This window comes from Myiozetetes cayanensis, unplaced genomic scaffold (genome assembly GCF_022539395.1).
Source record: "Myiozetetes cayanensis isolate MyiCay16 unplaced genomic scaffold, myiCay2020 scf5-8, whole genome shotgun sequence".
Taxonomy (NCBI): Eukaryota; Metazoa; Chordata; class Aves; order Passeriformes; family Tyrannidae; genus Myiozetetes; species Myiozetetes cayanensis.
The window spans coordinates 89,004,112-89,148,290 of NW_026087742.1; the positions used below are offsets into that span (position 1 = coordinate 89,004,112).

The following is a 144,179-nucleotide window of genomic DNA, read 5'->3' on the forward strand; positions in this document are numbered from 1 at the left end:
TCTGCCATCATCTCTTGCAAGCTGGAGATGAAACAGCACTTTCTCTTTTTATCTCATGGAAGCCAATACACAGATATGTGTGTGCCTGGATGGGTGTGGTTTTAAATATGTCTCCTGTTTGGTTGCTGTATACTCACCAGCTGAGTGAGAACACCAGCACTGCAGCTGCCCTCCCCTCGTTCCTCTAACTGGACTCCACCATTTTAGTGCTAAAATATCCTCCCAACAACAGACTGAAAGCAAGGGTGGGAGGATGCTTTCATGTTCAACCTGATATACTGAGTCTGGGCTATAAAAGCACCTGAATTACATACTGCAGTTGGGTTGTTACCTGCAGCGATTAGATGTGCGCTAGCATGTATAAGCAAGTGGATCTATCCAACTCTGGGAAAGATTTTAAATAGGCAGATAATGCAGTCCTCTCAGTTTCTCTCCACATGAGGATTTTCTGCTTTACTGGTTTATTTTTGGACATGCAGGCTGCAGATAAAGGAATTTTGTTAATAAAGGCATGCAGCTACTTTGTGAAAGTAGCTTTTCTTTTCAGAAGTACAGGAGAACGTTGTGCTGTTATACGCAAATCTGTACATGTTTTGCTGACTTAGAAGTTGGTACAGCATTTCAAAGACTAACTCACTAAGCCTGATTGCTGTCCTTTTTCTTTTGGTGTTTGAAAAGCTTTTCTTTCCAAAGTTTCCTTTTCTTTCAAGGCACTTCAGTGAAAAGTCTTCTCATGCCCACCTTCACATCCTTCAATTCTGCCTGATTTATCTTCTGCATTCTCTTGACTAGAGGCAAATCATAAATTTGCCCTAATTTATGATCTGGTGTTTTTATTTCCCTTTTATTTCAATTCTGCATTTTCTGACACATTTATTTCACCCTAATGAGAATAATATATCTACTGGGGTATGCTTGTCCCTCTGAAAGTAAATTATGGTGGCCTACCACTACAATAAGGACAATAAATGTATGAACTAGAAGCAGAATCAACTGATTCCTTGCTGCCATTTGTATCAAGCATCTGGGCCTTTTTTGTCCCTTGAACTACTAATACTTACATGTTCAAGTGAAAAAAACTGTGTTTAAAAATAAAACAAAGGGTCAAACTCTGACCTTGTCTTCTGTGGGAACTGCACTGATGTGGTTCTTAAGACCATGTTCTGGCCAGAATTCCACAGTAGAAAGAAGAGCCTTTTTTATTTCCTTTTGGCATTTTTTGGGGGCAACAATAGCTACAGGCTAAAAGACCCACTTATGTCTTGTTTGAAGGCTTCAAAACAAGCCACAGTCTTCAGTGACAGTTCTGGGACTGTATTTTTGTACTTCTAGCTTTTGTCACCAAAGGTTTTTGCAGGAAAAGAGGATTATTATTATTATTGTCATTAAAGAGGTCATCTGCTCCTGCTTCATCTCTCTCTCTCTCCTGGAATCATCATTTTCTGTTTGTTACAACACATTTGTTTCTGTGGAAGTGTTTATTATCTCAAAATAGAAGAACATGACACCATGCAGGAAAATAACAGCATAGCTGAGGAAATATTAAAGGTGTCCTCATTATTTTTTATTTTCTTAAACCTCGTTTGATCTGTTTACCTGTAAAAATAATTCTGCGGACAATACGGCATTCTACCTACCAGTCCCTTCCGAATATGTATGACTTCCCGGAGCTTTCATGTTTCAATATGAGATGATCAGCAGTGGCTCAATATTTAAACTTCCAGATCAGGGGTAATCACAAAAATGCAACTAGATCCTCAGCCACTAATGCCCTGGCAAAATGGTCCATTGATTGTGACTCCTGCCAAGCTGGGATAAAGATTAGTTAGTGCCATGCTCCTGATGGTCCTTTGCATAATGTTTAGTTTATCTATGGGGAATAGGGAAGGTTCGGACAAGATAAAATATCCTCCCAACCCTGCTCGGTGTTTCTCTTCCTTCCGGAGGTCAAAGTCTGGCTACAGTAGGAGGGGAGAAGGTGGTCAAGAGTCAAAGCTTCTCTGTGTAGCACTGAGCAACCTTGTGGGTGACAGGTCGTCTCTCTGGTTCTCAGACTCAGAACTGAGATGATTACCACCAGGTTGGAAACAAGAATCAAATTAAGATCCAAGGAGTTGCCTCCCAAGGTAATACAGGGTGCAATGCACCCTTGAAGGTCATCTGGGCTTTTTCTGCAGATGTGTGTTTTACTCTGGCATTGTCCTAGGACATTATGACCCTTATTGCTACCTTTCTATGGTCCTTTGATGTGGCTGTTGCATACTTTATTTCTGCACCAGAGATTTTAATTTCTCATGGATTAATGAAGTGTTTTGTGGCAAAGCAAAGAAGGGGTGTGGATCCTTCCATTATATGGTTGCAAATGACTGCCAAAGACTGGATTTAATGACTCAACAGGCTTCTTCCAGTTGCACTACTGATACCAGTAGTTCATGCTGAGCTTGTAGGAGAGTCTGGACTACAGCCCTGACCACGCTTTAATTGCATTCAGGTCTGGGTTTGGAGTAGGAGTATTGTAATGAGCTCTGAAAGTCACAAGTTATCAAGAGGAAGGAGCTGAGAGGAGCAGTCTACAGACTTCACTGATTTGAAGCCTTTTGATTTCATATCCCATACTCTTCTTCTGAATTTGCTTTATTAGAGAAAGGCTTTCTCATTCTCCATGAAGCAATGGAATCTCCTTGCATATCATAGTCTTAAACTTGCCTGAGGCCTCTCAATGCTTTAGTCATGAAACAGTAACTCAAGAACCAACAAGAAAGACTTTTGGCAGGCACCACAATCCTGCAAACATAGTCCCTTCCTTATTCTGTCCCTGACTCTGTGTATGATTTTGCTGCAGAGACTGGCTGAATTTGCTGTGGAACAATTCCTTCATGCCTATTTTTCTAGTGGAGTTTTGGAGACCTCTTCACAGTTCTTCTTATCTCCACCTCCATGCTCCTGCTCCTCTGTTTTGTCATGTCTATTTTATCATCCTTCATCAGGTGGGATCATGCAATCTCTCAGATAGTGGACACGTAGAGGCATCCTCACCCTACAGAACTTTAACAAATACAAATTACCTGCATTACTATTCTGGCCAGGAGGCATTATCCTGGCATGGGAGTTGGAGAACAAACAATCAGGGCACGCAAAGGGGCTGAGAGAGAGTTACCCAAGCTGTTCTTCAATGCTTCATCATGGATTCACATGGCCAAATGGCTCTGAAAGCAGCAACCAGGCTGGTGAAGAGACTTGAACACAAGTCCTATGAGGAGAGGCTGAGGGAGTGGGGGTTGTTTAGCCTGGAGAAGAGAAGGCTCAGAGGAGACCTCATCACTCTCTACAACTACCTGAGAGGAGGTTGTAGCCAGGTGGGGGTTGGTCTCTTCTCCCAGGCAATTATCAGTAAGACAAGAGGGCATGGTCTCAAGCGCTGACAGGGGAGGTTTATGTTAGATGTTAGGAAGAAATTCTTTACAGGGAGGGTAATCAGGCATTGGAATGGGCTGCCCAGGGAGGTGGTGGATTCTCTGCCCTTGGAGGTGTTTAAGAAGAGACTGGATGTGGCACTGAGTGCCATGGTCTAGTAATTGTGGTGGTAGTGGATCAAGGGTTGGACTTGATGATCTCAGAGGTCCTTTCCAACCCAGCTGATTCTATGATTCTATGATTCTATGATTTTGTGAACTATGACAGGCCAGATGTACCTCCTGCACTGCACCCTCAGTGCCTCTGAGCATCCCAGTGGCTTTTCTGAAAGGGAAAGCACAGGGGACCATGGTGCAGGCTTCTCAAGGTGGCCCCATGGAAAGTCTGGGGGAGATCGGAAGATCCATGCTGGTCCCACAGTAATGAGTCCTGCTTGGCTTCTGGTATGACTTATAAGCAAGGAAGCCACCCCTTTCTGCAAAACAAAAAATACAATAGAAAATACGAGGCAAAATGTTGCCACAGCAATTTTAGAGGCCTGCCTCAGAGATACCTTGCTAGAAAAAGCAGCAACTAAATGCACACAGTATAATGGAAAAGGGAAGACTTAGAAAACATCAGTTGTTCTGAGGAGATAAAGAGAAGCTGATGGATGTGTTTTAAGAACGGGAGCTTTATCCTCATCTTTTTTATTTAATAGGAAAGCTGATGGCATTCTCTTTCATATGAAAAATCATAAAATTCTTCATATTAAGAATCATAAAATGGTTTGAGGTGGAAGGGACTTTAAAAAGTCCAATTATTCTACCATGGGCAGGGACATCTTCCAATAGACCAGGTTTCTCAGAGCCCCATCCAACCTGGCCTTGAACACTACCAAGAATGGGGCATCCACAGTTTCTCCAGGCAATTTGTTCCTGTGTCTCACCACCCTCATAGCAAAGAGTTTCTTCCTAATATCTAATCTAAACCTGCCCTCTTTCAGTTTAAAACCATTATCCCTTTTCCAGTCAGTGGGAACTTCACCAGATTGCCATGACTTCTCAAATATGATGGATAGTGGCTTAGCTACTTCCCTGTCCAGTTGTCTCAGGAGCTGTGGATGTATCTTGTCAAGTCCAGTGACCTTATGCACCTTCAGGTTCCTCAGATGTTCTTGAACCTGGTCTTCTCCTACAATGAGCAGTTCTTCATTCTCCAAGTCTCTGTCTTTGCCAACTTGAGCAGTGTGGCTGGAACACTTGCCGGTGAAGACTGAGACAAAAAGGTCATGGAGTACCTCAGTCTTCTCTCCATGACCTAGATAACCAGGTCTCCCATGTCCTTCCTGAGAGGGCCCACATTTCCTCTAGTTTTCCTTTTTTCCCTGACTTGCCCACAGAAGCTTTTCTTGCTGCTCTTGATGTCCCTGACCACGTTTAATTCTATCCAGGCTCTGCCTTTCCTAAATTGATCCCTGTCTACTTGAACAATTTTTCTGTATTCCTCACAGAATTGCTTCCACTCACTGTAGGCTTCCTTTTTGTGTTTGAATTTGTCCAGGAGCTCCTTGTTCATCCACACAGGTCTCCTGTCATTTCTACCTGACTTCCTTTTTGTTGGGATGCAATCAATCCTGAGCTTGAAGGAGGTGATCCTTGAATATCAACCAGCCTTCTTGGGCTCCTCTTCCCTCCAATGCTTTATCCCATGGTACTTGATTAAGCAGATCCCTAAAGTACCAAGATCTTCAGTCCTGAAGCCCAGCATAGTGTCCCTCCTCACCTCCTTGAGGATCCTGAGCATTTCATGGTCACTGCAGCCCAGGCTGCCCATGGCCTTCACGTTTCCCACCAGTGCCTCACTGTTGGTGAGAGCAAGTTCCAGCATAACACCTCTCCTCACTGGCTCCTCTGTCATTTGGAGGAGGAAGTTATCATCAGTGCTTTCCAGGAACCTTCTGGATTGCTCACACCCTGCTGTGTTGTCCCTCCTACAGATGTCAGGGTGGTTTAGGTCCCCTACGAGGACCAGGGCTTGTGAATACGAGGCCATTCCTATCTGTCTATAGAGGGACTCATCCACTTAGTCTTCCAGGATGGGTAACCTGTAGCAGACCCCCACTATAACATTACCTGTCCCAGCCCTCCCTTTCATCCTGACCCATAAACTCTGGGTCGGCTCCTCATCCATCCTCAGGCAGAGCTCCATGCATTCCAACTGATCACTGACATAGAGGGCAACACCACCTCTTTGCCTACCCTGTCTGTCCTTCCAAAAGAGCCCATATGATTCCATTCCATACTCCAGTCACAGGAACCATCCCACCGTATCTCCGTGATGCCAGCAAGATCACAGCTCTGCAGGCAGGTGCCCGTCTCTTAACTCCTCTCATTTATTCCCCGTGTTGTGTGTTGGCACAGAGGCATTTAAGTTGGGCCCCCTGATGAAGCTGACCTAGTGCCTGTGGTGGCAGGAATATCTTTGTGCTGCCCTTCAGGTGCTCTCCTGATCCTTCTCTGAGCTTTGGTCATCTCTTGCTGGCACTGGCATCAAACTGGAAGGGATGCGTTGAGGTTTCCCTCCCCTAAAAACTTTAGTTTAGCAAGCTTTTAAAACTTTATTAAGCTTCAAGTTTAATGAACCCTTTATTTTAAATAAAACAAACAAGTGAAAAGGAGGCAGTTGTAAAGCTGCTTGTTTAAAAACAAGGGAGGTGAAAACAGTTATTCTGAAGGCATTTGCTTCATCCTGCTCACTAACTTGTAATTCCAGTGGAATAATTAATTAATCTGAGACATTCTGAAATGTGCAAGTGCATTTCCCTGCATCTCCTGTAATCAATCACTCTGCAGGGAGACAATTAATTTATCAAAATTAGAAATTCTTGACAGAGCTGTTTCACAGTTCCCCTACCTTTACAGAGGAAAACAAAAGAATGAATTAATTAAAAGGGAAAATTTCTCAAAGCAATGACCCCCCAGCCAAATAAAATTGAGCCTATTGTGATAATGAATTTACTTTGGGTTTGGTGAGGACGTTACTGAGCTCTGAAGGCAAGCAGCTTCCATAGACAGCAGTGCCCAGAAACTGTATGAGCTCTCAGTCTGCGCTATTGGCACCAGGTCTCAGCACTTTCTCCTAAGCCATTCAGCAACACTTCGAAACATCAACCTAATTTTAAACTCACTGGCTCACTGATTAACTGCTGAGGTGCTGTTTCATCAAACAGGTGGCCGCAGTACAGGACATATGGGCAGATGCTCCCTCTGCAGGCTGGTGTTGCCCTCAGGATGTGCTGGAAGTCATGGTCCCTGCAGCAGCCCTCGACTGAGACATGATTTTTCTCCATGGCCCTGGCAGAGGGGAAGCTACCAGGCCCAAGGCTACTGAGAATGGCTGGAGGGCTCTGCCATTTCACAAGCTTCAGCAGTTATTAGGTGCCCCTTCACTTACAAAATCTGATGTCCTCATGGATGCTTATCTGGAGCTCAGCACAATGGAACTCTAAGTTTGGGGCCTTTAAGTTGCTCCTACAATGCAAATATTAAATATTATTTTATAAAAGTAAGAATAGGAAAAGAAACTAAACAAAGCTTGGCTCAAATTCTGTTGAAATCAGTGAGGCCTTTCTTTTGAGCCCGTTAGGGTTTTGATTTGGCTTTCAAGAAAAATTATTTTTTTCATGAAAGAAACACTAGAAGTATGTTTGCTGTTCCTGCATTCAAGTATGGGATTCTTCCACTTTTTCTCTGCATGATGAAGAATTATCAGACTTAGTCCTAATCAGTTAGCAACAAGGAGTGAAGAACAGATCCTACACACTAGGTTTTATCAGAGAGATAATGAAACCCACATGACATTTCAGGAAGACCTTTGAAAGCCTTTTTCCTTAGATAAGTTATCATCTGCTCTGTAAGCAAAATTGTTATGACTATGGGGTTTTTCCCCTTTGATTTTCATTAGCATAACCATTTGCATAAAAAGCAAGATTTTTGTTTCTGAAAAGTCCATATTCTCCTGCTGCTTAGTCCCCTCCAACCCCCCAAAGTTTCCATTCTCTGTTGGCAACTTGATAAATCACTTCCACTAAACTCAATTATGGTATCACTAACATGGCTTTATCACTTCGTGTGATAAAGAATAAGCAGCAAGCACAGCCACAAAACTGCAGGAATACAGATTATGTTTCCATGTCATTTGCTCCATTAACAGCTTGTATGGAGTGTTTGGAAAAAAAACCCAAAAAACCAAAACACAAAAAGAAGACATGATAGAAAGAGATTATATTCTTTACATATCTCAGATGCTTACAGCTGAGGTAATACATAAATTATTAGCCCTAGCTACGGCCTTCTGAGACCAGTGGAAGGACTTTCATAAGCTTCAGTGAGTTTCAGATAGAACAATGCTTTTGGAGTGAAGCAGAGCACCCTTATGTAATGAACACTGACAAAAATTGGAAAGAGAAAAAAAAAAGCAAGTGAGAGGAGAAAAAAGGCTGCAGGCATTTTTGCTGACTTGGATATGAAGGTTCACAGCAGACTCCATTGAAGCTGAAACAGATCCATATCTAAATGGAAATAAGGAAACCACTACATCTGAATGAGATTTTGCTGATCCAGTCTAATTAACCTGGTAAATGTTCGGATACTTTAGTAATTAAACTTTAACTTTAGAAGTTAAATTGCTTCTAAATAAGCTCCTGGGACTTACTTTTGGCAGGGAGATCAACAGTATTCTTGTCTTCTACACTACAAGAGCCTGGAGCATCATTATGACAGCCAGCATTATAGTCCAAGCCACCACCAGAAACAGATTTTAAGAGTTAGAGACCCATATTTAACTGTAGTCAAGAAGACCTATGGAAAAAGAAAAACATTAAAGAATTTTCACCAGCAAAATTTCTTCTAATATTTAAATTGTTAAGTGCTACAATGAACTTGTGCTGTAAAATAAAATGAACTGTGGGAAAATTAGTGGATGAAACTACTTTGATAAGGACAGGTTACAGAGAAAATATGTCTGGTTAATAATCACCATCATAATAATCACATGTTTAAATATTTCTTAAATAGAGGCGCATTGCAGCTTGGAAAATAGAAGGAGTACCTGTAAGACAGGAGAATCTATCTCAGGAAGGCCATGAGAGTGGTTATGAATAACCTCCTCAACATGACTTCCCAGGGCAGTGCTGCACAAGAAGAGGAGCATCAAACAGAAGTTACACTGCCCTGTGTCAAGGCAGCACCCACAAGACCACTTCTGGAGTGAGATTCCCGGTTATGGGGTCGATGCTGCACGAAGAATGAAGAAATACTGCAGAGAGTCCACAGCAGAATGGTCAGGGTGACCCTCAGCCTGGAGACCAATCCTTCCCAGGTGTGACTTCAGGTCTGGCAGAGGCTGGCATTCTCACTGAGGAAGAATCTGAGCAATGACTTAGGTTCTTACACACAGAAAAATCTACCTGAAAAGCAAATGGTGGGGTTGCATAAAGTTGCAGACAAGGGGATAACAAGATCTGGTGTGTACAAATTTAAGTCAGATGAATTCAGCCTTGATGCAAGAAGTAATGTCCCTACTGCTGAAATTGATGGGATGTTGGAGTGCCTGAACAGGGGAGGTGGGCTCCGTTCACCATGCTAGGTGCCTCTGTCGCTTTGTGACAACACATGCCCTGTACAAAATGCTGTTCTCTTAAAGTCCACTGCATACAGAGTATCTTAAGATCAAAGTGCATACAGAGTCACAGAGGGGTGGGCAGGCAGGAGGAACCAAAGTGTGGGGGACCAGGTGCAGAGGGGAAACTGGGGCAGATGAGACCTGGCACAGACACATCCTAGTTATTTGCACTGCTGGGGATGGCTGTACACATGAAAATACAATGATTCCCCTCTTCGGTGCCTCCTTGCTCCATGGAGAGGCTGGGGAGTGCTGTGGGTCTGGGCAGTGCTAGCACGTGCTGGTAAGGCCATTAATGCAATGAACTTCCCTGCATCCAGGCTTCATGCACTTGCCCGAGGGGCGTTGAGGGGATATTTTTATCCTGCCAATGTATGACTATTAGATATGCATTTCAGAGAAAGGCTGAGAGAAGAAATTTAACTCCAACTGGGCACAGTAAATCCAAACAGAAAGGATCGTAGCACAGCAGGGCAATCATTTGGTGCTGGGAGATGATATAGAGATCCTTTATGCATTTTATTTAGACCATTAACAGATACAGAATTAGGCCAGAATAATCCTTTGGGTAACATCTGCTGGTGTCCACCACGCTGAGCACAGGCCACCATGGTGCCCACAGGCCCTGGGCTTGCTGACTCCTGCTGCCCACCCCTGCCTGCCACCACCACAGCCTCCTCAGCTGATGGGGTCCAGGCTTTGCTTCTGTCTCCAACCAAGAGAGGGCCAATGGGATGCAGTGCCATGGAGGGAGCCCCCGTGGGCTTCCTGGCCTTTGGCTACCTGACTGCTGAGCAGAAATGTTGTTCATTGAGAGCTGTATTCCTCCGGCTTCCTGTTGAGTGTGGCTGACACCCTTTAATTAGTGGGAACTATTCTGGGAGCTAATTACATTTGTTAGAGGAAGAGGCTGTCAAGTAGCATGGGAAAAATTATTTTTGATTCAGCAGAAAGCATTTTGACCTGAGGAGTTCTGTAGGCAGTAGGCACAGATAGGAAGCAGGCATTTCTGAGAGCAGGATACATTGTCTTTTCAGCAATATTCCCCCTTCACTGGGGATGTGTCCTATTTGGACAGTGTCTGAAAGATAGGAGATGAAAGGCTGCTGAGGCTGAGGTTTCATACCAGCCAGCACCACTCCACCTTCCTGCTGCATCAGTGACAGCATCCAGCAGGGTGGGATCTGCCAGGGCATGTTTAGGCTGGTGTTGGACCTGAAGAAGGTTTAGGATGTGCAAAACCTCTGGACTTATTTGCTTATCAAAGAATTTAGGCTGAACTTTCTAGAAGAACCTGGCACAGACTGAGCCCAGCTCAGCCCCACCGGCATCCAGGAGGAACTGGGCTCCTCAGTTCCTGGACCTCTTTGAAAATCTGAAGCTTCCTCTCCCCTCCTGCCCCTGGGGGATTGGGACCATCTCAGAGTGCTTACTTGTGACTTATTTCATAATGTAATAAAATAATCATGATATGGCAGATCTTAAACTCGCAGAACTCCAACAACTAGTGTAACATGGAGTTTGAAGGGCTGGCGATCGTAAATGGTTAAATAACAAGTGTTTACAGCGCCTCATGGTAGTTGCTGGCACTAAGACAAGGGCAGTAAAAAGTGGATTAGATGAAGATAAATGTGAGACACAGGCAGAAACAAGTACTCCAGCAGATGTGTGTGGAAATTAATGGGGTGGTGATAATAACAAATTCTGATTCGTCACACACTAAATGTGTCTCTTGATAATTGGTTTCCAGTAGGATATCAACCGGGCGTGCAGGAGACAGAAACTTAGATAGGGTGACATCTCCACATTGCCAATGCATTGGATAGACACAGAATAGCTCAAAAAAGATAGTTGTAAAAGTTGAGTTTCTTTTGTCCCCTGTGGTCTTCAAGATTTTATTTTCTGGATTGGTGACTCAGTCTCTTGATAAACAAATCCCCAGGGCCACCATGGAAAGAACTTGAGCTGAGATCTTGGTCACGTTCCAACTACTGCTGCAGATATCCTGTCTGATGTGGGGTGGGCAGTCACCACTGACCCCACATGTTTGCTCATCTACCAAACTGGGATATGAAAGCTCCCACACAGCACAATGCTTTGCCAGATGTGTTGTTGAACTTCATGTGTTTATGTTTGTGAAGAGAAAATAGGATGAAAGGCATTGCAGAAATGCAAGATATGATTTGTTATGATTTAAAAGCCATTCTGGTTTAGCAGTGCTACTTTCAGATATTTGCACCCTGAAGGCATTTCCAGATAAGGACTCAAGCCCAGCTTTTCTTTTTCGGTCCCATTTTTTAAAGAAGCAGAGTAGCTTCCAAACACTTTGGAAATGAGACTTTGAGCTCACCTGCTGCAGCCTGTGTGACTGCAGAGACCAGGCTGTGGCTCCACAGGCAGGGAGGCATGGAAAGTAGTCCCTGTGGTTGCCTCTCTTCCCCACATGAACAGATACAGTTCCTCCCCCAGCTTCATCCTGCACATCCATCCTTGCAGGCATGTGCAGTGAAGGTAGCACAGACCCATCCAGGGCTTCAACTGCATCCATTCCCTGTTGCCCAGGAGGAACCAGGACAGATGGAATGAGTGTCAGGGGAAATCAAGAGGAGGGAGTTGTTTTGTGGGTCCTGTGCATAGGCTATGTAGCTGGAGTGCAATGTGAGGGTGTAGGTCTACCATGCCAAATTTCTTGCCAAGGAAGTCACTCAGGAGAGGCCCACTTCACCATCCTTTGCATCACAGTTCGCTGCTGCCTGAACTACACAGTTGAAACTGGGCAGTAGCTCTGTCCACCAAGGCCTTGGGAAGCTCCAGCTTAATAGCAGATGGAGAGTTTTCTTTCTTTGCTTTGTTTTGAGGAAGCATTGTGGTTTTTTTGTTAGTTGGGGTCAGTTTGGTGAAGCTGTTCACAGATCTGTGCTGTAAACACATTTCCCAGCACAGTGGAGGTTGGGAAGATGAAATTCAGCTGGGGCTGCACCACTGTCAATTTTGCCAATTGCATGGAGCTCAGGCTGCAGCAGGGGAGGGAGGGGAAGAGGAGAGAAAACCTTAAGATTGGTGTCTCTGTATGTGTAACTGTAAAAAGGACCCACCTTATCACTGGTACTTGGTATTTCTTCCCAGTTGCCTGGAGTGAGGTTGGGTGAGTGTGGGATGTCTCTGAGCACCTACTAAAATCTAGTAATTTCTATAAGTGAGGGGTATTAAAGACAAAGAAAATAGAATTTATAGATTTCTGTCTTACATCCTAAAATAAATATGACATTTTCCATTGCTAGCAAAGACAGAAAGTACCTCCCTGCTTGAAGTCTCCCTGCTGAGATCGCTCTGGCTGCATGTGCTGGTGCTGCTCAGATACTCTGGCCCCTGGCCCCTTTCCTGACCTCCCCATGTTCAGCCACACCAGTCCTGGGCCACTTTGCCTCAGGCTCAGGTAGTGAGGGGTCAGCAGCAGAGTGCAATGCTCAAGAAGTTCCCAAAAGCAGTCCCTGAAATGTCCCTGAAAGCAGTGAGCTGGGGACCTGCTGGCTCCAGGCTACTGACGATGTACCCCAGTTGAATGCATCTAATTTCCCAGTCACTGCTTCTTACACACATGACCTGTTAAAAGGATTAAATTAAAAGAATTCCCAGAGCTAATCTAGTGATGATATGATGAGAGACAGGAGCTCAAGCATATCCCAGAGGTGACTGATTGGGTTTCCTAGGATGTATTATTTATAGGGCCATCTGCTTTAGACAAATATTGAAGTCCGAAGGGGAGGACGATTTTGATGGAATTCACTCATTTAACTGGGACACGGTGATGGTGGGTGAGATGCTGTGGTTTGCCCCCTCCACCCACCCCTCCACCAAAAAGAAAAAAAGAAATTATGTAGTAATTTATTGGATAAAGCTGGCAGCAGGGTACCTGTGTGTCAAGGACTTCAACAAAATGCTGCTCAGCTCTGAGAGCTCAGACGTGTCCTCACAGAAGGGGCCATTCATAGCATGGTCCATTAGCATAAGGGATAGAGGTACAAATACATTCCAGTCTGAGTTACTGGTGCTGTGAAATACAGGCATATAAACAGAGCCATGACTGGAATGTGAGGAGGCAGGGGGAGCAGCCAAAAGAGGCAGAGTCAGCAGGAGAATAGGAAGAATTTCCCCAAAATAGATGATTTAGTTACTATATAGCTCAGTAACTGCAGAATCTGCTTACAACTATTATAGACAACATGAAGCAAAATTGCAAATTTAAAAAAGGAAACTGTCTTTCTTTCTGATTTAGGCTGGCATGCTATTTAAATAATATAGGTCAAACAATCTGAAATAAAATATCTTCATGAACAGGATTCCCTTCTGTCCATCTCCCATGGTGCTGAAAGCAGCCCTCTTCTGCTGACATTTCCCCATCGCATCTGCATTATCAGATTTCTAAATATTGAAGGTTCCTCAGGGTAATGTCTAAGCCTTTCTTAGTGATCAGGAGTGAAAGTCCTCTCAAATCTTTGGTTGGGTAGGTTCTACTAAACCTTTACATAGTAAATTTGCTGGAAGCTAGCTGTCAGTTTGCTGCCCACTTTCCAGTAATTCAGACTAATGACTCGTCAACACCCCTTTTTTTTTTTTTTCCTTTTACATCTGTCTAGAAGGAGCTTTCTGCTCCAGTTACTGCTTTAATAACACAAGGTTATATACCGAGGCAAAATTCTCACCCAGTCTTACATGATTTTTCTCATGACTGTTTTCTTAATCCTTACTTTTTAGTTTTTGAAAGAAATTGTCTGAGCAACTGGTTCTAGCCCAAAAAGATTTGTAGGTCTGAATTCGGGTGTTGCTTAAGAGCTGTTCTCCTGGACACTGGGCTCATGAAGGCAAGTTTTGATTACAAAAAATCACAGACTTAGAGTCACAGACTGTAAGAAAGGTGGCTGTGAACAACATCAGGAATGCTTTTATGCAGAGTTTTTTCTTAGGTGAAATTTCAGTTCCTGTATTATGAAGGGTTCCTCAGCATTGCTACCTATCAGTATGTTATCCAAACAGGCAGGAAATTAGAATTCTGTCTGATGGGTAATTTGTTGTATCATCCATGTGCCAAATGGTCGGTCTGGGAAATGCAGTCTGCAAAAGGAGCCTGGTTTAGGCCATGTGGCAGGATTGTTCTTGCTCATGAGCTTGACTGAAGTGCCTTTCTGATGTAGCTGCCATCTCACTGCGCCCCTGGTAATGGCACAGCAAGGCACCATTGGGCTCTTCTGGCAGGGAGACAGTGCCTTGGGACGTGGCCATCAGGAAGAGGGAGCAATGAATCTCCCCATCAGTGGCTTCATCCACATGAGTGTAACATCAGCAACACGTCAGTTATCCAAGAGGGCCTACAGCAAAGGGCTGGGTGCCCTCAGCATGCCCTGCTCTGTGGCATCTGGACACTGAGGGTCAGGGTGCTATGAGCTAGGTGTGTACAATAGAGAAGAGATTGCATGAAGCCCTGTCTGTGGGGCCACACAGGCAGGTGCCTCTTGCATAAGAGGCCATAAGGTACCACAGGGCAATTCCTTGGCACGTGCTTCAGTCTCTAAATACTCAGCAAGGTAAGTGCAGACAAAAACCTGCATGAAGATGAGTGCTTGGAGACAAGCAGGGAGGGACATGCACTATCTTCTTGCTGCAGAAGTTGGAGTTAGCAAGATGATAAAAAGCAACCAAGCCACATTTTGTTCCTCCATTGATGTAAAAGTGATACCAGTGACAGATTTGTCTCTCCACCTCCCAGCCCAAAAGCCTCCCAGGGACTGGATTTCTCTCCCAAAACTGCTCTGTTTGGCGGCCCTTTGCCTACTGCAGGGAAATGACTCACAGAAGAAAAGACCTTTGGGCCAAACAGAAGGCCAGAGATTTTAAAGCCCTTGCAGAAAAAATACTGGAGGGGTTTGTCATCCAGTGGCTTCTGAGCAAACGTCTCTCCATAGGTTTCTTCATTTTCCATCAAACAGGCTGAAATGTTACGAGATCTGCTTAAGGAATAACTACAGCAAGCAAACCGCCCTATGTGTTGGTACAGTCCTTATCACAAAATGTGTTGCTGCTGCCACTGTGCAATTAAAACAGGGATAGAAAACCCAGTGCCCTTGCTGCTGGGTTGGTATTTTGCTGGGCTTTTCTTCTGTCAGATTATTCTTCTGCTGATTTAGTGAGTTGAACCGTCTGGGTGAAGAGACATGCTGTTGGAACCAAGGTGCTGTAATCAGTGAGAGTAGCTCCTGCAAGAGATGAAGGGAGAAGAGAGGCTGTTCTTGGTGGTGTCTGAGTCTCAGCTGACATGGCTCTCATCCCTACATGCTATTCTGTCCTCTGTGCTGTGGCTCATTCAGTCAGTGAGACGGTGGATCAGGAGATCAATTGAAATGATGGGAAGGTCACTTCTCTCTTTTCCTTGGGGGTACTTCTGCCAAAGTTTCTTCCCTGATCCAGACCACTGCATGGCTCTATGAAGAGCTGTGTAGGCAGATACAGCAATGTGGGGAAAAGCAGGGCAGAGTTTGCTTAACTCACTTTTGCTGCTAAAAAAGCATTCGCTACATTGGAGCCTCACAGACCAGACCTGAACCTAAATTTTATTTTTCTAAGAAGGCATCTGTTCAAGTAAACACTGATGTTTTCTGTGGAGTCAGCAAAGAAAAGGCTTTTGGTGGCTTCCAGGTCCTGTTCCTGTAGGTTTAAATGCCTATGCCATGTGGACTGCATTTTGCTGTATAAACAGCAAGCCACAGTAGAGGTACTTTTGAGGTCTGTGTGATCATGTTACTTCCAAGTGGTGGCAGTAAATACAGCCACACATCTCTATACTGCTGCATGAAGGTGGACATGTGGCTGGCTGCCTGTAGGTGTGGAGTGTCTGGGTCCTTATGGACTGCACAGAGCTCCTTTGACACTGTATGTCCAGATATGTCCCATGAATATTCACCCTGGCAGGGCCAGACATCCTGAGGTATGGTCTGAAGGGTACATCCATTTTCACTGAATGTCTGGATATGTATCTTGTCTTAGCCATTAGCTAAAAAAAACATAATATACCTCCAAAATACAGCTGTAACTGCATAAAAAGTTTCTTGGTTTTTTTACACTGATTGTGATTTCCTTGGGCATTTGCAACAGTACTGGGGTGTTTCAATGAAAAAAAAAAAGCTTTTTAATATGCAGATGCCACACTCATCTGTTTCTGATTAGTTACAGATTCAGATAAATTAATTTGATATTATTGATGTCCACCTTGTTTATTCCTCCTGGATCACCCATAACAAGAGGTAAAAATCACTGCACTTGTGGTAAAACATAATTTTGCTGCTGTAGCCTTGTAAGGTTGAGCACAGCTGGTGTTCTACCAGGAGAATAGGTCTTTATGAAACACAGCCTTGTTCCCTGCAGTAAGGTGAGCGTGCTGGTCATGCCTTCTGCCTCTGGCCCTCCTGCTGACCCCAGGTGTGCCATCCCTCCTGGATAAAGGGTCTCAGCTCTGCTGCACGGGCACATACTGCCTCCCAGCACCTGCAAGGAATTAAGGAGCATTAAAATACTCCCTGGAGCCGGTCGCTCATCATACAGTCGACACAAAAGCCCAAATTCCTTTCACATGAGAACACGGGTACATCTGCTTGCAATCATCTTCCTCCAGGCAGACAGCCTGATCAAGCAGAAATGTGATTCTCCACACTCAGTCCAAGGAGTGCTGGGTAGACGCCTACAGCCAAGGGGCTGGAATTTGGGAGAGTCAGAATAAACGCGCCTTTCACGCCCGGCATCCCCAGCAGTCCAGTGGCTCCTGCGCTCACAGCCTTGGTCACTTCTTGCTCTGCTTGCAGGAGGCAAGACATACTGAAATAAAGAGAAACTTGTTCTGTGGCAGGAAAGGTAATTTCTTCTGGCCAGACACTTTGGAAGGAGACAGGAAGCATATTACATTAAAGGTAAACTGATAAAATATTTGTCTGCTGGAAGAAGGGGAGGAATGTCAAAAACATGTCAGTGATCTTTAGAAAAAGTTATTGTGGTGTCTTACTCCTTCCCTGACAACAACTGTGGGGTGTCGTAAAGAAATGTTTAGCCTTCAGTGGTCTATAACCTCATGAAGGGCATTTTCCTTGCTGGAAGGATGCTATTTGTCCATCTGTGCACGTGTGTGTGCACACCAGGGTGTGGATGCCTCCTCTGTACCAGAGGAAATGGCTGAAAATATTAGAAGTGAGTGAACATAGAGGGGATACTAGCAGAGTCGCTGGAAATGCTGTTGTTTGTCTCTTAATTTTCTTTATTGCAGCTGACCAAAGGGAAAAAAGAAATCACTTTTTTAGTGGAAGGTGCAGTTTGTAGCACAGATGTGTTATGGTTTATGTACTTTTGTAGATTTGTCACATTCCGTGTTAAAACTTTCATGCTGCTACTCAAGAAGGCTGAAGAATTAATTCATAGATGCAATTAAGAACGCTATGTTTGGGCAATAAAGGGAGAGTATTTTTAACAAAAGCAAGCTTAACTATTGGGTTGTTCAGCTTCACTGTGATTACTGAAAGCAAGGTGAAGACAGTAGCCACAGTGTACTTTTAATCCTCAAATCTGATCATCAGTTAATATGTTTGTAAAGGCTTGGTTGTCCCACCTCCTCAGACTGGTTTTTACCAGCTCGTAGTCCAGATAGCCTGAGGACTTAAGCCAGGTTTGCAGAAGGCTTGGGCACAGCAATGCAATTGTAGCCTCAGTGCCCCAAAGGCATGGGTGTCCCAGCTCAGCACAGCATCCCTACAGCTGGACGGATTAAAATGCTCAGAAGTGACAATTCACCACATCCCTGCAGGAAAGTGCTGTGCTGCCAGGCTGGGCAGGAGGACCTGGGGCAAGGCAGCCTACTCTGTGTGTGCTCTTTGGAGGCATATGGTTAAATCAGGCATGAGCTTCTCCTAAACTCTTTGAACTGAACTCTTGCCAAGACCTGACAAGGTCTTGGTTTTCAGCTAAGCTGTATTCCTGGCCTCAAACAAGTGCCTAATAGAGAGGACAGCTCTCCAGAATAAGTCTTTGGGCATTTTTAGGAATCTATCTTGTTTAGGAAAGTCCTTAATATAAGGGTAAGGTGGAAGAACATCATCCCTTAACAAGTGCAGGGAACTGTGATGGACAGACAGTGTTTTAAAAAAATAAATTGGCATGCAGAGGTCTATTCACTAGTCTACATGTTTGACCACTGCAGTTTATTCACATACATTCACATATACATGCAGAGTTTTAAGGTGACTGTAGAATGATCTGTGCCAGTGCATGAAAATTCAAAGGGAAACATCTACCATTAAAAAACAATAGGAAAAAATATTTATTTAGCACAGGCTGAAATACAGAAATGTTTGCATGCTGTGTTTGGCTTGATTTGCTATAGGGAAGGCTTAATGACGTACTGAAGGGTTGTCTGTAAGAAACCGTGCGGGGTCTGCTGTTTTCTGGGGCTTCAATCCTGACTGTTCATTGGGTGTTGCAACACACTGACTCTCTGTAATAAATCCATTAGGGTATTATTTAAAGGCCTCACACTCAATGTATTTTTTTAATATGGCTTCATTCCCCAGTGAATGCTAATGCAGATATATGGAGATGAGAAGCTTTCTGGTGACAGACACAGATGGGATGCCTTTAAGGCTGCGTCAACGACCTCTGAAAATATTGATTGCCAAGTGTGGTTACTGAGAAAAGATGCTGAAGCCTTTGGAACAGAACAGTTAACAGAGCAAAAATCAAACCTGGATTTTCAGTTATAGGAGGGATAAGCCCTTATGTGAGTCCATCCCTATGGCAGTCAGCCAGTCTGATGGTTGGGTCTCAGTGTAGCTATAGGAAAATGCACGTCTGTGTTCCTTTGCTTTGTGGAGGCTGTCTGTGCAGAGAATATTCTTACCACTGATACAGACTTCATCCTCAGCAGGAGGCACAAGCCCAAGTCTTTAACTTCAGGAGTAAATGCAATTTGTCAGGCCCCACTCTTGCCCCTTGGTCTTTCTAATATGCTGCCCTACTGCCTTTTGCCTACTCTGCTGCCTACTTGCAGCTCCTCTGCTCCTCATAGTCTTAAGTCATCATCCTTTGTCAGGTATTGCCTGAAGCCACCGCCATGCAACTGATGGGAAAATGGTGATGGTTAGGTGGAAGGAAAGTTGGCTTGGATGGAATTTTGGAATAAATTTGGAGCAATCCATTTTATAGGTGATTTGTTAATGCACAAACTCTACACTACCACTTGTCTTTTCCTTCCTTTTATACCTGAGAGAGATGCATTGATTTTAAGGCTAGAAGACATCACTCTGGGCTGACCACCTGTATAACTCAGATCCTCTATCATCCTTGTATAAAGTCATGTTTCAGGATTAAGAAGAGTACCCGTGACAGAGACTGTCTGTTGTCAAGAACAAAAAATCCTCCCCTTGATTAAGAAATATCCACATAGTCCAAGACAATCCTTCAAAAGTTGTTTCCATGTTGACCAAGAAAAATATCTTACACCTTCCACATGTTTGTCAACACCCATCTGATCTTTTCCCTCAGAAGTTAGACTCTGAGCCCATTACACATGCAGTTAGGTTCTAAGTGCTCCAGAAGGGAGGCTCCTTCACTGCCTGTACTTGCATCACTCATGCACAAAATTCAAATATTAGTAAGCAAGATACATGTTTCATAACTATAATTGTTCTTATCTACATAGTCTGAGAATAGAAAAGGCATATCCAACATATTTCTACACAGAGAATGTGCTTAGATCTTTGATTAACATTCCTAGTTTGTATTGTTTATTTACATGTAACAGTTTAATTCTCTATAATGAAAGCTTATTTTTAAGTGAAAATATATGATGTTTAAGTGAAAACCAGAAATGGACATGAGAGAGACACCTCAGATGACATAAGAAGAGGTGGAATTTGTCCATAATGAAGCTAAAATGAAGGTATTCTCTCAACCTTTGTTTTAATCTGTTTCTTTTTTTAAGCCTTACCTGGAATTGTCTGTGCACTTGCAGGGAAATCGATCTGTGCCTTGGACAGTGGGATCTCTCCATGGCTAGGAGAGATTGATTGTTTCACACATTGAGATTGTAAGTTTGACAGGAACTCTATAGGAATGATGACAGCAGTGGAGATTTGAGGGATTTGGCTTCTTTACTAAAATACATACCTTACAACATATGTTCCTTTTTATCAGATAAAAATTCCTCTCTCCACTATGTATTCCTCTCTTCTTTCTGCTGTGTTTCTGTTTCTCTCTCCCTTCCCCTCCCCTCCTCTTCCCTTTCCTCCCTTCCCCTCCCCTCCTTCTTCTAAGTATGACTGATCTATGCTCCCCATTTTCTCCTCATTGAATAAAAAAAGGCAGAAAATTTCCTATCTGCTCCTATTTACTTCCTGCTGTCCAGGGAAGTGGTGGAGTCACCATCCAAGGAGGCTTTTAAAGGATGCATGGATTCGGCATTTAGGGACATGGTTTAGTGGTGTACTTGGCAGTGGGAGATTTGTCACTGGACTCCATGATCTTCAAGGTCTTTTCCTACCTAAATGGTTCATAGATTCTATCATGTTACAATCTCTGATTAACAAGCGATTATTAACAAGTGAAATTCAGGAAGAATTTCTTCATGGAAAGGTTTGTTAAGCACTGGAATGGACTGCCCAGGGAGGTGGTGGACTCACCATCCCTAGAGGTGTTCAAGAAATGACTGGACATGGCACTTAGTGCCATGGTGATCAGTCACATGTTGGGCTCAGTGATCTTGGAGGTATTTTCCAACATAAATGATTCTGTATGATTAGCAACAGCAGTTATATTTCAAGTTTCATGCTGTCCCTGCATCTGCATTAATCAACATGAAAATTAAAAGTTTTAGTGATCATCTTTAAGAAGATATTCCTAATCCAGTTATACTTTGAGTGAAAATAAACAATCTAATACCACTGTGTGGCCTCTCCTGATCTATGATATCGTCATTACTGTGCTTGTGACATTTCTGTAAGGTACAACAAGTCCTCAAATGTTTCTGTGTTTACTCACTGCTGTATGGATAAATACTAACCTGGACACATGTGAGAGAAAGAGATTGGTGTCACCAGAGAACCACTGTGCAATTACTGTGCTCAGGTCCTCCTCTTTCTGAAGCAGATTAACTTTCAGATTAAAGTGTATATCTAGTCTGGTCCAAAACAGAGTGATTTGACCAAAAATGGGGCTATCTTACCCACCAGGGCATTTTTGATAGTGAGGAAACAACATGCTGGAGATGGATGGCAGTATATTAACTCCTCTGTGCCACAGCCATTCTCCCTGGCAAGAGTTCTAGGGCATAAGAGCAATTATGGCAATGCTAGAGGAGCTCACAGGGACTTCAGTACAACAGTGTTTTGTGATATCCAGGCATAGCATGAGATAAATGTTACTCTGTAGGGCTCTTGTGATTAAAAATACATGTGTGCATGAATACTTGCAGGGTGTGTGCCTAAATGATCACAACAGGCAAAAAAATCTCCTCTCAAATTTCCATACCCTGCAGCCACCTGACTTTGAAGTCACTGGCATCCAAGGACAGCTGAGTGCAGTGGGGCTTCACGGGGGGAAAGATTAAAGATGTCATGATCTCTTACTCAGCAGCAGCAGCACGGAGAGAGTACAGAGAGTGCATTCTCCTGGAAACAAACCGAACTGTAAATCAGAGAGGTAATCCAACATCAGATGAGCAAAAGCTGGGCTTGTTCACAGACAGGGCTTAGGCAGGGCATTGGTGAAACTGGGAAGCACAGATATAAAGTGGAGGCAGCAGGAGCAGCCACGGAGCAGATCAAGAGAGGTGTAAGGTCACATGTGATAATGTCAGGAAGACAAGTGAGGTTTCTGCTCTGATAACCTGAGAATCGTGCTCTGAGCTGGGATGCTCTGCCTGTTATTAAGGCTCCCAAGGGCTTCTGTTTGACCTGAGGAGAGAGCAGTCACCTGCCCTCTGCTGCAGGTGACTCTTCCATATTTCGACTGTTTGGGCAGACGTTTTGCATGCCATGGGCCTGCCTGAGGCAGGCTGGCAATGTTGCTGAGAATTGTAGCCCATGCGATTCCTACCTGCCCGAGAAGGCAGGCAGGGGAAAGCAGATTGTTGTGTTTATGCTGAAAGTGCCTGAACATTGCTTCAGGCAATGTTCCAGCTCCTGTGCTTTGAAATGTGGGCTCCACACCGAGCCAGGGGTGGCAGCAGCTCTCTGGGATGCTCCTCTTTTCCTTCCCCATGAAAACGCACCCACATTCTCCCCTTTCAAATAAAAAAAATGTAGCTTTAAAGCACATGCTCAGTAGGCACACGCTGTGTCCCTGAAGGTCTCTGAGGCTCATGGCCATGCTGGTGAGATTGCAACGGAGATGTGCAGGGCATACCCTGCTGCCCAGGCTATCGTGCATTGCTGCAGGGTCCTGGGACTGAGGGGACTGAGGCACAGAGAGAGAAACCTTGAGTAGATCTATCACAGGTTAAACCTCTCACTGCCTCAAGCTCTTTGCTCCTCATCAAGCAAATTTTTATGCTGGTAAACTTACCTGCACACGCAGAAATCCATTCTGGAGCATGCCCAAATGCAGCCAGCATCTGAGTCACTGATAAGGGGTCATGAAGATATTGATTTGTCCTTCAGGGACCAGTTTTAGGCATTGCTCAAGCCTCAAACACAAAACGGGAGAAGGAAGAAATCAGGCGGGATGGGATTGGTGTGGAGTCAGATTGCCTCTCTCTCTCTCTGCAGTCACCTGCTCTGGGGACAGTGCTTGCCAAGTATCAAGTGAGCCCAACCCCTGGCTATTCCTCAGGGTGCAGTGGACACAATACCTCCCTCCAGCAAAAGGAGAAGTTCTGTTTCACCAGTTTCACCCCATTCCCACTCTGGCCATACTCTCCGACTGTCTTCTTATTTGGCTCTAGCTCTTTGAAACCACCTGCCTGAGCTATCACAGCTCACTAGTCCTGATGGTTACAAACCCAGCAGACTGAATTGGCTTCAAAATGTACTGGAGCTGGTAAGAGTAGAGAGAGGATGAGGTAGCAAGAGGCAAAGAGACCTCCCCATCTTAGTGGTAGCACCACATTGACTTCAGCTCTTAAGTATAAGGCAACAGGTATAGGAAACACAACCTGGTTTCCTGCCAACCTCGAACTGGTACTGGGTACTGAACTGTGGGTTGCAAAGGCTGGCTCCTATTTACAGAAGAAGAAACTCATCTGCCAAGAGGTTTAGGGCTGCAGGTGGCAAGAGAAGGTTTTTAGATATTTATATGAATAACGCCCACCCCACCAGAAAGCCCAGAGTTTTGGGGAAGGAACAGAAATATGTACAAACCACTAAGACAGCAATGATGTGTAGGAAAAGGGATGCTAAAACCAAATTGTTAAATTTAGGATTTTTGAGACTTTGCATTTCCTAATCTTTGAGTAGGTGCAGCCTGTTTGTTGGGTGGATTTCAGGCTTTTTTTCTTGTTGGTTTTTTTTGTTTGGTTGGTTGGGTTTTTGTTTTGGGGTTTGTTTTGTTGTTTGTTTGTTTTTGTTGTTGTTGTTGTTTTTGTTTTAAGAGTGTGTGTACATTCTGGATGTGAATAATAAAATAAGAGAATGACACAGGTAAAAAATAGCTCAGAAATAAGAGTTCAGAAAAAAATGTTTTGAAGCATAAAAAATGAGAATCCCAAGAGACAGTAGTAAAAGAAAGAATGATTTTAATGAATTCAAGGCATGATAAAAAGACAGGTATTAATGTACTACAGTCTCTCTCCATCTCCTTTCCTGTTAAATCTGGCAAACAGACTTGCTATATACTTCCAGGTTTATCCTAAAAGGATACTGGAGGCAGTGGAAGAGAAAAAGGAGAAGGATTTCTTAGAGAGAGAATGTTTTCATCCCTCTGTGGAAAGGAAGCAGCCATGATCAGACAACATTGCCAAACTAATCCGCTTCTCACTGTGCTTGTTACCAGAGTAATAGGGTTAATTCTGCAGCAAGGACAGCAAAATACTGTTATTAAACGAAGAGAGGAGGAAGGACAGACCAACAGACACTATTTCTTATTTGACAGGCTCAGACAGATGCTGCAAAAAATATCAGCAGTAGCCAAGCACACGGGAGAAAAAGAACACCAACATCTTTATTTTAAGCTGTTTTTTATGTAAAATATGAGGTCTAATATTTATTGCTAACATGAGCCAAACTAATGATGCAACCAGTTGAGATGCAATGGCAGAAATGTGTCCCAAACCTTGTGTCAAGGTCAAGGAGTCTCTCAAATAAACTTTGCCTAAAGAAAAAGTGTTTGCCCTGGCACTTGGGGCTGGTTCTATCACTGTCAGGACATGTCTAGAGCAGTGGAAGAAATAGGATGAAACTCAGAAATGTCAACTTACTGATGATTTAAATATTCTTCCTTCTGCTTGGAAGAAAAAAACTCTTGCAATTTTCTTGGAACAGGCTGCAGAAAACAATCTGGAGTGCCAAGTGCCTCTATCCTAAGGCTACAGAGCAGGCCAATATGTCTGGGAGATTTTGTAAAAATCCCATTAGCAGAAAGTAATAATTTTCTGGGTGTTGGGAGTGCTGTTCGATGCTGCCATGTTCTTGATCAAATGGATAATTTTATTGGATTGTAAAAATCTACATGTGCTTCTCCACAAAAGATGAAGTGTCATCTCCTGCAATCCCTGGACAACTTCCAATTTACCTATTTGCCTACTAAGTTATGATGATTATTTTATCATAAGTCTCCTATAATGAGACTTATGGGGGTGGTTCTTGGAAACCCAGCTTTTGAAGTCCTGTGATTATATAAGCATTTAATCTACAATGTATTTAAGAATGTTATTGTGTTGAAATGCTTGAAAACATGAAGCCTAATAAAGGAAGAAGGAAATAAGCCAAGATCAATCTTCCTAATGCATTTTTTTTGTGCTTGGAATTACTGAATATCCTTGAATAGCCATTACTGATACTATCTCTTACATTTTAATGAATAAAACACGGTTCTCTCAACAGCTACTGTGATGAGATGCAAAACCAGAGGAATCTTTTTTAACTAAATTTTAGGTAAAATTTGCAATAATAATAATAATAATTATAAAATTAAACACTTAAAAATTCAGGATGCTTTGAGGCAGAGATTTTCCCTCCCCACTCCCTAGTTGAACAGCCACACATACCCACATCACTTTAGGTACCTGCAGAAGCTGCTGGGCTTAATACCACTATACAGAAACTCAGAGATCACACAGATGAAATGGCATAGCCCAAGCAGTCACCAAACACACAGCAAGTTGCAGAGCTATTTAACAAACCGGCTGGAGTCTTCTGTGCTTATCCTGAAAATTATACACAAAGTTCTGCAGGCTCCAAAGACCAAGCTGGCCAGTAGCAGACTCAGCTATCAGAATTTCTCTGTCTTCAGTGATCTCCTTGCCTTGCTCCTGCCTGTAGTTTCTCAAGGTCAGGCTCAGAGTGGTTTCTGTTGGATTGCTCCCAGATTTTTACCTCAGGCTTGCAAGACCATAGTCCTCAGTCTAGCTCCATGCTGGGAATGTGATGAACCTGCCAGCTCCAGCAGCCTGGTATCCTGCCAGAGACATCCCTCCCATTCGTGGTCCCCATTATGCTATCAGGTTTGATGGAGTTTACACCATGTGTGAAGGGGCCCTGCTCATTCCAGAGCTGTCTGGGGAACAGTCCTGCTGACAGCATTAATTAACATCTTTCAATAAAATTTCGGCACCAAGAGTCTACTATTGTCACCAGTGGTGATGAAAGACATTTAACTGAATGACATCATTACTGCAGACTTGCTCACCTGGTGCCCTTGGGAATGCTGCCCAACCATCCTAGCAGAGAGCTCTAAGCACTGGCATGCCAGTGGAGGCAAACCAAGCCCTGAGACAAGCCTTAAACTCACCCATGTTTTAAAGAAAGCAATGCTACTGCTGAGAGATCCCAGGAAAACACTGCATTATCCAAGTTGCACACAGAGCGACTCTGTTTTTATGGCAAATAGCAGAGAGGGGTAGGTACCACAGGCATGTCAATACACTTGGATATCCACTTGGGGGTAAATAGCTCAAATAACAATGCAGTAGTTGCAAGCTCAGCAGAAAAAAATACGTCTTACTACAATACCAGGGAAACAGTGCCTTAGTCCTAAAAACAACCTGAAAGAAATAAAGATTGCTACTGGGAAAACAACAGTCACCTTTCACCCCTTCCTTTGAAAAGAAGTGGTGTTATATTTTTACACAACTTCTTTACTTTATGTCAAAAACTTCTGTCCCCTGAACTGAGAAAGTGACCTCTTCTGGGGAGACACTGCACTCAGTTTAAACCTGAGCATTATAGTCTTCTGTCAATCACTTCTTCCATCACTAGAGCAATGATTTTCTACGATAACCTTGTACTTGAGTCAATCCATTCTCTCGGTTTCACCAGATTGCATTTTATCCCAGCAGTTTCTTAAGTCATATATTTGGTATCCAGAGGAGGTTCTGTGCTTTGTATTCCATCAACCCAGAGGCAAAAATCACCTGAAGTTCTGCACAGCCCCAGCTCCCACACAAGGTTTGTTATAAACCACCCAGCTGAATGAAACATCCTTTGCCATCACCAGTATAGCAGTAAACCATGAATATTCATGAATTATTGCCCTGTTTTATGAATTATCTCCATCATAGCTTTTACATGTAGCCTTGCATATGTGCTTCACTTCTGTCCCTTCCAGCTATATTCTGAAAATACCTATCCAAAAACCTCAGGTGGTTTTTGCAAGCAGGCTGTCAGCGTTAAGCTGATGAAAGAGTGCACTGATTCAGAAGAAGGGGCGTTTGCTCCAACACACGGTGCTGTCTGCTGACACTTGGAGCATGGGGCTATAGGGAAAAATCACTTAGAAGCAATGACAGAAAAGACAAACTCATTTTGATTCACAGTTGTATCGGATTTGAGCCAGGATCCCAGCTTCCCATGGAAGTGCTTCCATCACAGGGATTTGGAAGGTGCTGCTTCCTCCTGCTTTGCCTCTGGGGAAAGATTTGACTCCTACAGAGAGCAAGAGGCACTTTGGCTTAAGCAACTGCATGGCTTTTTAAGCTGTTGCTGCTGCTGCTTCAGCTGGGATCACAGAATCACAACAATCATAGAATGGTTTGGATTGGAAGCAACATTAAAGAGGATCTTGTTTCAACCCCTCCCTGCCATGGGCAGGGAGACCTTCCCCTAGACCAGGTTGCTCAGAGCCCCATCCAACCTGTCCTTAAACACTTCCAGGGATGGGACATCCACAACTTCGCTGAGAAACCTGTTCCAGTGTCTCACCACACTCACAGTAAAGAATTTCTTCTTAATATCTAATCTAAATCTACTCGGTCTGAAGCCATTCCCCTTGTCCTGTCACTACATGCCCTTCTGACAAGTCCTTATATGAAAGATGAGCAGAGAGATTTCAGCATTAGCTCAAGGGTGCTGGGGAATGAAGGGCAGCAAGGGAAAAGCTTTGAGTGCAGGTCCAAGTAATTTTTTCACAAGGGGAAAGATCCACGGGGCAAACAGGAGCAGTTGCATGAAGCAGCATTCAGACTGAGGCTGGGGCACTGTTGAGGACCAGCCCATGCTGGTGATTCTTCTGCATTTTATGCTGAGTGATAAAGCCAGCCATGGGATCTGGTCCCACCCCCACAATTAGCTGTGTCTGAATAGCACTGACAGGTTACACATCTCATCACAGGGAGTTGCCACACCACTGCACAGCTCCCTCAGTGTGCACTCCTGTATCTGTATGTATACACACATACATATCCAATATACATATTTATATACAATTACAATATGTACAGTATGCAATGTGTGTGCGTGCGTGTGTGTGTGTATTCAACTGCAACTGATCTGTAACCAATCCTTGTATCATAAAGCCAAGGCCTCAGCACTTGCCAGATTTCTCACAAGTATTTTACAGAGAGAGCCCAGCTCTACCTTGTTCTACCCTGGCACAGGTTCAGCAGGAGGTGAGATGCTCGTAACAGTCTCCTGAGTGTTGTGGGTCTCTGCTGTGAGGGAAGAGAGAGGTTTGTGTCCAAGGATGGGTAAGGAATTCACTAGGAATTCATCTGGGGTGTTTCTGGCATCTGCAAGGGAAGGAACTGAAATATTTATTAACTGAGGAAAGGTTAAGTCTGAATTAGGGAAAGAGAGAGTAAGTTTAGGCACCAGTACAGTTATGAACCTCCTAAGCAAGGGCTTTCAGTTTGTGACTTTGCTTTTGGTCCCTGAGTTTTACAATATGCTAAAACTCTCTATATGCAGAAAAAGAAACCAAAATTATTTTTTTAAAGCTAATCAGTTAAAATGCATTGCACTTTTCTGAGGGCTTGGGCAACAGGAGGAATGGAGAGGGAAAAATCCCTGAACTAAGTCACCTTTCTTTGGTTCTGATTAGTTTTTCCGTCAGAACAATAGCTCCGTTTCCATCTGCTTTTACAAGGAACAGACAAACTGGGTTTATATAGAGAGCAATGTGAAACTACAGACTACAGTTATTTTTTTTTTTTTTTTAACTCCCCTGTCAGAAAAGCCAGCGTGAACCGCTGACGGCTCTTTACCATTCCCACTGGATTGATTACGTGTAACACCAAAGGCGCTGCTGGCAAGTGGCCGAGCACACGGGTGGGTGCCCGGTCTTGCCCAAACGAATTTCCCTGCACCTCTAAGCTCAGGGTGCACAATCCCACGGAAGTCCATGAAATCCCCCACCAGATGCCAGGGAACTGCCGTGGCCGGGAGCGCTCCCTCTGCACCCGCCTCTCCCCCCGGCCCGGCCGCCTCCCCGCCCCTCCTCGTGGCGTCGGGCCCCTTTCCTCCGCTCCGGCTCCTCCGCCCCTGCCTCCATCTCCATCCTCTCCGTGTCCTCCTGCACAGGTGGGTCTCCTCGCCTCGCCGCCCCAGCCGCGATGCCGCCGCGCCCCCGCGGGGCCCTGCCCGGGGCGCCCCTGCTCCTCCTCCTCCTCCTCCTCCTCATCCCGCTGCTCTGCGCGGCCCCTGGTGAGTGAGCGCGGCGTGCGGGATAAGGGACAGAGGGACGTCCTGGGGAGCGGGAAAAAGCCTTTTCCTGGCATTCCACGTGGGGTAGCACCTTCGGACGACCCAAAACTTGTGCAAGTTGGGCATCTTTTTTAAAAGGTTTGCCAGTGAACTAAAGCATTTCGGAGAAGCCGGGCGCTTGCAGGTCTCCTGTTGCGCTGTCGGACCGTGGGTTAATGCCTTGGGGATCAACAGGGTGACTGCTTCGATGCACTTCGAGGCAGACAGCCAGGCTGCCAGACAACTTTGGAGCAGTTAGCATGGCCCTCACCCAGTGACCAGGGTTTCGTGCTGCCTCAGATGCTGCTGCTGGCACCAGCTGTGGTTTTCTGATGAAAAATATAATTTACCTGGTGAAGAAGGCCAGTATCATGGTTATGTTGCCAAGAAGATCTGGGGAGGGGATGCTGGAATGTCAGAAGTTTCCCTGTAGTGTGTGTTGCACTCAAATGTGGAAAAAGGAGCAAAGTGAAGCACTGGGAGAAACTTGTCTCTTTTGCCTGTTGACCTGGAGCTATGACAAAAATAATTCTGGTATTTTTTGAGAAATAATCTTTATGTTGTTATTTCCTTCTCAGTAAATGTGTGTGCTTTATTTTTATTTGTCTAGATGTTCTGAGGGGAAATAAGCTTAAATTGATGCTTCAGAAACGAGAAGGTAAGTAATGAAGCAGCAAAATGCTTTCCTTTATTTTTCCTTTGAGTCATTTGCTGTCAGTCGAGGCTGCTGCTGTGGTGTCTCGGTACCTCCAGCCCAAGGAGAGCAGATGGAGCAGCAGGCTGCAAGCACACAGCCCCTTTCACTATGTACCACACCAAACCCTCCCACTTGGACAGAGCCTGTGCCTGCATGCCTGTTTGGGACCTGGTATGGGCAAGGCTCTGCTTACCACAGCCCACTCCCAAAACCGGGGTTCCCAGCCTCCCTTTTCCTCTGTGCAGTGCACAGCACCCACCTTTCCCAGTGTACACTTGGCAGACGTGGCATTTATCTCGTTCATTCTGGGAAGTCACAAGCTTTTCTGAGGAATTATAATGCATGGAAATTGTGCTGGCTCAGGCACAGAGAAGAAAATGTGCAAACCTGGCTTGCTTATGATGCCTTGACTTGTTCTTTTAGTCTTCTTGGCCCCACATGTGCTTCCTCTTTGGAAGACTGCTTTCTTACAGAAGAGATGATGGGCCCAGCAGTCAGATGCACAGAATGGCTTGCTGGTTGAGGGAAGGGTGTGGAAATCATGCCAACTGGAAACAAGCAGCACCGCAGCAGATGAAATATCCCAGAAGTTTTGATCACCTCCCCTCAGCCTTCTCTATTGCTGAACCAAAATATTTATACTGCCACAGAGGGGACTCTCATTTTCTGCAAGCCTGCCTGATTTCTCACTGTTTTTTTCTGGCACCACCTGCCCTAAAATATGTATCCCATCCACATCTTTTTCCTTGTGTGGGGGTTCTCTACATCACCATTCTGCAGTGTTTGTGTGCAGACAGGAGCCATCCACACCCTCTCTGCACCCCAGCAGCAGGCCACTTGTTTGCTCGGTTCCCCTGGGTCCTCCAAAGGGGAAACTTTTGGAGCAAGCAGACAACACGGTTTAGACCAGGAAGAACTGCAAAGCCTTGAAGGAGGGAACATGCATCCCCTCTAACTTCAGCCTTACTCCCCTTTTCTGGTTGGTTTCTGGAGTGAACAGGCCAAGAGCATGGTACTGCTTCCCTTGCTGGCAGTGTCCCTTGTGCGAGGCTTATTCATGGGACATTTGCTCAGCTGTCCCTCCTCCCAGTAATAACACCCAGCTCACCCTGGGTTATCAGTTTCCAGCTCATTCTCGCAGGACAGCCTACTGTTTCCCACTCTTCCTGCCACAACTCATCTATCACTTTTATCTCTTGAATCGCCTGCTCACTGCAGTCCTTTTTCTCCCTGAGAGTCTGACCAGCTCCTACTTCAAAGGTTTTCACATTTCCACTTGACTTCCCTCCCTGTCTGCCCCAGTCTCTTCCCTTGCAATCCCCAAAAATCCCCATCCACACCCATGTTCCTGATTTCCCCCTCATTCCAATGAACACTCTGAAGCCAAGACATTTCTCCTACTCCTCCAACTGTGTCTTGTCTCACAGGCAGATCAATACCAGGTTTTATCATTTCTGTGTGTGGCTGGGGGCTGGCCTGTCATAGAACCATAGAATTGCAAAGGCTGGAAAAGATCTGTAAGACCGAGTCCAACTATTTACCCAGCACAGCCATGTTCACTACTAAACCGTGTCCCCAAGTGCTACATCTACATGTTTTTTGAACACTTCCAGGGATGGTGATTCCACCACTTCCCTGGGCATCTTGGTCCAATGCCTGACCTTCCTTTCAGTGGAGGAATTTTTCCTAACATCCTGTATAAACCCTGCATTACTTGAGGCCATTTCTTCTTGTCCTGTTGTAGTCCTCACATCCATACCTTTTGGGGGTACATAAATTCCTCTAGCAGCCACAGCAAACCACCTGACTCTTAGATATGGAACAAGCCAGACAGGCGCATCTGGGTCTCCCTAGTTGAGGACATTCCCATGCACCTACCACGCAGTGTGCTATGAAAGCCTAATGGGCTTTTATTTTCAGGCACACAGGGCATTTAGTAGTACTCATTATTTCAAAGCTACTTTCTTACACAACAGATTTTAAAAATCTTTTCATGTGTGCCTCTCTTCACCCTGAAAAGTTAGCAGTGTTTCTCCAGCTTCCTCAGGTTTTTTAACTTCACCTGTCATCTCCTTTCCAATTTCTGCAACTGCAGCAGTTCTTCTGTTCTCTCCTCAAACACAAACACATTGTGTATATTCTCTTTGGGTGTATACATTTAAATTCCTCACTAAGCTGCTGTCTTTGAGCTCCAAACAGCTTTTTGAAAATCCAGGGGAATGAGGGTAGCTGAGAAATCCTATTACATCAGTGATTCCTGGGTTTATTACTGTACTCTGCTACAGTCATAGCACTGGCAAGCACAAAGGTGATGGCATGATGTGAGAAGCATTTTCTTACTTGCTGCAAGCAGTACACTTCAGGCTGACAAAAAATTTCCTGGCATGCCTTTTGTGGGGGGAATTAATTTCAGCCCCTGTTGCTGCAAAGCCTGAGGTGTCAGTGAAGGAAACGGCAGCCAAGGAGTTCCTGAGCAGCCTGAGACGCCAGAGGCGCCAGCTGTGGGACAGAAGCCAGCCTGATGTACAGCAGTGGTACCAGCAGTTCCTGTACCTGGGATTCGATGAGGCGGTGAGTATATGGAATGGTGAGCAGCATGGAGAAAAGAAGGCTCTGGGGAAACCTTATTGCGCTCTTTCAGCACTTACAGGGAGCTTATAAAAAAGAGGGAGAACAGATAGTGATAGGACGAGGAGGAATGGTTTTAAACTAAAAAAGAAGAGATTTAGATTAGATATTTGGAAGAAATTATTTACTCACAATTATTTTGTTACTTGTGCTGAGGCATGAGAGCAGGTTGCCCAGAGAAGTGGTAGCTGCCCTATCCTTCTAAGTGTTTAAGGCCAGGTTGGATGGAACTTTGAGCAATCTGGTGTAGTAGAAGGTGTCCCTGTCCACAGCACGGGGGTTGGAACTAGGTGATCTTTAATGTGCCTCCCAAGTCAAGCCTTTCTGTGTGGTCAGTGAGGCAAGTGAGGATGCCCAGCCATAGGGGCACCCAGGGAGAAGCTGCCCTGCTTCTGTACACAGAGACTGAGATTTCTTCTTTTGAAGTACCAAATGTCACACAGAAATATTAGCTCCTTACTTGTTAAAGATTTCTGCAAAATGTTATTAGCAGAAAAAGATTTTGTGTAGAGTTCCTGCCTGCTATCGGAGGTAAGCTTAATAAATTGCAATTGGACGCATGAACAAAGTCTGCTTTGAGAAATAAATGGCCAGACTCAAAGCAATCAATCGTGTTTCAGGAAATTAATTTGTCAGCCTCAACCTAATCAGCTTGCTTTTAAACACACTCAGAAATCCACACCACACTGCTTACGATTGCCATTCCTCGATGAAATCACACTGACATCACGTACCGAATGCACACATGTGCCTCCATGGTGTGGGCAGCTCCTGACCACCACCTACACCAGCAGCTGTGCACTGACTCTAATTACGAAAGGAAAACCATTTGATAATATTCAACCAACCTCCCTTCAAAAGAGGATACATTTTTTAAAAACAGTTAATTTGTAAAAACACTGGAGTGTAATCAAGCTCTGCACAGAGCTCTACTAAATAGATGCTGAAATAGGGCAAAAAAAAGTGCCTTTGGTTGCAGTCCCACATGTAGCATCATTTCTACTTTTAATAAGGGATAAAAATAGTTATAGATGTTGAATTCTTGGCTTCTGTCAGCTGCATGAGATTGCATTGGAACAGGCAAGCTAGAGTACATTTTAGACCTTCATGCTATGTGGATTGCTTAGAAGATGAATGCACTCATTTGCAAAGCTGTAACAATCAGAAAAATAATCCTTTGCTTGAGCTGAAATAATGAAGGGTATTTTTTTTAATTCTCCTGGACATTATGTGGATAGAAGTCACTTTTTAACAGCATGGCTATATCCCCCTCCATCAATAGGAATAGAAAAAAATTAGGAAAAGTGTTTTATACATCAGAAACTTAAGACTGGGGGCAAATACCAAAAGTAATAAAGACAAGCCATGCAGAAAAAGTGAATTCTCCTCAGAGTTCCTGTGTGTATTTCAAAAACTGAAATGAGGCCTGTTGAGGGATACAATGAATCCACTTAGTAGGTTTTCTTGAGTATTAAGACACAGTTTTAACAATGAAATAACTGTTTGTTCCAGCAAAGGACTTAAGTCATACTTATCCATTGTGTATTTTGCAAAACTTTCTTTTTTATTTTTCAAATCTCAGCCAAAAAATATTTCCAAAGAGTCATTCAGATGGAAAGGCTTTGGCTTGGCAAGTATTTGAGATCCTCACACACTGTTTTTCCTCTGCTGTTTTGCGCAGAATTGGACTGCTTATTGAATTTCCATAGCTAGAAGGCTGCACTGTACCTTCATTTTTACCCATGCAGGGTGGGCGTGAGAGATCACAGACAGAAAGCAAAAGCTTGTTGCACCCCAGTCATGGACATAACAACTAAAGGCATGGGACAACAGACAACTAAACCTTTAGATTTTTAAGTGCAAAACATTAAAATGGTTTTACACTCCACCAATGACAAGGTAATAGAGATATTAAAGATGCTTAGTGCACGTCTCAGTTGAAGGCATGCCCATGTGGCAGCACTTCAGAGTGGGCAGAGGGTGTAGGGGTGGGTGGCAGGTGGGGTTGGGCAGGACAATTCCTGCACTCGGGATCCTGATAATCCCATAGAGAAGGCAAAACGTCTCGAAACCTCTTAGATCTAAAGATTTAATTTATGAAAAACGTGCGAGGATCCAAATTTCTGAAAGCGGCTCTTGCACCACTTCTGTTTCATCTCATCATTGTAAAGTTTCAGGTTGGAAAGCAAATGTCCCCCCCTTTTTATTTTCTTTTCATTTTTGGCAGAAATTTGAAGATGACATCTCCTACTGGACAAACTTAGGGCGTGCTCGTAATGAATATTACGGTGGGTACTACCAGCACCACTACGATGAAGATTCTCCAATTGGCCCACGAAATCCACACAGCTTCAGGCACGGAGCAGGCGTCAACTACGACGATTACTAATGTCATTTACCTTACTATAGCTGGTGCCTGCAGGGCTGCACTGGGCAAAAGTGAGTCCTCCCTCGGTCAGAATGACCCCGCTTTCTTTCTATTCGTGTCAAACAGCAAGAGTAAAGGAACTGCCAGACTTTGATGAAAGCAATGTGACTTTAACTACCATTCCTTAGTAGTACACTATATATAAAGTGTTATAGAAATAAAGCTTTTTTTGATAAAATAAGCAGGTTGCCATTATTCAGTAGAGTTTGTAGCAGTAAGTTTAATTCCAACTGTATTACTACAGATTTCTTTGTAAAGGACACTTTCATTTGCTTTCCTACAATCAATTGCAAAATTACATTATATCATCTACTTTGGCATATAGAATACATAAGCCAGTATACTTATGATGTGCCTGCTCATTCAGATTTTTATCAACAAATAAATCCAATTATTCTTGGGAGAAAAGAAAAAAAATTCCTCTCAATTGAAGTGTTGCCTTGTTGCCTTCTCTGTTGTTTCCATACCTACTGCACCCAGCCTGTATGACCTGGCACTTCTACAGCTCCTGTTGGGTCAAGGACAGATATTCACAAAAGCTAAATTAAGTGCAGAGGAACTCGCCTACCTACAAAGCTTGTGAAAACATTCTCCAGGGAATGGGTTCAAGGCATGAACCTGACTTCAGAAGTAATTGCTGAGAGGCAGAGCATCTAACCTGAGTGGCCCCGACCCCTCCCAGGCACGATAACCTGAAGGTTATCTTTGGTGAATATTCCCCTTTTTGTTCATTCCACTTAGCGTCAAGCTTTCAGCTGAGCTCAAAACAACAAGCTAAGCTATTTAAAATGAAGTTAGTATCAGACAGCATCCAACACAATCTCCTGACATATTTTCCTACTGTGAAGTTCCCTCTACCCCCAATTCAAACTGGAATGTATGTGCATTAGTCCAAGTATCAAAATACATCAGACACTAGGTATCTGTCAAGGGGGGGTTGTTGGTGGCATCATGTATGTTAAGAACCCCAAAATACAACCAACTTTTGTACTACAGCAACGTCAGCCATTATTGTAGAAAAGCACTCATGGAGATCTAAGCCTAGGAGGGAGATTTCGGCTGTCAGGGCCTTCAGGAGGAGCTTGGCAGGGGAAAGCACTTCTGGTGCTTGACGAATGTAGAGGACTGGGAAGGGACAGGTGAGGCAGGCTGGCTCCACGACTTCTGGAATTGAAGAATCAGGATAAAGAGAGATGAAATGGTTTCCACCAACCACAGCAGTCAGAGAAGCCTGGGTGCTTTAGCTGTCATCTAAAGCTTACAAGAAATTTTCAAAGCATGGACCATGGCAACACTATTCTTTACACTTCGCTTCTTTCTTAACTCTATTTCCTAATCTTTCACTTAAAGCCCTCATTGTGTGATGGACTGGTGTCTAGGATAGGCAGCCCAGCACTATCCAGCTCCTTCCAGGAACGCTTCCAGGGAGATAGCTCTTTGCTGAGGGAGTCAAACGGAACAAACATATTAGTCACTTCTCTGCATGCACAAATATGTGCTAGCCTAAAACATGCTCCAAACCCTCAGCTTTCCCAAGGCTTGCTCTTAGCATCCTTGCCAGCTTAATTGGTTTAAACTGGTGTGTTTCCTTGGTAGAAGACCCTTTATTCCAAATACGGAATAATCCCATTCTGAGTCAAACACAGACTCTTTTGCACAGTTGGAAAACACCTATTCCTAGAAGAATACTTCTATTTTGCATCCTACCAAAAAAGTGCACTGAATTTGGCAACATTTGAAGCATGTTGATAATTTCCATCATTTCCCAGAATTTACAACAACTGGGAATTCAGAGCTGCTGAATAAGGAAGAATTTAAAAAGTGCTGAAAATGAAGTTCATCCCTCCCTAGACCTTTGTAAGTTGTGTCCATTGCTGCAGGCTGACTCAGTCTAGCAGTTTTCTGTGCCTTGTAGGCTCACAACCAAGTCTATGATCTCTATCTTCTGAATTCTCTAAGAAAAAAAATAATAATAATAAAAATATTTTCCATTATGTTGTGTTGTATGGTTAAGGACTGGGATAGAGTTAACTTTCTCCATAACAACACCTATGATGCCATGACTTAAGATTTGTGACTAAATGAGTGTAGGCAGAACATCAATGTTCTTGCTGCAGTTGAACAGTGCTTGCACAGCCTCTAGACTGCCCATCTCCCATGCTGTCCCCTAGCAGGCAGGCTGGAGGTGGGTGAGAGGTTGGGAGGGGGTGTGAGTGGGACAGCTGATCCAAAATGGCCAATTCTGTCTGATAGAATGACTTGCTCAACACTAGAAGCTGGGAAGAAGAATGAGGGGGTAGGGGTTTTGCCTTCCAGGGTAGCTACTGCTAAGGGACAGGGTGAGCAACAGTCCTGCTTAGGGGAGATGGTGAGTAGCCTTTGCACCACTTGCATTTTTTCCTTCTTTGTTTCACTCACTAAACTGCTCTTACCTCAACCCTCAAGTTTACTCATTTCTGATTTTCTAATTCTCTCCCATGTCCCACTGGGGTAGGGGGAGGGAATGGCTGTAAGGGTACTTCTCTGCTGGCTGGGGTTACCCACCACAAGGCAACAGCTCTGAGGAGAGGGCACCCTCCTTCCTACAGACAGGTGCACCTGGTTTGAAATGCAGCAGCTGCAATGACAAGAAAGCAAGCAAGGATGAGCCATCACAGGTTTGGGCAAAAGGAGGAAGACTATTGGGGAAAAAAAAAAAAATCATCAGATATGCATACAGTGCTTCAAAGTTAATTTTCTTTGACTATCCCAAAACAGACAAAAGCCGTGCTCCCCCTCCCAGCCTTTCCATTCTGCTGTGCAGACAGCACTTCAGCTCATCACCAACCCAGCCATCCCAGCACTGACATCATGTAACCTCTTTTCAACAAGACAGAAGAGCAGCAATTGTTCATTGTAACTCCCTACAGAAGAGGAACAGCTTGGCCATACTCCAGCACTTCATATTTCAAGACCCAATGCTGCTGATGCCCCCAATTTGTGGGTGTCAGCCAGGAGAATCCATCAGTCAGACTGACAGGGCAATCCCACCTTCTTTGCTGGCAATACCTGCCAGGTAACCCTTCTCCCAAAGCAAGGAAATATTACTGCTGTGTCCCCACAGCCACTCTCACACACTCCCCGAAGTCTAGACAGAGACCTTTCTCTCCAAATCCAGTGCTTCAGCAGTAACCTTAAATACTTCTTTTTAGTGGGGGGGACACAGACCTCCATTCCCTTTAAGTTCCTATTTGTAACATAAACATGTTGAGAATGGGGGATTGGGCACTTCTGTCCCAGGACCGTTTCCTGGCTGAAAGATGTAGCTTTCCTTGATCAAAACAGCATTGTCTACAGTGGGGTGGACAGAGCCCAGACTGCTGTGCTTGGCTTTGTCAGCACTTAAAGGCCACTGTTCCCGGTGGCTTCATGCTTTGGACCTTCCAGCTGCTTCAGCCATGGCACGGACCAAGGCATTCAGAGGATCCCCATCCTCGTCAAAGAGCATGTCAGAATCTAGGGAAAATATAGCAAGAATGTCCAAGCTGTTGCTTGTTCCAGGCTGTAAATGGCAACAAACCAAGGTGGACAAAAAGTTGCCACTTTGCTATTATCAAAAGGGCAATTGAGACAAGGAAAGGGACTGGGAAAAGAGAACCAGAATCTGATTTTTTTGCACGAAATATGAATTATTTTTTCAGCAAAACCTCCCTGTTGATGTGGAATTGCACTCAGGAACCTCCTGCCATACAGAAAGAGTCCTGCTTTGCTTCAGAGCTATTGCTGCTCTTCCTGGTAGCTCTAGGGAGTCAGGGATGCAAAGGAGGCATTCCCTTCTCCTGCCACTTGAGATCCCAGCACAGGGAAACATTCATAACAGAACAGCTATGTTCCCAGCAATTTCAGGGAAGGGATGTATGGTGGTTAGGGCTAGCAGGGTTGAGCACACAGTTCCATTGCTGTTAACAAAGCATCTTCTTCCTGTGGACAGGTGGCCTCTGATCAGCCCCTAACAACCTTCAAAGACCTCTTAGCCTCAGGTAGCATTAAACTCAATACTAATAAGGCTGCAGACTAGCTAAATGCATCAAACTAATCGAAGCCCCAATATGCTCTCTGTAGCCTGTTCTCTAAGACAATTATGCCTCTTTCAACTTTGAAACTCCATTCAAACCCTGACAAGAAGTGCAAGTTTTTTCAAATACATTACATTTCTAAAAATTTCTTGTAAAAACAGATGATTAAGACACATTCCTAGATGTCCAGAGGGTGGTAAACTCATTGGCTACTAAACCCACTGGCATCTATATAGGTTAAGAGAAGCTGCAAACACCTTATACACAAGGAAACTGTCAGATTGTTATGTCCCCATATAGCAAAAAAATCTAACTTAAAGATAGGCATGATGCTTCTCTGGATTATACATTCATGGAACTACTTAAAATAAATTAGGTCTGCAAGGCCCACTGTAGCTTGCTGTAGACTGGCAATGTGGCTGACAATGCTCCTGCACAGCCTACATAAAGGATCTCTGTGACTAAACAGGCATCTTGAGTTTGGTCATGTTAGTTTTACCTTGTCTGCCTGACCAGATGACAGCAGAAAATTCCAATTCTCAAATTTTCTGGAAAAAACCCCCATCTCAGCTTCATTTACTCCCAAATTTCAGTGCTGTATTCTTACTGCACTCCATCAAAATTGTTCTTCTGGAGAGGCAGCAGCTGTTTCTTACCTGTGCTTCCCAGCAAATTTGATGTCTTTTTCTCACAGCAAGGTACGTAACCCCAGATGGGGGCAGAGAGCACCAACAAAAGTTCAAATTACCCCAGACTTTCAGTCCAAAGCACCAGCAGACTCTGTTTTAAAATGATTCATGCCTTTTAAATCAGCTAGAAGGCCAGTCACTGGCTTCAAAACCTAAGGACAACAGCTGCCTCAGCTGCTGTTTCTGGAGGATACTATTTCGAAAGAATATAGGAGCTGAACCAGGAACCTCTGAAACAAGAAGCAGAAACACTACAAGGAAAGTAGCAAAACCAGTCTGGTCGCTCAGGCCCAGGGGGAAGCATGTGACACACTCACAGATGGGTTGTACTGGTACCAGCCATTTACCTTCTCTTCAATTTGCTCCTTTTATAAAGAAGCTGTGAAGTAACCTAAAAAGCTTTTAAATCCTTCTCTGTTGTATCTAAAGGTTCAGACTCCCCAGGGGATTTTTTTTTTTTAATGCACTTAGTCTCCAGAAGCATACTTGTGCCTGTACAAGTTTACATATTTTGTAGTGAAGTCACTGCATTAAATGAAAAACAGCCCTGTAAGAAACAGCTGGTACCCACAGCTCCAATTTACTCTCCGTGACTGCTCTAAAAGCTGCACCAGGATTGCACCCTTGTATCTTACCTCTTCATAGATGCTTTGGCATCAAATGGCACAATCTGTACGAGGAGCGAAGCATCTTCCCCCAAATATTATCTAGAGTTTAAGGGTTAAACCCACTATGCTGGGAACTGATTAACAGTTCTCTCCCCAGAACTATTAAAGAAGTGGGCACTACTTTCACATATGTCCAGCTGTGGCTTTGAGTATAAGGAGAGGCCGTGCTTTGTGAGTGTATCAGTATTGACAGGTTAGACACATCTGGAGCACGCACACCACGGTGTACTCTGCAGGCAATTTAATATGGAATAAATGCCCAGATCAAGTACCTTGAAAAAGGTTTCAAGCAAAAAAGCAGATCTCAAGCTGCTCAGCTGTGAAAAGATGGAGGCAATGCATAATACCTAAATTGCCACCTCTCAGTCCAGACAGGAAAATGCACCCTGGCTCCCCATCTTAGTTGTATGGCAGATTTCCAATGGAAGAAAACGTGCGCTTGGGAGCAAGGGAAAACCCATTTTGTTTTAAAAGGATCACTGCAGCCCCACTCCAGGCAGGGCACACCAATGAACACAGCAGCCCCATCACTTTTGGAGTCCCTGGGAACTTTACCAGATAGCCTGGATGGGACTCCAAGCCTTGCAAGCACCATGAGGCTCTGGTGGATGGCATGCTCAGACAAAGGGGCCTAAACACCCCACTGGTCTCAGAGTCTTCCTGGAGCTGGGCATAACGTCATCACTACAGGTTAACGCCCACTTTGACCACCAACTTAAAAATACTCAAAAGTTAATAAAACCATCAAGCTTTAATGAGATAAAGTCAAGTCACTTTGCTTGATGAGATTTAGGATTTTCAATTTTGAGTGGCACTAAGCCAAGATACCTTTTAAAAACTCTCTACCAATCTCCCCCCTAGATATTCAGTATTACATACTGAAAATAAAGGAGAACTATTAAAAATAAGGGGAATTGGATTTTTTTTGCTTGGCTTTTTTTTTTTTTTTTGGTTAAGATGACAGGCATTGTTATCAAAGTTGAAAGCATTTACTGGCAATTCAGTAAGTGCTTAAAACAGAAACAACTTCCTCAGTGTTTCCTCAGGGAGGCTGAAGTTAGACTCCATGGTTTAAAGATAAATCTTATACTCCTGCATCACTGTCAACTACCTGAAGTGGAATAAATCATGATGTTTTTGTCCAATCTATTTCAACAGACATCCTGCAGCCCTTATGATACATCTAATAAGAGACAAGCAATGAAAGACCAAAGTGACTCACTATCAGCGAATTATTTACAGACTGTTACTTTATAATTAATACACAATAAATCCAGAGATGTGCAAGGCCAGAGAAGTGCCCACAGTGAAACCTTGAAACTAGTAAATAGAAGTTTCAATATTTTATTAAAATAGCATATTCAACCACTGTAACCAATAATACATTAACTTTATTCCCAGAGTATGCACAACACAGTAGTGATTCAAAATATCCTTATCCATGGTAATCAATGAAAATATCTAAAATTCAAGTGTACAACTAAAACTAAACCTTTGAAAAAATCTCTCCTTTAAAGAATACATAAAGCTCTCATAAAGAATTCTTTTAAACTCCTCTATATGCAGATGTCAGTGTCTCTCACCTGACAATACCATTAGCTTCTTTCTTATGCATAGTAGAACATCTCGTATTTTATAGTACCCATTTTATAAATAAATTGGCATTTTCCATCCCATTTGTGTTTATCATCAGCTTCACAAAGAAACCAGTAAATAAAACTGTCAAGGACAGTCACAACAAAATGATCTCACATCAAGATATAAAACTTGAAGATACTAAAAGATGCTTCTACTCTATATTACATAAAAAGACAGATTTAAAAAGTGCAAGGCAAGATTTGCAGGGAAAGGGAATATTTGTTTGTTATTTTTAGGCACATCCACTTCTTTAAAGCAAGCTTCAGAATGAAATTCCAGTTCGTTCTTCATGATACCTGTTTGAAAGTCTCTCTCTTAAAAAAACCAAAAAAAAACAAAACCAAAAACAAACAAAAAAAATTACATCCGTCAAATGTCAAGCAGGGAATTTCCTGTCCAACGAATAGCCTTCAGTTGTGTCTTGTTCTTCCTTTTTTCATCCTTGCAGGTTTTGGTTTGGGAATATACTGATTGTTCGCCTGATACTCAAGTTCTTTACGGAAGTAATGAATTGCTTTATTCAAGCCTTCTTCCAATGGGACCTGTTCCCAAAAGTGAGGAGAGAATCACTTATCTCTAAGTTCACATCAGCTCACTTCTCAAGAGTGTATTTTTAATACAGCTATCACAGGGCAGCCAGGCAGTCTCTTATCCAATATAAGTACTAACAGCACCACATACTGGTTACATCTCCAGACTGCTGGTGCATCTGAGCTTTTAAACAGCAGATACATTTTCTGACATAGTTAAGTCGAAAACCCAACAATTTTAAATCTCACATGTGGTTATGATTGGTCTGTTTAGTATCAAAACAGACATACATAATTCTACTTTTAATTCCTAATACATCGAAAGAGACAAACGCACAGCATTTAAGACCCCTCTGTTTTTAAGGATTAAAGATCCTCTTTCACAGAATGGTATCAAGCTGGCATCCAGTATCTCATTTGATATTCTTAAATCCTATACAAATAACTGTAATTCCACAAATCGTCATCTTTAAATATGAGCATAGAATATGGAGATAGGAACAACAGAAATACAAATACTCCACTTTTCTCTGGAGCCATATGCTGGCATGCTTGCTGATACCATTCCCAATACAGAAGGATAAAAACAGCAGCACAATAAGCTGCTTGCCTTGCTGTACCAACACTGTACTGCTACTTGACAGTAAGTTTTGTTACTGCCTGTGCCAAACACAGAAGCCTAGAAGTACAAAAGTCAACTGTTCTAAATCTTTGTGATTGCAACACTTGCCATCACCCTTGTGCTTTCAGGCATGGTCTATTAATATTGTGTGTCTCTGAATCCTTTCAGAAGAGTCTGGATCCACCTTTTTCTATTAGGTTTACATTTATTAGGTAGGTTCACATATCCTGGAATGATTTTTTTTTTTTGCAAAGCTAAGACAGGCTACAAACCACTACGCTAGGCAGAATGGAGAGCTGGTTAAGAAAGTCAATGCTTTTCAGGGGATTAGGCAGCCCTTACCTCCCCAAACCAACCACCTCTTACCATCAGCGACAGGAATGGGAACTGCAGTAACAACAGCAAACCCACTAGCTCTGGGTTTGGTAACATAGGTAACTATGTACCATGTCTTTCAAAGGATTCACTGGGCTTACAGAAAGGCAAACATTTCACAGTACACAAGTGAAAAAGTTAAAATGTTTATCCCAATGATGTTTTTTTTCCTACTGAAGTCTATTACAAATGCTAATGCTAATCTGCTCTTCTGGATGGCACAGGCCAAACAGTCTTACCAACAAGTTCCAGAATTGTGAGCTCATGAGTTAGGGCAATAGATGAGGGACAGTCTTCTAAAAAACTGTCTAAGAGACTGTGTTAAGCAGATATTCTAAAAAGGGAAATGTATCATTACCACGTAGCCCTCCCTCAGCCCCATCGGCCTCTCTGTGTTTTTGCACACAGCAACAGAAAATCATCTGTACATACCACAGGCTCCCAGCCAAGCAGCAACTTGGCTTTTCTGATGTCAGGTTTTCGTTTCTGGGGGTCATCTTGTGCTTCTGAGAGAAACTGGATTTCACTCCCGCTGCCTATTAAACAAGAGACTGTGTGAATTATCATTTGCAATTCACTACGCTTTTCGTTTACATTTTGCCTACCAATTGCAGCAGCAGGTCATTCTGCAGCTTTCTGCTTCATGATTCTACCCCTGAAATGCTTTGCACAGACACAGCTGCACTGCATGCAACAGCTGGGTGAACCACCTGTCCCACAGCAACATGGATCCACAAAGCATTTCATAAAGACTTCAGCATGGATTCACAAAAATTAAGTTACGCTTGACTGGTCTAATAACCTCCTACGATGAAATGACTGCTTTAGTAGCAAAGGGCAGAGCAGTGGCTATCATCTACCTTGACTTAAGGGAGGCTTTTGACACTGTCTGCCACAACATCCTCATTGAGGCCTGGATGAGCAGACAGTCAGCTGGACTGAAAACTGTCTGCACAGCCAGACCCAGAGGGTGGTGATCAGTGGCATGAAGTCCAGTTAGAGACTGGAAACCAGTGGTGCACCCCAGGGGTCAACACTGGATCAACACTGATACACCGAGTGCTGTGCTGCCATCCAGAGAGACCTTGAGAAACGAGATTGGAGAAAAGGCTGACAGGAACCTCATGAAGTTCAACAATAAATGCAAAGTTTTGAATCTGGGGAGATACAACCCCAGGCACTATTACAGGACGGGGGCCAAGCAGCTGGAAACCAGCTTGGTGGGAAAGGTCCTGGGGGTCCTGGTGGACACAAAGCTGAGTATGAGCCAGTCACGTGTGCCTGGCACAAAGAAGGCAAATGGTACCCTGGGCTGCAGGAGGAAAAGTGCTGTCAGCAGGAGGGAGATGGTTTTTCCCACTATTCAGAACTGGTGAGATCCATATGGAAGGCTGTGTCCCATTCTGGGCTCCCCAGTACAAGAGAGACACAGACACATAGACAGAGTCCAACAAAGGGCCACAGAGATGATGAAAGGGACTGGAATACCTCTTCTACCAGGAGAGGCTGAAAGAGCTGGGGCCCCTCAGCCCAGAGAAGAGAAGGTTCAGAGGAATTTCATCCCTATGTATAAATACCTGATGGGAGGCAGTAAAGAAGAGGGTGATGGGCTGTTTTCAGTGGTGCCCAGTGACAGGACCAGAGGCAGTGGTCACAAACTGAAACACAGGAGCCTCCCTGTGAACATCAGGAAATGCTATTTTACTGTGAGGGTGACCCAGAACTGGCACAGACTGCCCAGGGAGGATGTGGAGTCTCCACCCACCTAAACATGGTCCTGGGCTACTGTGGTTGTAGGTTGCCCTGCCTGAGCAGAAGGGTTGGACCAAATGGCCTTCAGAGGTCCTTTCCAACCCCAACCACTCCGTGATTCTGTCAGCACTTTGGCATTGCAAAAGGACTTCAGTTTCTCTTTGCCTATTCTCCAGTCTGATTTAAATAACCAACATAGCACTTGCCTTTCCTGATGACAATACATGGAAACAGAATGATTTCTCTAACCCTATCTAGCAAATATTTTACACGCCATGTTCCTGGGTGGACAGGAACAGATCAAGCTGATTGTGAAGAAACAGACAAACAGAGGTGATAGTTACTCTATATGCTTGATAGGTTTGGTGCTGTGATTTTTCAATTTTCTTCCCTGATCTGTGGATTCACAGAAGTTTTCTGGAGGAACAGTCCTCTCTTAGAAAAACCACATGCATCAGCTTCTGTACTATATGTTTGAACTCAACTTTTTCACATCTGTCAGAAGCACTTCTGGAATCTATGGACTAAAAACCCATGGCTAATGGCAGCAGTATGTTTTTCATCTCATTAGGAAGCCACACTAGAAGATGAAGCACAACCATTTGCTTCCATTCCTGAGACGTCTCATTTGTTACAGGTATCAGAGCAAGAATGAAGAGGAAGCCACAGTGTTTTTTTTGCAGTGCATTTCACTGTTAAATCAGTGAAAAGCAGTGAAAGACTGTTGCCCCAGCATGAGATTTTTAATGGTAGTTGAGGGAGCAAAGCCTGCACAATTGTGAAGAATCATTTTGCTGAAATATCCTTATTGCAGGTAAAGCATTATGCAAGACATTTTTCATTCATGGGCTTTACATCTCATTTATGTATTGTCCTTGTGGCAAAACAAAGCTAAAAAATTATCTAAATATTATACAAATTAATGGGTATAGATTGCAGATACACAGAAAATGTATTAATTCTACTCTTCATGCAATATTTTACATGCAATTGAGAGGATCTGGATTATATTATTAATATTTAATTATATGATCAGGATACAATTAAATGCCTTTGATAAAATTATTAAGAAATCCAAAGACCAATTAAATTATCCACATTACACACACTAATCAAGTAATAATCATCTAAAGACAATAAGTACTTCATAAGCTTTAGTAAGAATTACTTATCATACTCACCAACAAGTTTTTTAATTAACTGGGCAAACTCCAGGATAGTGTGCTCTTCTGGGTTTCCCTACAAACAGAAGAGATATTCACTACAGTAACAATTAAACACCTTACAACATGCTAGACATGAGATGATTCTAGATGAAGCATGTTAAACTCTGAAAAAGCTAATTGTTAAGCTTTATTCCTACTTTGATGAAAAAAAACCCACAACTTTTTCAAGCTCCATATACATAAGTAAAGTTACTCTCCATTATATTAGCCTTGGTAATTCAGTGTATGTGTGGAGATGCCCCCAAAAAATCAGTCAGTAAAGAATGGGCAAATGCACCTCCACTGCAGCAAAGGCAAAGGTCACTCAGCCCACACAACCACATTATCAGCTGGAAATCTGCATCAAGGACTGAGCTGAGTTGAGGACAGATGACATAATGAAAAAATATGCTCAATTCTCATTTCAGCCAAAGTTAAGGAACCAAACTAATTTAGCTGCAAACAATTGCTTCTGCATTTACTATAGCTTACATATCAATACACAAGGGCTACTTGTTTTCCCGTACAATATTCCTTAACATTTTTTTAACTATCTTGCACATCAACTCCTGATCAACATTTCAGAACAAAATACTGAAAACCTCCTGCTGTAGCACTAGCTGACCTTCATCAGACTCATTTCCCACCATTCCCAGCTCTCCTTGTTTCAAAACTCTTCTTTACTACATCTCATTTCACCTAAAGCTGAACATTTAGATACATGTAGATTTAAACATGGAGTTTTCTAGAGACAAAACATGTGATGGAGTTTAAATATATCAGCATCTGGACAGAAACATAAAAATTAATTCACAGCCACAGTAGAAAAGGAGAATGTAGTGAACAACTGCCCTGCAGAACTGAGTATCTGATTTGGGAAAAAGTTGGCATACACAGAAATGACCTGGCATATGCATCCTTTTTCTACTCTTATATCCACTGCTGAGAGCAGGGTGACAACAGATGGGACAGAACAAAAATCCAAGCAATTTTCTAATCAATATTAGAAAACGATATAATAAAATACTGTTCCATTTTCCTCTAATCAAGACTAGTATGAAACGGTTTATAACTAGAGCTAAGTATTCCTTCAATGCTTTTTTTTCCCTTTAAAACTATTCTTTGATCATTTCTTTGAATTTTGCATGTGTCCCCCAGTAATTTCTTCCTTCATATTCCAATTACATAAATCTTTTTACTAAAACAAATTAAGAACTCCAGTAGGTTTATGTTGTTCTTGGAACTGTAAGATCCCAACAACTTAGGGGCTTAATCTTATTTATAAATAGAATACACAGGAAAATACATTCTTCATAATGGAAAGACTTTTTTTGGCTCCATTTATTTTTTCTAGAAATCAGTACCAGTGACAAGGAGGAAACTGGAGGTGATCTTGACCAGTGCACAGTAACACAGCAGAGTGGAGCTCTCATACTCACCAAGTTGACAGGACTGCTGACATTGCTGTTCATCAATGCCACCAACCCATTTACAAGATCACTGTAAAAAAGGGAAGAACAGATTGAGGGAATTTCCACTTTTCTAAAAATAATATTAGTGTCCAAAAAGAGAGCTGCCTCCTCAGAACTTCAGTAAAGCAGATCAGGTAGCTGAGGAATCCAGTAATCTGATTTCCTTCAAGGGGTGCACATTTACTCAAGCGTTTGTTACTACAAAATGAATAATATTTCCTCTTTCCTCCAGCAATCAAGCATATTTAGAGGCAGATTTCCAACACACTTCAAATAGAATAGAGCAAGTTGTAATACAGAGGCACATGACACCACCACCTGCTTTGCAGCCTGTTGTTTGAATTGTCTTTTCATTTTCAGAAATTCTTAAACCAAGTTTGCAAAACTCCAGTATTTTGGTGTTACCTTCCTCTAGTAAAATAATCTGAAGTTATTTTGGATTATCAGCAACAAACGTAGAAGTTTGGCCCTGGACATAGAAATACAGATCCCTTCCACTATGACTTACACTCAGGCTACTTTGACCTGATGGGGTTTCTGTAACATCTACTACCACTGCTATTACTTTCAGCAGAGGGAAAGAGTATTTCCAAGCAGAGAATGATTAAAACAACCCAGTAGCCCAGCCTGTTGTTTTTTTTTTTTTCATTTTCTTTTTAGTTTTCGTTGTTATGGTTTTTTTGTGTGTGTGCACAGTTTGCACACCGACCACAGCAGTCCCCAAGACACAAGGTGGCAGCACTGCATTAAAATGCAAGGAGTGACAAACAGCTCAGCATTAAAAACCTGCCTATCTGCTACTAGCTGTGTCTCGAAGGGAAGAATGTATTAATATCTCAATTAAAATTTCTAAACCAACTAATGTTTTATTTGTTTGTACTTCTATAAATCTCTGTGTCTCTTTTCTGAAAGTAAAGCTGGTCTAAGAATGAACATAATCTTTTTGACTAAGATGCACATGCATTCAAAGCCGGCCAACCTCAGTGCAGTAAATTAGCAGCCAGTACAAACAAGGCTTACCTGACATACTGGAAGGCTCTTGTCTGAGTTCCAGGTCCATAGACCTAAAACCATATGGTAAATAGAAAAGTTACATAAATACAGAAGTCCTTTCTAGCTCAATTATCTTTTCCTTATCATTCTAGAAAAATGTCCCAAGAAGAAACACCTGAGACACAAGTTCAGTGTTCCAGAAATATAAAAAATTGTGCTTGCAGAGCCTTTGGCAAAGTATCAGTTCTTTGAAGGTCATCCTCCTCTTGGATCTGTCTCCAGTAAACATATCCTTAGGTATTTTGTTAACCAGAACTCTGCATGAAGGAAACATTCTCAGGGGTGTAGGACAGAGTGATGCTTTGTCCTCTCCTGGAACACTGAAAAAGGGTTCACCATACACTCAGCCAGAAAAAGAGTGTCAAATATTTAAAGCAAACTTCACACTACTAAGATGTGGTTAAGATGAGCAATTTTAGATTCACTTGTTAACAACAGCCAGCTTCAAAGAGACCACTCTCCAGAGTGGTCTCTAAAAAAACTGTCAGGAGAAACAGCACTGTGTTTAAAGCAATCAGGGCAAAAAAAATCACGTGGCTCTAAACAGAATAATTTCTAGATTATATAATTCCCAAAGTCACCTGCATAGATTTGTATCAAAACCTTAAGAGAGAAAAAAAATAAAAAGGTTTCTCAAGTTATGTGTTGGTACTTTGGAACAAGTTGTTTAAGTTCAAATAGACAATAAAGTACACTTAAAGTGTACAGAACAGCATTTGATACTGTTATTTTTTTCACAGTTTAACTGTGTGCAGTACTGAAATTCTGGAAGCTGCCAGTGGGCACATTTAAGTGGTGAAAACATTTCAGTTCCAACTGGTGACACGCACATTCTACCATCAACCTGCTACAACAGAAAGGCTTTCTGGAAGGACAGAATAGAACAGAAAGCATGCTTGTTTTCCTAGAGAACAGAAAGGACAGTACAATTGGTATACAGGCCACCATCGGTCACTTGGTAAGCCTTATGCTCTCTGAGGCCGACTCAGAGCCAGAAGGAATTCACATTCCAGTATGTAATGGGAAAGATCAGGCATCTAAGAGTTTACCCAATAAATGATTTTGAGGGGAATGCACCAGGAGAGTATATTGACAGCATGATGGATTCCCAAACAAACAGGAAGCAGATTTTATGTATTTATGTACAGATTCCTGCTTGTTTACTTTTAGCTCGTGGGATAAGTTTTACAGAACTAAGTAATTTAAGAACTAAGTAATTTGTGCGTGATTTGTGTAGCCATCTTTCCCACTTGCAGGCAGTGGCTGGAAAATACAATATAGTTTCCACCTTCCAATAAGGTGGAATAATACCTCCATTGATACTTTCCAATTTCTTCTAGTAGATCCTTCCTTTACAATAATATAAAGCAACAACTGTCATGTTTGCATAGGCTGTAACTCTACAAATTAACCATATTGTTCTCTCAAGAGATTATTTACTCCATTTGAACAATTACTTTGAACTAAGAGACCAAATACCAGTTTCTAAAGAGGTCAACACACTTGGTATTCCTTTCAGCCAAATTCTGTGATGATACAAGGGTGACTTTTTTTTTAGGTCTCAGCTACTCCTTATTGCTCATAACTCATTTCAACTGATTTGGTCAGCTAAACAACTCTCTCCTTAGTTATTTTCTCATATTAATTTTTAACATCAGCCATTTATTCCCTACAGAACATGGATGTTGGGCAAATATTCTATTTTAACCTCTATTACAATTACAGCCTTGTTAAACTTTACACAGTATAGCAGCTATAAAAATAAAATAAAAATAAAGCTTGAAGTATTCCCTGCCACAGAAAAGCACTGACTTCAGACTTCTCTTATTGATGTTCTGAAATATCCCATGGATTGTACACTTTAAAGCAAGATAACTGCTTCATATTTAGTAAGGCTTCACAAAACTTCCAGTTAGTGTTCTTACTCTGCTCTTCTTATAAAAATTACAGTCCTACTGTCAATAAATGTTGAGAAACAACTATGCATGAATGAAAAAAACATTTGAGATTCCAAATATGGCAACTATATGCACTGGGGACCAAACCTAAAAAATGGGAGCCCTACAAGGATCAAAAGAGTCAAAACAAGAAGCTCCATTCTCTTGTCTGCTTCTATTTGTTTACTGTCTTGCAGGTTTGGGGAGATGCCTGGGTAAGAAAATGAAATTCTTTTTGCAGGAATTTAAGTGCCCTTTTTTTTAATGTGTTGAAAGGAAAAAAAAGCACTGAACCCACACAGCTGTGCAATTAGCCTATGCAGAGCTGAAGAGACTCCTATTGGGGACTAGGCAAGCTGGGCTCACTGGTTTAGTCAGCTACCCAAGACTAAGCCCTGACATTTGCAGTCTTAATTCCGATTTATATGACAGATTAAATGTCATACGCCCTAGTAATCACTGCCCATTAAGTCACAGTCAGCATCACGCAATTGCCACCATACACTGAGCACTGACAGTGCTTTCTACAAAACCAGTAAACCTCTGCAGAAAAAGCAAATCTTTAGGTGAAGTGGTGAACACAGCATTCCTACATGCTTGCTACTCTGAAATAACCACTAGCCTAAACCAGAAATTTAGCAATGTCTAGGAACAACAAAGTAGACTCATCGCTGATAAGATTAAAAATAGTATCAAATTGCCTAAGTTATCAGTCACTGATAAACAGTGAGCAAATAAACAAATGCTGACCTGCAGACAAGACCAATCTTTCAGAAATTATCAGTGTACTTAAGTCAGATGATGCAGAACATACACAATTTGAACTTCTTTATTTTCCTCCTTCTGGATTTCACTCTGCCAGTAAGATAGTATCTACTACGCAAGTTTTGAAGGGGATAGCCATACTTTGGCATTTTATTTGAAAAAGATTAAAGCTAAGGGAGATCTACTACAGGACACCAAGCTTCATCTTGCTTGGGCATGACTTGTTCCCTGGTCTATACTCTTCAATGCTCTGTCCAGTTTCATATTTTGCTCTACAAGAATTACAGTAGTGGGAGTTGCCACAAAACTTTCATCCTTTTTCGTTTTGGATTGTCTGCTCTTTATGAGAGAAATTCCAAACTGAACTATTTTATAATCTCCAGTAGAACGGATGCTGTCTTAATCTCACGATAGCTGCCCTGTGGAGGTACTTAGCAATATCTTTAGCTATTTGGCAGAAGCCATTGACTATGATTTCCTGGCACTTCACTCTTCTAACCTAAGCAATAGCAGCCAATACTTGTATGACATTTCTGTTGTATGCCACATAAACTGTAAATGTCTCCATAAACTCATAACCTATCTCAGATTCCAAACTACTTCTCCCTGTTTCAGGTCAGGCGCTGTCTGTATTGCTAAGTTATCAGCAGCATCTTTGGCAGAGTACTGGCCTGTGCCAGCTCTTGCTCTCTCAGTGTTGTGACTTTGCTTAAGCATAATCAACTGCAGCTGGATGTGGTGACTTGTTTTGGCAGGAAAATGGATCTGTATAGAAGTGGGTCATGCCACAACAGTTTGTCAACAGTAACAAAAACCAGTCTTGGATGGCTTGATTTACTAATATGTGATGTAGCCTGAAGGCCTTTAACATTACAATACACATGGAAAATCTGGGCTGAACTCCAAGCTTGTAGAAAGACATTTAGATGCCTAGCTTGCAGAAAGAGTTTCTCTACAGGAATGAATACTAAAACAGGATTCTGTAAGCCTTGTCCTGCCATGTCCCCATATAAGTTTTGTGAGACGGAGAAATATTCAAGTTCAGGGTGACTAAAATGCTTGTGCAGATTGCATCTGGTAGCCTTGTTTCTTTCTGGGAAAGGAAAGTCAACACCATCAACAGAGCACATTGTCAGATATATAATTCTATACATTTGGTACACCGAAAGACTAAATTTTGGAGGGGGGGAACATCAGTGTTTTCTAAAATCTATCCTCATTCACAGAACATGAGAACAGGATATAAAGATGAATGGTTCTTCCCATCAGCAAGAGCTCATTACTTACTGTTAGTGGTTCTCCCTGGAGAGCCTGCAGGATAAAATTACTGACAACTCTTCCATCATTCATATGCATTCGAGGACCAAAGGTATTGAAAATTCTGGCAACCCTCACTTCAACTCCTTCCTGTAGGCAAAGAAACAAAGAATTGTTACTTCCTTAATAAATGTGTCTTTCTCCCTAAAACTGAAAATTAACTCTCTCCTGTCCAAAAACTTTCTTAAGAATCCCTCTTCCAGCTTTAACACGTGTTGTTTTCTAATCATGAAATACTTCTAATCCTGCTGAAAAATGTAGTGCATTCAGCAAGGTAATTGATACTAGTTCTCAGTATCTATAATGCAAATCTAAATCAGTGATAGAACAGCTTGTGAATTCAGCATGTGCATTTGCTTCCAAGAACTTGAAGATTTTTCAATAATACCCTTCCAATAACAAGTTCACCTGGACCTTACCTACTTTTTTTGCACGTATGAAGTCTCACAAACACCAGATATAGTACCAAGGTAGCATTTCCACAGATTAGAAAAGTTGAACATGTCAGATAAGCATCTTTAAGGACGTAAAATGAGTGTGTTTGTAACCACAGCCACAATGTTTCTTAGCACCCTTCTTATTAGGCTGTGTAAATTCATGCATTGCAATCTAAGCCTCTTAGATGGCTTAGTTTTTTCCAAGAAACATTTCTATCATTTCCAGAAGTCCTTTCTACAGAATATTTTGCAAATCTTCAAAGCAAAATGCAACAAATATGTGAAATTGGAAACTTTATGGACACAGCATTTTAACACTGAAAGTAATCTCTCTCTAGGAATTTTCTGTTTACTGACATATTCATGTGGACAAGCCACAGTTCATAATAAAGCCTTCAAGAAGGATGCTTGGTCCTTGTGAGCTGCAATATGCACTTGGCTACTGTTGTGTTCAGAGCAACACGGTATGCTGTAAGCAGACAGATGCCACCATCTAACAGTGACAGTCACATGGTAGGGAGGAAGGTGCCAACTTCAGCATGGGCCTAAGTATCCTGCTCATATTACCTGGTCCGCCCACCTCCAAGGAAAAGATATCCTTGTATCAGTCACAGGAAATAATTTTTGAAGCAAACTTTGTGCTGCTGATTCAACTGAAGTCACAAGCACAATGTTCTGGAGTTGTAAACATCCAGTTATTCCTTCAGAGGATACACAGAACATCCTGTATTTTCAATGCCTTTTACTAAGGCTTAGACAAACGCTTGCTGTTTTCTCAGAAAAGAATGTGTATGGAGGAAGTGTGTTGTTGGTACATCTGTGGCTGAAGGCTGCAGCTCACAGACACTTCACTCAGGAGAGACCTGGAAACACATTTTTCTTGGAAATAAATGTATCTTCAGGTACAAGTGACACTTAAAGGAAAATGGGATCTTCTCTCTTGGGTCTCCAAGTGATTCAAAAACAAATGAATCCTCAAAGATGCCTTGTGAAAGCAACAGCATTAGCTTTTTACAGGTGAGAGAGTGAGAGGCAGAAATCACGCTTTAATACTTTAGCTATTACTTGGTGTTGAGAAATTGGAAATACCAAGCAGTATAGCTAAAGCCAAACACCTCCCAGTATCAAGAAGGCCAAAGAACATTCAGTTCTGTTTAACAGCAGGTAAAGATTCATTTGTCATTACTGAGTGTTGTTTACACTTGCAACTAAATTGTAAGCTAACAGTAACCAGGGAGGTAACTTGTGCCACAGGAAAAGCTAAAGTCTTTGCCACACAACAAGCTTGTATCACCAGCAGAGCGAAAAAACACAACCTCACAACATTCACCAGGCCCTGTCGAAACTGTGCAAAGAGCAGGAGTCCTTCTCCATGCAAAATGCACCACATGGGAACTGGTTGGAATAAATACTCTTTATTTCCTGTTAGCAAAAAAAGTACATCAGTGTAACACTTCCAACATATACTTCCAGCAGCATATTACAGAGCCATTCCCAAAAACTTCACTGCATCTGGAAAGACATACTGTGATAGAGTTGCTCCTTCTTATGTTTTGCCCACCACTCTATCTTAAATAGGACACTGACTCCTTCAGGGAGGGATTGTATTTCATGTGGGCTTTCCAGATATTGCCACTAATAACAGGCACAGAAAATAAGCACTTAGAAGCTAGTATTCAAGATAAAAATAACTCATTAAACAATGTTGATCAAAAAGGCTCTCTTGTACTGCACAAGCTACAGCAGCAGCCTTGTTTTCCAGTATTGGTTGGAAACTAGCAGAGAATGTAGAAAACAAAAACAATACATTCTCTATAGGCACTCATAGTCACAATTAATCCATTATTTCTTCTCCCTTCTATTTATTCTCCTCACTCCTCAGCAACATTGTCTTTTAAAATCAGTATCTTTTTATTTATAGTGTCACCTGGCAAAGCTTTTCTCTGCACCCTACTGCTTTGAAAAATCTATTTTCTATGCAGCTGAATTCTCATTTGTGCCTTTAAAACTGGGATCTCTCTTCTTAAAAGAAACTTGCACAGACAAAGAGATTTTGGAGCCAGTTACCTAAAAATTGTCCTATGTTTCCTTTAGACGTTTGATGACCATCTCCTTTGCAGTGCCCCTTTTATTATGTTGAATAACTCTACTCCTTCTGGTATTAATTGCCTGTGAATACTTATACTACACTCTTACCTATGTCCAGTCACTCCGAGTATTAACAACAACATGTAATAATGACTACCTCCATCATAGTCCCACTAGCAAAGTCAATTACATCCCCAGATTTGTGAGATTTGTGGTAGTGAGTCATGTATGATATTTTATTTCATCCTCGAGAAAACTTTTTTGGTTCACATTTATACTGCTAAACAAAAGAGAGCTTGAGATCTATCCCTTATGCTGAGATCAAACGTGACCAACTGACTTCTGTCCTCAGTTTAAGACAATGCCTTCCTACAGCAGATTGATCAGAAAGTTCCTTGAGCAATCAAAAAAAAAAAGAGGTTGGGAACAAGCTAATAAAACACAGCATTGTGGGCTAGCAAAACATGTCAGCTCACTCCATTATTTAACAGTACGAAGTTGTTCATAGAGACCATGCCTGTATAGATGGAGAGGGAAGACAGCAAAGATGCAGAAAAGAATTGTTATGGCTTAAGGACATATCTTCTCTGAATAAATACTCAAGACTATCCTATAGTTGTCAGTCAAAATGCAGCATTAATCATCCAGTCTCCCATGCAAAACAAAGCTGTCCATGGTTTTCAGCATGAGTCTTTGCCACTTAGTTCTAGAGATCCCAGCTCCAGAAAGTAGCAAGGTTATCAGGGATGCTATGATAACATCTTACTTTTAAAAGACACATTTTAATTTTGTAAGAAAAGGTATTGCCTTGTGTTGACTGTCTTAAAAAACAGCAATACAGAATACAACTCAAATGGTAAAAGTTTCTTTTAACCAAAATAGTTTGAACATGTATGTTGTGGCTGTAATTCATAAGGACATCAGACAAACTTCTACTAACTAACAATGTCTCCTTCTTTGCAAAGTCTGTGGATCTATCTGAACAGTAATTATGAGTTAGACCTCCCTGCTTCAAAATCAGGAGAGGAAAAGCTAGACAACTAGAGTTAAAAAAATCTGCCAGGAAAAGTCCAGACAGTTGCACTGCTATCACTGTGACCTGATACAAATCTTTATCAATGTTTCAGTTAAAATTATTAAGACTGTTGCCTGCATTCCTTGTTTTATTAGTCACTTTCTTACTGATTCATATTCTTTACCATGTGTTTCAGAGATCATTAACTCTCAAAATTGCTCCCAAACCCCTGAATTGTAATCACAGCAGAATTACTAGAACATTTACTGTACAATCAAGCCCATTAGCTACCACTGAAACTTTCAAAGTCACCTAGTTGGTAAAAAAAAAAAGATGAAGAAAATACAAGGAGAAGAAAAAATCTCCTTGTAACAATCTGTAGAGACCTGAAGTGTTGCTTCAGCTCTGGAGAATTTCCTTACAGGTCACTGGTATAAGTGAAGAAAAAAATCTAGTTAACAAAACACACTTAATTTGCTAAGCATTTAAAATGCTGTGTATTTGTATTTACAACATGCCTATGCAGATGTCACAAATCCCTGCCATGAAGGTAGTGTCAGATTCTGATCAGTATTTAAAATCAGTACATTAATACCTAGATTTCCAAGTAGTTCCATAATTCCAAACACAATTTATTTTAAAGTTACAAGTATACTGAATGGCAAGTCCTGAGCAAAGCACAAAATCTCTCCCATCACTTTCTCTCTCCCCTGCAGCAGTATGTTTTCTCTGCCTATACAGAATCACAGAATGGTTTGGGCTGAAGTGACCTTAAAGACAATCTAGTTTCAACTCCCCTGCCATGGGCAGGGACACCTTCAGCTAGACCAGGTTGCTCAGAGCTCCATCCAACCTTGCCTTGAACACTTCCAGGGATGGGGTATCCACAACTTCTCTGGGCAACCTCTTCCAGTGACTCACCACCCTCACACCAAAGAACTTTCTCATATCTAATTTAAATCTACTTACTTTCAGTTTGAATCCATTCCTCCTTGTGCTGTCACTACATGTTTTCGCAACTTGTAGGTTCCTTTCAGGAACTGGAAGGCCACAATTAGGTCACCCCAAAGCCTCTCCAGGCTGAACAAACTCAATTCTCTCAGCCTTTCCTCGTACAAAACATGTTCCATCCCTCCAGTCATCTTGGTGACCCTTCCCTGGACTCACTCCAACAGGTCCATGTCTTTCTTGTGCCGAGGACTCCAGAACTGGATGCAGCACTCCAGGTGGAGTCTCCCCATAGCAGAGTAGAGGGGCAATATATATATAAATATATATCCAGCAAGACCTTAGTTGCATTTGGAAAACGCTGGATATTTTGACAAATGGTGGTATTACCTTATCTAGTAAAATAGAAATTCTGTGAAGGATAAAAATTACTAGCTGTGCAATGATATCACTTCCATACCAAGTCACACACCTGCATACAAAGTTTATGCAAAAAAGCACTTCAGAAGAACAGTGACGGATTGGCGGGATAGTAACAAAGCTAAGAGTGCATAATGGAGGAAGCAAATAGATTGACAACCTGTTTTTTTAAGAGAGTTTCAATACTATGCCTTCCATCTGGTTAAGGCAGCTGAGTGAACTCAACAAGGCTTTCCAGGAGGGAGTGCTAGCAAGCACTGAAAAAGATGAAGAGAAGGGAATTCTGAAGACGTCTGAATCAGAGGTTGCAACTCAGTTCTCAGAAGAACAGGGCAAGGAACTAAAACTTCCTGTGGCTTGAGAAAAGTTCCACAAGCAAGCACTTTCACTCACACTAAGGAGCAAGGCTAACCTAAGCTTCCATGTGAATTTATGAAGGAAAAGCTGTTCCCAGAAGCCTACAGCAAATATCCTCTTAAAGCACATGCTCAAGTGCCTCGTAGTGGATGAGATGGACTTGTGTATGTGCTTTGAATTTGTGAGTGCTGCATTTCTGCAGCAAATATTTCACTCCTCACCCCTCCTTGCAAGCAGATGCTTATATATTACTGAATGCTACTACTACCCTCTGACTCTTTGATAACTACATACTTTTGGGTTTGTTTAAAGCCAGCAGTTGTAAACAGGAGATAAAGTCAAAAAAATGCTTAATTCATAGAGTCAAAATAAGTGAACAAGAGAACACTGCCAGCAGAAAAGAGTGCACCAAAAAGGTCTTGGTCAGGACAGGCTACTGAGGAACTCTGATAACAGTGAATAGTCATCTTTGGGTAGATTCAAGAACTGCTCTGATTCAAAAAGGCTGTCTGGAAGTATAATGAAGTTTAGTTTTACTTCATATTTTTTTGGAAACACTATTAGGTATTTAAGGTGCACAGCAATGTGCATTAATGATGTAAATCTTCGGAAGACATGGCAAAAAAATGCAAATTAAGTGTGCTCATCTCTTCTTTTTATTGAAGCTGAGAAGATTCTGGAAATATTTTAGCCTGAAATCCTGCAAATTCTACTGGTTAGGGCTATGTCACTCCTACTGAAAATCCTCTTAAAAGCACAATACCTACTTTCACAGAGGAAATCAGATCTTCCCACTAGCAAAAAGTAATATTCCTCCACTAGTAATAGCCTATCATCTAAACATTAACAACCCCCACCAGCTCAATAGTGTTTCAGAAAAAATCTGAACATGTGACAAGCTTGGGCAGACTTCACTAACTCATAATAAAGTACAAGAAATATCTGACAGAGCTGCCCCTAGGACAGAGAGTTCATCTGCATCATGAGTTTTTACTTAATGTATGTGGGCACTGCAGTTCCACCTTACAAACCTTTATTATCCATTGTAAATCCTGCATAAAATTTATGAAATGCTATCATGACTCTTCCTGTGGTTTTAAGACACAGCCCACGATTTTCAAAATTACTTATAGTCCTGCCCTTCTAAAAGAATACTGCAGTATGTACCAAAACCTGCAAAAAATTCAATATCCTATAGCACAAGAATTTCTCATAAAAACTGCAATCTTCTTCAACTGCAAATGGATTTCCAGACTGACAAGGAATTTTCTGTTACAGTGAAATATCAAAGACGTCATCCTGAACAAGAGCAGTTACCACCATGTTGGACCTTAAATGATTTAAAAAAGAACAGAGGAGACAGGAACCTCTGCCTTCTCTGTCTAGCAGAAGAGATTGGACAAAATTACTACAACCTCTGTGCTAAAATACCATCTCTAAAGTCTTATCACTTCAGCTTGATTCTCTTTTCAAGGTTTTTAAAAGCACTTAGTATTCTATAACTTAAACGTTTAAAATTCTACAGAATATACTATTTTTTATTTATATCTTTGTATATTAAGGCTGAAAATCAACAAGAAATACTGATACAACTTTCTTTAGTATGCCACATTTTCTACTTGACTATCCCCCAGAGATTTGCTGAACCACAACTAAGCAAGATTCATATACCAGTAAAGAGTCAATGCTGTGTTAGTTTACGATGAGTTTCTACCTGTTGATTATGAAACCCAGGGACACTGGTACGTACCATTTCACAAATTTTAAACTGCATTTTTATCCTCATTTTATCCATATTTGTCCAAAAAAGCATCACATGGCTAAGTATTCATATCTTCCATTAAGGTCTGTGTTTGTACCCACATGTTTTTATGACTATAGTGTTTAAAAATGTTAAAAGTAATTTTTAAAGAATTTCCTTATTTTTACCTGTATATTCTGATGTTGATTATGTTCATTAAACATTCCACATTTATCAGTAATGGTCCTATTCAGCCCTATTCACTTCTCAGCACAGTAAGGTCACCTCAGTTTAATCTGTCTAAAAACTATTTACGATACTGAAAGACATATTACACCTACTAAGAAGACTAAAGTACGTTTTCTTCAAGAGCACTGCTCATTTGAAAGCACACAACATATGGGAGCAATAAAACCTTCCCATTAAAGAAAACATATTTTTCAGCTATAGTGTAAGTGTTCCTACTCAAGACATTCTCTATTGCCCGCCTACTCCTAAATATACACATTACAGTCTTGCCATATGCTGGTCTTCATTAATTACAGAAAAAACACTGAATCTAATACAAGTTTAATACCTGCTTCATGTATGCATAGCACATGGTCTCTGCAACACGCTTTCCTTCATCATAGCAGGCTCTTGGACCTATTGGATTCACATGGCCCCAGTAATCCTCATTTTGAGGGTGAACTTCAGGATCTATGGGGAAAGAAAACCAAATTAAATGAAGATCTATCAAAAGGTGACTTTCAGTAGATCAGTTATACAATTCAACACCTTTTCTCTGAACCATGCATTTAAAAGAATCTTACATTTCAACAGAATTCCTTAAAAGTGCATTCAATGGAACAACAAAAATGACAATAATGGAAGATGCAAGCCTAGTAAGATAACTGAGTACAAGCAAACAACAGCCAAACACTTTCCCCAAAAGAGTGAGCAAACAGAGAGTTAAATTCAATTATTCTCTGCAGAGACAGACTACCTCAAGGGTGCCAATACAACTGTTACCTAATGTACTTCAGAGGAAACATTATAGGTTATGTAGGTAACATTTTTTACTGTATTTAGAAAAAAAGAAATTAAAGTATATTCAAGTTTCATAAAATAAGAAACAAGGAAAGAAATATGGACAAAAACTGCCTTTTTTAAAGAGAGTACTACAACGTACTTGTTATGCTTTTTCTATTTTATCCTAAGTATTTTTACTAGCCATCACTGGGCACAATCAGATTAGACAATCCCTTGGTTTGATCCAGTACAGAAGTTCTTGATTATAAAAAACAAACAACAATCACCTAGAAACATTGATGGTATGTGCTTTATATGCTTGAAAAAAATACAAACACTTTGTTAAACTTGTCCCCTTTGCTGCCTGTGTGGCTGTATTGTTTTTACTGGATTTGAAGTTTGCATACATTACTACAAAATTTTCAAGTGTTACAGGTTAATTTTTGAAATAACCTTGACAGTCAGTTCTGATTAAACTTTCCTTTTTTAATGCTGCTCAGATGTGATTACGGATGAATTCCTGCCATACGAAAGCCGACAGAGCAATGGTAAATGCATAGAGGTTTTACAAGATTATAAAAGCCTGTAACAATCTTAAAAGGGCATCAAAAGATGCTGTGATGTGGAAGGTTGCTCCAGTTTTCTATGTCCTTTCTGGCAGAGGCAGTCCTACAAAGCACTTGGAAATTCTCTATGTAACACTCCTTTGAGAACTCCTGTTTGGAAACTGTTAATAGATGTCTTCTGACTTTATTTTCTGTCCTTTATTTTCCAGCACAATTACTTTACCTGTTTAGTCAGACCATAATCTGAGTAGACTCTCCCTGATACATTGGATTTACTGACACAACAAAGCCTGATACTGGGAGTTTCATTTTCCACTTCAGCAGGCAGATTACAGCAGAGTAATGAGGGTCCAAAACGTAGTAGCTTTTTTTTTTGCCTGTTGGTCCCTAGCTCCAGAAGGGAGTTTGCTGAATTAAAGAGTCCTTGAGGCTATCATTTTTCTCTGCAGAGCCTGACCATAGATAATCAAAGGAATGGTAGTCAGGAGGAATGCTGCACATGCTCAAGCCACTTATCTGGCTGGCCAGTCATCTTAGTGATCTCTTGCTTGAATATTTGCTTTGAACCTTCTCGACTGAAGTTGCTCCACCAAAGTGTAAACCTGGAGGCGCGTTCTTTGTCCTCCCTCACTTCTTGCTCACAAAGCTTTGTGTCTTGTCAGATAGATGACCATTTTTTGTTTGTTTGTTTGTTTTTTATAGTCTAGACTCTCAAATCTACTCAGGTTGAGCAGGTGACTGTGCCTGCATATCTCCACTAATGCTGTAACACTGCTATTACCAATTAGGCAACAGTTCACAACAGCAGGAAGTTTCCCCAACAGGCGCACGGTCTGTCCTACCCCCAAGGAAGTACTAAAGCTTCTTGTTGCATCCAGCCAGCATTCTGTCTGTCATTCTCTCACCACTTCTACCACTACAAGGAAGATGGAGAGATATAGCACTGTTGCTGAACACTACATTTTAAGAGACATCACAAGAACCTGCACAGTCACCCACTATTTTCTTAGCTTGGAGGTTACATCCTTGTCTCTTACACACCAGAGTGACTGCTAAATCTTAACAATAGAATTTGTGTCTGGGAAAAGATATGCATATATACTACTCAAATGATCTTTCAGGTTTTCATTATGGCATCTGGATTTTAATTACAGTTCAATGCCACAAGCCTTTTGGAAAAAGAGATGTAAACCAGGACACAGGAAAGGTATAAACAACACTCCAAATCTCCTGACACCATTTGTGACTAGAGATGTAAAGCCAGCATTGTAAATACCCTTCTCACATTTTAAAGTGTGAGAAGTACATCTGATAAAAAGGCAAGCTAAGACAGCGATGAAAATCTATCATTCTGACATCTGACAAAATATTTGTAAATATCCTTATATACAGCCATATCTAAAAAGCTCTAAATGTTGTTTTATCCTTCTTACCTCCATACACCTCTGATGTAGAGGCCAGCAGCAGCCGTGCTCCAACACGTTTAGCTAACCCTACATTTTGGGCAATTGGGAAAGAAGAACACAATTAAGAGCAAGTGTAAGAATCTTTCAGTCACATTAGCTGCTTCAGTGTGATCCTGTTTTACATGTTTTTAAAGAGAATTTGATTTCACTAGGCAGATCTAGCTGTAAATCACATCCACAGCTCGCATTCCCAAACTAGAAAACTTAAGAAACAGCAGAGTAGCACCTACATTTGAGGTGCTTGCTTCTGGGACTCAAAGTTGCAATGAATCAAGATCCAAGAACTTAATGTATTACAACCTAAATAAAGGCCAAGGAAGTATAAACCACTTAGGAAATTAGGATCTTGAAATAACACACTACATTATGATTACCATATCCTTCTTTACATATCTTAAAGACAAGCTACATAGAGAAACTGATAGAGAATAACTGGTACCTCAGTAGTTTCTAAATCACTTAACTCTCTGAGTTGTACAATTTGGAGTATCACTCAGATGAGAAACTCACCTGAGTTAATGCCCAGGAGTTTTTTTGATTCATCACAACTCTTAAGATCACTGACACTCAGATCAACCTGCAGTATATACTAAATGGATCAAAGATGGAAGGAAAAAGTAGCAAATGCTTGAGGTCTTCTTTTCATAGACCCATTCCCAGCATAAAACCTAACGGACAAAGCTGAGAACATTGCCTTGTAATTATTTAGCATGAAGTCAGACACTAAACATCCTGTCAGAATTTACTAGCCAAGGCATGCACAAGAGAGTGCAGTTCCACCTAGTTCAGCGTTTGCTGTAGTGGAAAGGAACCGTCACTCACGGTGATGATGGGAACATTCCACAGTCACCAACGTGAAAAGTGTACTCGTGAACAAAACCCTGCTACAAAATCCCATGCCCTTAATTGTCCCTGTGACTTTTATAATTACTGCACACTCCATAGCCAAGTTACAGGCATGAAGTTCTAGTGCTTTGACAGCCACATTGCCAGCGTTCATTTGCAAATACATATAAAAGAAAAGTACAAAGACAGTAAAAATATCTCCAACCTTATTTTTCTTAAAGAAACAACTTTTTAAAATGTAAACTCATCCATTCTAGCCTCCCCTCTCCCCAGTAACTCTGTCCAGATTATATTATTTTAATCAAGTTAAGTAAGAAAAAAATTCCACTTACCCAGCATGTTTAATGTCCCAATAGTGTTGGTCTTTAATGTTTTTATAGGATTATACATGTAATTTGGAGGAGAAGCAGGAGATGCTAGATGATAGATCTGGTCCACTAGAGAAAAATAGAGGGGGGGGAGCATTATTATTTTCCCATTAACATATTAAATGAGATAGTATTAGAGTCAAGAAACAAGTACTTCTCTATGCACTTCCTAGCACTGCAACTCATCACTTCCTGTATTGCTACCTACAGATAATATGTATGCAAACCTGTTGTAACCATAAGAAAGATTTAATTTTTAGTAGAACAAAACATATCTCAACACTGCTGACAAGATACAGATGCCTGTGTTGGTGTTCACACTTTCCATTTGTAAAAACTTTACTTCTGAGTATGTCAGAAATGTTTAGAAGTTGCAAAAGTATTTGCAACAATCAGTTATCCTCACGTTTTAAGTGACTACAAGCTTCAGGATACTTTCTGAAATGGAATTTGATGCAAAAATGGTAAAAACATTTTTTTTAATACCAGGAGGAACCATTTGGAAAAATAAATACTGTATTTTTGTTTTTAAACCATTTGTCAATGAAACATTAATGGGTTTTGTATCATATTTATATATTAAATATAGATGGCAAGAAATGGGCATGCAACTTTTGCCCTTTTTTCCCTATGTTACCTTTGTTATATGCTATGCTTTGGAAAATATAGCATTTTAGCTTTAATTAAGAAAACCAACACACAAAGCAGACATCCAACACAGAGATTTCAGTGCCCCTCCACTCCCTGTTATGAATTATAATTAACCTACGCACTAGTCAAAATTCATCGCCTGAGATAGGAATGCAAAGGTTGAAGACCCGACAGGGAAACAAGGATTTTTTTTGTTCTATTATAATGAAAACAAAGCAATGAAAATTGTACTCGTTTTCACAGGTAGTATCTGATATTCGAAAGCTCCACCTGCAAGCCATTCATAACATGACTGTTGTAAATATGTAAATGTCTTTCAGTCCTCTATGTAACATGAATCACAGTCAGTCAGAACTACGTGAAAAAATACCAATGGATAAGTGAATGCAAAAAAAAAAAAATTAAACATAAGATCAAATGAGAGATAGTGATGTTTCAGAAAGAACAAATTCCCTACACCAAGGTCATCCAAGAAAAGCAATCAAAAGGCGAGGTAAGAATTAGAATAGCAGAACAAAAGAGAGGGAAAATGAATCCTTCTTTGTATTTCAAAAGAAAAGTAGTGGTTTTTTTTTTAGAAGACTCAGCACTGAAACCTGAAAGAACCTGGAAAAGTCAAGGCTAGGTGCTATTCTGATAGAAGAAAATACTGCATGGCATAAGGCTGTCCTGCCCTAAAACAGAACACCATTGGTTAAACAAATGTTTTTTCCTTTTAACTATTTCCTTGTGTGTTTTATTATTAACAAGTAGTAGCAAATCACAACATTAAAAAATAAAGCTGTATTTTGACCACATATTGATTTCTCTCATCCCTCCGTTGGGTTTAACTTTCACAGTATCTGTGACATAATAAACGTTTTTCTCCAGTTTTAAATTAACTTTACTACTAAAAACAAGGTAGAAGCATCCTTGACTTTCAAATGAACATTTCTTTTTCTTTTTCTTCATCTAAATATAACTATACTTGTTTACACAGCGCAAGCTGTATATGAGTTACATCTAGTAGGGAAAAAAAACCACAGAATGGTTTGGGTTGGAAGAGACCTTAAAGACCACCTAGTTCCAACTCCCCTGCCATGGGCAGGGACACCTTGCACTAGACCAGGTTGCTCAGAGTTCCATCCAGCCTGGCCTTGAACTCTTCCAGGGATGGGATCTCCACAACTTCTCTTGGTAACCTGTTCCAGTGTCTCACCACCCTAACAGTAAAGAACTTCTTCCCTATTTCTAAGCTAAACCTGAACCATCTGAAGAACACTGAAATGTTAGACAAATGTGCTTCCTGTTGAAGACTTCCCTTCCTTCCTGATTTTCAAATTTCATTTGACAAAGTAAACACACAATCCTTTGCTTTCTGACCTCTAACATAAAAAAAGCACAGAATTAGAGCAACAGTGTATATAAGTGGCTTGAGCTATCCATGTGAAAGGCACACTTTTAGATAGTCTATTAAGCAATAAAAGAATTAAAATTAGATAAAAGCCTTCACAAACCTGCTTCATATTAAAACATAACAACCTTCGTAAGATAAGCACATGTTCTGGTAATAGTGCTTTAAAAATACTGGTCAAATTGGCATGGTAAAATATTTAACCTACTTTCTTTCTGAACCCTTAATGAAGTGTGTTTGCACATAACGTCAAGTTTTTCTAGATTAACTGCTGTGTTTAAGTCCACTGGGCAAGCTCAGCTCCTGCCTTGTATGTAACACAGCTCAGATAAGTGCATACCAGCTTATCTGTAGCAAGCATGTCAAAGTTTACTCAATGCTGCAGCCCTGCATTAATGCTGCCACACGAGAAATCTGGCAAAATAAATTATGATTAAATTTTATTCACTGCTTAAGCCTACAGTATCAATAGTGACCAAAATAAGGAGATATTATTTCAAGTGAAACCTCACTCCAGAGAACAATTAACTATCAGCATAAATATGGGATGAGTTTCGAAGGCAGTCTGCATGACTATCACTGCAACTTTTACTGTCATGACAGAGTAATGTTATTTGTCAGTATGCTCAAGCAGATGCCACAAAATATATCTATTTCTTACACAATGCTGTGCTGTCTTTGGTCTACAGGTGTTTATCTCTAGAGCAGAGATGAACAGGTGCCTAAAAGATGTCAAAACAGCCCAGAAAGGTAGACAGAGACAGTTCTGGCAGCTGTGTAACACTGGTGAGGATTTATTCTCACACAAAAAGGTGCAGAGAAGTACAATTTCATGCAGTAGGTCTTCTGCTATTTGTTCTTGAATCAACGGGAAACAGTATTTCCAACCACTATCAACTTTGGTACAGCATCAAGAGAAAACTTGCCACACAGCACCTATAATAACAACAAAAATAGCATCCAAAGACTGCCTGATGCAGCATGCACGACTTGAAGGAAGCAAGTTCCCAGCTCAGGCTTGATTCCAAGCCCTGCCTGCACTGCTAATGCAACTGAAACTTTTAGGATTCTGTCTGCAACTTGAAGCTAGTTAATTGCTCTGCGTGATGAAGCGTGACGTGGAATAATTACTCCTTGCTTTGGTCACTGTTGACACTGTAAGCTTAAGCAGTGAATAAAATCAGCTTCTGTGATGGGGATACAAAGCAAAAATGTAGCATGGGGTAAAGCTTAGTTGGTCTGGTGAAGTTTGACATGCCTCCTACAGATGAGCCCTGAATATGAATAACTTGACCGACTTAAGTTATGCCTCTGAATATAAGTATCCCCTTCCCACAGCATGGTACTGTAATGAAACCAAAGGAAAGGGTAGACTGGAAGCTGGCAAAAGGAATACTTAGCTAAGCCACTGGATGCTGTTTGCAGACAGCAGGTATTTCAAGAACTGTGGATCAGAAAAATGAACCAAGCAATAGCTGAAGTCACCTGCAGCCAGCTCAAGGTTGAACTCTGACCTGAGTTTTATGCTGTTTCTACCTATTCCATCACAACCCCTTCTAAATCCAGTTTTCAGCAAGCTGTGGTGAAACTTTTGCAAAGTGAAAATGTCACTTCAAAAGCATTGTGGTCTGTCAGTAATTTCCTGCCCAATCCTAGTCTGTTGAAGCAGTAGTGAACTCATTCCTGTCTCCCTCTCTATCCACTTAATTTTTGTGGTTTTTTTCAAATACCTGCTGAATGTTTGACACACAGCAGCTCCTATAAGAGAGGTTCCTTTAATGGCATGTGACAATTCGGATAAACAGAGTCAAAAACTACCTTCCCTTTTGCCACACAAGGATACAGCTAGGCCTGTGATCATATAAGTGGTCATATAACTGTCAGCTAGATACGAACGCATATAAATACAAAGCCCTAAAAGTTTCTTACTATCTTCAAGATTATATCTTTATTTTTAAACATAAAATTAAGTGTAATGAACAATGGTGGAAAAAAAAAAGGCAAAAACACTCTTCTCCTTTTAAACCTTCCTCTCCTCTTTTTAATTCTTCATTTCTCCTTTTGTTTCTCAGTTAACAATAGCTTTAAATGAAACAAAGACAACAGGCCATCTTCTAGATCAAAGGGACAGGCAGACAAGCAGCTCCAAGACTTTCCCTCTTTCCCATTAAAGAATCTTTAATATACCAATGGAAAACATCACTGTTTTTCCAAAACATTCAGAGAATGCAGGACATTTCAGGAGGGTGAAAAGACAAGATTCTCCTGCAAACTTGTCACATTTGATCCATCAAACTGACGATGTTGAGACAAGAATAATTATTTCTCCTTCCACCTTCTCTCTATGAACTGTCAGGTCTAAAAAATGCCTACTATTTTTTTGTCTTAGAATTTCATTAGGCCAGCCAGACAAAGCCATCCACCTAGCTTGGCTGACAACCTTGTGTGCTCTAGCATGAAGCTGACAGTTATTTAACATAGCAGGAAACTTAACTCTGTTCCAGTCGTAACTGTGGAAAGCTATCCTAGTTACAGCTTTTCACAGGATTAACTGTTTGTGTGCCTGGGACAGTAGCACCTGGAGGACAGAAAGAAATGCATCTAGTAATTGACCTTCACACCTCTTCTTGATTACATGAGGTAAAGAAAAAAAGTTTTACAGCTTTTATTTCTGCCTACCAAGAAGCCTTCAGCTAGCTTTGCAAATAAATCATAGTGCATTATTTGAAAATAATCATGTGAATGGTTGTGTAAAGCTTTACAAAGGTAAGTAAGCACCATGAAAGAAGAACAAATGATAATATTAAAATTCTGAAAGTTTTGTATGTAACTCATATTGGGGATTACAACTCTCTAAACCACTGGAACACAGCAGCGAGTAGTTTACCAAGCACAGGATGGTAGACTAATAGTAATAAAGATTGATTAAACAAATTTATTATAATTTTGCTGAAAAAAAGGTAAACATTAAATTCATTTCAAAACAGCACAGACACAGAAGCTGGCATAAACACTCAAGCCGGTATAGAGTGGCAAATATAGAAATCTATGCTCAACATAAAGTTTAAGTAGCATATTAGAAAATAAACAGCAACTAACACTTGTCAATTATGCCCTTTTCTAGGTGAAAAGCTAAAAAAAAAAAAAAAAAATCTCTAAAATTTAGCATACATGGAATCTGCAATACCTAAATCTGGACACAAAGGTTCAGTCTTGTGTTTTCCTTAATGCTAAACAAGAACGATCAATATAAGCACTCACTTCTACAAAATACTGCAATAAAACTACCTTCCTTCATATTATCTTTCTTTATTTTCTAGCCATTATAATGCATGTGTTCTCTGCGTTTCCTAAGTGATTAGTAAGGGAGGAATCTACCACCTTTCCTATGACAGGAAATGACGATCTTTAATTTCTGCCTTCAACACATGTCCCAGTACCAGAAAGGTCACTAAGTCCGCTAAGTCCAACGGGTCACTAAGTCCACTAAGCACCTGCATCCATCACTATATTTGCTAGTCAGGAAGTACTAAGGAGAAAAGCTTTGATCGGAAATGTAAAAACAAGTTTCTACAGCTTGAACATAAAACCAGCTATGCCAATTCCATTACTGTAGGTCAGGTCAAAGAAGCTGACACAGTGAAGGGAGACATTTCTATTGCCCTGAACTAAAAAGGACTACAAGTAAAAATAATTTCCCTGATGTTAAAAATGTTCTCTGTAACTTCAGACAAACTAGAATAACTTCATAAAGGTTTACCATATTGCTCATACTGGAGGAGTTTTGGAGAGTTTCACTCCAGAGACTGAGACACCACTGCACTCAGCTCTGGACAAACAAAATTAAGCAGCATATGTCCTCTGCCTTGCCATAACTTTCCCTAACTGTACAATCTAAAACCACCAGGTTAAATGTATTAAGTATCTGTCACAGGGAATAAAGACTAGGAAGGGAAAAATCTGGAAGTACAGAAGAAAAAAGAAAAATGAATGTACTGAAGACACTCCCTGTGCCTCTATTTGTACATGCTTTAAGTTACCTATGAGATGACTTGAAGATACTGTAGAACACTGTTCAGTAAAACATTATCAGCCTGACTTCAGGAAGCTACAGCCTATTCTTTTGACTAATTTTGTGAGACTGTTGGTTTTAGCCTTAAAATCAACTCAGACGTAAAAGTCAGCAAAGTCAAGTAAATGACCTAATAAAGTTCTATAAATAGTTATTTTATTTACCTATGTCTGTAACTAACAGCTGCAACACCTCCTGAAAACTCTGAAAGCCCATCTCCTCGTAACTATATATGCCACATACTTACAGCACTTCTCTCAACTTACAAAATGTGTTTTTGTTCTATCACTTTGAAAGCTTTTCAGTGAAAGTCAGAAAAGCCAAAACTACCTTTGCATTCACAACAGTCACTGAAATTGGAGCCAACATTTAAGAACTGTTTTTCCAGAAACTGACATGAAGAATTAAAACAAAACAACAAACTAAGACCAAAACTAGACAGTTTTATTTAACGGAAATAATTGAAGATTAGTTAATTTCAGGACACAAGCAATAAAACAGTGCATCCTTATTCACCACTTACACACAGTTTTCTTCTCTGTCATTCATATTATATTGGTTAGGCAGTGCATGTGCATTTGTTTTAACAAGTCTTTGAACATCAGAATAGAACTACCCTTCACTACTCTGCCCCAAAAAATAACCTGTTTTGCTTTCAGCTGGCACAGACTGCAATTTTAGAAGTATTGTACTAATATTTTTCAAAACATCTGTGATTTGTGCATCTGTGATTAGTGAAATGAAATCAGTTAAGTGATGTAAGGATTAAGTGCACCCTCAGTAAAAATGCAGATGACACTTAGCTGGGCAGGAGTGTTGATTGGCTCAAGGGTAGGAAGGCTCTGCAGAGACCTGGGCAGACTTATCAATGCGCTAAGGACAACTGCATAAGGCTCAATAAGACAAAGTGCTGGGTCCTGCACTTGGGTCACAGCAACCCCATGCAGTGCTACAGACCTGGGAGGAGTGGCTCAAGAGCTGTTCAGCAGAAAGGGACTTTGGGGTGCTGTTGGACAGCTGGCTCAATATGAGCCAACAGTGCACCAAGGAGGACTAACAGCATCCTGGCCTCTGTCAAGAACAGAGTGGCCAGCAGGAGTGAGGGAAGCGAATGGTCCCCTGTACTTGGCACTGGTGAGGCTACACCTCAAGTACTGCTTTCTGTTATGGATCCCTCACTTTAAAAAGGACACTGAGGTGCTGGAGCATGTCCACAGAAAAGCAACAAGAGAAAAGCAACAAGCAACGTGTCTAGAAAACATGTCTTATGAGGAACGGCTGAGGGAGATGGGTTTTTTTTAGTCTCAAGAAGAGGAAGCTCAGGGGTGACCCCATCACTCTCCACAGCTACCTGAAAGGAGGTTGTAGTGAGGTGGGGGTCAGTCTGTCCCACCATGCCTGCAGTGAGAGGACCAAAGGAAAAGGCCTTAAGCTGAGACAAGGGAGATTCAGAGCAGATACTAGAAAATTTTTCATTGTTAATGTGGTCAGGTATTGGAATAGGTTGCCTGGGGAGGTGGCTGAGTCACCATCCCTGGAGGTGTTTAAGGGACATCTGATCTGGTGCTGGGTGATACGATTTAGTGGCTATGGGGTTACAGTTGTAGTGCTGGGTTGACAGTTGGACTGGATGATCTTAAAGTTCTCTTCCAACTTTGATGATTCTAAGATTCTATGGGTTTTCACTGTTGACTGGAAAGCTGTGGCATTTTTAGGCCCATGTTTGTTTCAAATTTGTGAAAGTGTGGCAAAGCCAAACCAACCAACAAAAAACCGCACAAGCAACCAGAAAGAAACCCAAGGCCTTAGTGTGTTTCTGTTAACTATGAAACAGTTCAGCTGAGGACATCTCTCAGATGAAGGGAATATGCATCTATCACCTTACAGAAGATTGTTTTAAGGCTTCCAAAGGTTGCTGAAGAAGTAGGAAAAAGAAACACCAGCAGGAGAAGGATAAAGGTTATGCATACCTGTTTGAGGTTTTCTTTCACAGAAAAGAAGGTGTGTGTGCCTAGCAGCATTTGATAACCAGGCCTCAAGACTGAAAGTATTACTTGCTTTTTAGGAATCCAATTTGTAGAATGACTACCATCTTATTACATCATCTTGTAAGTGGCTTATATTTTTGTGTGTGTGTTTTGGGGGGTGTAGGTTGTGGGGGTTTTTTAGGGTTTTTTGGTTGGTAGGTTGAGTTTTTTTCCAGGGTGGAGGTAAGTATGTGATTTTGGGGTTGGGATTGCTCTTTGGTTTTTTGGGAGATTGCGTGGGGTTTTTTTCTGTTTTGTTTGTTTTTTTGTTTTGGTTTGTGTTTATTGTTTATACATGTACCCACGTATAACTACTTCACAGTAGAAATACAGATTTCAGGGGCTTAAAATTATACAAAAACTAAAAATTAATTTTTTCTACAAACACACAGTCAACTCCGATGCAAAGGTGGGTATAAGTAAAACAGAGCTAGATTCTCAAGCCACTATGCGAACCAAGTACATTACTTACGACCCACATTTATTTAATCTAAAATTCCCTTTGGCACTTTTTAATGCAATTTATTACCCTGAAGTGGAGTGGATGACAGTAACACCAGATCAAGCATCTAATCTCATTTGTTCTCCAAATAATATCTGTATGTCTTTACACTATGGTTAGTAGGACTATGTGCCACAGTGCTCACAAGTAGCTATCTTAGGGAGATTGTAATCTGCAAGAATGTAGAGAATGAGATGGAATATAAGTAAAGATGGATTTCTTTATTTATTTTCTGATAATACAAAAAAGAGTAACACAAGATTATTTTCTTCATAGACCACTCTTCAGAAAAAAACTGTCTGTCTGCATCAAAAAAGCCCGTCTATTAGTGTATTAAACCTGTGTATAAGGATAAGGCTGAAATGAAAATATCTTTAAAACCCTTAAGCATTTTAAAAATATAGAATTCAACTAAAATAGGAAAAAAAGAGTTAATATAACTATTTCAGAATTTCTTTTTTTTACTATTTTCCATCTTTCAAGATTCCTAAACTACTTTCATTCCATTAAAGAATTCATTCTTATGCATTTTCCACTGACATTTCCAAATGCTAAAGCAAAGGAAATCCTAGTAGAGGAGGAGAAAGACATTCAGCATTACAGTTAACCAGAGTGATCACAGGGCTAAGAAATAACAATAAATCACTTAAACACACATTTTGCCTCTGCCCAACCCTGATCAGGATTCAAGAATGCTGAGTGCCACTTCATGCCATGGATCAAAGACAGTGACGCAGCCAAGGTAGACTGTGCGCAGGTATCACTGTGAAGCTCAAAGCTATGCATCTTGAGACTAAATTCACTTTTCCAAATCAAAAGTGAAATCACTGCTCTTTCTAGACCAGAAATGAGGTCTCTACAGAAATAAAGCGTTGATTACTCTCTCTGGAATTGAACTGTCAAACAACCTGATACAACCTGGCTTAAACAGGACAGTAAATACGCAGAAATTCTCTAGACACAAACCTACTTTTTATCATGAGTTCAGTCATTCCAACTTCTATTGACAAGTAAAAAGGAGAAAATGGAACTAAGAAAAGAAGTATCTGATCTATATGTAAACTTGTTAATCTTTTGCAAGAACTATCCTCCACTACCTCACTGGACTCTAAACTCTGCAATGAAATCAAATTTTATCATGTTCTCATATTAATGTATGAAAGTTAATTTTATTTTAACATATAGCCATGTCAGCTTCAATTTACATGCTGGAGGATGAGAAGCCATTCACTAAACTACCCACTGAATAATATGCTATAATTTGTTGTCAGTACAAACTGGGGAATTGGTATCTTAATTACACAGAACATGGAAAGGTATCTGAAGGATTTCAGAATTCCCATTCATTAGTGCCTACTTAGCTGGGCAACAGTATTAGCAGTGATGATAATTCTCTGAGAAGGTCTCAGGTGCAATCAGTCATAAAGAAGGTAATGCAGGGGAAAGATTAGGAAAGCTGGCAAAAAAAGTGGCTGAAGCATAAGCTACCAGCACCTGGAGTCAATTAATAAGATCCTTGTCCCATTATCCTGTCTGTAGAAGTAAGTTTGAAGTAAAATAACAGGAGTAACTAAATCAGTGCATTGCCAGAGCAGGAGCATGTGTTATTGCAGGACTGTTCCAGTAGTGTTGTCAGGAATTCATCACAAGTGATTATACAAGAGATGCAATTGCCAGAGATTTTTTCCTGTGAAATCCCATCCATTAGAATTTAGCAGAAATAAAAAAATACAACTGAGATTCATTTTTTGTTTTAAAAAATGAACAACTCTATTGCATACAGGGTTATAAAGGGATGGAGCAAACTCACCAGAACTCCACTGTAATTTGAGTAAGGCTTTCATTGATTCATTATACACTCCCATAGAAGTCTATAAATCCATGTATCTTACAAATACAACTACCTTAATGTTATCTTACAATATGGTATAGTAGTTTGAGGTTTACGATAGCTTAGATGTTGAGCTACTACTTTGAAGCAGAATGTTTTTCTCTTTCTTTCCCTGCTCTTTTCCTATTCTACAGGTTGTAGAATGCCTGTACCTTAAGTAGGAGCAATGTTTTCTACAGAAGACACTTCAGGGAACTAAGGAAAGTTAGTTTCCTCTCAACTGACCATATACAGTTGCAGGATGCAAGTCTAGTGTAACTGAAGCCCTGAATTAAATCGTGCAGTTCATGAAATATCTGGACTGCAGACTGTTTGTGTGTAAGCCTGTGCAGGCACACAGAGAAATGGGACAATGGTTGGAACAGATAGACTGATGCACTGCCTTCTCACAAAAATCAGTCACATCAGGAAATTTTTAAGATCTCCTTCCTCCCATCCACTCATGAAGAACTGATTTCAAAGACGAAAGTCCTCTGAACCTCTCACTCCATAGTGGTCATAGAAAACAGACTAATAATAAACAAAGTACAGAGCTATTAAATAGATCAATCCAGAACTAAGTGCATAAATTTCAATTCTTTACAGGTGCACGTACTTAGAAGGGTAAAGCACAACAAAGTACAAACACCAAAGCAGAGACAACTTACCTTCAATGTACAGGGGCTCAACGACATCGTGATTTATCAGTTCGAAGTTCTCATGACCAATCCAGTGCTCCACATTTCTTTTCCTGCCCGTAAAGAAGTTGTCCACAACTGTAACCTCATGGCCATCCATCATTAGTTTGTCAGTAAGATGAGAACCCACAAACCCTGCTCCTCCAGTTATCTGCGTTAGGACAGTTGGTATAAATTTCTTTTTCTTTTTACAGAAACACTAGACAAAGTCTACAAACATGAAGACAGAACAGTAGCTTTCAGATCGTTGCTTACTCCAGGGAAGCCAACTCCATTTCCGCACCACTTTTTGTTTCAAAATGTACAGCATTTAAAATTTCAAGAGACATATTTGACATGTTTCGTTACTGTCAGGCTAGAAGTTCAGCTACCTATTCACATCAACAAAATCTCTTTTTCAGATTACATTATTTTCCTTTTTTTCCTTCAAATTGGATTGTGCCCTTTTATGCAACAGCAAAGCCTAAAGACACAAAAAGGTGAGAATTTCTGCAAATCCCATTTCCCAGAAAAAAGGATATGACAGAATGCCAGGTTATATTCGTGTTAGATCTATAATATCTGATATGTCAAATCTAGCTTTTGTCTTGTATAAATGGAAGACATGTTGGGTGTTCTAAGTAAGTACTGCAAGTTTGCACCCAGAAAGGAGGAAGGAAGTTCTCTGAAGACCTCTCATCTGAAATATCTGCTAAATACAAAATTGTTCCTTTTGTGTTTTAATGCATCCATAGCTTACATCATTCTGGACTGAAGAGGGCAGGCAGTTGGTCTAGATGATCTCTGCAGGTCCCTTACAACTGAAAAGGTTCTATATCATTACCTCTAACACGCAGCATTTGCCTGTCTTGGAAATTTCTGATGTTTTATTGTAAAGAAACAAGCACGAAAAAATATTTTAAACCTCGTACTCGTGTTCCATTGCAGATGCACAAGAAGCAAGAAAGTTCATTATTTTTTCCCCTTTTGCACCTCAGACTTCAACAGTAAACAATAAAAAACCAAAACAAACAAGTAAAACAAACAAAAACAAAAAAAAAAAAACCAACAAAACCAAACCAAAAACAAAACCACACAAAAAACCCTCAGTATTGAAGCAGTCAGTGCAAGTAAGTAGAACAGCAAGTTGTGTGACACATCCAGACAGATCTATCTACAGAAGCAATTATTTTCTCTGCATTTCATAATCTGTTTTCAGGAACAAAGACATGACAGATCACCACTCTCAACAAATGGACTTGTAAAGCCTTGTGTGGCATCAGCTATATTATATGACTGCCTGATCAAATTCACATTTTGAAAGTGATTCAGCTGTTGATGTCCATTCTTCAGCTGCAGTGACAACTAACTAAACAATGAAAGGACATGGTGTAATTGTTAAGCAGGAATCTAATAAATGGATGGTGTGCTAAAACAACAAAATACTTTGTGGAGAAGGATGAGATGCCTGAAGTTCTTTCACTTTGGGTTAGTCAAAGGTTAAACATTTATCCTGTCCCTTACCCTGCCATCCACTATTTTAAAAAGCCAGATCAGCATTTTTTTTTGTAAACTAGAAAAAATAGAAAGGAAAACTACCAAAGACTGAAAAGGGAAAAAAAAATAACACAACCAAAAAAACACCCCTAAAAACTATATCTGTTTTCTTTTGTAAAAACTTGAATGCCCACTTCTTGCATTCTCACACTTGTTTCTCTTATTAAAAATTCAGGGCCACCAGTGTTTCAAAGTAACTGTAAGTACCAGTTAATAAAAGAATCATTTAGTTGGTCTATTTAGTATTCTTCTGAGTTTGTCAGGGTTTCCTTGTAGCAGATTCAACATGTGATTCAGTTCCTTGACAAACCTGAAGGAGAAATAGTATTTAGGAAAAGCCCTCTTTGAAAGAAAAAGAAGAACCTCATGATTCCTACCACGCTGCAACAGAGCGGAGGAAGAACAAGTTTCTGGCAGAATGCTGTGAACAAGGAAAGAAGAAGAATAGTAACTGAGGGAGAACAGCCCTCTGCCATGTGCCACCACATACCAGGGAAAAAGTCATGCATGGAAAACCTACTGCCATAAGCTTATCCCATCCTGGAAGCAATCTGCAGCCTTCCTGAACGTTCCAAGGGTTTGGGCTTTTTTGTGGTGATGAGGACAAAACTTTTCTGTAGATGACCTGAACCTACTCCTTCAATCAAGGCTCAAGGAAATCTCCTACTGCTACTTCTATTTCCAAGGCTGTAGAAAATGGCAAACCCATATAACCAAAAAATAACAAAACCAAGCACTCCTTACAGCACTATGCTACATGCAAGCAAACAACAAGGAAAAAAGCACAAACCAATTTTGTCTGGAAAGAAGTTTCCAATTACTTTAAACCTGCAAGCAGTATTTATGATAAATTTAAGTTAGCTTTATTAACATATCACTTCCATAGGTATTAGATAAAGAAATAATTGAAAAAGGAGCTGAATTTCCCCTGGAAAAGTAAACAACTGTGTAAATTATGGGTTTTTTTAATCATTATTTGATGTTACACTAAAAAAAAAGATGATTTATCACTGAAGTTCTTTGTATAATCTTCCTGTAATCACTCATAAAAGCATCTTTTCTAAATATGACTTCCTGCAAATCACAATGACATATTAATCTCATCATCATATATTCTACATGAATCATTTCCATATCAGAACTGAAGTACCAGCACTTGGGGCTTAATAGGAATTAATCAAAATATTTAATTACTTACTACTGCAAATATACTTGGTAACTTCAACAGCTACTAAAAGGCACAAATATTACTGATAATTTTCTCCACTAAAGCCACTTCTAAGTTTGTCTATTTGTTACATGAGTTCATTTCTTTTGCCTGCAGTCAGATTCAAACCATGTAATGTACCATATGGAAATCATATTCATTTTTTATTTTCTGCTTTTATCAGTGCACTGTATTCAATTCAGAAAAAGCTCCACCCAACAGACTGAACAAATGTCAACATTATCTTCCATAATATTAACAGAACTCCTTCTCTGGCATACGAAAGCCTGTGGTTTAGTCACTTCAGAGAGCTCAGGAAATAGATAAATCATGCACAATAGGATGAAGATCTCTTTTCAATGAAAGTGACAGTGTATCTAGTCCCAGCTGAAATACCATCATTACTGGCAAACATCTCCAAATAGATGTAGTGTATAAAAAATAATTGCTAGAACTGCTGTTTGGTCAGGTCAGTGCTGTGGGTATCTCCAGGCTGGAGCTGGAGACTGCATTCAGACGGAAAAAAAAAAAAAAAGTAAATCAGAATTTAGGATGGATTCTAGAAAAAGATGCAGTATCAACAAAATACAAAGAAAATTATCTACTGAAGTTCACTTGGCTTGCCAATTCTTGAGAAATTTTGAAGTGTCATGCAAGGTCTACATGTGGACCTTTATATAAGAACTTCAGCTCCTCAAAACACGGATTCTTACTTCTCATAGGATTATGACAGCAACGCTCAGAGAATGGAACTGCCCACGTGGGGCTTGTGAATGCCCATCCGAGTTGGCACCAAACTAATCCCTGACCACAACAGAGAGAAGAAACGACAGAACAACTTGCCATTTCTTTTGGTCCATTTTCTCTTTAGGAATTTAAACTCCACAAAATACATGGACTGTTCGCCTCCAGGTCAGCAGAAAACACTCCTATTACAACTACTTGCCATCTCTGTTGAAATAACAGATTTCAACAAAACATCCAGTATTTTTCAGTGGCAAAGTCAAAGTGAACATTAAGAGCTCCACAGCCTGTTAACAGCTTTCACTGACACTTTTCCTTAAAGTACCTTCTTACTTACAGAGAAAACATGACATTAAGGTTACTTTATTACCCTTGCACATGAGGCACACGATTTAGGAATTTTCAGACTTATGCCTCTCTCCACAAGGGCACAGGGAGCCTACAGGTCTCCTTCCTTCAAACTGTCACAAAAATGACAGAACATCACTGCAGAATTAAACTAATTTAATAACACTTATTTTTTATGACTTTTGCAAGAGCAATGAAGATTATTGCAGTAAAATCAAAATTTTTTAATCCGCATCTCTTCAGTGTTTTTCTTCAAAATTTTGAAGTCAAAGCAAACGAAAGCACCAGATCAGTTAGGCACTTTAGCCGAGTTTTGTCCTAGACTTTGCTTTTTACAGTGGAGGCAGAAGTTCATACTCTGTGTTTACACATCTCAAGTAGCTATACTTTCTCTGCCTTGAAAACATGGGAAAATTCTTCCAGTTGACAAGGAAAACAAGGACAAATTTAGGTCACATATAACGTCAAAAATGTTTATAGACAGAACTGGAAAGCTGATGTTGCAGCACAACTCATTGAGTTAAAGAATGCCCTGGATGACTACTCGTCCTGACTTAACCTGCCACCCTCTTCTACCCTCAAATGCTTATGATGCTTCAAAATAACAGAAACAAGAGAAGATAACAGAGAGATGAACACTCCCCACAGAGCAGCTGTTTTTCCAGCCTTATGACTAAATTTTGCGCCATTCGGTCACACAAGCTTTCTGTCAAGATGTGCCTAAAAAGTTTCCCAGGCTTTGCAACTTTAAGCCATCTGGGAACACACACAAAGATCCTCTGGTAATGCAATTCTAAAATGTTACAGAGAAGAGCAGTTTAATTGCAAATCAAACCTCCAAAACAGCCCAAGTCTCATGTTCTCACACTCGGCATACGAACCATAACACAAAGTCAGTGAACCACTACTTTAAACTCTGTGCAACATGTATGACATCCAAGATAATTTACTTTATCCCTTTTCATATCTTAATCCTACAAGACAGATTACATTTCACAGAATTTTTTGGTATTTCCCAAAAACAACCCCCAAATAAACACCAACTTACCAGGATTCTTTTACGATCCTTTTCTGATAAAAATTTCACCGGTGGATATTTCTGGGTAAAACTACAGAATATTTCAAAACAAAGAAGAGAAACTAAGTAAGTTTCAGCCCTGTTTCTTCTGATTTTCTAGAATGAATCACTTGACTTCTATGTTTTGAGAGCAGAACTGATGCCAGGTATGATATCACAAGAAAATAAAACAGTAAAACACAAACAGCAATTGGACACTTTAAAAAAAAAAGTTCTAAAATATAAACAACCTTCTTAAAAGTTCTGGAAAAGAAAGCAAGTTTTGTGATTTACAGCACTGACTTGGAACACTTCTCCTTAAAACTTCAATGCAAAACTTAAAATATCAAGTTTTAAATCTCCCCTAAAGTTTCACAACAATCAATTTAAAGTTTACAATTAGAATGTTGAAGAAACATCTCTTATGATTTCTACCAGAGAATTTATTCTGTATGAAAACTAATCCTAATTTGCTTCTCAGAAGTATCTAGACTGCCATGGTTTTGATGGTCTTCAAGCTACTGCCACTTAATTTTTGCACTTTCTTTACACAAACTTAATCAAAGCAAAACCATAATAAAATAAAATTATGTGTCATATAAATCTTAGGTGCTCTATTAAACTCTTGATACTTGGAACCTTAGATGATTTCATGGATCTGGAATTACATCACTTTTCCCCTTCCCCAGCATGCATTCTGCATACAGCAAAAGTCCTCTGAAAGAAGGTGCAAATTTTATTTTATTTATTTATTTCAGTAATTAGCATCATAGTCTTGGCAGCATTTTAATAGCTCAGGTGTTTCTTAATTAATTATCAGTGTGACACTGCACAGAAATCAAACTGTGGTTAACCTTCTCCTCCAGTAAGTCCACATGATAGGGATGCAACTGGATGTATCACACAGGAGCCACATATACCAAGAGTTACATTTTCTCCTGCTCCCAAATAGATGCTGACTGAACTGACCCTAAATCTCTGATCTTGAAGCACTTCCTTTGCTTCTAACTTGCAGTATTGGCTCAAAAAGAATTCTTCAGAGGCAAAGCACAGATGCTTCTGTACTTCGTCAAATTTTCATCCCACTGTGAAAGCTGCTTCCAGTTTTGTTTCTTGGACAGGAGAAATATGGTGCTGGAATCTTCCAGTGTTAGCCACACAGGGAGACTGAAATAAGAAACTACTTACACTTGCCTTATATCACTACACAAGTCACTAACAATTTCTTTAGGCTGAGGCAATGAAAAACAGCAGTGCATAAGCATAATGCAGAATGGAAAGCACCTCCTTTCTGTGCAGAAAGGAAAATTCACCAATAAGAAGAGATTTATGGAGTTCAAAAAAAGTTTAAGCACCACATAACTAGGTGGAAGGCACAAGTCTGTCTCCTCCATTTCCAAGACCATTATTTTAAGGTCACATTAATCCAGCCCAGAGTCATACTGCTGCCAAAGGTACCTCACAATCACTTTTGCTCCTGCTATTACACCAATACTAGTTCAGAAGCAGTGGGATAGAGTCTAGCAGCCAAATGATGATCTTTTGGCAACAACACCGAGTTTATCCTGACCTAATGCTTGCCTTGGTGACTTCATGGCAATGCTTTTGCTGTGCAAGCTATTAATAAAAACTTTCCAGCTTTAGCTTCAGTTAAACAATCTCTTGTCATGAGACTAGCATTAAGGAATTCTTGTTTTTCCTGCTTCTCAAAAACATGACAATGGCTTGCTTTCACATTTTATAAGCTTATGAGGTAAGAAAACATTGACACTAAAGTTGGCTTTGCAAGCAGGACCAGCCTTCAGACAACTGACAGTGAGTAGTTATTTACTGTCACTTTACATAGACACAAAATTAAAATATTATTAATTGAAACAACCCACATGCAGCTAACCAGCAGAGATGAATGAATGCATTATTTGAAAAATTCAACAATAATAATAGCCCATATTTTGTGAAAGTATAATTCCCAGACTGCCTCACAGAGAGGTAAAAAAATATTTTGATTCTTTCTCCACTTTGCTAGAGATCTGAAAGAAGAGTCATCAATACATACAAAAAAAAAAAAAAAAAGGAGAATTTAGATGGCTCCTGGAAGAAGTTTTAACTTCATGGTTCCACTCAACAACTCATTGCTCATTTGGAAAAATATAGCAATTATTAAAAAACAAAACAAAAAACCACAACAAAACAGAAACAAACAAACAAACAAAACCAAAAAAAAGAGCCAAATGGGATGGGCTTCCACAAAGGTCCTCTGTGGACAGCAGAAGAATTTACCTAAACTGACAGCAACTGAAGCTGAAGATTGACTGGGCTATCAATATAGATTAAATAAATCAATTGAACTGTTATAATTGGTATGGTAGTATCACTTGCAACCACTACAGGTGACACAGTCTGCAATGTGTTTAATTTTGCCAATATGTGCCTAGTTCAATCCATGATGTTCACACGCACATTAAGAGATAAGCAACCAGATCAATATTCTCACTGAAATAAATTCCATGTGGCAGGTCACTGAACCTTTCAAATCAACTGTAGAAAACAGAACTGAAAATTTTTCTCCCTTTTTTTTTTTTTTCTTACAGCCTAGGAGGGGTGGGAGGAGGAGGGGCAACTGCTCACCAGAATGACAAAACTCTAACACCAAAACACTGGTGTTTTGGCCAAGAGCAATGGTATTTCTGCCCCCCTTTCAAGGGGAAAGCACACAGCCACCCATATGCTATAAGTAACCTTGTGGGTTTACTGGCACTGCTTGGACAAGTCAAGAACTGGCCCTCAGTAATGCAGCACTCTTGGTTGGCTGTTTGCTTGGGACACCAGCAGTGTCACCTGCAAAACAGTATCACTGTCAAGGCAGCATGTTCTTGTCAGAGTTGACAATTCCCACACCTATTCGAGACCTTGTTTTGTGGTGAAAAGAATCTGCCCATGAGGACACTCAAATCTGATCTGACAGAAAGGCAACCAGGCTGTGAAGAGAGGGACTTATTTGCAAATACACACCGAAATCCCTAGTTTCCCCATCCAGCCTACCTGAATGGTTCTGATAGCATAAAAGTAAGAAAATGATCTTGCAGGGTGAACACAAGCAGCCAGGGAGAAATGCATGAGGCTTGGATTTTTATTTTTAGCAACTATGTCTATTATATGTGCTTGTGGATCTACAGCACATGTTTGATATCTGCAGTTCATCAAAAAGCTTGTGTGCTTTTCCTCAATTGCATCATCTAGTTTAATCCAAGATAACACATTCCCTTACAAATCCCGAGAGAAGCAAGTCAGTCAGGCTCATTCAAAGCTCACACACAAACTACAATTCACAAGCAAATCACTGTAATTAGCTGAACCATGGCAACTGATCACAAGTGTAGGAAAAGTGGGGTTAAACATATTTTCAGTCTCTTGAAGTTGAAACCAGTATGTGTAAGCACACACCTGGGCTGGACTTTCTAAACCATGGTAATCCGTTCATCAGCCGGACTCCAAACAGTTAATTCCTCCACATGATTTGAACTTTACAAGAATCCAGCGCTCCCAGTTTGCTTTAGTAGGATTAATCAGCCTGAATACCTTAAGTATGAGTGTCTTTCAGCACTCAAGGCCCCATCCTCACACATAATAGCAACTCAAACGTGTTACGGGTATATACAAAACATTTCTCTCAAGCCTGCAACTACAGAGTTGACAGCTACAGAACAGAAACTGCGCCTTTGAACTGCTTCCCAAATTTAGCAGAAGACATACCTTTTTTCTAGATCTTTGATTTTCTCCCTTAGAGGTGCAACAGCCTAAAATAAAGGAAAAACATTTAATCTTTGAATAGAACATGACTCACATCACAAAACACACATATAGGGAATTACTTTTGAGTAAAAACCATGGTGGTCTCTTGTGAAGAGCTTTACTAAAGACACTCCAAGAAACTTGCATCTTAAAGCATCCTTTAAACAAAAAAGCCTTTAATTTTTTTCCACCAAAAATCCAATCACCTAGTATAGTGTGAAATGAAATCCCTTAGCTTACCAATGAAAACAAAACACCTCAAGGCTATGAGTGTCATATCCTTGATAAGGACAACCAATGTTATGCTTTCTATTAGGCAAAATGAAGTCAAAAGTGACTACTCTGAGGCTGTTAAAGGCAATCTATATCCAGCAACAGCACAATAGGACAGTAAGTAAAACCTCAACTATTTAAATGGACAGCAGATAAGCACACAAGAGGACACAGACATGGAAAAAGAGACTAGCTTTAGTGAAAAGGCTGTTATTATCTCAGAACATGGCATGCAAATTTAAAGAAACATGTTTAAATACATAAGATATGTTCTACATTATGATTTGAGGGTATATCTAGGCTTTTAAGAAAATATTAAATGGAAATTTGTTCAAAAGTAATAGTTCACATACCAAGCCTTCTGTTTGCATTTTCACTACTCTAAAAGAGAGAATCACTTAAGGTGGCATCAGTTTCAGGTTCTTTATCTCAGGACCCAAATTTCTAACAGTCCTGCAAAATTTCAGCAAGTCCTTGAAGTCTTGCTTTTAAGTTTATTAAAATCATGTCAGAAAACTTACTCTCTAGGGCTATACATAAGTTGAAAGCTATCAGAAGGTTATCACTTGAAGTGGTACTATGTAGCAACACATCAACAACCAACATTAATTTGTTTTGTACAAATACTTCTAATCAGAACTAGACAATTCAGGAACTTCATAAACTGAAATATGCTGCACATTCACGTTAAGAGGAAATAATATGGTATTGTCATTTATATTCATTTAATATTTAGCTCTGTGGAGCAGCAAATAGTTCTTGAACCAGTTATTCTGATGGTTCAAGCTTTAAAAAAGCTTTAAAAAGACCCAGAAAAGCTCAACTTCTCAGACCTTACAGTAACTCTGCTCTACACATTGATTTTCAAGCATTTCACCATTCTTTAACAGCTGGAATTTTCACAGTGCTTGTTGTTACACTTCCCAGAATTAAAACAAACAAACAAACAAACAAAAACCCACAAACCAGAAGAGAAGACAAACTAAGAACACAATCTTTCCACTGATTTTAAGTGATTTCAGTGGGTTCCTCACTGAATTCAGAGGAACAATTGTTATATAAACCTGCTGGAATACAAGACATTAGACAGACCAGACTACACTAATACAGTCACTCATACCTACACAAGGGTAAGGGGTATTGATCTCCAGGACTTCTGTATCTACTAGATACTTTGCTTTATTGTTACTGGAAGTCTAGAACGTTTGGAGAAAGAATTGTTGCACACATTCTTAATATTTCACAATGAACTGAGGTTGAAATGGAAATTCAGAGGTATTGGTACAGAAGTTCAGAACCACCAGTGTGTTCATTGCCCATGCCTACTCCAGAAACTACTAGGCTCATGCTTAAAGCATTGGTACTGCACACCATCCCCAACCACAAACATAGCTATCTTTGTTCATTAGTTAAGAACAAAGCAAAGCATTTTTGGGCAGCTTCAAGTTTCTAATCAGACATATATACTATGCATTTTGTAAGGGTGACAGAGGAAAGAGTTTGTGTACATCCTTTCAGTAACAAATTAAACATTTCTTGGAAAAAAAGGATTCTACCACAGCTTCTGCAGCAAATGCATCAACAGATTTATTACTTTCAAGAAAGGTTTTGAGGAAAACAACGCAGAGCTACACATCCATGTCAGAAACTCAACTATAGCCAAGAACAGTTTGAAAACTTATGTACAGACCCAAATTCAGTGCTTGAAGTGGTTTTAGCAGAATGGAGAATAATAAGATAAAACTAAATATACCCCTCAACATGAAATGAATGAAATGGAGTCCTCAAAACAAAACAAATTGCAGGTATTAGCAAACTAACCTCCTCTATTTTACTTTCCACCTTCTGATCCCCATTTTCTTGAAGAGTCCTGTTGGCAAGAAAAGAAAGAAAACATAATCCACACCTAAGCAATAGCTGCTTCACTGCACCTTCATCATGCTGTTAAAACAGCACCTTCAAAGCATCTCGAGTTAGTGTTATTTCAAAGACATACTCAGAACAAACTAAAGTGGGTGGTCCAATTCCCATTGAAATCAGTTAACCTTTTCACCAAGTTTGGCAGAAACTGAAACCAGCCCACAGGAAAGAATAGTAACTATAAAAATTACATTCATTTTACATCGAAAATTAACTTTATTTTAGAAAAGCATCTAATCACTGTTTTTGAGTAACTTTACTGTGCAAATGCCCAAAACTCTCTTTGAGGGTCTCTTCTTACTGTATGCTGACAAAACATTTTCCCTTAATGCCACAACAGTATCAATCAAAGAGAGAAAAGGACAAATATATCTCACTTTGAACTTTTTCAAACACAAGAGAAAAAAAGCCCTCTACTAAAACATCTCTTAAGTAACCACCTCATGGGCAATACTGACCTCTCACACAAATGCTATTCATTTGAAATGAAGTCAAGGATGAAGCATGTTGTGGTAGCTGGTGAAAACAGAGTACTGTCTAAGAAGCTGATGTCTTGCACAAATCTGTGTGGTCTTACTTAGCATCTAATTGTGTAAAATATCTCAATGAGCTGTGTTCATTCTTGAGTAAACTTCTACAAGTGTAAGTAGAGTAAGCAAGTGTACCTCCTGTTTCTATGTAATTTTCCTTACATTTGCATAATTATATTTTTTCAATTAAACCTTCTGAAAGGGGAATTATTTATCTTCCAGTAGTAAGTTTTTGCATACTAGAGGATTCACGGGTATCCAACATAAAATGGAGTTCTTTCATAAATAAAAAACAGAGCTCCTTTACTTGGGACCTGAACTCATTACACCTAGGGAAACAGAAGATCCTTTGTTAAGCAGATATATATATATACACACCATACTGTTAGAAGTTAGAGCAACGATTCCCTTTCATAACGTTCTGTAAAAGTCTTACCTTTTAAAAGTCAGCTCAGTCTATTACTGAGGCAAAAACATTACTGACCAGATTCATTTTGCGGTATCTGTAAAAAGTACAGTAAATTCCTACACAAAGACACACAGACCCTGAACCAAAAGGACATCTCAAATAAAGAAATCATATGCAGGTAGTGGCAGAATTTGTAACAACAGCTTATCAGGGAATAAACACACTGGATACCACATCCACCTGTCCTCTGCCAACCCCTCTCTGAGGTTCTTGTCCTTACTTAAGAAATGCTCAGCTGCTCAGCAGTAACAGCTGCTAAGCTGCCACAGCTCGCTGGTCATGATAACATGGTAATCTAAATGATATCTCCATCTGCAAGACAAAGCATCTCAGCAGCTGTTTGCCCAACAGCTGAGCACTCTGTGCATCAAGAGTGGGAAACTCCAACAGGAGTAGAGTGGACTGCTTGGGACAGGAACAGATCCCAGAGAAAGCTGTCCTGGGTGAATCAGAGCCCATAGAAAATTCATTATTTTTCTTAGGTTTTCCTCAAACTTTCCTTACTCTGTGCTGCTAAGAGTGGCATGGCAGAGTACCAAAACCCTTTAGTAGCAAAATAACATGGCAAAATATTTTGTCCTCTGTACACAATGACTTTGTTATAAGGAAAGGGCTGTACCCATATTCTCTTCAATTTCTTTTGCAGCTGTGTTTTCCTGGTGAATTTTCCTGGAGGACAAACTCATATGCAAGCAGAAATGACGTGAAAATCTGCATGTATTTCATGCATATGCAGTACCCTTCTATTTCTAAAGGAGAAAATTCCAGGGAACAATGCAGGATTTTTTGCTTTTCAGCAGTTAAACCATCAGATTATCTCCCAGTTAACTCAGGGGGAGGAAAAATTTCCCCAAAGTACATTTCTGATTCTAGGTACAGAAACACAATTATGGCAAGCAGCGGAGACTCTGCTGCTCTTCAATATTCAAGCCCATATTATCAGTGAGATACAGTCAAATCTGTGCTGAGGAAAGCAGAATCCAAGCCTATGAAACCAGGTATGCCAACCAATTTGCCAAAACTGGAAGACAAATTTGTGTAAAGAAAGGTAGATGTTGAAGTGTGATTAAGATCCTGGGTGAGATTTGCAGCAGACACACAACCCTTTTTGTAATCGAACACCTTGGATTTAGAAAAATGGTTATCAGCTGCTTAGCAACCATCCAAACAACAGTGTGAACTGCTGTTCTGTTTTCTCCCTACTTTATATATATTGATACATGCTGATGGGAAAGGTAAGTTAATTTTATTTCACATAATATTCCATAAAAAAATGATATACATTACCTCATATTGACTAAGTTTCCCCATACAGCTGCAAAATAAGAAGACAGAAAACATTACAGTGTCATATAACAGTACACGAGGTCATTTTTCCTATTATCATCAGAAGGAATTTAGGACAATCTTAAGTATGTTAATCTTAACCATAAATTATCTAAATAAATTGCATACACACCCCTCTCCCCCCCCCAAGTATCTACAACACAGTTTCAAAGTGTGGGAGGAATTCTGATAAGATTACAGGAGACAATAAGGAAATGCACAGAAATTATTTAAACTATAATTTGTCACTGTACACAGATTAAATAAACCAGAACACTCGACTTGTTTATTAGGGACACTGAAAAAGAAAGTAACCCTGTAGACCTGAACCACACAAATTGGAAACTGCAGAATAACAAGAATAAAAAGACTGGCCACTACAGATGAGAGCTGAACCAGTGCAAAGAGATGTCACCAGAGTCCTGCAATTAAAGGTAGCAAGTACTTGTACACACATGTGTTCTTTCTCCAAACACATATATCTTGTGATGCTAAGTAATATAACCAAATGCCTCAGTAAGCAAACAAAACCCATTTATTACGCTGTTTGTATGGAAAAAGTTTTATAGAATGATAAATCACATTCTAAAATAGCACTGCAAAGATACATCTGGGTTCACAAAAAAGGTACCTGCCCAAATTATTTTCTACTAGGAAAAGAAAAATCTGTTGAAACTGTTCAAGGTTTAAGTAATTATAGGAAGACTATCAGAACACTGATACTCCTTTCAACTAGGACACAGAATGTAGTTTAAAGTCAAAAAATGAGAAGTCATAAACCAGGCTACACTGACAAGGAAGACTTGACAACTTCAGATCATCGAGATAAACAAGGTTAACATGGAACAGTTATGTAAGGGACCCTGCACGACAAGAAACACAGCAAATATACCCCATATATCTCCAGAAAATCATTCTGCGATTGCTCTTTAAGAGACAAGGTTCAACCTAAGGATTCAAATTACACTGGGTCTTAAGAAGGAGGAGTTGCCTATATGCAGTATTTACATACATATAGAAAGCTTCTGAGATGTCCTCACTTTTTATAAGTTATGTTACAGGTCTCGAGTAGCAGCTAGTGAAGTATTTTACCTACAGTTAGGCTTTCGGTATTTGTTTTCATCATTATTACTTTCTGAGTTCAAGCAGAGGATGAGGTGTTATAGAAACAAGAAAACAAAAAAATGCTGCTACAGTCACAGGCACCTTCCAGGCAGGAGGACAAATGAAAGGTACCCAGGAATAAGGAATGGGAGGACACAAGTGAGAATGCAGTAATGCAGTTGCTATTCTAACCTTTAGGGGATGGCAAAGCTACTGAAGTGTTTGTAACTGCTGAGTGCTGCTTATTAATTCAAAGGGTAACTCAAGCAAATCCAGGACAGACTATCAAACAAACTGTAGGAGGGCACTGTGATATCTCTGGTGGTGTCATAAAGCCTCCTGTCATCTTCTGAGGAAAAGATAGGGAAGTTTTATATTAGAATGAATGATCAACAAAATCCAACTGAATTTAAAAAAACCTCGAATTTTCTGTTAACTACATAAAGCAAGTTTACTATGGGGAAAAAGGGATATAGTGTTGGGCAGCAAGTTCAATTCCAGTTATTCACCCTCTGACTAGGATTTCAGCATTATTTATGATAACATTAATGGAAAAACTTTTTTTTCAGTGAATGATGACTATCTGACAACTACAGGTACAGAATTCTCAAGTTAGATACTTCTCAGTTATACTTACAATGAATTACTTTCCTGGGCTACAGAAATGTATACAAATAATGTAAGCGTTGTTTATGCAGTGGCAGGAAGCATCTGGGCTTAGTTGGTGAAGCAGGAATTGATGAAAAAATGAGTTGCCAGCTGCAACACAAATACCACGCTGAAAAGACACTGTGGCTACATTGCACACAAGAAACTGGTTTCCTAAAGAAAACATGTTAATTGTCTGTTCTCAGTATCCACAGCAGGGAAGGGGAGCTCAAAAAGGCATTTGCATCCTTCCAGAATCATTATGTCTGATTGTCTGATTTCCCAGTCCTGTAGGGGTACACAACCTTACAATACACTTCTAAGAAGTATATTTCTGTACCATTCCGGGGGAAAAAATAAGGAAGAAAGAAAGAGGGGAAAGGGGAAGAAAAAGAAATTGAAAAATGAACCACACAGGAACTACCATATTGAGGGATCTGAAGAGCCCTGAACTCTCTCTCACATGCAAAGAGGCATTGCAGAAACTCCTTCATACTGCCCTCACAAAAGAGTCTGAATGCACGATTCCAAGAAGGATCTCTTTAGCTATTGGTGCTCACATATAGCTTACATCAAGGTTTAAAGGATCAGATATAAGATTTTGCACTACAGTGGAAATGAGTTTTGGTTGTTTTTCTTCTAAATGTACAGTTGTTTATATAACAGGCTTACCTTGCTGCAGAACCAGCAATATGACTGGGCTTGGTGGTTGGCTGGGGTTAAACCACGACAAGGACTATGGCTCACAGAGGATTTCCTTGTCCTAAAGGTTATGCCAAGGTCAGTCTGACATTCAGGTAAGAATGATGGAAACATATTAAGGCAAGTGGGTCTAAATGCACGAGCAGAACGATCAGAATTACAAGCCTAAATTCAAGATGAAAATCCTCACATAATCCTCCATAAAAATGCTTAACTGGCCCATCAAGTTCAGGCACCAAAACCTGCAAACAGGGATGGTTAAAAAAGTCTTCCACACCAGCAAGGTCATGAATCAGGCACTACACATAAACCCAGTTTTCAAAAGCATGAGACTCCTAATGGACCAAATTTGACCAAACACCAACATAACCAAGCACCTCACTGTAAAAGCCAGTCTTAAAAATTCAAATATAAAGCCAAATATTTTAAGCCAAAAAGTACTCATCCAGAATAACAGTCTTGTGCCAATTCTCAGACCTTGAAGATTTAACACCCTCACCCTGCACAGCCACACACAGTAGGTACTCTGTGAAGAACTTACTACTCATCCAACTAGAGAGCACTCAAAGACAGAGGCTTCCTGCTGTCTACCGAAAATGTGCAGGGGAAGAATTCATCATTAATTGGACTAGACAGAAGCAGGACTTGTAACCAAACAATTGAGACACTCACCTACAAGACAGAAAGAGACAGAGGTTCTGCTTATTCTCTCAAAGACTAATTGTAAACCTCACCCAATGACTGATTAAGGTAATCATAAGTTGCCATTAAGGTGATAGTAAGTTGCCGATAGAGAAGTGATCAGAATATCTGGAATGTTCTAAGACACAGGAAAGCCTGGTTTAATGGTCCATAGGAGAAAGGTCTGTAGTCCTATTTTCTCTCTGTTTCTGAGATATTTTTTCCCCTCTGCATCCCTTTACATAAAATAATTAGAAAAATTTTTTATTGTAATATTTTTACAAGGATTAATTGCAATTACCATGAAGATTAAAAATACATCAGTCATTAATCCCTCCCACAGACATTACACTTTGAAGTGACAGCATCCAGAGAACAACATGCCTTGGTCTGGTGATAAATACCTGGTATTTTTAGAAAAGAGGAGATTTGTTTCTTAAAGTCTAAATCACAGTATTGTTAGTGAAGAGGTATTTACATTTTGCTGACTAACCATTAATCACCCAGGGGTTTCAGAAAATCCCAATTCTCTTTTTTGTTTGGTTTGTTGCCTGTTTCTGTTTTTTTCCCCGGCCTCCGAGAGATTAAACCCTAACTATTTGGCAAGCACTTCCAGTTTTACAAGACTACTCAAAACTACCTTAAACAAAAGCCAATCAGATATGAGTAAAGAATGTGGGGGTTTTTTCTACTAAATACAATTTATATTACTGGAAATTTAAGTTTGTTTAGTTTTTCTAGAGAAGCCCCTTTCTGAAATTATGCTGGATGCAGGGCAGTGCAATGACTGGAATACTGTCAGCAAAGGAATATTCCAAGAACTATCCTTGGGATACAAGCCAACCCTGCCTGCATTAAGCGAAAACAAACAAAACAAAACAAACTACAAAATCTGTTAAATTACACTTGAAAAAGTACAACAGAAACTGCAAGCACCTTCCTGGGGTTTTGCTGAGCATCTACTATTAAATGGACACTTCTCTGTCATAGTCAGACCTTTAACTTTGACCAGCTGCAGAAGTCTAACTCTGACTTCATGGCAGGCAAGTTATCCTTCTGGATCCTCAGAACATAGGAGCATGATGAATGTTTTCATCTCAATGTACTTTGAGTCTGTTATCTGCAATACTACCTATGTATGGGTTTCTATAAAACACAGATTACTATGCTAAGAGAACCTTGCATGCCTTAATTAAATCCAAATTATTTGGGGAACCAAAAAAATAACACTACCACAACCGAAGGGAGTGGGGGAAAGCCCCAGTCTCAAAAGACGCCTGTACCTTTATCACAGGATGATCCCGCTTCTCTGGATCTCTTTAAATGACATTAAAATCAAGTCATAGACTACTAAAGGGCATCAACAGTAATACTCACCCATAAACTGAAAGTATTAGTGACAACATCAGTTTGAGCATAACATACATTTTAAACCAGATATTTTAAAAAGTGAAACCTTGATGTCCCTAGAGATCCAACTGCACCAAAACCAGATGAAATCCCTTTTAAAACCATTTCTTTCCCAATTGTTTTGTTTGCATTTTCAAGACATCAAAATAAGTGTGGTCACCAGGTCAAGTGAGGTGATTCTCCCCCTCTATTCCTCTCTCACGAGACACCACCTGCATCCAATTCCAGGGCCCCCAGAACAAAAAGACATTGACCTGTTAGAGAGGGTCCAAAGGACCATCACAAAAAAAAGTCAGAGCGAGGAAACACCTCTCCTGTGAAGACACTCTGAGAGAGTTTGCAGTTGTTCTGTCTGGAACAACATGTACTTATTGTGGCCTTTCAGTACTTCAAAGAGGCTTATAAGTCTACACAGATTTCTGTACAGCAAGTAGTTCTTCCTATAATATTCTCTGAACTGCTGCCTTGCTCAACAGTAAAGTTCCTGCCCCAAATCAAAGACAGCAGATAGGAACCGTAGCTTTTCCCACCGGGTTTTCACAGAAAAGGTGCTCTCTCTTCAATTTGGACCACCACTCTATGTCAATCCCTCAGCTAGTCATCAATTAGCAAAACAAAGGCAACATAGTCACCAGAACATTTTGTACCCTCTCTCAAAAACTGATATTTTCCTACAGCTGTGAGATGTAACATTATGCAAATTTTCTTTCTTCACAAGAGTTAATGGAGCTTCACACTGGATGGGAAGCTGACCAAGGATACTTTTGTTACATTTCAATTAGCATCATCACTTCATGATTGAATTCTGTTCTTAGTTTCCCAGATGGCAAACTCTTTCCAAATTTTCTGTTAAGTCTTTTTTCCAGTCCTCTGTTCAGTGTTCCTACTCCTTCTTGTCTCATACCTTTAACATATTATTCTTTACTCATCCATCAGCTACTCATCCACTGACGGGCTAAGACTGTTTTCAGTGGACACACAAAATGCTCCAATGGTCAGCACTGTAACTGAAACAAACTCCCTTTTCCCACCTACCTTTCACAAACCTCTTCAGGTAAATTGATGCAGTAACCCCCATCTCTCCCTCCCTACGGTCCATAAATGAGATGCTGAAAACTACCAGTTTGAACAAAACTCTGCTTTGGTCAACCAACCTTACAGAAAATAAACCAGCAATATAAATGACAGGGAAATGTTTCCCCTTTGCAAAAACAGAGGATAAAGAAGATGAAAATTCTCAGAGTGTTTGTCCTTGAGTAGAATGATGGCAGCACCACCTCCTGAACATGTCACAGAAAAAACCAAATACTAAGTGGAAATAAAATATTAAAGACAAACATTAAATCAAGATAAGATTGGAACAGTAAGCATTAATTTCTCCAGGAAGCAAAAAAATTGGTTTAAAACATCCCGGCTAGCAAAGGATAGCCAGAGTATATCTATTCTTGACCAAGTCAACTGAAGCACAAACAAATTTTCCTAAGCTACATGGCTTCAGCTAGTTGGAACCCTGATGAGCAGGGAACTGGAAGCTGTTGAAGACAGTGAACTCACTTGCATAAACCCACAAATGAAAGGCAGCTCTGGAAGACATGAAGCCAGTAAGCAAATGTTTTGTGTTTGATTATTTTTGGTGGAGAATACATGGCACGCTGACACAAAAAGCAGGTGAGCCTGATGTCACATACAGTAATTTCTAACTCTTCCATAACTAGTCAATCCCAATGTCTGGCTGTAAAACAGCTGAGGAATCAAGATTTCTTGTATTCTCCACATCAGTGCTGAATAACATCTGAGACAGTCAGCCTGAAGCAATAGTACAGGACCAAACTGACAGCTATTCTTCTACTATGAAAAGCAGAAGCTTATCAAAACATTAAGTAGTATTTAACCTTAGTTTTGAACATATGCAAGACAAGTAACGTGAGAGGGGCTGGTAAGAATCAAACTGAAAAGCTTACTCACACCTTGATATTCTGAGAAGAGAATACTACATTCTTCCTAGTTGATGGAAATCTGACAAAAACAAATGGCTAATCTTGTAAAACAAAGGACAACAACCATGGAAACTAACAATGCTGGGAGAAGTCAAGCCACTGTACTGCAGGATGTACTTCCCTCATGTTATTTTGATGTTTCATTTTCAAGTTGTTTCAGTAGCTGTGCTATAATTTATCATATAAAGGAGACAAGGTCTTAAGCTTGGATCTCATGACAGCACCCTACCATGACGTTTTCCCCTGGGAAAAGGAACAAGGCTCCTGATACACTTCCTGAGAACTATTTGATCTACAAATGACTAACTGATCTACAAATGATCTACTTTACCAGAGACAGATCTCATAACTTTTTTATTAAGAACATGCAACTCCCTTGTCATACCAAGACATCAGCAGATCACTTACAGTAGCATAAAGACTAAAGCAAACCATGGAGATTGACGAGCTCTGGTCTTTAAATCCTGGCTACAAGTTTTTACACTGTTATTTCCAACAACTTAAATAAGGTCCTGATTCTACAAAGACAACCACACTAAAGCATGTCAGAATGTCCACATAAAGCTGAATAAACATTTAAAATGTCCAAGGGAATGAGTTTAAGATGTTTATGTATTGACATACCAACGCACAAACAGGTGGGATTTTTAAAAGCAGAACTCTCAGCCTGCATATAAGTTATTCATATTATGGTTCTTTTATGGTGCGTCTACATTTCTCATTGCAGACAACAAAAATCAACTAATCCACTTCACTTGTGTTTACAATCACCTCATGTTCTGAAGCTGTGGTTTCAGAACAGCCTCAATATGATGTAAGTTCCCTCCATGACTGAAAGGATTTGTTTCAGTCCACCTCCACACGCCCCTCCGCCTCGCTTTGGTTAGCACTGCACTCCTGGAAAACCGTAGTGGAAGACTTTGTCCCTTTAAAAGGGCAACACGAATGCAACCTCCGGGCAAAATTTCCCACCATATGTAGCACAGTATAGCCACGCAATGTTCACAGAAGAAGACAGCCCTGCAAGCGAGCCAACTAAGCTAATTCTGAAGAGTATATAAACCCAAACTGAGCAGCATTCTAACAGATTACAGAGTGAGTCAGACAGCTTGCTAGCCACAGTACCTCCAGATTCACCATCTGGGCAGTGGGGAACCCCTTTCACCCAAGGGCTACAAGAAATGTAAATGTTAAACTCTGCTCACTCCAGTTTTCCCAGAAAGAGTTGCTCATGTTACAACAGTCTTTTAACTGCCTGCTAAACAGAAATGCTCCTCTTGACTTTTATTTTTATACACACAAAGTATGCACAGCACACTCTTTCAAGTGAACGATTTTTAAAAATTAATATAGATTAGATTTACAGAAATGAAGCATCAAATATTACTTTAATTCAAATCCAGATGTAAAGTAAGGGTTTTTCTGACTCTTAAGTACTACTAGAGAAACCAGCAGAGTCCATAAAAAGAGTTCTAGGGATCTTTAACGTGACCCTGACTGTGCGCCTCGTGCCACAGTGGTTTTTCAACCAAAGTAAACAAGACTCCTTAGGTGAGACACTGCAAAGCATGCAATGGCAACACTGCCAACAGCACTCACAGCTACCCTTTTTACCACTGTGCACAACCTCCTGAAGCTGGGCCAAACCAGCTGTTGATTACCCACACTGCCAAATGGGTATGACACAGTTCCTTCATCTGCTGCACAGCACAGAAATGTAAGTCATTGTATGTGGTGTATGCTGGTGGGAAACAGATGTGGAGCCGAGATACCAGAGACCGCCTAAGCCACCCAACACCTCGTGCTGTGAAACTACCAAGGGAGCCACTCAATGACTTTTGAGACTGAAATAGCTGAGAGCCTTTCCACGGCCTGCAAAAAGCTCGTCCTCTAGTTTGCAAACTCTCACAGAGAAGTTCTTGAGTTCTTCATTGTAACAAATTTGCATTCAAAGGCAGAAGCTTTTTTATGAAGTAAGACACTGTTCAAAGACACCTCCTACGCATTTGCTCAGTTTCACACACAGACTGACAAAATGGCACTATCAAAAGAAGTCCTATCCTCCAGTTCACAATTCCCTGTAACATGTGCTCCAAATCTGATTGCCCATGTACTAACACTGAATGGAAATTCACTGAAAGGAGCTGCACAGCCTAAAACCACTTAGTCATTTAGAGAGTACTTGAGAAGGAAGGAATGTAAGAAGTGCCAGCACATACACCTACACCAGCAGCTCAGTTTTCTCAGATTCTATGCTATTTTAGTCTGGCATTATCTGACTGCAACCAGAGCACAGTGATGATTCAGTAATATTGCAAGGAGTACCCTTTTAGGATAGGAGGATGGGATCATAATCACCACCACAGAAAAAGCAAACAAAAAATAGTCTCTCTAAAATCTATTAGACCAGAGGTATCTGCCAGCATACCATACTACGTTGATGACACCAGAGTCATACCTCAGAATTCCACTACTTTTGATCCATATTCCAAAGATGGAAAAGCACAGCAATCTGACATGTTAAATTTGCAAAAAGCACACTCCCATCAGACAACACCCTTTTCAAGCTACTTTTTGCCACACTGACCTGCAGTCCCTCTCCTCCTCCACTTTTTTCTGAATCCCAAAGAACAAGGAGTCAGAAGACTTCTCCTTAAGGGTAACTTTTACTCACAAAGCTAGAAAGCAAGCACCAACTACTGTCCACAGAATCTAATCAACAGCCAGGTCCCAGTGACCGTGTCAACTGCCACTCACATCCAGTATTTGTACAGCAGCCTATTAACTTCTGTTTTGACAATTATCATTTTTGGCAAAACACGTAACCCTTTCAAAATAAGAACAGACATTCAGTTGTCAGTAGGCATGGCACCTGCAGTCACTCGGACAAACAAACTGTCCTAAATTACATCTGGCACACAGCTTCAATGATTACAGCAGTATCTAAACAGCCCTGGAAGCACAGTAACATATGGTAATAAAGGGAATTGCTGTGTTGTGTTTCCGTGTTAGGAAACACCACCCCTTCTGACAAAATTACTTGTGTTGTACCTCTCCACCCTCCCAAATGCAAAGGGAGGATCCAAAATCTGATGCACACACCCGTACCCACACTTACATGTGCTCTGAAGTATCAAGAGAATCACTTGTTCCCTAGCTAATCTGACAAGGTATCGTGCCGTCTACATAAAACCTACTACCTAAGCCTGAAAATAAAACAGGCTAAAATAAATTAAAAATGCAACAGAAAAAAAATTTAAAAAAAAAGAAAAAGAAAGGGAAGAGAGCTGGTAGGACAACGTTTTAAATCAGACCATTTGACTCACACCTGGTAACTGAAGTCATAAACATCCCCGTCATTGGCTATTCTAAGATTTTCTCAAATACCTTTGTGCCTCTCTCCAGGCTCTTAAGACTCCAGCTACGCGCTGAGGTAATAAACAAACATTTATTTAGCCCCGCAAAGGACTTGGGAGGATTTTACAAAATAAGGACAGGAGGCCTGCCCTGGAAAAACTTCCCTGCGGGCTGCTCACCTCGCACCGCTACCAGGTCGCGATCGAGGCGCACCAAACGCGGTCTGAGGAAAACACCCCCGAGCCACGTCCCGCTCGCAGCGCTGCCCTCGGGACGGGACGCGGAAGGCACGGCTGGCGGGCACGCCGGCACGGCCCGGCCGCACTCGGGGAAGTTTCAGCAGGGCAGGGAAAAGGGGGAACCCTCAGCCCCGCCGCGCAGAGCCCCGGGGAGCCCCGGCCCCGGCCGCGCTGCGGCGCCCCCATAAGCGGGTAGCGCAGCGGGGCGCGGGAGAAGCCGCCGCCACCTCCTCTCCTGCCCCGCGGCGGGTGGGGGGCACGGGGGGTGCCCTGCCAGTGGGCAATGAATGGCCGTGCCAGACCCGCCCCCACCCCCGCTCACTCACAGGCGACGTAGGCGACGAAGGCGAGCCCCATGAGCAGCTTCATCCTCCTGCGGTTGATGGCGGTCAGCAGGCGCAGCAGCGGCCCCTTGCTCACCATGCCCCGCGGCAGCAGCACGCAGCAGCGCCGGCCGCCCGCTCGGCCGCCGCCAGCCCTGCTCCGCTGCCCCGCCCCGCTGCCCGCCAACCGCAGGCGCAGGCGCAGCGGCGGCAGCGCTGCCCGCCCGCTCTCCCGCCCGCCCCTTCCTTCCCCGCCGGGGATGCGGCCCGGGCGCTGCCGGCGCAGGCGCGGCGCTGCCCGTCCTTCCTGCCTCCCTCACGCTGCTGGCCCGGGAGGTTGGAGCGTGTCCGCCTTCCTCGGAGCGTCCTTGCGGGAAAGCGGCGCGCCCGCAGCCTCCCTGCGGCCCTGCGCTTCCAGGGTGCTTCAGTGTCGGCGGGCTTGGTCACCTGTGGCCTCCCGCTGTGGTGGCCCTCGGGTGGTGACTTGCCTGCGTCCTTCAGTGCCTGGTGTTTTAAAAGCACCATTTACCTCGTCCCAAATGTGCTCTTCATATCTGCACGTTTTGCTGTGGTAAGAAGAACCATCTGGACACAATTCTGCGCAATCATAGAATCACAGAATATTCCAAATATCAAGGGATGCGCAAGGATCATCACGTCCAACTCTTACCCCTGCACAGGACCATCCCCAAGAGTCATACCGTGTGCCTTGAGAGCACTGTCCAAACACTTCTTGAACTCTCTCAGGCTTGGTGCTGCAACCATTCCCGGGGTACCTGTTCCAGTGCCCAACCACCCTCTGGGTGAAAAACTTTCTAATACCCAACCTAAACCTCCCCTGACACAACTTCAGGCCATTCCTTCAGGGCCTGTCACTGGTCACTACAGAGAAGTCACTCCTCTTCCCCTCACAAGGAAGTCGTAGACTGTGATGTGATCTCCCCTCAATGTGCTCTAGGATGACCCTGCTTGAGCAGGAAACTTGGACAAGATGACCCACTGTAGTCCCTTCCAACCTTGCCCATTCTGTGATTCTGTAAATGAAAACGTGAGGATTTTTTGCCCTCCTAAATAAATAAATTATTATTTATGAATTTGTCTCTGTTTAGGATAACAAGATTACAGTTATTTTAAAATGGCTTACATTTTTCCTGCAGCTTCCATCCAAAGTCCTTGTGGCCCGTTGCAAACTGCAGATTGGTATTTGCCTGAAATGGTAGGCACCTTCTTCATGTGTCAAATCACGTTCTCCTGCCAGTAAATACACCCACTTAATCTGAAGGGAAATCTTTTTTCACAACCTGACCTTGCCCCTGAATAGTATGACTTCCACACAGTTTCTAAGGAATATTCTTTCTCACACTCATCTCCCACAGGAGAAGACTATGAGAACAAGTGCTCTTGAATTAAATTACTAGATTCAATTATTTAATTTCAGTATAGAAATGCAGCTTGTTTACACCAAAGAAACTATGACCTCAGTCAAACAGAGGCCCATGCAGTTAACATGAGTTAACCCTTTCTTATTACAAGGAGTAAAGTCACAGAAATAAATGTGCGAGTCTCAGAAAGGTAAGTGCATTAAGATGCTGTGCAGTGATTAAGAATATCCATCCATCATGGCCCACAGAAGGGACTTTATTCAGGAACCTTTGAAAATTGAAATTTCCTAACTCCTAACCCTGGGCTTTGATTATAAGGCCACTCCTTTCCTCTTGGCTTAAGTTTCCTTTGATTTGTGCTTGCTATACTTAATTTTCCTGTTGATTACAGTGCTTATAGCTATGTGAAATAAAGGGAATACCATACCAACATTTAGAACATAATCTAGCACCAAATTCATCTTCATAGTAATCACTGAAAAAGTAACAGAGTTTTATACCAGCAGTAAATTTGCCCATCAAAACTCTTCAGCTGAACAGTGCTACATGAAAGTTAGAGAATATTACTGGAGTAGCATTCCCTCCCTGCACCACAAACCCCCACTGTTTTCAGTCAGAATTTTCCATAATGGTATCCATATGTACAATACCAAATCCACAAGCCTTTAGGGGAAGGTAACATGTTTAACGGTTGCCCTGCCCTAAGCCAGGCTGCACAGTCTGTGACTCAATCAAGCTGCCAGCGTAAGGCACCTTGCTTGGCACCTCACTCAGTGTTCAGGCCAACTTTGCTGCAGAGACATGTTGAGACAGGCTGCAATCCATGAAGATGGGAAAAGGAGAGCAAAGGAGCAAGAGGTGTTATGGAATATCATGGTGAAGAAGACTTGAGCTCTGTGGGAGGCAGCCTGACATGCTCTCTATGGGGCCAGCTGTTTGTCATGCATGACACCAGGGCCAGCTGTGTCCACGTCACTCTGCAAGTGAGACAGAACATGTCTAACTTAAGGGGGGTGAGTGTAAGTCTGTCATATCTCAACTATAACTATAGACATGTACCTTAAAAGTACTATAAAGTTCTTCAGACCCATGATGGTCAACAGCAGGGACACATTTCAGGACACAGCTGGTCATGTTCACAACCTTGTGCCAAGGACTGGCATCAGTAGCAGAGGTTCTGGTATGTAGTGGCTGCTAAACGTGCCAGGAGAAAGGCAGAGGGATGATGCAGTTTTGAGTGCTGACTTTTAGTGCTCTATGAATCAGTTATCAGGCATCCATCTGCCTTCAGGTCATTACCTTAGACTGATCACATAACATCATCTAATGGCTAATGGCAATCCTCACTGGGATGGTTTGCAGGCAATATACACTGTCTCCCATACTGCAGTTTTCAACTTTAGTTCTCAAAATGTTTTATGAGAGCATTTTGATATTTTTTTGTTAGCTAAATCACAGCCTGTAAAATGATGGGGTTTTTTAAAAGATGGAATTTTTAAATAACTTTTTAATAATAACTAAAAATGGGAATGTGCAGGTGTATCTACCTGAATGACCAGTATGAACTTAGAATTCACAGCAGCCCTGCAATGTACTTTTCCTTGATACCAGATCAAAACTATTCAATTACGCAGCTGTTGTTCCAGAATCAGGTTAAAATCCCCTACCAAACCAACTGCTACAATTTACAGAATTTCCTTGTGATGCCACGTGAGAGAGACTCTTGTGCCATGTGGAAATACAGGGAAAATCTTGGCTTTCTGTCCCAGTTATGTTTCTGCAAAAGATGACATTCCCCCAGATGATCTGGGAGATAGAAATGAGCCCTGGGCAGTGAGACCTGAGCAGAGAGAACTGCAGTGTAAGAGGTAACAAAAGGAGTTACAAAGCACTGAAAAAATTCAAAAATAAAACCAAAACACACTGCCACACTACTGTAATCTCTTGTAACTTTGGTCTCTAAGTTAGTTCAGGCTAAATGTAGCCAAGAAAGTAGCACAGGGTTGCATAGAGTTACTCATACCCTTCCTCACCATTCAGTTGCATCCTACAGCTACTGATGCTATCCTGGGAGGAATTGTTCTGGTACCCTTATCCTCCTCTAAAAAATCTAGAGATTCTGTGGAGTTCCACTGTTGTACTGCACAGGCACACCGACTCAGTCATACAAAGCCCTAGATAATCTTGAAAAACTAATGGCTTCATATATACAAAGATTGTAAAAATGTGTTTTGTTTTTTTTTAGAAAAAGATTGGAATGTGACTCTTTTTTTGTTTCTACTTTTAACCACAGATCATAGTGGGGAAGGGAACTCAGACAAAAACGCATTAAAACTAGCAGTGTTTCTTTTCAGGGAAAGTTAGAAGTTTGAGGGTTTGTGTGGTTTTTATGAAGGCTAATGAAAAGAGAACATGCAGAGCAGGGAATAGAGTCAATTCTTTTAATATTAACATCTTAAAAGGAAAAGAAAGCTGTTAAGTGCTTCAGACAGTCATTATTTATTATTTGGATGGTGATGGCAATAAACAGTTTCAAATACAACTGGATCACAACAATCCTAAGTATTACATGAACACAGAATTGAGACAGTCCCAACCACTGAAAACATACAAATTAAGAGACAGATCATCCAGTGAATGCAAGCAGACAAACAAGCAACTGTCAAAGCATAATATGAAAATTACTTGTTAAATACAGATTTGTAGGAATTAGGTGACTCATTTAATGATTTAGACAGTTACTTGCAAAGAATAATTTATAACATGAGAGAATAATTGTATTTCAAACTACAGCGCAGTCTAACTATTTTGTTAACCAGTTTCATTATGTCGTAGTCCCAAGATTTCATTCTGTAAAAGTTGAGGCCCTTTTTCATATGAAGCACACACAAACCCAAGACACAACACTACTCAGAAAAGTTGCTTCAATCTCCAGGCTTGAAACTGATATACTGACTAGATTAAAAAAAAGTCAAACAACATTGTTAAATTGACTGGTAGCATTACCTACTAGGCTACTTGTTCTTCATGATGCATTTTTCCCCTGAGTTAACTGAAGGCAGCCCTGTACATTTTCAAAGCTGGAAAAAGATTTTAAGGTGTGCCATCTATTCTGAAAGTGCAGAAGGCCACATGCAAGATCCTCTCATAATTGGGTCAGAATGAAATAGAAGAGATAGTGACTAAATTAGTGACTATAAAAACTTGTAAGGAGATAAAAACACTGTTCCTCAAGGTTCTCTTATCATACATAGATGAAGTAAGTTTATTAGGCAGGTTACTCATTCACTACTGTTTTACATTTCATGATTTCCCAAGCCCTTTGGAACTTTTTAATTGGCCTTACCCTAGAGCACTTGGGAAGTAATGACTTTGAATGCATCCGTTTTGGGTTGGATTAAGTCCAGATCATGCTGGAATTAGTAACAAAGAAGCCTGTGACTCCTTTGTATGATGGTATAGAGCATTCAAAACTGTATGCCGGTTTCCTTTTATATCACTGGCCCAGAAAGTGAACAAGAATAAACCTACCTTGGAGTGGGCTAGGGATGTATATATATGTCATATATATGTGATGTAGTGGCTGATGGTTGCTCTTAATTAAGAAAAGCAACTTGGGGCTTATCCTGAAAGTCTGTGCTGGCCACTGCCAGGAACAGGGAAAACATTTTCCTTCTACATCTTTACTTGCAGTAGTGCTAGCTGGATGTGACTTTAGCCATTTTAGTGGTATGCTACATAAAAGGTCTGCCTCCTCTACTTTGCTCATGGAAACCTCAGGCATACCGTTTACAAACCGTCTCAGTGTTTCAGCAATGTGAGGGTTATCATGTTAATTGGGAATAAGGAACTCATGCTAAGTACCTGAACGAGCAGGACTGCAACATGCTGGAGAGCACATCTACTCTGCAGTCTAGATATCTCTATTGGTGTTTTCCCTTGAGGCAGGGAAAGTCTTAGTGCTGTTCAACTACTCTCATGCTGTCAATAAAGCAGAAAGTAAACAGGGTCATTAAAGGTGTTAGAGAATTTATACAGTTGAATTTAGAGAAAGACATTACTGAGAAGTATGTGTATCACAGCCCTGTTGAATTGTATTTGGAGTGCAAAAATTCTTACTGATGTGTAATATTGTTACTCCTCCACAAATTTCCCTAGGTGTAGTGTCAGAGAAGTTAGATGGATGAGAGAGAGAGCATGTACACTCACGCATTTCTGGAAATGTAACACAGAGCATTCTTAACTTTATGTAGTCCATAGTTATGACAGTCCATGGTCTTATGGAGAGGGATCTAGGACAGCTGCAAAGAGTGTGTACCTTGTATACTAGGCTCATCTGAGTGATGGGGCAAAGTGTACCCTTAGCATCTTTGCAGATGACACCAAACAGGAAGAAGAGGCTGATATGTCATAGGGCTGTGCTGCCATCCAGACAAACCTTGACAGGCTGGAGAAATGGACTGGCAGGAACATCACAAAGTTCAACAAGGAAAAGCACAAAGCCCCGCACCTGGGAAGGAATAGCCCCAGGCACCAGTACAGTCTGGGGACCAGAGAGCTGGAGGTCCTGGTAGACACCAATTTGATCATGAGCCAGCCATGTGCCCATATGGAGAAAGTAGCTAATGGTACCTTGGGCTGCATTAGGAGGAATGCTGCCAGCAGATCAAGGGAAGTGAGCTTTTCCCTCTACTAAGCACTAGTGAGGCCACACCTGGAGTGTTGGGTCCAGCTGTGGGCTCCCCAGTACAAGAGACACATGAATATACTGGAGAGAGCACAGTGGATGGCTAATAAGATGATTATTGGAGCATCTCTCATATGAGGAAAAACTGAAAGAGCTGGCACTTTGCAGCCTGGAGAAGAGAAGGCTCAGGAGAGATCTCATCCACCTGAAGAGAGGGTAGTAAGAAGGTGGAGCCAGTCTCTTTTCAGTGGTGCCCAGTGACAGGACCAGGAGACAGCAGGCACAAACTGGAAAACAGTAAGTTCCCTCTTGAACATCAATAAACACTTTTGTACTGTGAGGGTGACTGAGCAATAGCACAGGTTGCCCTGGAGATACTCAAAAGCCTTCTGGATGTGGACTTAGGCAACTGGCTATAGGTAGCACTGGCTGAGCAGAAGGATTAGACCAAATGACTGCCACAAGTGTCTGACAACCTCAACCATTTTGTGATTTGGTGTTTACAAAACAACAAAAGCATAGATCCATATTTTTCACTTGAACTTTTGTTCTTTTCCAGGATACAGCTGAATAGGTACAAAACCAGGCAAGTGTGTCTACCTTTGTATAAATTTGCTTTAGTTATCTCAGTAGAAATATTCATGTGAGTAAAGACACTAATGAACAGCCTTGTGTGTAAACTTACTCTTGTTTGCAATTACAGGCTTTAGAATTATAGCCTATGGTCAAGGTATTTTACAGTATCAAATTGCTGTTTTGAAATTAGGAGGATTAGGAATTTTCAGATACATTTTCAAGTAGTTAATGAGATTTAACCAAATAAACTTTCATCGTTGCCTTCCAAAGTTAAATTGTGGTCTTACCTAAAAGGTAAATTACCTCAGTGAATACCAGTTAAATTAATTTGGAAATTGCTTTGCAGACCAACAACCAAACAGCCAAACGTAGCAAAAGAACCCTTGAATTTTCTCATAATACAGAGTATAAATTCACTGCTGGTGAAAAGAATATCCCATAGATTTCCAATTCATCTAAAAGCAATATGAACTTGTGAGTATGAAACTTATTCATAGAAAAAAGTATGATAATTCTTATGTGCATACTTACCTTGTGCCTCTCATTGTGCAGAAGATTTATTACTGCAGTGCTTATTAAAAGCAACTAGCAAAAGAGAGCGAAGGTCTAGTACATTCAGTATTTTCATTATTAGATCAAACATAATTATCAGAAATTTATCTTTTCGTGTTATGCAAATGCTTCCATGGGAAGGTTTTATAAATAAGCAAGTTTGCATTTATCATGGGCTTCACACTAGACATTAAGCCAAGTTGATTAGGCCAGGGCTTGACTAAGCATATGACCTTACTGGCTCATACAACCCTCTGCTTTTAGCTATGGAAACCATACTGGGAGGTGAATCATGAATCGATGAACAAATGCAATGAAGACAAAGTTAGAACATACACCTGAACTACATCTGGGAAGTATTCCTAGATCCTGAATTTTCAACATATGGACTACTTTGAAGCATTCTGCAAAAGGTTCTAGAAAAAAATAGTCCTACTGTCAGAAGATTACGTCTGAAGTCAGGGGGAGGCTGTAGATCAAAAAGGTTTGGAAACCTTTCTTCTATGTACATGTGATAGGCTGACTAAATAGGCAAAAATCTCAAACTCTGGTGCATGTTAAAAGGAAAATCATTACACTGATTCAAGTTATTGGCAATTTCAACAAATATGGCTCAGGAGCTTGTCTACTGTACATACAAAAGCATTTCCCAACATAGTTGTACCAGATTCACTTCCAGATAGTTCAAATGTACCTGCATAAAATATACTGGAAAAATTGCTCTCTTGCCAGGATAACTTAAACTTGTATCCTGAAAAGAATCAAGCAGTTATCAGTAAGATGAGCAGTTAGTGTACATTTTACTCTAATGTCTGTGCTGGTGATGGCTGTGATTTGTTTAGCCTGGGTACATACTGTGTAAATGTGTGTACACATTCCTGTGTCTCTTTATGTCTCTCTCCCTGCTCTCCTGTCTTTCTGGTCCCTCAGTAATTTTTTAATTACCAGCTGGTTACATCTTAAATAGCGTAGGTCTTAGAGATGTTAATTTCCTTATACATTTATTGGTGGTAGGCAGGTGGAAAATATATAGGTTATGCTTAAGTCTTATTAAGCAGCAAGGAGTCCAAGACATATGAACACTTTGACTATGAGAGTTTCAATCAGAGCTCGCAATTTGTTGGATATGAAATAATAATAATTCTTTTAGCAAAACTTAAGAGCAAAGTCTGCAGTGACAGCTTCCTGGGAGAAAGCAATGGGGCCCCAGGAGAAGAGAAATCTACAGGACAAAATGGAAAGTATTATGGAAAGGGGGAAAAGAAAAGAAAGTAATCTGTTGAAACTAAGAACCTGTGCTCAAATATCTTGAAATAAAAGTTTTAATTATCCACATTTCTCTCAAGAATTTTGAGAACAATGCCAGACAATAACAATCTAAACTAGATTTCTGATCCTTTTTATTCCCCACACCCAGTACTCCATGGCATTTACAAAAAGAAGAGTTTGTTTGTATGAGGAGAGAAGAATGAAGGGTGTCATCCACATGAATGGCACTTGTGTACCATGCCTTGGCTCAGCCCACCCACTCTCACCCAAAATGAACTTGGCTGTAGAAACTCCAATTACTCATGCATCTCATGCAGCCTTCATTTGCTAAATCCAGCCAACTGGAGAGCAAGCACAAGTAAAACCAGTTTTGTATTCCATCTATCAGGCCATTCATTTGTCTTCTGTATGGTTTTGTCACATGTCAATGGACATTTCAAGACAAAATCCATCTGGAAGGCATTATTTTCCATTTTTGTTTTTTAAAGAAAATTACTATACTGAAATACCATATCAGGAAGTTTTGTCTAGAAATTAATGTGCTCTTCCAGAGGAGTTCCAACAAGATATCTCTGACTAGCTTCATAATTTACTTCAGTATTTACAGCCAGGTAGACTTATGGTTTATAGCATCTAAATTAATCTTGTTAGACTATAAAATCTGGAATACTCTTAGAGGTGCCACCCTTCACATTTGCCTAGCTTTAGTAAAGGCTGTGCTCGTACATTTATGGGCTAAGCTACTCTATGTGGTTGCTGAATGAAATAACTATGCCTGAACAAAAACTGTATTGAAACACCAGCTATTAAGGACCTCTGATGCCTTTCAGTATGGTCATGCACTTTGGGAAATAGTTTACCCTTTATTACCAGGGGCAAAAATCCCTCTCTTTTTAGCAGTAATTTCTGTCTATATTGCATCCTGCAATTAATTAATATGCTATCTCTAGGACTATTGTCCTTCACTAGGAGCTGAAGGACAACCTAGTACCAAATTCCTGATGTTGCTCAGTGTTTTCGTCTCAGACCACCCATAAAAGCATCATTAGAGTGCAACAGCCCTTACAACAGCACAAAAATCTTTGTGTTTCCCAGCTTTCATATGCTGTCGAGTGCATCTCACTGCTAGTCTTGATGACTCCTGTGGGTTCAAACGCTCATAGCTCCACACAGAGAGCTGCCAAGTGCTAGTCTTGGGGACACCATAGTCAAAGAGTAGGGAATGACAATAGTCCAGAGACATGGACACCTGATGTAAATTTTCATCTTCTCTGCATAAAGCTAAGCTAAAATATTGGACAAAGTGAGTAAAAAGAAAGACTCCTTATGTAAGAGAGAGATGCAAAGCTGATGTGGTGTTGTGGGTTAACCACCAAAGGTACCTCAGCCCCACGCAGCTGCTCATTCACTGCACCCCTCACCCCCCACCTGTGGAAAGTAGGGAGAATCAGAAAGATAAAAGTGGGAAAACTCAGAGGTTGAGATAAAGACACTTCAATAGGTAAACCAAAAGCTGCATAAGCAAAACAGAATAAGGAATTCATTCAACATTTCCCATGGTCAGGCAGGTGTTCAGCCAGCTCCAGAAAAGCTGGGTTCCATCACAGCAATGGTTACTTGGGAAGATAAATACCATGACTCCAAATATTTTTTCTTCCCTCTTCTTCCCCCAGCTTTTATTGCTGAGCACAATGTTGTATGATATGGGATATCCCTTGGGTCAGTTGGGGTCAGCTGTCCCAGCTGTGTCGCCTCCCAACTCCCTGTGCAGCCCCAACCCCTTCACCCATACAGTGAGGTGAGAGGCAGAAAAGGCCCTGACACTCTACAAACCTTGCTCAGGGATAGCCAAAACATCTCTGAGTTACCAACACTCTTTTGGTCATAAATCCAAAACACAGCATCATATGAACTGCTATAAGGAAAATTAAGTCCGTGCCAGCCCAAACCAGTACACATGTGCAAATAAATGAGTGAGGAAGGTCTGTGGAAAGGTGTGGAATATTGACTGGGTTTGTAGCGTAGGCATCGTGGCCCAGCACATTCCATTCTGTGTGTAGATGTGACTAGACCACCAAGAGAAAGGGGCTGCAAAAGCATGCTCTGTGGTCTTGAGTGTGGCTTTCCATCTGGGGTTTGTACACAGACACGTATTGCAGACATGGCTACAGCATCTGCCTGTTGGTTCACTTGGCCTGGAAACTCAGAAGGTCATTGATATTCACTAAATGAATAGGAAAAATGCAAGCTGAAAGAAGAGGGAGAGGATACTAAGAAGTGTTTTATTGCAATAGCTTTTTATACTTTCAAATTTTTATTTTCAATGACTTTGTCCGCAAAATACTATATTTAGCACCAAGCCTGTCCCTCAGTGTTGCTTCTGATTAAGTTGATTTTTTACTCTTCAGTTTTTCATACATTAATTTTCTCCCAACACACAGACACTTCCTTCCTCAAACACCTTTTTTTTTTTTTTTGTACTCCTGAAGAATATGGAAAGGTAGAACTGTGAATATAGTGGAGTAACCCACGCAGAATTTATGCATCCTTGCAATAAGGCCAGAGGAAGCATTCACTCTATAGCACATATCTTTGATTTACTCATTGATATACTTTGCCTTGAACCTCTTCATGTTTATTATTGGAAATCAATCACTAAAAGGGAGGCAGTTAAGGGATTTTTTCATCTTTTTGGTATATATAGTATTTTCATTAGCATCATGCAAATGATCATCCCAGTTTACAGCTGAGAAAATTTCAAGAAGGTAAGTAAAGTCTTTAGAACAATTAATGCAAGACACTGAAGAAATGTACATGCCTGCAATTTTTTTAAACTTCAGTAGTTTAATTGCCTCTTGAGCCTGATGAGGTGTTGGTCTCTGCTAGATTGCAATAGCTAAGCCTCCTCCGGCAGTAATTTAGAAATGGAAATAGGGTAATTATCATCTGACCATCTAGTTTTCCAAATAAAGCCTAGAGAAATGTTATTTAAAACCTCTTCCATCAGCAGAAGGGATCATATAGTTTATATAATTCTACTTCAATGTGATAAAATTAAGAAAAGTCTATTTATGATCTACCTACTCACTGATTGGTCTGGAAAGAAGAATAATTTTTTATTTATGTAACATCATGTCAGTCCAATCCTGCAGGAGCAAGTTAGCTCAGGGAGAGGGAAGACAGGAGCTAAGGGGCTGCTACTCAGTCAGAGACTTCAATATTCAATATATGTTAATGTTGCCCTTTTTCCAATACACATTTTTTAACAGTCCTTGAACTCTCTGTGAATTTAATGGGAGCACCACATACAAAACATACCTTCATGAATGTTCCTCACTGACAAATCCGTAAAGAACCTTATACGTGAAACCAGGTGAATTCCTTGAGGTACAAGTTAAAAGCAAGGAAAGTAAATTTCAAAAGGGTGAATCACTAAGTGATTTGTTATACACACTGTGCTAGGCAATAACATAGAATTATAGAATCACTTAGGTTGGAAAAGACCCTTAAGATACCAAGTCCAATCATAAACCTAACACTGCCAAGTCCATCACTAAACCATGTCCCTGAGTGCCTCATCCACATATTTTTTGAACACTTCCAAGGGAGTAATTCCACCACTTTCCTGATCAGAGTGTCCAATGCTTGACAACCCTTTTGGTGAAGAAATTTTTCCTAATATCCAAACTAAACCTCCCGTAGCTCAACTTGAGGCCATTTCATCTTGTCCTACCACTTTTTACTTGAGAAAAGAGACCAACCTCCACCTTGCTACAGTCTCCTTTCAGATAGTTTAGCCAGCGTTACAGTCTCCTGTTAGCCTCCTTTTCTCCAGGACAAATAACCACAGTTCTTTCGGCTGCTTATCACAGGACTTGTGTTCTAGACCCTTCACCAGCTTTGTTGCTCTTCTTTGGATGCAGTGTAGATCCCAAACTAAAATCTGGACTGAGAGATTCATAATTCATTCGTGAATGCCGAAGCAGAATCTTGTCAGACTGTTCTAAGGAAAACTACATCGCTTTTGTGCAGACCTTTTCCTGTTGTTCAAAATAAACATTAAACCACCAATCCCACTACCAAAAATTAATCCCAGAAACCTCTGGTCTTCTGTACTTTCCACTGAAAAAATACATTTGCTGAATGATAGTTGTATCCTGTTTCCTAAATGCTGCATCTGAAATTCATATGTAAGCATGTCTTGCAACTGTGTTAAATTCTTTGTGAATCCACTTTAGCTGTAACTGTACATTAACTGTGTTGCAGGAGCTAATGGCACCTACTAAGTTGAAAAATATGAGTGGAATCTTCATCCACCCAACACCATTATAGCAAAATCATCTGCATAATACAGGGGAACTCTTTGATGGCCCTGAGCTACTAGGAACACAACTTACCTGATGCCAGGACCACAGAAGATACTTTATAGTTCATTGTTTGAATGGTTTTTACCTTGTGCTAGCTGATTCTCCTCATACATTCTGCAAAGAACTCAAGGCACAAGGGTGTAGCTTCAGTTTTGGGGTCAGATGTCTAAGCATTAGACAGTTATGGGGTTCAGTTTTTAGGTGATTAAGTTCTTTATGAGCTCTAGATCAAAATGCCTACCAGGTTCCCACAGGAACTAGTTCTCTTTTGAACATCCTTCATTCTGACTGTCCCTCCCTTGGTTATGATCATGGGATTAGATCAAAACTGAAAAAAAGGAAAACAGTGGAGCAACCTAAAATACCCTGGGAATGCAGGTAGGAGTGCTTGCACAAGAGCTAGCAAAATCAGTTATTACATGATTTTAATAACAAAGGTGGTCTCTTTAAGCTTGGAGGAATGCATACTTTATCAATTAATGGGAATTTTATAAAGAACTTCATTACAAGTCTCTTGTCTCAGCCTTTCACAGCCTTTCCATCTAAATTAATTCAGTAGTTCACTGTTATCCTGTATTTCCACTAAGCATACTCAGCTAGCTATCTATCTAACTATAATCTCATATTCTGATTCAATGCTTTTCATTGACAAGGAGTCTGCTTGGTTTCAACACCAAGAATAAAGGCTTGTCTGGGTTTGATTGTGTGAATATATATTCTTTTTCCATCTGTCACAGAGAAATAGGATGGATGTCACCTAAAATACAGCAACCTCTGTCCATTTTTAAACACAGCCAGATGGCAGTTTATTTTTCCATTTTTCTTACACTGAGTATCCTATGTGAGTTACAAGTCTTCTTACAGTCACACATCTCTATTAACCATAGAGCAAACACTCAGATTTGCTCTTAAAATATATTACAGTCTTTCTAAAAATATCTAATTCCACTTGAGCTCTGTTCTCATTTCTTCCAAGAGATCATCACCATTTAGAAGGAGAACCCATACTGAGTGCTGATGTTGGATGTCCAGAGGGTATCAGCACATTCCCCTCCCCTCCTGGGAGTTTGCCTGCCTGGGCTTGGTGCCAAGGGCTTATCTGTCTGTATTCAAGGCTTGCTCATTGAGAAGATCTCTTGTGAAGAAAAAGCTGGAGGATGTCTTGTCTAAGGATCCCTTCAGAGCTGTTTTAGGCTGAGACTCTTGCCCTTGTCCCCACCTGACCTACCTTGCAGTTATGCCACAGTCATACCCATCCCCAGCCTTGGACACTGTTATCCAGACCCTGATCTTGACTTGGAGTTTGACTCCATTGCTTAATCAGTCTGCTTGTCTTTATGATCTTGTCTGGTCATCTGAACTCTCAGCCTAAGCTGAGTAGTCACCAGACCTTCTCTGGTTACCTCACTCAGGTACTGTGGGACTCAACCCTTACTGATATGGCAGACCTCTGTCTGCCAGCTGCTTCATCATGCTTTGTTTCCCACTGCCTTTTCCTTATGGCACAGTTGGACCTTGCTGCTCCCTGACAGGGAGATTCATGGCAGTAGGCACAGTTTGTTAGCAAAAGCCTGGGTATCATACTGTGCAGTGCCTGCTTGAAGAAAGAAAAGGCAGTTGAGAGATGAAGAGGGTTCTCTTGTAGGACAAGGAATAGTCATGCTGAGACCTTGTCTATACCTGACAATTTTTCCTTTTTTAATTGTGACAGAAATAAAGTTCTGTCTTCCCCCATCACCCATCCACTGAGATAGCAGTATAGTAATGTTACTACTGGGCTTGTTTTGCAAGGCTGAGGATTGTGCTCTGGACTGCACGAAGTACATGGCATCTATAATTATCTAACCTGGCAAAAAAAAAATCATACATCCTCACACCACTGTACTTAAAAAAGGCAAAACTTTAAATGTGCGTTAGACTCCAATTTTTACTTTTGATGTGGTTTTGCTGGCATAAGAGTTACCCAAGCAGTGTAACTGTGCTGCTTATCAGTAAAGCCAAATACAGGGAGGTAAGAAAGTTTGTCCTATACACGCTATGCAAAGATGCTTGGAGGTACATACAGGGCCTCTTCTTTTTATCTCTCTCTCTAAGCATTTTTTTTTCAGTCAGTTTTGTCTTTACACTGCATGAATACAACTACTGAACATGCAGGTGACACTGGAGCCATTGTGTTGGGAGGGGTAAGTGTGGGCTACATATCTGAATGTAAGTAAATAGCTGTGGTTTTACATCCACCTTCAGGGTTCTACCTTTTTGCACAACTTCTATATGACCTTGACTACCACATGTGGGATCGACATTTTTGCTTTTTAGAGGTTTGTAGGCTTCTCCTATAGCTTTCTCCCCTTTAAATTCTTTTTACTACTCCATGTTTTTTCCACTTTAAAAAACTTGTTCTTAGTAATACCTTCTTAAAGCCAAGAAAGATTCTAGCACATGCTATACACTCCTTATTCCCAGAGGACTAGGCTGTTTTCAAAAACAATGTAACTGCCTAGGGCTAAATCTTGTCAGACCTTGTCTGGAAAAGTCATGATAGTGATCCATCAACAGTTACTGGATTGGATTAGAGTTACAGTATTGGATTATATTTCTACACAAAATTATTCACAAAGAAAGAGTTTTGCTGCAGCAACTTCACAGCAGTATCCAGAATTCACATTAACAAAGTACTGCAAGCAAAGCAGCTCCACAGCAGAACTTTTGCTGTCAGACATCCACTCTAAATTATGCACTGTTTATATGTTCTGCATACAGAGCTGGTCTCAACCAGGGGAAAATAAAAGCATTAATACATTTGAGGCAAAAAAAGAAATATAGAAACTGCACTATGTGGAAGGAAAGAGATATCTGCCTTCACTGTATTTGTTCTGCAAACAGTGTAATTTTTGCAAGATTTCACAAGACAACCCAGTAAGCTCACTTATATATTGCAACCCTTTCCCATCTGCCAAGAGGCTTCTACCTCTGGGACTATATTACACTAGGGCTTTGACATACTTAAGTGTGTTTACATTTACCCGGAGGGTTTCCCAGCTCACTACTCTCATAACTACTGCTAATAATGTGTCTTCACAGCCGAGTTAACTCAACTGTAAATGTAGTGAAAAGATGATATTAGACCACTCAGGTTAACAGTATAAGTCTGGAGGTCTTCATCCTCGGGATGTTGTAGTCCAGACCACTGTGACTGTGTCCATGGAAACACTGTCCCAGCTCAAGTGCATTAAAAAGGACTGTTCAATGAACTCGTTCACAAGGTACTTTCTCATCTGCCTAGAGATGCCGTCTATGGCAGTGACATGAAAACAATGCTTTATGTAAGGAGCTTCTAAGCAGTTATTCATTATTAATGCAGACAGTTCTGACAGCAAAAGCAAACAGCATTTGGCAGCAAGGGCTTAATAAGAATGTCATTAAGGAATTCAGTCTGCCAACCAGCAAGTGCTTTCTAGTACAGTGAGCTGATTTCCCTACCTCTGCCTCTTTTTTTGGCTGCTAAACATAAAAATGTCATTGTAAGTATATTTTCCCTCTTGATGTGTTTTACTGTTACCATACCACAGTTTACCAGAAGATTGATGTCAATTCCTGGCAATCTGTATTCTATGTCAGTCTCTCAGAGATGGAACAGAAATGAAAAATGCAGAACAAGGGAGAAATAGAGCAAAGCAGTACAAACCTGGTAATACAGTGGTTGGAACTGCAGAACTAGCAGTGTCAACATTTAGTTTATCTACATATTCATTGAATGTGCATTTGCAAACACATTGAAATGTATTTGCAAACACAGACCATTATTTGTGTAGGTACTTTGCAGAATATTAACAGGTGGAAACGAATAGCTGATAAAAATGATTCTAGAGGAAAACAATTGATATTTGCTTTACTTATGCTTATTCAGTGTCACAGAAATAAATTATGATTAAGATTAAATGAACTAAGTAATTCTTAAAACCCCATGGCTCTAACTTGACCTAGACAAAGTAAAACATTTTTATCAAGTGGCTGGAACAAACTGATGCATTAGTTGCTTTGGAAAGGTTAATCAACAAAATAGGCATGTGGCATGCCAAAAACCCTCCTATGTGGCTTTGCAGAGAGAAAATATAATGTAGTGCTCTGTTCTTGGTCCAGATTCAGTTGTCTTTGGATCAACAAATGAGCATCTATCTACTATTTCACTATAGGGGATCTGCAAAGAAGTTCATCAGTTCTCTTAAAAAAAAATAAATCCCCCAAAAAACAAAGTGCAGTGCAGAACCACAAAAGGCCTCATGTTTGGAGAATAAGCAACACTTTCCAGACATTCTTCCTGCTTCATTTTCTAATGTTAGAAATATCAGGAACAGAAATCTTGTCCCTTATACCTTTACTGAAAGATTTATTAAGAAGTTAGTTAACAGAAGTGTTGAGTGATTCACACAGATAGTATTTCTTGCGAATAGTTTAATTAAATTAATGTAAACTATCTCTAATAAAACCACAACAAATTTCACAACTGAGATGTTTCAAACAGTCTGAATAATGATCTCATTTGCTTTACTTGATGAGTCTGAATTCCTTGGTATGTGTCAGAGCCCTACCATTTCTCTAGCTCTCCACTGAGACTCTAGGGCAAAACAAACCCTAAAAGTGTTTATTTTTTTACAACACCAACATTCAAAACTAAAATCCTTTTTTTTTTTTCCCCAGAGGAAGTCTTTCAGAACACCAACCTTTTCATAATTTAATCCTCCCCTTGAGAAATTACATCAACTTGTATTCATAAGATCATTGCCAGCTACCTCTATTTGAAATACAAAACGATAACTCACAAGGCCAGGAATTGTTAGCTTTCTTTACAATCACACTTTCTGGTCAACATATATGCAATTAAGGTAAAGGAGATGAAATGCACAGAACAACTAGGGGGTGCAGATCTTGAATGTCTCTGAAAGTATTCTTAAAAGCTGAATAGGTAACTACTTCTCTTATATTTTGTATTCTGATGAGACTGAGGGTTTTTTTTTTTATAGTTAAAGAAATAAAACTCATATTACTTTGACCCTGAAAGAATTTGAGGTTTGGTGGTGGTGATGTGCGTGTCTCTGCATTTTACTAGATGAAGAATTCAACTCTACTCACCATCCTTATACCACAGGATATATGTTTTAGAATGTGACCTGTCCTGGCTAAAGAATTTCTAAAATGAGCTCAAAATCTGAGTTTTTTTCAGGCAGATACTATCTGCAAAGATCTCTAGCTAGATCAAGAATGCACAGGGTCAGTTTTAGAAGGAACCTCTTTTGAGTTGATTGTGATGTAGCAGAGTTCCTCTTAAAACAATATCCAGATGTATATTCAGGTTTGTCCTGCGTGTTTCCCTTTATCAAGTCATCCAGCTTGGCTGGACTTATTTTGCACTGGTGCCAATGATTTTACAAGCTACCTCAGATGCTGAGCCCCCACAGACACTGGCAACCTACAGCAAACTCCACAGTAAAGAAAACTGCTTTTATTCCTATTTTATGAGTAGCAGACTGAAGCAATAGTCTACTTCCCTGTGTAGGATACCAAGTATTTTCTTCCATGATGGCTCTCCCTGACCACTCACCAGACACTCTGCTCTAGTAAGGGAGGCAAAGCATATCTGCAAGTATGTAAAGCACATACCTAGCTAGCTTTGAAGAACTGAGCTCCTTTATTTTTGTTGTATACTCTAAAGCACCATACATGCGCTGAAAAAAGCAATCCCGTTTTTCATGCAGCTGCAGTGAACCACAGTGGGAACTGGTCAGGTTGAAATCACACTTTTTTATTGCATTATAAAGTCTGGGCATTGACAGACAGCTGGGGTGATTATTCTGATGGAGGGGCTGCCTTATGTAGCCTTCTGTCCTCAGTTTCAGGATACTATGACATCTTCTAGGGATAGGCACAACCAGAGCAATATCAGATGTGCTGATTCATTTGCTTTCTGTTCTTATTCTTCAATATAACACTTCAGCAAACAGTCTATATTCATAAAAACTCTTATTTAAAACCTATGGGTGCATCAGAATTGTGAACTTCCATGGTTCCATGATTTTAGTTCTATATGTGTTTTTGTGTCTGCATGTTGAACAGTTAGATTAATAATCAGTAATTTATTACAGTTTAGATGATCAAGGACCAATTAGTTGAGAGAAGATGCATATTTTCTTCCAGATTATCCTGCCTATGCTGCTGCTTTAGATGCTTTAACTGAGCTAACTTTCAAAGACTCCTTATAGGCAACTGAATTCTAGCATGTGAATTGGAAGTAACCGCTATGAGTACCTTTGACACTTTACACATATTCTCTGAGGGTTTTTTTTTCCTATTGCTGAAAAAGTAAGGTTCTTATTATTAAACTCCCTTTGTTTGTTTGTTTGTCTCTAGTCCTTCCTTCAGTTAATTTCCCATCTTTGAAATTAGTGTAGTTTCAAAAACTTTCAATTACTAAGCCAGTTTCAATACAACCGAAGGGCAGAGTGACTCTGTAGGAAAGCAGTGCTATCTATACTAATAAGCATTAGTGACACTCAGGAAAATCGAGTGTTCTGAGTAGACTCCACATGTTGCCAGTTCTCTCTGCAATTCAGCACTAATGAAAAAGTTGATGACCTTGCTGCAGCTAACAGATGCTGCAGATAAGGTTGCAAGGCTATTAAATTAGGAACAGAAATACAGTACATTAAGACTAATTGAGCATGCTGGTTCCTGTTGCGTGCGACTGATGTTGCTGGTTGGATAATGACACCTCTGCTGAGAGTTTCTGAAGCTTTCCAAAGTTCTGGCATAGGGGCAGATGAAAATTTCAGAATAGCAGCAATTTCTGAAGCAGTGTTAATGGCAGAACTGACAGTTCTAGAGACAATCAAACAGGAAAGAACAGTCTGCTAGAGATTACCAAAATCCCCAGGTCTGCTCCGCTATGGAGGATGCTGGATTGCTGTCAGAGTAGTGTCTCTAAGTGAGTTGGAAGGAGCCTTCAGGATTCACCTGCCCACTTGCTCTACCTTGCATTTCTGGGACTTATTTGCTCAGCAGCTAATGGGGACTTTTTGAGCTCTAAGGTAGTTTATTGAATTACTGCACTAGTCCCGTTCCTTCAATGGAAGGGGAAAACTGTATCTCCAGGGCATTTGATTCTCCAAAGTACTTTTTATTTCTACACTAAATTACATCAGGAAGAACTATGTTTCCCTTGAACTAGCTGCTTTCCATAAAGATTGCTTTTTGGGGAGGAAAGATTGATTCAGAAGCTTCGGGAATGACAGTGATTCCATCCCTCAACACTTCTACTCTTCTAACTAAATTTCAATAAGTTGCACTAGGACAGCACAGCTGAGTTCACGATATCTGGTGGTACTACGCTTTTGGAACGAAGAAGAAAAAATAACAAACCCTGCAAGTTTCTAGTTGCAAGAATTTTGGGGAGGAGGAATTGTTCTCTTTCAAACCTTTATGGGTTTTGCTGCAGATAAAGAATTGAAGCTGGGTCCTCTCTCCATACTCTGTTTTATGGGCAACTTATGAATATCCAATTGCTAGGAAGTACTCAATTGCCAAAAGGCACAGCCAGTTAAACACAGAGATCTCGAGGACCATGGCAAAAATTACTTAGTGCACCATGACTCTTCTCTGCCCTCTGCCTTCTCCTGAGCCCTCTCCCATAGACATCTAGAACACAGGCAGCCGCTACATATATTGCAACTTGGCAATTATTTCTTAATCACTGACTTTGACCAGTCATTACAGTCTTGAGAATGACTCAGTGTTGGGTGGCACTTGACGAAACCTTGTCATTTTGAGAATTGGTTGTCTTACAGCAATTATTTCAATATTACAAATTATCTACAAAGAGGCATTTACTGTTTCTTTAAAAAGTGAATAAAGGTTATTTTTTAACAAATTTTACCACCACATGGAAGCACATATCTGACTCACGGGTTGCAGCTCTGTATTTCTCAAAACTTTTTAAACTTTAGCATGAGTGAAGTGGACAAGGTAGTGAAAAATGATGGAGAAGATAACATTAAAATATTCAGCAGCTACATCCTTTTACAGATTGTCCACTGTCTCTTCTCCACCATGAGGCACTTCCCCCAGTAGATGCCTTCTCCTTTCCAGTCGTAACTGGTAGAAAATGTACTGTATGTGTCAACAAATCTTGTGGTGGGCTCTGGAATTTACCAGAATTTAGGATACTGCCTTCACAACAGCAGAGAAGGGAATATTTGTCAAGGAAAATGGTTCTTGTGCTGCAGAACATGCACACTGTTCATTTGCTGTTTAGTTTCTTTAAACTCCATTGTGAAACTATACCACTGAAAGCTAAAAACATGGTCAATTGACTTCTCCAGAAATGATGAGTGGCTACTTGATACTGTGAACTAAATGGCTTCTTAAGAACCTTTAACTTTGTGTTTTTATTATTTTACAGCACTTTTTTTTTTTTTTTTTACTTATGGAGGAATTAGACAAAAATTCAGAAATTCAAAAATTCTTTAAAAAAATATCTAAAATTACTTCAGAGGTACCCACAGGAAGTGTTGTTTGGGTTTCTCATGGCATGATTTTCTGTATAGGTGAGGTTCCTTGATTCAAATAAAGCCCCAGCTGTGCTTTCTGGTTTCCCATCTTGATAAATCATCTGAGGTTACACCTAGAGTACCAACATAAAATCCATGTTGGCAAATTGAATCATGCTTGGGATTATAACCTAAGGAAAACAAGGACACTTAACACAAAGAATTCTCATGAGGTTTTACACTAGGACTTCTTAAATAAGGTCTTTTTGATTTCTGAAATACTTTGTTTCTCAAAAAATAAATTCTTTTTTACTTTTCAGGTTTGTTGTTTTTTTTTTTTTAGGGAAAAAAAGATGAGATTTACTGCTCTTCATGATTTTGAAAACTGAATAGAAAATTTTAAAAACTGGTTTTGTTAAAAATTTTCATGCAGTTCTTTTGGCTGGTGGAAAGTATGTGTGATGATTAGAGCACTGATTTTTAATGTTTCCTAGAATATCATGTTCCCTGCTTCTATGCTCTTATAAAACTATGATGATAAGCAATGCTGACTCTTCATGTAGTCCATTAGTTAAACTGAAAGGTTATCTTGCATTCATAGATAGATAGTTGGAGAACATGTTGACAAAGAAAAAGCTTGAAAAAATCATAATACCTGATTTTTCAAATGGTGATAAGAAAAAAAATTATATACTGAAGCGAAGACTTACTGTTCAGTCATTATTTTCCACTTTCTACCTTTCCACCTTGACATTTGATTTGCCTTTAGTTGCTCAGCATATTTTACCATGATGAATCAGAAAACAATAAATTCTCATTCTCTTCAGTTTTCCAGGCAGTGTTCAATCCACTGCTTACAAAACAATTTTATTCTGGTGCTTTGCAGATAATGATGAAGTAAGTTTAAATACATATTTTAAGCTGTAGTTTTGTGTGACTCATTATTCAAATTGAACCAGAAATTATGAAACCACATGTTTGTAGTGGGTTTCTGTGACTGGGTTTTGGTAGCAGGGGGGCTACAGGGATGGCTTCTGTTAGAAGCTGCTACAAGCTTCCCCTGTCTCCACAGCCAGCTCCAGGAGGGGCTTCCTGCCACTGGCCAAGGCTGAGCCAATTGTGAGTCATAGTAGCACCTCTGGGATAACATATTTAAGAACAGAAGAGTGTTCCGCAGAAAGAGATTCCAGCCAGGGAAGAGCGGAGTGAGAACAGGGGAACAACAAGGTAGACACCAAGGTCAGTGCAGAAGGAGGGTCAGGAGGTGCTCCAGGTGCCGGAGCTGAGGCCCCTGCAGCCCATGGAGGACCATTGGGGTGCAGAGACCCCCCTGCAGCCCATGGAGGAGCCCATGATGGAGCAGACGGATGCATTAGGGAGGCTGTGACCCCGTGGGAGGCCTAAGATGGAGCAGGGTCCTGTCGGAGACCTGTGGCCCATGGAAAGGGAAGCCCACGCTGGAGCAGGTTTTTCCCTGGTAAAACTTGTGGGCCTGTGGAGGCCCCATGCTGGTACAGCTCATTGCTGAAGGACTGCACCCCACGGAGAGGTGACCCATGGGACAGCAGTTTGGGAAGAACTGCTGCCCGAGGGATTGACTCACGCTGGAGAGGTCCATCAAGGACTGTGTCCGGTGGGAGGAACCTCATGGGAGCAGGGAAGGACTCCTCTCCTGAGCAGCAGCAGAAACAACTGAGCACAACTCCCATTCCCCGTCCCCCTGCACTGCTGGGGGGGAGGAGGGAGAACATGGAAGGAAGGAGGGGTGGGGGAAAGGTGTTTTTAAGACTGTTTTAAATTCTCACTCTTTTGCTCTTATCCTGTTAGTAATAAATGTAAGTACTATCCCTACTTTGAGTTTGTTTAGCCCGTGAAGGTAATCAGTAAGTGACCTCTCCAGCTCTTATCTCAGCTCATGAATCCTTAGCTGGTTTTTTTTTTGTTTGGTTTTTATCTTTGTTTTGGTTTTTGGTTTTTGTTTGTTTGGTTTTGTTTGTTTTGGGGTTTTTGTTTGGTTTTTGTTTGGTTGGTTTTTTGTTTGGTTTGGGTTTTTTTGTTTTTGTGTTTGTTTTTTTTTTTCCCCTCTCTCCTCTGTCCAGTTGCAGAGGGAGAGTGAGAGAGCGGCTTTAGTGGGTGCCTGGTATCTGGCCAGGGTCAACTCACTACAGTTTAAATCCAGTACTGTTAAGACCAAAATTAATGGATTTTCTATACAACCTAAAAAGGCCAAAAAGTCGTATGATGAATACAAAAGGCAACATGACTCTACAACTCCAATAATACATTCTGATCCCAAATTCATACAAAAAAGAACAAGGAGGACACAGGTTTGGACTTTGAAATCCTGTCTCCAACAAGGAAACTGAAATTCTGAAAGCTCTACTTAGAAGATGAAAATTTTATTTTATGAATTTATTATCTTAATAATGCCCAACAGCTCTCCTGAAGTGACCCAGGAGAAGTTAAACATGAACATACTTTGTAGAATCAATAACAGAGAGAGTGGATCACAGTTTGGATTTTGTTTCCAAGCTGAGAACATATTGTGGAGACAGAAAGTTCAGCCTATAAAAAGTTCTCATATGGTGGAAAATGATTTATTTCTTTTTTAATGTGACAGACAAAACTGATGACAGGCACAACAAATAACCTCTGAAGCTTTTCAACGTGGAGAACAATGACTGAAGAATTATGCAATTTATCACAGATTCTTTTTATTCTGCTTTAAAAAAGAATTCTGGTAAGCTGAGGTTTTATCCAGTATGACTTACATATGATTTTATGTCTGTCCAAAAATCAGTGGGAAATCATGAAGTTGTATTAGTGGTATTGTGATTTTTAATTGAAGTAGTGGGATTCATCTCCACAGTCCCCTCCTTCTCCCAAAAGCTCTTTATTTTTATGAATATTTTGCATGCCTACCAAATAGGAAAAAAAGACAAATGTTCACATCTAGGAGTCATGTTTCTTCCATCTCCAATTTTCCAATGGTTCCATACTAATTCTTCTGATATAAAGACAAGCAGGTCATGTAAGACATGATTTGCTGTTTGCTGGAGTATATTATGGGGATCTATAGCTGCATCTGTGTTAGGCTTTGCTTTGATACACTATTGAAGCCATGTAGGGAACTCCTCTAATTGTCTCTAGCTGTGCATTGGCTGCTTTGGCTTGTAGAGTAGATGGATGTATGCGAACCCAATATTCCTTTGATGAATTTTAAACCAGAATCAGTGTTCCTGCTGTGAATTGAGTGCACCCCAGCCCCTAAGAGACCTAAGAGTCTAAATCAATCATGGACCTTTGGACAACTTTAATCGACAGCCAGAAGGATGAATACAAATAAAAGTTTTGTACCATCTTGTATAGCTATATTTTTTTGAGAACATTATTACAAAGGGAGATTACTCATGGAGCTTAACACATTGTGTATTGAAGTGTAGCAAAAGCATAACAAAGGCATAATTCAGGAAATGTTATTAAATGTTAATATGTTTGAAACAGAACTGCAACAAGCCTTCATTTCTGCCCTTGACTGGATTTTGTTTACAAGTCACTCCTAGGGTTGCTATGGTTTGTGTAACAATGTTGTTAGACCTTTTGCACTGGTTTTACTTCAATCTCCTTCTTCCACTGTTTTCAGGTTTATAAGCTTCCTCACAAAGTGAGCCAGTAACTTTTTTACTCCCTTTCCATCCTTCAGAATATCTCTGGGAAACCTTTCTGTCCTTGACCCAAATCTTTAGAAGCAGATAAACAAAATCCCTTTATGGAAGAGATATTCCTTGGACAGGAGGAGGTGGCATAAATTTAGTAGTGGATTACTGATTTTTTAATTATATGCTGCTGCCATAGCAGATTCTGGTGCTGATTGAGCCCAGTGATGGACAGGTTGCACCTGAACTGCTGAAGTTGCTTTGCAAGTTTTAGGTTGGTCTTGCAGCAACTGCTGTAAAGAAAAGAGAGTATTTTGAGATATACTGGGGCCTTCTTGCTCTAGGGATTTAGAAACGTGCTGAAGTTAGAAGAAAACTCTTCCCTCCTGCTGTATTGAAAAGTAAAAAAAAAAGCAAACCAACAGTAAACAAGCCTAAAAAACCTCTAAAGCTTTCACTAATTTTAGTGCAGGACCAAACTAAAAATGCTGGCTACAAATCCATACAGAGTACATGCAGGATTTTTTAAAGAAGAGCTTGTGCCTTTTCCATTGTTTAGTCCTTGGGGAGAAATGAGAACCCAGAGCCCTGAGTACAGATGTTGGGATGACTGTGGTAGCCAGTCAGTTGCTTCACTAAGTGCTTGTCCTCCTGATCATCAGCAAGAAACAGGAGTTTCTGAGGGCATTGCCTGCCTCTACTGAGTACACTGATCTGACACCAGTCTGCTCATAGTATGAGTTAGAAGACGAGACCCACAAACCAGTAATCTTCTCAGCTAGCTTTACCAGTCCACAAGTGAAATGTCTAATGCTTTTGTCCAAGTTCCCCTTGCAGGCCAGGGAATCAGCACTTCCAGCTGGGAATACATTCCACCCGAAAGTGCCTCTTTCCCTCTGCTTGCACAGAAGGGATGAGAAGGACTGCCTTCCATGCTAAAGAAATTCCCACCAGTGCCAGTGATGGGAGAAATGCTCACCCTCATTTAGCTGAGAGGGCAATACTTTAGTCAGCCCCTCATTCTAGATGTGTTTAGGACAATCCTGTTATTACTGTGGTGGCAGCTGTGTACCTGCAGTCACATGCCCTCAGTTTGGGTGCTCACTTTAGACATGCCAGCTAGTATGATACCAGTTCAAGAACCTGAGAGCCATCTCATCCGTGTTGTCTGGCACTGCCAGTCCATTCTTCTCTGTGACGAGAATCAGCTGCTAATGTACATATCTGTACATATCTGAAAACAGCCATTTCCGTAATCTCAGAAGTACCCAGCATAATTCCAGGATTTCTTTGAAAAAATAGTTGAGTTCAGTGTTACAACATCCACATTCAAACTAAACACTGTCAAGAGTTTTGTGGCTCAGCTCAGCTGCAAGTTGAGTAATTTGTCCTCATGTAAACAAAATGTCTCAGAAAGAGCTCAAAACCCATGGGATTTCCTAACCTAGCAGTTCTTTGCTAAATCAGTGCAACACCTTCATATATTGACAGCTTGTTCAGAAAAATTTCATTTCAATTAACTGGAACAATATTACCAGAATCTCTGGGACAGAAGTAAATAATTTCATAGTGTTTTAAGAATCTACTTTTAATAACTAGGCTGATTTAGAGGGAGTGTAGTAATTTAAGATTTACTTAGTGGGTTAATGCTGAGCCAAATCAATGTGACGTATTTATTCCCCTCAATCATATCAGTATTATCTTGGCAATTAACCTTAGATGATTCAAAAGCCTTTTGAAATAACTAGTGGCATTATAATTGTACATTTAGATCTAATTAAAGCTTTTGTTCTGAATATGATTTTCCCTTTAATGCCAATTGTATTACTACATCTGTTACAGATGCAACCATATAATTGAAAGGGTTTGAAGTAGCAGCTTAAAAATAACAAATGGACAGTCTGAGTGCAAAAACACTTTGGGAAAAAATGAAATGGTAATTAGTTCACTAGCACATTATTTCTGTATTATTTTATGAAGAGCAGAATGTTGACACATTTTGTATTTTATTTTACGTCACCTCTGGCTTTTGCTATTTATACACCTTTGATCATTGAACTAGACCCAGGTCTTAATCTATTTTTTTTCCAAAAGAAGATTTTTGTTTGCATATTACTGGCGCTCTCCTTAGAGTACAAGTGATTGCTGGGTTGGAGTTAGTTTTAATTAAAAGTAATGGAATGCTCACTTTGGGGGCAGTATTTTCAAGATATGCAGAAGGCTTAGCTATTATTCTGAATTGTTACCATTGTTAATTGTTTGCTATATTCTAATCTTATCAATTATCTTTTTTGTTTATTTTTGATGAGGCAAATTCAATTCAATGACTAAATTTAACAATATGGTTCATTTACATATTGTTTGTATTTATACACATGTGAAAATCACATGCATACCTATTTATACACCTCCACTCCTACCTCCATGCCCTGTAATCTACATCATGAGCAAATGAATGCTTTATCTGGTAGCCATAAATTAACAGTGGCTGTAGGATATTTTTTGAATGTATAATCTTTGGCCAATATTAGCAAAAATAATTTTGGAACATGTGTTCAGTAGCAAATATCAGAACCCACATTTCATTTAACAGAACTAGGATAACAGCAAACTTAGAGAGAAGTCACTCCAATTTAATTCCTTCTCTCTCTCAGGCCGTGGAGGGGTAGGGACAAGGAGGGACAGAGGAGGTGGAAATGGCTTAATTTGAGTGCCTTCACCTACCAAAACTAATGGCACCTGAGTCAAAAGGGCAGACAAGTGATAGGGGAAACAAGGCAGAGTGGTGATGTTAATGAAAGGATGTTTCCTTTCATTTCAAGGGGCAAGGGACTGAGTCAGTTACCATAAAGATGAGAGGTCATGTCTCACTTCTTTATAAATAGTGTATGACTTTCTCCATATCGATGCTGTCACATTTGCCTTTCCGTGTCTTCTGTACAGATTTGGTACTTGCAGATAGGGAATTACTGCCTGGGAATGGTACCCCAAAGGAGGACTAAGTAATTCCGGCAGTTTTGAGTGGGGATTGACTGGGATTTGTAAGATCAGCTATGCAATTGGAAGGGGCAAGTGTTCCTGGCACTGCCAGGAAGGCTGCCCAGCTGTGTTTCTAAGCAGACTACAATGAATTTGTTTTATTAACAACTCCCTATTTCCAAGGGAGGCAGAGTGCTTGTAGAGCAATGAGGAGAACTACTTTTCAGTCACCATATTAATTCTATGATTCTTTCCCCAATATACTGTTTAGCCTTCAGCATCAGCCACCAAAATCTGCCTGATACATATAGTAATTCACACTGTGCTTAAGTTCTTTAAATATATCTTACGAAAACCTGTTGCATAAGAAGTGCTAGAGTGAATTCTGGCTAAAAATTTTGGTTTTCTCCTATAATTAATTTTTAATTTATTGACTTTTCCAAATGAACTAGTTTAAGACCTGTAGGGCGAAACTTAAATCTTGCTTGAGTATTTATGCTTGATTTGAATATGTATTATTCTAAGGAGTTTGCACAGCATCCTAGAAGCTGTGAAAAGTAATTTGTAACTCAGCAACGTATCATCAAAATCTATTTTTGCCTGAGCTCTTGAGTGCATTTTCAAAACCCTTACCTGAGTCAATAAGTTGCAATCACTCAGAGTACACATGAATGATTGATTTTGACATCTGAAATGGTAAGATTATTATAATACAGAGTAAAGCACCTGTGCCATTTCTGCCTTGAATGGCTGTTAGGGTAATTACATAAAGTAATGAACTGTCTAGCACAAATAATGAGAACAGTTAAGCTTTCACAGTCTAAACAGAATGCTTTGTGAGGAGCAAGATTTATAAAAAAGCTTGTTTCCCATGGTATAGTGCCATCATCCCATATGAAGACCTATGTAATCATGATTCTTACTTACAGCTTGCAGTACCCAGCACTGCATTTTGCATAATTAAGGTAGCACAGGCTGCTATTTAATGCTCCTCAGCTGGCATAAATACTAGTTACAGAAAGATTTGCTATAGCAAGAGTCCCAGTGTTTGATATTTCCATAAATATCAAAAGGAAAGTGGTTCAAGTATTTGAGCATAAATGGTGCTGCTCAAGTCAGTGGAACTGTACCCCACTGATCTCAGCTCAGCATATGACCCATCACATTAGTACTCCTGATAAGTATCAATAAAGTAGCAATTAAGTTTTTCTGAAAAGTACGACTGTTTTTAACAAGTGAATCAAACATTTTCAGAGTTTGGGCTTTTTTTGCCTTTTTCTTGTCTTACTAGAAAACTGAATGTATTTTTTTGGTGGTTTTGTAAGTCTCTATCTTATGGTTAGGGAAAAATAGTCCTGGAGTTTATAATAATTGTGTTTGTTCATTTATAGTTCCTCAAATTCCCAGAGTAAATCTGGAAATACAAAAGCACATGTTCAATATCAGATTAATTCCCCTTGTTTCCCTTGTTGTCTTTGTCCTTAGGTGCTAGAGCAACATCTTGCTGGGCTTATATTTACAGTCAAATGCAACTTAGTTCATTTTTCACACCCCGGCATGGTCTTTCTATATGTGACAGAAAGAGCTGCTTTCCATGATGAGGCATTTCAACAGCAAAATATCAGTAACAAAAACAACATACTGTCAACCGCATCAATAGGGTATGTTAAAAACACTAGCATTCTCATAGGAGAAAGTCCCCACACTGCAGGCAAAAAACATTGGGATATTATGGGCCTAAAGAAGGTGGTGATGTTTTAATCAGATTGTGATTTTCTTGCTGTTGCAGCCAGTTTTGCCTGTTGCAAGTTATGTTCTTCAGAATGGCCAAAACACAGAATTTTTTCAGTTAATCCATTTTGCTAGCTGTGCCACAACCTTCAGGCTGTACCCAGACATTTTAGGGAGGAAGAAATATTAAAAATTTTAATAATACTACTCCAACAAATCATAGAACAAAGAGGCATTTACATAAGCAAGAGCTGCTTAAAGATGTAGAAGCTTGGTTCTGCAGAACCAGCTGGAAAGCTTATAATGTAATCCCACTAACAAAACACTTCCAACCAAGTATTTAATGCAGCAGAGCTCCCTAAAAAGACAGTACCTTTTTTTTTTTTTTTTGTGCAGAGATTAAATGGAAACAGTATTGATTCAAACTACAATGATACCTCTCTGGGAAGGTTTCTTTTCTGAGTTTTCTATCTTCACTTGCAGTTACACTAGTCTGCCATGACTGCAAAATATAAAAAGATTATATAAGCCAGAGTGGACTAATGATGGTGGGGTGGAAAATATTAACAACAGACTAAGCAAAAAACACATATTTTTTTGTTTTTGTTTTTATTGCTTTTGCAAACTTTTTCAGTGCTTCAGCCTTCCACTGTTTTCATTTGAATCATTTTTCATTTGAAAAGACTGTTATTTTGTCTTCTCCACTTCTAGCATCTCTGGCTAATGTGCTATGCAATTATTGAAGAGTAACCGGGAGCCAGTCTGGCTCATGTTTAGCTTGCTGTCCAATAGGATCCCTTTGTTCAGAGCTGCTCTCCAGACAGCCAGTTCCCAGCCTGCAATGATGCATGGAGTTGTTCAGTCCCAGATGCAAGACCTAGCCCTGAAGTCTGTCTTATTGCTTATGCACACTGTACGGAGTTTGGGGAGAGAGATCTTCTCTAGGAGATTATCCCTAGCTTCCCATCCAAAACCATGCATATTGTCCTGTGGAAACATCCCTTTTCATCTCTCTCCACTTAATGCAGAGAGAAGCTTAATAACAAGCCTCACCATTATTTAGTGTTTGGTAACCTCAGGTCTTGCTCATATAGGTCATGCTGTACTTCTATTAAAGTCATTCCATCTATAGTCACTAAATAGATATTAGGTGTTGATTACTAGACTCTACCATTGATATTACCTCTACCTGCACAAGTGTTTTAAGAGCAGCTTCCTTCCTTTTCTCCAACTCCCAGCAAGAACAGAAATGGGGATGAACGAATTGAGAAGACTGTGTGGCTATCTATTGAGGGAGAGGCAAGTCTTATATAGTGGGTCATTCCTTCTGCTATGTCTGCTTTCACTCTACCAACTTGCTTTGATTTCAGTTTTCCAAATAAAAAAAAATTTGATGTTGAAATCTTTATTTCTACTACTTTCTTTCTCTGGAGCCAGCATATCCAATTATAGACTGTTCTGACAGCCTACTGGCACGTGCAAATAGATGACACAGAGAGCTGTGTGATAAGTGAATACTGAAGAAAAAACACAAAAGGGTAGGAAATACTGTAGAGCCATTCCAGACCAATGTGCTGTGCTGGGCCTTTCTAGGCGGAGGTGAGAGCACATGCCACATGCCTCATGGTTATACATTTTCCTGTACTCAGGTTTAATGTGTGACAGAGAACATACTGCCTGAAGGAAGTCCTTCAGAGGTACCTGACAATTTGCCAGTCAAGTTTGCCTTAAGACTGCAAAACATTTATCTAAGGATTCAAGCAAAGAAGGCGTCACAGTCATTATGCTCTGGGTAGCAGCTGGTTGCATTGCAGATTTTTTGTGTAACTTCTGTCTGTTTGCATAAGGAGGATACAAACTCTTACTGGTTTAAAAATGTATTTGGCAGTCAAGCCCATGCTGTGTGACCCACAGCCCTCTCCCACAGGCCCCTAAGCCCACCACCACAGCACCCTGGTGACATCCCATACAAGGAGCCAGGCACAAGTGCTGTCACATACTCATCAGTGCCTCCTGTGCTGCGCTACTTGGTGGTGTAGGTTGTAGCCCTGCACATACCTTAAAAAATATACTAAATTGCTCTATCACTTCTAAATTAGGGTTGTTTCTAGACACCATCTTCACAGTCATGTGCCTGTATACTACTGCTTTCTATTTATACCCAGAGTGCTTTTTCTCTGCTAAAACTACATGCTAATCTATCAGTGTATAAATAATAAATTGCATGTGGCAGTCTTGACTTTTCCTTCCAACACCCTGTCACTGAGGGGAAGCAATATAATATGCATTTCCACTTTCCTACCTCTATATTTCATTATCACCATTTCCACCACCAGCCCCAAGAAAACCTCAAAGCCCTGCATCTTTGTTATTTTAAGTTTTATGTTCTCAGTTATATTTTAAGTTATATGTTCCCTCGTTATTACTTAATGGATTAGAAAGGGTATATGAACAATTTTTTTCATGAATCTACATGAAGTGAGAATGAAGGAGTAGTATGTAGCCATATTGGGAGAGGTGATAAATAAGTGCCTCCCACAAGGTAATGATATCTTAAAACCCATCTGTTTGGTGTTTACAAGGCATGTCGGTAGGAATGAATTTAATTCTATTTTACACAAATTATGTGTAGGTAAACTCCACGTGTATGGCTTTCTTCCAACCACAACTTGGGATTTCCTGTTTGATCCCAAGGTCTTTTTCTGCTTAATAGCTGGTGCAACAGAAAGAGTGACCAGGTTAAACTTAATGTTTTAATTTGCAGTAATTCATTTTGCTTTGAGCTGCTGGCACAAGCATACCTGCTTAAATTATGCTGATGAAAATACTGAGAGAATATCTGACATATCCAATTAGGTTTCACACCAAGCTATTTTAGAATGCAGCTTATAGGACTTTTAAAACTCTCTGATTTATAAAACCATACTAGACTGGGACTTTATAAAGCTCTGGGTTAGATTCTGAAATCAAAACTTGACTGCAAATTTCTTTTAGCTATGAAAGTGTTCAGAAATTCTTGCTACTCACTTCTTCTGCAAACAGACAAAGCCAAGACCAATGTCTTGGCAGCTAATGGAGATCGTAGTTGTTGGTTTCCTTTGTCGTTTGCTCTAAACTTCCCATTTCAGCTATACTCAGGTACCCTCTTTCAAGGTAAAAACCAATTCCCCAAATTTTATTAAATTGTTATTTCACAGAAGGATTACTGATCTTGACAATATGACGTGTAGCACTAAATCCTAAATGAAGCCAAACTCTCAGCAGGACACCATTCTCCTAAGGACTGGTCAGCTCATGATGCTCACATCAAGAGTATAGCAGACCTTTCTAAATTCAGGCTTTTGTCCTGTTTAATAGGTTCTTTGAGTCCTGTGATAAAAATTCATTTATAGCCTTCAATATATTTATTAGAGACATAAAAATTTTGTATTGTTTATAACAGATGGATTGAAGTAGCAGAAATGGCATATTAATTGAGGTACTGCCACAGTCATGTAATTTAGTGTATACATTTTATTTCCTTTTAAAAATGTGTAAATCATTAATACTCATGCTTTTTGAAACAAATTGTGAAATGATGAATCGGCAACTAACTTGTTTGGCTTCATCTTATCCATAGTGACTCTGTGCCCTAGATTCTTGTTCCTCATCCTGCTATTCTGTTTTCACTGATGAAAACTATTCATGATCAGCTTCCATATGGAGCAGTAATACCAAGTACAGTGAGGAGAAGAGCTGAATGCCATGAAGAACATAATTGTTGAGCGGTTTTCGTCTTGATTCATGTGTGTTTCCCCTCTGTAGTTCATTTGGATTTAAAAAAATGTTTGGGTACCTCCTGGAACTGGAGGGTGTCTATTGGGGCTACATTAGCTGCTGGTATGCTTTTGAGTATCTGTGCCACAGAGGCATGGAATATGAAGGAAAAGAGGTGCTCCAGGATAACTTCCCTCTTATCCCAGTGCCAGAAGAGCTGAGCTGAAAAAGATCATGACACAGTTCTAAAAACACTGTCTACCTAAGGGTTCCCAAAGGTGTTAGCAAAGATGGAGTTTAAAGAACGGTAACAACAAAGGGCAACTTTTGGTCCATTTTTCCCCATGGTTAGCAAGGTCACTGTGAAAACTCATCAAAAACAAACATGAAAGCCATGCCTGGGCTTTTCTGCCTGAGACTATGGTACCAGGGAGGTCACACAAGCTGAGCACTTGCTGCAGCATAGGGAACATAATTAAAATGCAAAATGACAGCAGGCAATATTACTGTCAGTGTAAAGTTCGTCTGACTGATGCCTGGATCACTTCTGAAATGGTGACATCAATGTCAATGCTCCCAGCAGCAAGAGCCACTGTGGAAAATGTTTAGAACTTTGCCTAATTTCTGACAGTTAATGAGACCTACAGGGAGTATTCACAGAGCAAAAAGCACCTTGTTTTGGTTTGTTTGCTTTCTAATGCAGAATATTTATTGGTCTCCAGTCACTCCCTGATGACACTTCCCTCTTTCAATCTTTGGCCTGTGCCATTCAGGATATAAATAAATAAGGAGAGACTTTGCAAACCCTTTAAAAAACCTGTTTCTTTACACTTCCCCTGTGGGACCTCTTTGCTTCGGTTTGTTAAGTATTTGAAGCTGTTCACCTTCCTGGTCTCTGGCTCAGGAAAGCCAGGGGCTGGAGTCCTGAGCCAGCTTCTCCAGCTTCCATGCAGGAAAGTCCTTAGGTCCATGGCCTTGCTGATACACCCTGGCATGTACATGGACTGTTGTACCAAGGAGGCATCGTAGTGCCTAGGGCAGGATGCAAAGATGATGGCTCTGCCTCATAATTTTATTTGAAAGAAAGGCTGTGGAGCCCATTGTGCAAAAACAGACTAAGGAGAAAGATATTGTTCTGTAAATGTTTGTCCTCTTTTGCCATCTTCTTGGGACAGACATCTTTCTCAGGCTGCCCAGGCTACGTCATGTACATACAGACACTGCCTGTGGCACAAACTCTCATACACACACACAGTTACCAAACGAACTGGGGGTTCCACGGGATAGGACAACCACCCCCATGCTCAGAAGTAAGGACAATAGATCTGAGGAGGCATGCAAGGCTGGAATCTCTCCTTGCTCAACGAGCAGCGAATGCAACAGAAGCCGTTTCACTTATACTCTAACCAGTAATTAGACTCTAAACCAGTTGGTTTAGAGTCATGACAATGATCTGTCTGGAGGTAAATGTCATAAGCTGTCTGTCCAGGGATAAACCTGTCAAAAGGAAAAGTGGCATATATGAAAATTCTTGTATCTACCTACTGCATCTAGTGAGCACTGGTTCTCAGTGTCCTTTGCATTGCTTCAAACTAAGAGGAGAAGAACTACTCCGTTGCAGTGAAGATCATATATGCTAATGCAGGTTATTGGCTTGAACAGTAGGAATCTCTACAAAGGTGTCATGGTTTTACTGGTTCCTAGAAACTAAGTAGGAATTTTTCTCTTTCCCGTGCCCACTGCATGCATAGCTATTAAGTGAGCACTTAAGAGATGCAAAAGAACTGGCTCTCTGGTTAATTGCTCAGAATTTAGTCACCTAGGAAACGGGGGAGATGAGGGGCTCCTCTTTACTTTTTTCTCTCATCTCCTGGGAAACGGGGAAGGAGTTTTTGTGCTGGCTGTGGCTGGAACACAGGTTGGAGTGGAAGCTCGGTGGTTCTCTCTGCCCTTTACCTGCTTGTCAGCTGGTGGACCCTGTTTGGATTTTTTTCATCAGAGAGGAACTGTGTTTTCTGGAAGTTTTTTTTTTTTCTTCCCTTTCCCCGTTCCTGTTTTTTTGTGGTTTGTTTGTTTGTTTGTTTGTTTGTTTTGTTTTTTTCTGGCGGTGGTCCTTGTGCACATCAGGGGGAGAGAGAGGACTGTGCCGCAGAATTTGACCAGCCAAACAGAGTGAGTCTGGTTTTTTTCTCCATTGAGGAGAACTTTCTTTTTGTTGTTTCTCTCCTCCTTCTCCCCTTTCCCAGTGTGTGGGAAAGGGAGGGAAACAGTTTTTTTTTTTTTGGGTTTTCTCCAACACCCCTCGGAGGGTGTTATCTACCCACATGGTAATGACCAGTGATACCACAGCGCCCCCTGCTGGCTGATGTGGAGAATTGCAGGCTCTGCATCTCCAGTGATCCAACAGCACCCCCTGGTGACTCTCACAGGACACTACAAGCTCTGCATCTCCAGTGACCCAACGGCGCCCCCTGTTAACTGTGGTTAGAATTGCACCAAAGGGTGCCAACTGAACTGTTTACCTTTTTTTTTCTTTGCTTGTTTATTGGTTTGTTTTGAAGGGGATTATCTGTGGGTATAGAAGTATTGTTCAGTTGTTTTACTTGTTTCTTTTCATTGTTTCTACCAATACACACATACCTTTTAATAAAAGGCTGTTATTTTTTCCTTTTCCGTAATTTATTTTCCTTCAATCAGAGCCTCTTAATTTCGAATTTAGAATTGCTTAGAAGGAGGAGTTTGGATCTTTTCTCATAACTCATCCTCAGCAAAACACCTGTGTCTCATTTAAACTGGGATAAAAGGTCAGTGTGACTTCACCTGCCTAGTCCTACCTTCAGTTTTCACAACTGATTGTGAAGGCTTGAGTATACAACAACAACAAAACAACAACAAGCACTGATATAGGATTGGGTGGCTTTTATAATAGATATACTTAAGTTGCTGAAAAAGGACCCTATTGGACACAGCCTTATTTTGATGAGAAAGCAGATGGTAACTTCAGTTGGTATAGGTTGGGAGGGAATGGTTGGGTAGTGAGACAAATAGGAGTTACAAGATTCAGGTTCTTGTCTGCAGTAGGAAGAAATGAGAGAGGAAAACAAAGAGAGTTGTGAAGCTGGATGTTACAGCAGAAGGTCAGTACTATGTGTGTGTAAAGGCACAGCAAAGGGGGAAAAAAATCCTTCAACTTTCCCCATTTCATTGAAATTTTTGTAGTCATCAAATTAAGTTTTATACTTCCATTTGAATTAGTCCTACTACATCTAAATTCACTCTTTAAACAATATTGGTGTGGTTCACTATTTTGTTTATTTTGCAGATCAGATACTTAGCAAATCTTACAGAAAATGGCATGATGCTCTAGGGATACCAGGCCTTCAGTAGGCCTTCACAGACAAAGCTGCGTAAAATTTTAGCAGTTTCAGTTGACTACAATTTCTTGAATTTTTTTGGTTTTTATCTAAATTATTTAAATTGGAAAACATTTTTTTTCCTGATGGAGAATTTTAGAGGAAAGTTCTTTTCAAATTTCACTTTTGACAGATTTAGTTAAAACATTGATTAAAACACTGGTGGAATTTTGATTCTAAACTCAAGTTCTGGTGTTTTTATCCCAAGGTTACTCTGTACTAAACTAAGCTTACTTTTTTGTTTGTAAAGCTCTGCAAAACACTTGGGAGGAAAGACTTGAAGTTTGAACTGAAATGGATGTTGTTTGGCTTTGGATTGCATTGTAAAAGCTTTTCTTATCCTGTAAAAGCTTCTTCTCCGTAGAGAATAGCTTTCTATTCCTCTCAATTGATAAAAGCTTTTCAGTTGTGTTTGCTTCATAAAATCTTGAGTATAATGTGAAATTCTGCATTCCATCTTTGCTAAATTATTATCTAAAAAGCAAGCATATTCAAGGAAGCACAAATGTTTTAAGCTAAAGAGGTACCTCTTACTGGAGCTATTCCATGTTTTGCTTACTTTGGGGTGCAGGAGAAGATAAACCTAATTCACTGAGTACCAGAGGCTACAGAAAATCAGTAGGAACTGCCCTAATTCTCTAACACATAGAGGACATTCAGATCTTCTGATAGGATCAGATGTGATAAGACTCTGGCATATTTTTCCATCCCCTGTTTTAGTTGATTGCAAATGTCCTCAGATGGTTTTATTAGAGCTTATTCATCTTTTGTGGACACTCCTGAGGAAAAGAAGAAACTTACTTGTAATAAAAGTAACATAAATGAGTTTTCTGAAGGCATTTCCACTTCCAGATTAGAATATTTCTTCCTGCTTTGTATGCAGTAATGTTACAGATACAGTAAGAAATGTCCAACAAATCTGCAAAGAACTTTTTTTCCATATGGAAATGCATAGCTTTATAGATCTCCAAACACTATATGTATCTCAAGAGAAGACATCTAATCATCTGGACCATCAAATCATGGAATTATCCAGGTTGCAAGAAAGCTTGGGGATTTGTTAGTCCAACAACTTTCTCAAAGCAGTCTCACTATCTGATAAGACCGGATTTGTTAGGACTTGGTTGTCAGGTCTTGAAAACCTCTAAGGACAGAGACTTTACAGTCCCTGCCACACTTGAGGCTATTTCTCCATTGAAAATTTCAGTAGAAATATCCAAGAAAGCTTTGTCATATAGCACAGGAAGTGATTATTCCCATTTGTTTCATGCATGTTGCATCCTACCTGCATCTAGTTTTCATCCCCTGGTGAAAGAAAGATGATTCTGATCACATTTACAGTTTTATTACTTTATTTCAAATAATTAAATGTCTTTGCTTATCTAGATCAAACAACCTCAGAAATACAGTGGGGAAATTAGGCAGAGTCTTCTTGATGATGGACTTTTTTCTCAAGATGTATAATTTCAGGCACTATAAATAGCTTCAACTTTCAGGTTTTGTTTGTATGAGATACTTTTGTCTAAAGAGTGTGTTTTCCCAGTTTCTCCAAGACAAAGTATTTTCATTAACAAGGAGACTGGGTTTTCTTTAAGCTGTACATTCTTGAATCGAACCTGGGTCTCCGCGGTGATAGCGCGGCGCCTTTACCACTAGACCACCAGGGGCCACTCCCGGGCAGGTGGGGCTCGTTAGCCCTTAAAGGCAACCCACCTACGTCCTGAGGACCTCGCTGCCACCGTCCAAGCTCGCTTGGCCCCGGCAGATGAACCTTAGGATTAAAGGGTGGGCTCAGTTCCGCGCACACTGTGTCTCACCTAAAAAATCCAATGCGCAGGCTGGAAGGTGTAAAGACCTTCCCCGGATCTTCGCTCGCGAAGACTGGCCATTATATTATTATTATTATTATTATTATTATTATTATTATTACATTCTTGAGCAGTGTATTATGTTATATAACTGTTGTGTGTGTAAACAGTTGGGGTTTCTGTATAAAAAAAATTAAATTAATGTGAAGACACCAGATTCATGAATAGATTCTCTAGGATATTAATAGTGTAAATATTAGAAAGTTGTACAATGGTTCCAGCATCCTGGGCTGAACTGGGAAGGGCACTGTCAGCAGACTTAGAAAGCTGATTCTTCCCCTCTACTTGACACAGGTGCAACACATGAGGAATTCTGGGTTTAGTCCTGGGCTCCCTAGTAAAAGAAATACATGGACTAGAGTGCGTCTAGTGTGGACCACTAAGATGATTAAGGTACTGGAGCATGTCTTGTATGAGGAGAGGCTGAGAGAGCTGGGATTATTCATCCTGGAGAAGAGAAGGCTCAAGGAGATCTTATTCAAGTGTTTTAATATTTGAGGGAGGGAGTAAAGCAGTCTGAGCCAGAGTCTGCTAAGTGATGGCCAGTGACAGGGCAAGAGGCATAAAAAGTAAATACAGGAAATTACAATTAAGTATAATTTTGGGGTTTGTTTTCAGTGGAGGTTATCAAACACTGTCACACGTTGTTCTGAGAGGTTCTAGAGTCTCCATCCTTGGAGATATCTAAACCCTTCCTGATCAGTGTTCAGCATTGCTTTTGTTGACCCTGCTTTGAGTAGAGGATTGGACTAGAGGGTCTCCAGTGCTGTCTTCCAGCCTTAACAATTCTGTGATTGTGTATTCAGGTTCTTTAACCTAACCCATTATTTTGATTTTCTACATTTCATATTTGTTATAAAAGAGGCAGTTGCTGTGATTGAACTACACTCTATACACTGCTCTATCTATGGATGTTTAGCACACCTATGTGTGCTAAACTATATGGATCTATGGATGTGCAAAACAAGATAAAGCTACTTTTCAGTTTATGGCATTCTGTCTTGGTTCCAGTCCAACATAAGATTACTTTAAAAAAGCATGACTAATGTCAACTTATTTTTTTTAATTAAGAGGAGAGTGGAAAATTTAATTTCCCCCTCTAGCATAACAATATTGTTTTAGCTGTCTTTTGGCAGCCATAATTGAAATACAGCCAAATTTTGAAGATGAAACTTGGTGTACAAAACAAGTTCAAGTTTCTTTCTTTAACAGTGATAGAAATACAGTCATGACTAGATCAATAATCATGAGAACTACTGCAACCAAAAAATCATAAATCTGTCACTGTAACTTTTGCATGAGCTTTTGGTTTTCTCCTGACTGACTGCTTCTTGCTATAGCTTAACATTTCTGTTCAATTTCAATATAGCAGCTTTTGGCACTTGTAGCTGGAAACATGTGACTGGGAGGTATCTGTACCATTGCATAGACAAATCGGTGTATAACTTATTTGCAACTATCCCATTTTTATTTTATATTTTAAATCCTTCTTCTTTGATTCTTTTTTCATGAGTTACATAATAGGAGGTAAAAAAATATACCTTCTTATCTCAAAGCTTTTGTCAAAGCATCTATGAACAGAGATGGAAACATCCTTTACGCTCTGATGATTCTATAAATTTTGAGGGTAAGTCCTCCTCTTTTAGCAAAAGAATGCTTTGAATACAGACATACAATTTTTATGAGATCCTTCAGTCAGACTAAATAATGAGATCTGGCCCTTGTCCTTTAGGCTGGGGCTGAGTTCTCAAGGGAGAGCAATTGGAGCTTGGTGTCCAAGAGCTAGTATGGATACAGATCCTGGTACTCTAGCTGCCCATACTAAGACTGAAATAGGGATCAAGTCAAACTCATGGTGTATATGCACCCTCTGATGGTTGTTTCAATGCACTTTTAATTTTTATTTTTTTTAGAGAGAAAGGATAATAAGAGAGCTGTGATAATGAGTTCTTACTCTATTATATTCTTGAAAATTGAACTATAATGTTTTCCAAGCACAGCTTTCCTTGAAAATCAATCTAAATTACCTTTTCTTTATAAATGTGAATTGAATGTACTGCAGCTATTGCTGATTATCTGTACATGGGAACATACTGTTCCAGAGTCATATGCCTGTTTGTGTTTATCTCCATTCATTCTGAAAAGAAAAGGTCAGAAAGGACAAAATACAGCATAGAGGAGTGAAATTGATTTGGAATGGTAACATGAAATGTTGTGATAGGAGAAGTGCTAAAACCAGCAAAACCAGCTAAAAGGGTAGAGGCATTTGTAAAAGCACAATGTGCAAAGTGTGAAAAGAGACAAAAGAAACTGTGTCTGGCTGGTTCTTGTCACGGTGCTTTTACGGTCACCAATGTCCGTGTTATAGGCTGGTTGTGACCCCACCACACTATAATGTGTGTGAACTCGAACATTCCTTCTGGTGGGGAAGGCAAATTTTACTTTATTTTTAATTATTATTATTCTGGGATATTCAACAATGGGAACAGTAATTTTTTTTTAGTAAAAATTTGTTAAAATAAGGAAATTAATATTTCCTTAATAAACTTGCTCTTTAAAATGAATCTACTCTACTATCTGATATACGTGGCCAAGCCACATCTGTCCTGTGAGTGCTAGATAAATGTAACTTTCATGTTAGTTTTGTCAAAAATAAACAAATTCTGTTTGTTATTTTTTTTTTACTAAAACAATTAAGAACTTCAGTGCAAAAAGTTACACCAAACATAGTAATTAATAATCATAGCCTGAAAGCCCACAAATCTGCAGAATATTTGCCTCTGTGTTTAAGACAAAGAAATATTTACCCTGCAAATACTGTGTCAGAATAGCATTCAACAGCTTGTTAAACACGCAGTCAAACAGAAATGCTATAATGCTTCCAAAACCCTTAGCATGCTGTGCAATTTCCATGCATACATTAGCATCAATTATAAAAGTCATTCTTCACTGCCATTTTTCTGAAGAGTCCACTGTTTGTTTATAGAAAGCACATATTCAGTGTCTGTAGCTCTAAAATGCAGATGTAGATGCTGAGAAACAAACACATGAAAGATAAATGAAAACATCCTGCCTGGTTCCCTGAGTGGAGGGCTAGCTCTATTTTGAATGTCATTACTGCGTCAAAATTGCCTCTTCAGCTGTTGGGACTCAGCTGAGCAGTGATGTCTTTAATGAGACGTTCACCAGCCTTACTCGCAGTGTGTTCTGCCTTGTAGTGCTTTAAGTCACAAATTTCTAGCAGGCAGCACTTAATTCCTTTGTCATATCAGAATTTCTCTAAACTTAGGAAAACTAACACAAAAGTAACATTAATAGAGCAAAATACTCACCCATGTTCAGAACTCATCCTCCAAGCTCAGCCCTTGGATAATGAGCTAAAGAGTTTTGCTCATGTACCCACTGGAAGCCAAAGTTGGGTACCTTTCCTAAATGGAAAACCTGCAGTTTCCTTGTTGACTCCTACATAGTTGGTTTCAGCTTGTGACTGTGGACATCTTCTTCAGGAAACATGTCCCTGTTGCAGATGGGAAATGTACCTTGTGAGGAAACCCATCTTATGAGTCAGGATTGCAAGATGTGTAAAACTGTTTGGATACTGGTATGTAAAATGAAGTTGGCGTGTGGAGTTTTGGAATGATCAATGAATCAAGGAGACAGTTGGGAAAAACTGGTCTTCATGGTCTGTAAATAAGCAGACTCCCTCTCTTGAGTGGAGATGAGGGGGCTGTTTATATACGTTTAGTCTGGCAAAAACATAGTAATTTCAATTAGCTAAATGAGCATTACAGGAATTATAAGCATTTGCTACACGCTGTAAGCATTCACTTTTGGGGAGCTACCACAAGTCAGCTTTTGTGGTTTTTGTGGCAAAGGGCTTTCGTGGTAAAGGTACATGGCTGGCTCATGCTCGACTTAGTGACCACCAGGACCTCCAGGTCCTTTTTAGCATATCTGCTTTTCAGCACTGGGTGGCCCCCATGATGTAATGGTGCCTGGGGTTGTTCCTCCCCAGGTAGATGTGGATGTGACCTAGTTACAGTAACTCCTTTGTATGTATTCTTTTCTACTTCAACTACATCTATCTTTTTTAAATGAACTTCATTATCCTGTAGAGGTTTCAGAGAAGAAAATAGCTCTGTGAGTCACAGCAGAGATTTCACCTGACCTCTCAATGGGAAAAGCCCTCAGCTTTGGGCTGTGCCTCAGTGATTGTGCCCAGACAAGAGGGAGAGACTTGAACACCAAAGAAGAGCACTGGACTCATGGGTCATGAGTCAATTCCAGCTTTAGTAACAGAAGTTACTAGCAAAATGCATGACAACTTATCAACATGGAACTAGTCTAAGAGTGTTAGAAATCTGCTGTGTTTTGAAAGGGGAATGATATGTAATCCCAATTAAGGTAGTTATTATATACTAACAGGAATGAATAACAAAAGCACAGACAGTCTGTTGAAGCATTTTCCTTCCTGCGTCTTCGAAGATTTACTTGATTTCAAGGAAATGTGCAGCATGAGGTATGCCATAGGACACTATTGACTGCAGTGTTATCCATCTGGGAAGTAGAGGTCAGTTCTGGACCATACTTGACTTTGTGTGACCGAAGCCTGAATTTATGGCCAGTAGTAGTGCCAAAATCATTAGGAAACTCCAGTAACTATGTCAAAGATTGGGACTTACATGTTACCTTCACATGTTGCTTCAGATATTCCTGTGCAGCAGCTTGGATGCAGGCCCCTGTTGGCCACAGCCACCAGGATAGAAGGTGAGCTCTCTGGGCCCTGCCTCAGTTGCAGAAGGAGGAAGTTTGTCAGCACATTGTTTATCACAGAAGGGTTCGGCTCTTGGGAATGTAGATGAGGCACACTTGCATCAGGATAAGTCCAGTGAAGAGGTGGTCTGGCAGAGGCTTTTGTCCTCTCTTGGTAAAATGCCATTATCAATTAATTGACATTTTAAATGAAAATTTTTTGCTCATTTGTCTTCTATTTCAGAAGGACAGGATCTTTTGTTTATTTCTTCTGTTGGTTCCACAACAATTTATGTAGTTTACTGGCTCAGTCACAGCGTGTCATTCATTGCAAACAAAAGTCTCGTTTCCTCTGACATTTTATTATCACTTATTTTCTGCCAGCAGGGGTCACACAGTGACCGCAGCTTCTAGTCACCGCCGCTGCTGCCCCAGTCACTAAAGCCAGAACACCACTTCTGGCTAAGACACACTTGGAAACGCCTCTCAGAGATCCTGAAAATATAGCTGGGAATTACCATATTGTTATATATTTTCTGGGATATTATAATAATATATATAACTTTTTCTGGGAAGGATAGTCTTATCTCTAGTGGGTTTTTTTTTGAAAGCTCAGTTTTTTTTTTTTTGTAATGGTCATATTATTACTCTTAAGTGTTGTAATAGTTCATATATATGTGCCCATTAGGCACTTCATTGTGTTTGCAGGCTGTTACTACTCTCCCACTGTTAAACTTGACTTACAAATCTCTGCTACAAATGAGTATAAAACTTCCTCTAGGAAAGGAAAAAAATGAAACATTTGACTGTTGGAACCCCACTAGGAAAAGCAAATTGAGCGTCAGGATTTGAAATAAAAACATTAATCTTTTATGCTTTCATATCTGATATACATGTTAGAATTGTCTCCTTGGTGAATTTTGCTTCAAGGAAGAAAAAGTCATCAAAGAAGAGAGAAAAACAAAAGACTGCTATAGCATTTGAAAAAATCATTAGTGAGATGTAGTGTGAAGCTTTTAGTTCATGTGTGCATAGTATTGGTATTTCAACTGCAAAAAAATTAAGGATTCTACTTAGAGACCAGGGCTCCCTTTGCACAAAAATACCAGAGGGATAGTTTTTTTCCAAGACAACCAGAATAGAAACAGTGGCAAAAAATATTTTTCTTACCACTGTTAGAGGCTTAAGAGATTCATAGCTTTCTCTCTTACAAAGATGTTGATACCCCTGTATGTCACCTGCAGGCTGACCAGCAATGCGCAGGCTCCAGAGGACACAAAGTGCTGCTCTGACCTCCCTCTGTGTCTTGTATCATGAAATCTGTGAGAACAACACACTCGACAACGGTGCTGAAGTTTGGGGTTAAATTTTCAGGGAGAAATTATGCAAGCTGTGGCTGTGGGAATACTGCAGAGAAAGGTAGGGCTTGCAGGGAGAGCATTATGCTGCCACATTAGGAGAGCTC

The 144,179-nt window shown here is 40.4% G+C and overlaps 2 protein-coding genes across 3 annotated transcripts; one reads left to right on the forward strand and one right to left on the reverse strand.

Moving 5' to 3' along the window:
• Positions 1-16,874: 16,874 nt before the first annotated feature.
• ECRG4 (ECRG4 augurin precursor) lies at positions 16,875-35,636 on the forward strand. 2 transcript variants are annotated; one of them, XM_050333852.1, is made up of 5 exons: positions 16,875-17,033; positions 29,055-29,177; positions 29,827-29,874; positions 32,327-32,484; positions 34,769-35,636. In XM_050333852.1, exons 2-5 carry the CDS (start codon positions 29,087-29,089, stop codon positions 34,928-34,930), a joined length of 459 nt encoding a protein of 152 aa, XP_050189809.1. In that variant the 5' UTR covers positions 16,875-17,033; positions 29,055-29,086; the 3' UTR covers positions 34,931-35,636. The 2 variants fall into 2 exon arrangements, with proteins under 2 accessions (XP_050189809.1, XP_050189810.1); XM_050333853.1 differs by lacking the exon at positions 16,875-17,033 and having other exon boundaries at positions 29,007-29,177.
• A 6,073-nt stretch (positions 35,637-41,709) lies between these two features.
• Positions 41,710-99,347, reverse strand: UXS1 (UDP-glucuronate decarboxylase 1). Its single transcript, XM_050333841.1, has 15 exons — positions 99,190-99,347; positions 88,687-88,714; positions 86,302-86,350; positions 84,169-84,212; positions 80,407-80,467; positions 75,494-75,674; positions 64,275-64,379; positions 63,064-63,123; positions 60,631-60,752; positions 53,018-53,137; positions 48,996-49,039; positions 47,943-48,003; positions 46,480-46,537; positions 43,979-44,082; positions 41,710-42,561 (listed from the first exon to the last, which is right to left on the reverse strand). The coding sequence occupies exons 1-15, from the start codon at positions 99,284-99,286 to the stop codon at positions 42,430-42,432; spliced, it is 1,266 nt and encodes a 421-aa protein (XP_050189798.1). The 5' UTR covers positions 99,287-99,347; the 3' UTR covers positions 41,710-42,429.
• Positions 99,348-144,179: the final 44,832 nt, after the last annotated feature.

Excerpts from the sequence above, each read along its gene's own strand:
- UXS1 (XM_050333841.1), bottom strand. The coding sequence starts at position 99,286 with ATGGTGAGCAAGGGGCCGCTGCTGCGCCTGCTGACCGCCATCAACCGC. Across the intron at positions 86,351-88,686 it reads GGAAACTTAGTCAATATGAG|GACTCTTCAAGAAAATGGGG; the intron begins GTAATGTATATC and ends TCTTGCCAACAG. Across the intron at positions 42,562-43,978 it reads TGCTTGGCTGGGAGCCTGTG|GTCCCATTGGAAGAAGGCTT; the intron begins GTATGTACAGAT and ends TTTTGGGAACAG.
- ECRG4 (XM_050333852.1), top strand. The coding sequence starts at position 29,087 with ATGCCGCCGCGCCCCCGCGGGGCCCTGCCCGGGGCGCCCCTGCTCCTC. Across the intron at positions 29,875-32,326 it reads GATGCTTCAGAAACGAGAAG|CCCCTGTTGCTGCAAAGCCT; the intron begins GTAAGTAATGAA and ends AATTAATTTCAG. Across the intron at positions 32,485-34,768 it reads ACCTGGGATTCGATGAGGCG|AAATTTGAAGATGACATCTC; the intron begins GTGAGTATATGG and ends CATTTTTGGCAG.